Consider the following 138,849-nt stretch of genomic DNA (forward strand, 5'->3'; position numbering starts at 1 on the left):
CTGGAAGCATCTGGTGCCCTCCTGCTAGGATAGTGGTGGGAAGCAGAGCAGCCAAGCCCAGCCACAGGCCTGGACAGTGACTGGCTGCCCCAGGGCATTGGCACCAGCTCCTGGTTCACCTCCTCCAAGCCCCAGGTGTTCCTGCAGGCCTTGGAAAGCCCAGTTTCCTCAGACAGTGAGATTCATTTTATTCCTGCCTCTCTTAGTTTCCTGGAGCTGCCATAACAAAGTACCACAAACTGGCTGGCTTCAACAACAGAAATTTACTGTCTCACAATTTTGACGGCTGGAGGTCTTAAATCAAGGTGTTGGCAGGGCTGGGTTGCTTTTGAGAGCTGGGAGGGAGCATCTGGTCCCTTTCTCTCTCCTAGCTTCTGGTGGCCTCAGGAGTCCTTGGCTTGTAGATGGCTGTCTTCTCCCTGTCTCTTCACATCACCTTCTCTCTATGCACATCTGTCTCCGTGTCCAATTTCCCCTTTATGTAAGGACACAGCCATACTGGATGAGGGCCCACCCTATGACCTCATCTTAACTTGATTCTTTGCAAAGACCCTATTTCCATATAAGGTCCCATTCACAGGTCCTGGCGGTTAGGGTTTTAATATCTTTTGGGGGACACAGTTCAAACTACAGCACCATCTCACAATGCTGTTGCTCCTCCCAGCTGCCCGGGAGCCCAGTGGGGAACATTCTGAGAGTCAGGAGCATTCGGAAACTGAAATGGTATTTCACATATCCTTTAAGGTTTTATGAATTTATAACCCTTGCACCACACTTACTGTGTGCCAGGCACTCGCCATACACGCTCCCTAATCCTTAGTTGCAGGGCGGCTGTTATTATCCCATTTTACAGGAGAGCCAATGAGGCTCACCTGAGGGGCCACTTGCCCAGAGTCTCATGCTGATCACTCCCATCTGTAGGCTCCACACTCTCCCCATCACCCCCCACCACATCTCTAAGCAGAGACCCTGCAGTTCCTGTCACCCCTCCCATCCCTGAATGCATTCCCACCCTAAGCCCCTTCTCTCCTCCCCAAACAGCCCCAGGTGGGAGGAACGCAGCTCAAATAATTGCAGTTGGAGTCAAGGGCAATGCCTGCGAATTCAGGCAGGAGGGGAGGTGTGCCGGGTGGGGATGGGGGGATATTTCTACCTCCTGAAAGTCTCCACAATTTGGTGACCTCTCGCCATGCTGTGGTGCCCTCGTATTAGTCCCCTAGGGCTGCCCTAACAAATTACCACCAATGTGGTGGCTTAAAACCACAGAAACTTGGGGCTGGCCCATGGCTCACTTGGGAGAGTGTGGTGCTGATAACACCAAGGCCACGGGTTCGGATCCCATATAGGGATGGCTGGTTTGCTCACTGGGAGAGCGTGGTGCTGACAACACCAAGTCAAGGGTTAAGATCCCCTTACCGGTCATCTTTAAAAAAAAACAAAAAAAAAAAACCCCCCAAAACACAGAAACTTGTCTCTCACAGTTCTGGAAGCCAGAAGTCTAAAATCAGGGTGTCTGCAGGGCTACACTCCCTCAGAAGCCTATAGGGGAAGGTCCTTCCCTGCCTCTTGCAGTAGGTTGCTGGTGGCCCCAGGCATCCCTTGCCTTGTGGCTGCGTCACTCCCATCTCTGCATCCATCTTCACTGACGTCCTATTCTTCTCTGTCTGTCCTCTGCGTCTCTTATAAGGACACTTGTCACTGGGTTTAGGGCCCATCTGGGTAATCCAGGATGATTGTACCTCAAGATCCTTAACTTAATTACATCTGCAAGATCCTTTTTCCAAATAAGTTCACATTCACAGGTGCTGGAACACACACACTTATCTTTGGGGGGCCACCATTCAACTCATTACACCTCCCTAGCCCCCGCTGCCATCATCTAATCTGGGCCACTGGGACCCCCTTCCCTGGTCTCCTGGTTTTTAGCCCTTGCAGCCAGAGGAGGCCAGACTCACGTCCTCTCTGCTTAAAGTCTCGCAGTGGCTCTCAGACCCTCCAGAAGCAGCTCAGACTTGGACCCCAAAGCTCCCACGGCCTGGCCCTGCTGACTCTCAGGCACTGGGTCTCTCTGCTCCCCTCCTCCTGTTCTGTTCCCATCACACTGACCTCTTCTTGGTTCCTGGAGGGGTCTGAGCTTTCTCTTGCCATCAGGCCTCCCCCATGCCGTCCCCACTGTTCCCTCTACCTGGCACCCTGCCCTGGGCTTCGCCTGGATGCCTTTAGTTCATCTGCCGGCTCTCAGTTTAGATGCCCCATCCCTACTGCAAATCTCCCTTGACAACTTGGGCTGTTAGGGGCCCCCTTGGGTGTCACCATCAAGGGCTATCGCAGTGGGTTATAAGGTTGTGTTCACTGGTCTTCACTCTAGACTGGGAGCTTGGCCAGGGCAGGCCCATGTCGCCCACATCTTCTTGCTCACTGTAGAATGGCCGTGGCACAGTTGGCGACCTGTGGTGTTGGGGGCCGCGCATGAAGGTCAGATGTGGCTGGACCTTTCTTATGTGGCTGGACCTTTCTCTCCACCTCCCACCTCTGCCCATCTTCTTTCCTCAGCCACTTTTTTCTCACCTTTAAAATCTTAAATTCTATTCAAATGTATGTGTATGTTATATATATGTGTGTGTATCAGCTTTATTGAGACATAATTCACGTACCATGTAATTCACCCATTTACAGTGTACAATTTGATGGTATTAGTATATTCACAGAGTTGTGCAATCATCACCATGATCAACTTTACAACATTTTATTCTGTTGTATGGGTATGCCACATTTTGTTTAGCCATTCATCTGGTGATGGACACTTGGGTTGTTTCCATTTTGGGGCGATTATGGATAATGCTGCTATGAACATTCATGTTCAAATTTTTGTGTGACCACATGTTTTCATTTCTCTTGGGTATATACCTAACAGTGGCGAATGTGTTTTTTAAATTAAAAATAACATACTCTTAACTATAAAAGTGATACATTATAGATCATCAAAGTGACAAATTAGAAACAAAAAATGTTGACACATCCATAATGTCCACAAAGACATCCGGTGTCCGGCCGGGCAGATGTTCCTTTGCTCATGTTTACTTACGTGCAGCGTGACAGACAGCCATGTGCATGGGAACTGACGACTCTAGCTCTGTAAAGAAGGCAGCCTGTGACTAGCCCCTCTGATCCCACATGTGACTATCAGTAAAGAACCATTCAGTGCAGATCAGAGATAAAACTAGCTTTGACTTCAAAGGACAAACAGCTAAGAGTAAGAAAGAAGGAATTTTCAGCTGCTTGGGGGTGGGGAAAAGATATTCAAAGGGCTAGAACCTCTCTTTCTTTGGAAAAAAAAAAATCAAAAAAATCCAAACAAACCCAAAACAAATGAAAACCTAGGGAATCATTATATTACAGTGGATGGATTATGGGTGACTTATTTTCTTTTTAAAAACTGTTTTAATGATATTATATTATAATAATGTTTTACCACTAAAAAGATTCTAAGAAGCCACTGAGGGATTACTGTTGAAAAAGAAAGATTTTATAAAACTCAGTAGTTCTTAAGAACAGTACAGCCAAACAGGCTTTCTCGCTCCTTTATAGTTTCTTCCAAAAACTGGCTTACTAAGACAGAGGCTGAACGAGCAGACAGCCACAGACCCAAGGGAAACTATGAATGCCTCATCTCCAATAATGACAGCTGCTTATGAGCACATAGGAAAAAGCAGGTAAAAAAAACGATTTAAAAGGTTTCTCTCTTTAAAATCATTGTGAAAAAATCTGAAATTCCTAACCATTCATGATTAGTAAGAAAGGCTGTACCTATATGTTTGCTTTCTTAAATAAATTGCTGCCTGAGTATCCATTTACAAACTATATGTTCTTTATTACAAAAACAATTCTTAGAAACATCCATTCTTAAACAGTGATTTGTCATTCCCATATCTATGCTCACATGCTTTTAAAAGTGTTCCACTTGTTCTAAAAAGTACTATTAAATAGAAAAATATACCCATCTACTCAAAAGCACAGTCTAGAAGTGGCAGAATACCTGGCACAGAATCTGCTACTTTTCACTTCTTCACCCAGTGCAGACATTGCTAACTGATCACAGTGTGCTTTTCCATCAATCTAAACACTGTCTCCAGATCCCTTTCTATTCTTCTTTAAACAGCAGCTTCTAAGAGTGGATCAGAACTGGCACATAGGAAGGGGCGGGGGAACATCTCATTTGCGTGCAAGTGCAAAATTGAGACGCCACCTAGTGGCAGAGCTTCCTAATTGCAGGCAAAGTACTGAGAAAGAGGACCAGTTCCCTGAGCCAGCTTTGTAAAGCCAGGCAAAAGGACAGTAAATGAATGAATAATTCGATCTAGTCTTATGTAAATACAATATCCCTCCTAGAGAAGGGTTTTGAATTTCAACATGGGTTTTCTTTCCTTAGCCCATGAGATTGGCGAATAGAAGCATTTCAGGTAACAGTTGGTTGCAAAAGGCCTTTAGGAAGCCAGATTCTTCTCCAATATTCCCTTTGCCAATCTCTGACCCTTCTGTCTGTCCCAGGCCTTGCATCCCCAGGCTGCCCGGATTTCTCACTCCACAAACTACATGTAATATGCTTTGGATTCAACATAGGTGCTATTTTCTGAGCAGTCTGGGCCAGGCAGTGGGCAAGGAGCTCCACATGCTTCATTTAAATGCTCTTCCTAGCAACCTATCATGAGACAAGTGCTGTGGGGAAGCAACTTGGCCAAGGTCACACAGTGAGGAAAACAGATAGGACTGAAACCTCCTCCTGGCCATGCTGGGCCTACATACCCTACAAAGTTAGCCCCGTGTTGGGCCTGTTGCTGACAACATGCCACCTTTCTTGCCAGAGGAGTCCAAGGTAAGACAGCTGTGCCCCTAGGAATGTCCAACCAGGGCTGGGCGCAAGCAGCCCAGGTGGGCCAATGGAGGGAAATGGGCACAGTGCAGGGTCCCAGGGCCGATTCTGCACCTGGACTATGTTGGCTCCCTGCTCCAGCATTCTGCAGCCAGAGCTGGAATCCACCTCTGCTACTGCTAGCTGTGCAATGGTTTACCTCCCTCCCTGATCTCCATTTCCTGGGCCAAACACCTCGTCATAGGTGGCTGTGATAATGCATGCAGTCACACAGATAAAGGCCAACAAAGGAGGAAGCGGGCCCATGTTGGCACCTTCGTCCTGCCCCATCTCCTCTCTCCACCTTCCTGTCCTGCTCTGTCCTCTCAGCTGCTCTATCTCTGCCTCTGTGACTCTGCTCCGAGCTGCCCTCTCTCCATCTCAGTCTCCATCTCCCTCTATGTGGCAAATAGGCCTCAGTCTCTCTGTCTATCTCTCTGTCTCTCACATTCTCTCTCTCTCACCCTCCTCCTGTCTCTGTCTTTCCCTACCCCTCTTTCTTTTGCTCCCTTTTTCTTTTTGCTCTCTGGGATCAGGGAGGGACACAGGCAACTTCAGCTTCATGTGGCTTCAGTCTGAAGACAAGGGGCAGGAGGTGGGGGTGGGGGAGCCCAGCTGTCTGCCAGCCCAACTCCTGGGACAGGCCCTTCCCTCCAGCCAGGGTCCTATCCCCCCTGTTCACCACCCTGAACCGCCTCCACTCAGGTGTGTCCTGAGCAATTGGGAGCGCCAGACAAGGCCTGCTGAGGACAGGGGCACAGGGTCCTTCCTGGGATGGGGGGTGGGGGGGCCACCTCCCTTGGGAACCACTCCTGTAGCCTCCCAGGGGCTTGGGGCCTCATTCAGAGGAATAGCTCCTCAATCAACTTTGGCATTTGTGGATCCTCTGCCTGCCCCATCCTTCCTTCCTGCAGGGGCCCTCCCAGGCTTCAGGCAGTAGCTACCAGAGACCGGAATAGTAAGCACGGACACACACACACACACACACACACACACACACACACTTCATTATTAGGGCAAACGGTGACTTATGCTATGAATATTTTTTGGTATTAATTTTTTTCAAACCATGCAAAAGGATTCACAAGGAAAACTAGCACCCTCAGTCCCCCAGTTAACCTTCCCAAAGGCAGTCAGCTACCAGTTTCTTGGAAATTCTTCTAGAGAAAGTGAGTGCATGATTCAAGTATTTCTGGGTACACACAATTGGCAGCCTCCTTTACACACAGCTGCACTAACTTTTTTCACTTAATAAATGATCTTGGAAAATAGTTCCATATCAAAACATTGAGATCTACCTCCTCTTTATAATACATACAACTCGCATACCATAAAATTTACCCTTTTAGTGTGTACAGTTCGGTAGTTTTTAGTATATTCAGAGCTGGGCAACCATCACAGCTATCTCTTGCAGAACATTTTCATCACCCTAAGAAGAAATATCACACCCATTTGCAGTCACCCCCATCCCCCACCCCTAGTCCTTGGCAAACACAAATCTGTTTCCTGTCTCTGTGAATTAGTCTCTGCTGGATACTTAATATAAATACATATGTGGCCTTTTGTGCCTGGCTTCTTTCACTTGTATGATATTTTCAAGATTCATCCATGATCAGTACTTCGTTCTTTTTTATGGCTCATATTCTATTGCATGCATGTACCACATTTTGTATTTCCCTTCCTTATTTTTAACTGTAATATAGTATTCCACTGAATATGAATGTACCTTAATTTACCAGTCTCCTGTGAAGGGCATTTAGGTTGCTTCCAGCCTTTTGCTACTACAAATAGTGCTGCAGTTAATTTTCTTGTGTTCTTTGCAAATATGCCTATAAGAAACTTCCTTTATGTGAACTTGCTAGGTCAAAGGGATGTACATTTTACATTTTATTACATATTACCAACTATGCACCAAAGAGGGCACATGTGAGGGTGGCATTTTCCCCACACCCTTGCCAACCCATCTTAGCAAAAAATTTAAGTCCTTACCATCAGTTTTGCAAGATACTATCTCACTGTGGTTTTCACCTGCACTGCTTTTCTTTTGAGTGAAGTTGAATGCCTTTTCATTCCGAACTAGCTGTCTGTTCACAACTTTTGTCCATTTATCTATTGGGTCACTGATAAAATATTATTGACTTGTAAGAGCTCTTTATATATGGAGGGAATTAGCCTTTTTATCTGATCTATATGTTGCAAATTTTTTGACAGTTAATCATACTACTCTTTTTCTTTGCAGAAATTTTTATGTGCCCAAATGTATCTTGTATGGCCTCTGGATTTGTATCTTTCGTAGAACTCTTAGAAAGATTACAAAAAGGGCCTGGTCTCTATGCCTATTTATGATCAACCAAGGAGAACCAGACAAATCAACAGATGACTCCAGCACAGAATGCCGTGAGTGGGGAAGCCCAGTGGACACAAGACCCAGCCTTGGGGGAGTGGGACATCTTCCCAGAGGCAGGGAGAGGATGATGTCTGAGCTGAGACATAAGGGTGAGCTGGCATTGGCAAGCAGAGGGGACAGGATGGAAAAGCCCTGCAGCCAGATGGAGAGCACAGGGTGGGCTGGGGAACTGAGACATTTGGTGTCCCAGCATCTGGGGACAGAGGGAGGAGAAGCAAGCCTGGCCACATTCAATTCTTAACGTGAGGGGAGTAGGAAGACTGGAAATTTTCCCTACAGGGTCACTTGGTTCCATGTGCCTTTGGGAAGATCCTGAAGGACTGAAAGGGTCATAGAGAAGGTGAGAAGCCACGGAGGAGCCAGTGCTACATCCCACAAAGGCGTGAAGGCTGGATGGGACACAGTCAAGGAATGGGCAGATGCAGAGAGGATCCAGATTTAGCCTTGCAGGGCTGGATGGGAGGGTGGGGCAGGAAGAGCCTGGAGTCCAGGTGATCCAGGAACACCCCCCATAGAGCTGTCCATCTACTTAAAACTCCCTGGGCCAAGCCTTGGGCTAAAAGTCCACTTCTCCTGGGCCCAGAGGCCCTGTCTGCCTAATGGGGCTACCCAAGCATTATTTATATCAGCCCTGGGCAGGCCAGAGCCCACAGGGCAGCCAGTGCCAGGCATGAGTGGGCAATGGAGGAAGGACCAGCTCCCCACACTTGGGCGTATGGGGTGGGGGTCTGAAGGATGGATGAGGCTCAGGCTGGTGCTGGGCTGGTTCCCCCTCTGCCAGGTTCCCACAGGAGCTGAGACCAGCAACCTGGGGCCCTCTTCCCGAAGTAGCCCTCTTTCTGCATCTGTCTGCCTGCCTGTCTGTCTCTTTTACTGTCTCTCTGTCTTTCCATATGTCTCCTTCTGTGTCTCTCTGGCTCACTTTGTCTCCCACTATCTCTGGCTTCCTGCCTTCCTTTCTGAGTGTCTCTCACTATCTCTCTCCATCTCTCTGTCTTTCTCTGATTCTCTCTTCCCCCTACTCTCATTCTCCTCCTCCCTCTCAGAACCAACTACCCAGAGTTAAAAACCATTCATCTTGGGGGTGTCAGGTGGGATGGGCGCACATGCTCATGATCAAGCAGATGCCACCTGGAACTGGTGGGGATGGTGGGCAACACCAGGGTCTCTGCTCTGAGTGGCTCCTCTTGCCTGCCCTTCACTTCTGCCAGATCCATTTAACTGTAGGGACCCATGGCTGCCATTCCAGATGCATCCAGCAGGGAGTGGTTTCACCTCACTGGGGCCAAGAGGTGGATGCCTTCCCACACAGAAGTTCTCACACTCTGCAGACCATGTTTCTAGGGCGCTGGTCACCAAACATCCCCCTCACCAACCTAGAAGGCCACTACTACCAATGATTTAGGGTTTAAATGAGAGGAATCCCTGTTAATGCCTCCTCCTCCCAGCATTAAACAGTGTTAAACATATAAATCATTCACACTCTAGTATGAACGAACCAACAGCTCCTTCCTCTACTCCCTAACCAGATGGATGCTGCATAATGAGACCCTATTAGTTCATTTTTACAGGAGGAGGACTATGGGAAGAGAAACATAGTAAGGGGTCCCAGAGAAGGCAGGTGGGGCAGAGGTGGGGGTGGGAAGGAAAGGGAGGATTTGCGGGAAGGTACCAGAGGAAGAGAGGTGGGAACAAGCATCATTAAGGAAAAGGCCTCTCATTTCTCCATTGCTTCACAGCCAACAAAGCACAGTCACAGAAAGGTCCCCAAGTCCTCACATCACCCCCATTTTCCAGATGGAGGAACTGAGGTCTCAAGAGAAAGGACTCTCTCTAGATCACATAGAACACCCAGGTCTCCTAACTCCAAATACAGGCACACTGTCCAGCCATGCTTGCTTGTGCCTGGCCCTGTCACTCTGTTGTCCTACCCCCCACCACCCCCAGAAGTGCAGGACTCTGCACTGGAGGATTCCTGAGGCATGCAGGAAGGCCCCCTCAGAGCCCTAATTTATGATTTTCCGACAGCTTCCTTCCTCCCGTCACTCCCTTCCAGCCTCAGTTCCAGCTCCGTGAGGAAGAAATAAGCTGGGTGAGAAGGGCAGCTCCACAGAGCATAAATAACTCGGCCAGGCAGCTGCAGGCTCTCTGGGTCTCCCAGCGCCCCGGCCCTGGCCCAGCGGGGTGCCCTCTGCTCTAAGACCCCCGGATCAAAGGCACAGAGAGCGGGCATTGTTCCCTACCCTGGAAGCAAGCTGGGAAGGCCTGGCCCTTGGGGCCTGCCCTTTGTCTAGGCACTGGCTTTGAAGGCTGCTGATTTTTAAGCGGCCCCTTGCTTTTCATGGCCATCAGGCCTGGGCCCCTGGGGACTGGCAACATGGGCTCTGGACACCCCTTAGCCCCCTTGGGCTGCTTCCTCACCTACAGAGTGGGCAGAACATGAGTACCGGTCAGATAGGGTGCCTGGGCTCACACCAGCTGGCGTGTGAACACGGCTGACATTACAGACCACTCCCCAAGCTGGGGAGGCTGTCCTGCTGGACATAGCAGAGGAAAGGGACCCTTAGCTGGGATCCAGAGGGTGTTCACAGGGAAAGGAGGCTGTGGCCCAGGTTTGTTTGCTATGATGACAAAGCATTTCCTGTTTGGAATAGGCCAGGGTGGATGTGTCAGTGAATCCACGACAGACGGGTTGTGTTTCCTGGACCCCATGGCCTGCTCCAGAAAGGTGCTTGTGTGTCCCCCTGTGTGGTCTACCAGTGTGTGTGTGTGTGTGTGTGTGTGTGTATGTGTGTGTGTGCGCGCGCGCGCATGTGTGCGTGTGCATGCACGCATGTCCATGTGTTCTCTCAGGCCTCATCAGCCCCCAGATGGGAGCCCGAACTTAAGCCAAGTTATTTCTTACCCCAAAGAAGCCTCCCTGCAGGGCTTGGCCAGGGGGTGGCCATGTGGTCTGGCGGGCAAGCGCACAGCCGGCACCATCAGTCAGTCACTAACCTCAGGAGCCCCTTCACCCCTGAGCCCCACACCTGGGGACAATAAGGTTGCCTCCGGGTGGCGAAGAGTTGGGCAAGAAATGCAAGCAAAATGCTTAGCACAGCGCCTGGCACACGGTCCCCGCTCGGGAACGGAAGCTGCTGTCGTTACTGGCGGTTGTGGTCTGGTCTTGGCAGCGGAGAGGACCAGGCCTCCAGGGGGAGGCCCCGCCTGCAGGGACAAGCCCCAAGACCTCAAGCCAGCCGGCCCCTCTCCTCCCTGTCTCAGCAAACATTGAAACCTCAAATGACCAAAACCCCGGCCCCCCGGCATTTCCTGCCTTTCTGCTCAGCGAGGAAAGAGGACCAGAAAACAGGCTGATATCCACAAGGCAAGTCAGCCCCTAAACGGGGGCTTTGGCTGTGCCCTGGGACCACTGCTAGCTGGGACTCTTGAGCCAGAGAGAACTTTAAAAGGTTCATGGTTGTTATTTCAGGCAAGGACGTGAGGCTCAGAGAGGGGAAGTGATTTGTCTCAGGTCACACAGCTCTTAATGGTTGCCCTGGAACTGACACCCAGGCCTATGGGGCACTGAGCCCATGTGGCGGTAATCATCAGGCTGAACCGCCACAGGGTCTGGCTATAGTTATAAATACCCTGGACCAGGGGATCCCAGCTTTGCAAGGATAGGAATCTTTCTGATGTAAAAAAGTTGATAACAGCTTTTCTGAGATCTTTTGCTGGAGAAATTCTGTGGAGGCCAGAATCTACCACATGTTGGTGGCACTCATTAAGGAATGTGGATGCCATTAATGGCAGGAGCATCTCAGACATGTTGCAAACAGACCTGACAGTGTCTCCTCATTCTGTGGCACCCATTTGGGTTCCAGAAGCCTCCAGTCCCTCCAAGGCACCCCCCAGGATGGAAGACACTGCCCAGCACTTCTCCTTACCAAACAGCTGCATGCCCTTCAAAGCCCCTTGGGGTGATGGTTTTTGGTCCCAGCCACTTGACCAGGGCCTTAGACAGGCCTGGGATCCTCCTGAGACATTGCCCCTTGGGAGTGATAAGTCATCCAGGGGGTTAATTCACAGCAAGGGCTAACCAGACAGGCACCAAGCTGCAATTCTTGGGGGTCAGAGAGATGGCACATAGTACATACCCAAGAATCTCTCATGGAAGGGAGGGAGGCAATACCCCAAGGGAGCAAAGTTGGCACCACGTTGATGTTGTAGGAAGGAACAACATGGCAATGTTGTCGGAAGGAGGAAGTGGGGAGCCCTTGGGGGACCATGTGAAGCAGGGGACAGTGGGTGCCAGGGCAGTACCATGATATCTCAGCCCTGTCCACACCCCTGTAAGGAACATGCCCCTGTTCTTCTTACAAAAGAGAAATTGAAGCACAGAAGTGGCAAAGGCAGGGTTTGAACTCAGCTCTCACTACCCGCTTCCTTGGGGTACAGGGGATCAGCTTCCCCTATACAGGCATGCTGGTGATGGCTCCCCCGTCCTAACTCAGGCCCAGGTCCTGGTGCTGCCTGCACCCAGTGAGTCCAGGAGAGGCAGTCCCCAGGAATCAGAGGTGGGGGCTGGCAGATCCTTCCTGAAGGAGTGTTCCCAGCAGAGATCCAGTCTGGACAAGCCACATCAGGAACAGGCACCCAGTGCACAGCCAAGGTAGGCAGGGGTTCCCCAGCCCCAGGACTGCCGACTACACCTCAATCCAGGCAGAAGGAGGGGTTAGAGAGTGTCCTGGCAAGTTGGGAGGTTCTGGGTCCCCTCTGATGAGAGCTCTAGTCCCTTCCCATAAACACACACTCCTGTCACAAACACACACCACACACACGCAGCACAGACATGCATGCACACACACAAATACTACACTTGCATACAGCTTTATGGGACGCACAGCTTTCCCATCCATGCACCCCAGATGAAGAAACTCCACTCTAAGTGGATACTTACCTTGTCACAGATGGCAAAATGGAAGCCCAGATAAATGTGCTGTCTACATTCTTCCCTAACTGTGGGTAAGAACTGACACCCTCCAAAGTCAGGAGATCTGGGTTCAAATCCTGACTCTGCCAACCACTGCTAGGGTGCTTTAGGTAGATGACATCTCCTCTCTGTGCCTGTTTCTCCATCTGTAAAATGGAAATGTGTGGACACCGTACTTATGGAATCAACCCAGGTCTTCTCCTCCCAGGAGGACTGAGAGTGCCTGGGCCTCTGTTTTCTCATCTGCAGCATGGGGATAATTGTGTGTCAAATCGCAGAGGGATTTATTAAACTGATACAGGGTGTGAGGCGGTGGTGAGATGCCCAATAGGCAATGCTACACACTGCGCAGGAAGCCTTTGTTGGATAGAAAGGAGGGTCCTGAGTATTTGGGGAACTGGATCCTTCGAAAATGTCGAGAAAGGATAAGTCCCCGACATCATTAGCTCAGGCGTAGAGGGGTTGTGTCCCGGCTATGTCTGGGACCGTGGCCCGGGCCTCAGTTTCCCAGTCTGCGGCACGTGGCAGGGCACCTCAGAGCTGGCACCCGCCCCCCAAAGGGCCATGAGGAGCAGGGCGTCGGGCTCAGGTGGGCACCTGGTGCGCTCCGGGCGGGGTCGCCCGGCCCCCCGGGGCTCCTTCCGGGTTGGCAGCGGCGGCGCTGGGGGCGGGGGACCGCGCCGAGGGGCCGGGCGAGGCCGGGGACGCGCGCCCCCGCCCCCTGCCCGCCTCCCTCCCGCCCTCCTGCCGCTGCGCTGGGAACCGGGCTCCGCGCGTCCGGGGCGGCGGCGACGGCGGGCGGGGGGCGGCCACGGCGAGGGGCCGCGCGCGGAGGGCGCCGGGCGCAGCATGGGCGGCCCGCGGGCCTGGGCGCTGCTCTGCCTCGGGCTCCTGCTCCCGGGAGGCGGCGCCGCGTGGAGCGTCGGGGGAGCCGCGTTCTCCGGACGCAGGTAAGGGCTCCCCGACCCTGTGCCCTGCTAGCCCGAGTTGGGGGCCGGGAGTCCGGGTACACACGCACACCCACCTCCGTGAAAGTCCGGGTTGGGAAGACGACCCCGTCCCCCACCTCAGTGGACGCGGGGACCTGGGCCACCTCGCTATCTCCCGGGAGTGTGGGGTCACCTACCCCATGTGTCTGGAGCGGCAGCCTTCCCTGCTTCCTCCCATTCAGCCCCAAAGCCCAAGAGGAGAGGGAAGGCGCGCAACAAGGGCGAAGCCCCCAAGACTTCCATCTCCCTGGCCCAAGGGCCCCTCCCTCTGCACATAGGAAAGGCCCAGGACACCCCCCAGCCGACCCTTCAGGGATTCCCCCTCCCCCTTTCCCTGCTCCTGGCTTTTTTTGGTACCCTTGCTATTTATTTCCCTCAGAGGAAGGGCTGGGGTGGAGTCACAGCCCAGTGGGTCAGTGTGGCGGCTCCCCAGGGACCTGGCATTTTGGACAGAGACAGGAGGGAGCATTCTGTCTTGCTGTGGCGGTCCTAGCAGCTGGGAAGAGTCTCTCTGCTGGTCTCTATGGAGTATCTCCCAGTGCCTGGCACTGTGGGGTCCTTTATATACAGCGTCATCAGTACTCGTTCAAGGACTGAATGAGGTAGGAAAAACTGTCCCCATTCAACAGATGAACAAACTGAGGTCCAGAGAATTGACATAACCTTCTAGGCTCCTGGGCTATTAATTGAAGAGCTGGGGTTCAAAACTGTTTTTCTGGCCTTGATGATAGCGTTTGAATCTGCCCTGGCCCCTGTCCTGGCTACAGCTCCCACCCTTGCTGGGGTTGCCTCTCAAAGGCCAGCCACCGTTGTCCAAGGCAGACAATGTGGAGGCAGACAATGTGGACTAGCCAGGCCTCTTCAGTCCTTTTCAACTCATTCAAAGGCCCGCCCAACCCCCACCCCTTACCGCCTCAATTCTTTAATTCTTTTCAGAAATTCCCCTTTCCCAGTGGTCAGGGGCCAGCAAGTCCCTGCTAGGCTAGCAAGAGCAGGTGACATGGGCAGGGCTGGAGGATGGAGGTGGCCAAGGCCTCAGAGGCCAGAAAAGCAGTTGTCTGAGACAAGGACAGACGTGTGGCAGATGTCACAGCCACCACCTACTGCATGCTGACCATGCTGGCCTGGGTTGGACACTTTACCTGCATTCATCACTTCTGGAATCTTCCCAACTGCCATTGGAGGCATGCTTTTCATAATCCCCATTTCATAGAGGTGGAAGCTGAGGCTCAGAGAGGGCTATGACCTGCCCAGAACGTGGGTGCAAGCCCCCAGGATCCCAGATGCTAAAATGACAGAGACCAGTGTCAGGCTCAGGGTGATGCTGGAGAGGGCTTTAGGCCTGGACTCCCCTCCAGCCTGTCCAGGTTAGGGCCTCTCAGCCTGGACTCCTCAACCCCTAGGGTTTCCTGGGTAGGAGCAGGACGATGTCTGTGAGCAGATGTCTGGTGGCCACTGGGGACTGTCTCCCCTTCTGCTCACAGAAGGCTGTCACAGTAGCCTGAGTGTCACAAAAGCCCTCTGGGCTTTTGCTACCATTTTACAGATAAGGAGACTGAGGCCTAGAGAGGAAAAGTGGCACCTTAATCAACACCAGTCATTGTCTAAGTCCAGTGTCTTTTTCTCCCCAGCAGACATTCTGGAGGACAGAGAGAGGCTATGAGAGGGGGTGCTGGGAAGGATTTGTAGGTCACGGTTAGGAGTTAGAGGCCCTGGCCTCCAACAGAGCAGGATTTTACTCCTGGCTTTGTCACCCACTCCATGTGTGACCTCAGGCAGGTCACTTCATGGCCATAGGTCTCAGTTTCCTCTTTGTTTCCCTCTTTCCTTCCCTCATTCCCTGCTTGAGGGTCTGTTTAGAGAGTCGACAGTCGCAGGGTCTCATGTGCAGTGGTTCCTATCGCCAGCATTAAATGGGGGTAGGGACCTGGAGCCAGAGGAGTCTGTGATCCTTGGCTTCCAGGACCTCTCCTTGTGGCTGTGTCCCAGCGTTGTTGGAGACAGCATGGGGATGTTGTGCCCCATCAGCTCTCCCTCCACCCCAGCCCGGCACCCCAGGCACCCCTTGGCAGCCGAGGGACCAGAGGCAGAAAAGAGGCTTTGTGCCCAGGGAAGGGGAGGCCCTGGAAGGCATCCAAGGGACCGCCCCCAGTCCCAGGAATTCGGTAAGACATTGAGACCCCCAGAACTAGGGTGCCCAAGGGGCTATGCAGAGCTGCCTTGGTTTGCTCCTGCCCTTGCCAATCCCCCAGTTCCAGCTGGGGCTGCTTCCTGCCCCTGCTAGGTCCCTCCCAGCCTGAACCCCCAGTCCCTTTAATGACTCATCTCAGCACTGCGGCTCTAGAGTTCAAGCTGTCACCAGCGTCCTGGCCCAGGCCTCTAGCCGCTGCCGCACCAGCTTCCTTTGGGCAAATCCTGGGATCAGAGAGAGTGCAGAGCTCAAGAATGGATGTCATCTTCCCCAGCCCCTCTCCACAGGGCTTCAATCCCAGCTCTTTGCCACATGGGTAACCTGCAGGTGCCTTTTTAGAACCCGCTTGTAAAATGCAGATTCTGACAATCAATCCCTATCTTGAAATCAAAGGGAGGACCTGTGAGGAGGACCTTCCCTTCCCCAAGCCCCAGGGAAGCCCCTGGACCACAGCTGCCAGGTGTGGGGCCCATGTCTGGGCTATGGTCCCACCGTCCAGGAACAGGAATTAACAATAGCTATTAGCTCTGTGCTAAGCACTTTGCGTGAACCCTCCCTTGCCAAGGAGATTCTGCTGTCCCCAGACAAAGTGAGGACCAGAGAGGCTTGTCCAAGGTCACCGATTTAGGAAGCAGCAGAGCCAGGACTGGAGCTTCGCCACCACCCCCCCACCCCGTGTGGCTGCTGTCACCCCACCCCCACCGCCCTGCCCCTTTCATTCCTCTCCTTTTCATAGCGGCCCTTGGCCCCAGGCCCGCTTGGCTGCCTCCTGCAATTAGCCCCTATCACTGTTCCGGATCGCAGCCCTGGGCCCTGTGGAGACAAAGTCCCCTGGGCCCCTCGTGGCATGGGGTGGAGAGCAGGTGGGGGGGCCTACTGGGGGTGGCTGGTGCCAGGCTGAGCTGGTCTGGCCTGTTTCTCCCCTCCTGGTGGCCTCTGGGGTCCAGGAGGAGCTGCATGGGCAGAAGTGGCAGGCCCAGGAAGGGAGTGCTGCCTCCTCCCAGCCCCAGCCCTCACCCTGCCCAACGCCCAGCCTCACCTGGCTCTTGGGCAGCTTGTCACGGACCACACCCCAGGGAAGGATGCCCCATGGGGCAGCAGGGTAGAGGCAGGGCATCCAGGTACTTTGCCCATCTCTGGGAACCTCAGGTCCTGGGACCTCTGCCCAGGGCCATTGTCTGTTCTTGGTCATTTAGTCATTCATCAAACATTGTTGAGCGTCCTCGGGCTGAGCCCTATGTTGGCTTGCTTTCTGTCCATGCCCTTCCCCCAGAACCTGTGGGAGAGAGTAAAGCTCAGGTCGACTGTGAGTGGCTGAGGGGGGACCCTAAAGTGGCCAGTCCTGCCTGGCCTTGGGTCTGAGACCCAAAGGATGTGTAGGAATTTTCCAGAGCAGGGTGGGAGGGGGCTTTCCAGGCAGAGGATCCTCCTAGGCAAAAATGAGAGGTGAGAGAGGGAGCAGCATGAGTGTGGGAGAGGTGAAGGATGAAGGATGGAGCAGGCAGGGTTGCAGAGCAGTAGGGAGCCATGGTGGGCTGTGGATTTCCCAGCAGGCAGTGGCAGCGTTATGTCTGTGCTTTAGAGAAGGCCTCTTGCTGCCCCTGGAAAATGGACAGAGGGGCGAGAGGGTAGCAGGCCCAGGCTGGGACCCTGTGGAGGAGCTTGGGCTTATACTGGGAGCATCAGGGCTGGGTTCTCAAGGTGGAGGATGGAAAATTTTGTTTTCTCTAACTTCCTTCTGGTGAAAAGAAGGGCAGCTCAGGCAATTGTGGACAGTCACAGGCTCACCTCTCCCAGCCCAGTCCAGGGGCTGGGTAGGCAGGTGCGCATGCACGTATGTGAGGGCACAGGGCCTTGTGTGTGCTTGTGTGGACATAAGCGAGAGGAAGGTCATTAGTGGTTATGTGCTCCCCTGGGCCTGCCTCCACCTGTTTGTGTATATATGAGAGGTGTGTGTGTGTATGCGTGTGCATGCATGTACATGGGTGAAGACACATGCCCTTTGTGTGCCTGTGCGGATACTTGCAGAGATCACAACCTCAGCCTGTCTGTGTCCACGTGAGAGGGCCAGTGGGTGCGTGTGTGTGCTGGTGTGTGTATGTGCGTGCGCATGTGTGAGGGCACACAGCCCTATGTCTGTACATGTGGACTTGGGTACAAGGAGGACAGTTATTTCTGTGACTGAGTGTCCTGCTGGATTTGCCTCGGCCTGTCTGTGTGCATGAGTGTGTGTGTGTCTGTGTGCTTGTGTAGCTCTGTGCATGTGCACATGGGCACATGTGTGTCCATGCACTGTATGCACACATGCGTATATGTGTCCATGTGCTTGCGTATGTGGGCGTGCCCATGTGCATGTGCTCACTGCTGTGCCTGTGCATACAAGTTTGCCCCTGTATGCGGGGGCGTGTGTGTGTGTGTGTGTGTGTGTGTGTGTGTGTTGTGTGTGCATGTTTGTGTGCATCTGCATGCTGGCATGGAGTATTCATTCCGTGCCCAGATTACTCCCTCCATACTCCTTTTCTTCATTCCTGAGCTCCTGGGCCGGGCTGGGGAATGTCACATAGGCTGCAGGGAGATTCTGAGCTCCCCCCACCCCCGAATGTGTACACCAAGTTTTATACATTTTTCTGGGGAGGAGCCCCCATTCACATCAATTTCTCAAAAGAGCTTATGTCCCCATCCTCCAAACAAAACCCCAGCAGATTCAAAACCACAGCTCTAGGGACCTGAGGTTTTACAAGACAGGGAGCCTTTTTGAAATGTATCTTTTAAACATTTAAAATCGTCACCTACTCATTAGGAGAAACATTTCCAGCCTGTGGTTAAGAGGACAAGCTGTGAGTTGAGCTGTGACTGTGCCATGCCACCCCTCATGGGTGTCTGGGGCACATCCTGAACACCAGAGCCTCAGTCTTCCCATCCGTAAAGTGGTGCTCATGATAGGGTGTGAGATTTAAACAAGCTAATACATGGAAGGCCCAGGGCACAGCTCCTGGGGTGCAGCAAGCATGGTAAACGGAGGCTGCTTTAGTGTGGGAGATGGAGCAACTGGAAAGCTCTCTGCCTGCAGGGATGGCAATTTGATGAGAGAATATAATTTTCCCTAACTTTATGCACACACACTTACATATGTGGCTACATGTATAGTTGTTTGACTTTCCCTTCTTTCCTTCCTCCCTTCCTTTCTAGAATTGGCCTGTGCCTGCCTTTTCCCTCTTACCCAGGTGTCATAGCTGCTTCTCAGCACATGGAGATTTTGGGTTCTGTCTTAGTGCCTAGTTTTCTATGTCTGGTGGTCCAATAGTCATTTAGGCTATTCCCAATTTTGTGCCATTCCCGACAGTGTCACAGCAAGTGCCTGTCACGTCTGCCGTAGATGGCTGGCCAAGGGCTCTGTCAAGCTCCTGCTGCTGCTTCATGGGCCAAACTGAATTGTCCCTTCTCCCACCTCAGGCCTTTGCTTGGGCTGTTTCCTCCTCCTGGACTGATTGTAGTGTGACACAGAAAGATGAAGGGACTTCTCTAGGGTCCCACAGACAAATTTGACCAAGTTCTGGTCCTGGCCAAGGACTTTCTCCTTCCCGGTGGGCCAGGGTGGAGGCGGGGTGGCAGCTGGGGGGACTGGATTGCAGTGGACCCAATCACCTCTGTGATGGCCGGGACATTCCAGGTGCTCAGCGGCCCTCAGCGCTGCATGGGGTTATGGGTCCTGTGTGTTTTGCAGGGGCTGCGGAAGAAGGGATGGTTTCAGGTGACCCTTCTCAGCCTGAGTCCCCCACCCCAGCAGAGTTTCCTTCATGGTCTCAAGCTCAGGGTCAGCAGGTTCCCAGGCTGGGGCCTTCATAGAGCCATGGACCATGGCTCGAGTAGACGGGAAGGAGACAGGAGCTGTGGCCTTTGGGATGGAGTCAGAGGCCAGGCCAGCCACATTCCTGGGTTCAACTGCGGCTCCTCCACACACCAGCTCTGTGATGTGAGCAGTTGTCTTCACTTCCCTGAGCCTCAATTTCCCCTCTGTAAAATTGGGGAGAGGGTGCCTTCCTGGGGAGGATGTGTAGTGCTCGCTTCGGCAGCACATATACTAAAACTGGGGAGGATGTGTAAATACCCTTAGCATACAGTAAGTGATCAATATGTGCAGCGCAACATGATTATTAGTTGGCTTTTGGAGAAGTCAGTCCTCCATGCATGGGACATTGATTACACATCCTGGCTATCACACAGAGGGGACATGAGGATAATTTAGACAGGGCCTCTCCTCTCACATGCTGGTGGAGAGGGACAGGCATGAGTCACCAACTTAATCCAGTGTGACAGGTGTACAAAGTGCTGTGGGATCCAGGGCAGGAAACCATCTGATCTGCTCAGGTGGGGATGGCCGAGAGAAGAGGTGACAGCACAGCGGGGCTTTGAAGGCAGGAGGCACCAAGTGGAGGAGAGGAGAAAGGATGCTCCAGGCAGCGGCCCTACAGCAGCAAAGGCCCGGAGGTGAGGGCTCTGCAGAAGGTGTGGGCACTGGAGATCTGGGGGCTGTGGCATTGGGGTGAGCAAGGAAGGGCCATGGCCAGGTTTCCATTTTGTGACACTCCCTCTGGACAGGGACTGAGGAGCAGACAGAGAGGCTGCTGCTGTGTCCACATGGGAGGCAGGGAGCCATGGTGGCCTGGATGGGTCAAAGTTGGAGAGAAGAGATGTTGAGAAGGGAGAACACCAGTGAAAATGCCCTGCCCCATTGTGCCCCTACAGCTCATTCTCTAAGATCTCCTGAGAGCCCCTGGCACGGCCACCCCCGCTCCAGGCCATGGAATTCACCCCTCAGCCACAGGCAGCACAGAGACTCCTACTGGGGCCCAAAGAACTCAGAGCTCAGGGATCTCTCCCTGGAGACTCAGGACTACCTGGAGAGAACACGGATCCCCTCGCCTGTCCTCCCAGAGTCCTGGGCAGGGGGCTGTGCGTGGCACCTGAGCTTCCTCTCTTGGGGTCTGTTTCAGGAACTGGTGCTCATATGTGGTGACTCGCACTATCTCATGCCACGTGCAAAATGGCACCTACCTTCAGCGAGTGCTGCAGAACTGCCCCTGGCCCATGAGCTGCCCGGGGAGCAGGTGAGTGAGGTGGTGGGCAGCAGGAGCTGAAGGCATTGCAGGTGGAGGCACGATGTGGGCAGAGGCCTGGTGGTGGGATTGCAGACGGACGCCAGAGGCAGGCGGAGCAAAGGCAGCATTGACCCTGTGCCCATTCTCAGCCCCTCCCCATGTGCTCTTGGGCCCCCTGGAGGGCTTCCTGGGGGAGGGACTCTCCTTTCACCCGCATGCCTTCACTCAGCGAGTATCCACTGCTGAGGACAGCCTGGCTCAGCCTGTTGGGGCTTCCTGTCCAGTTGTTATTCAATCCCAGCATTTGGGGGATGTGGTGGGGGTTAGTGGAAGGGTTGAATCCCAGAATGCAGGAGGAGAGAGATGCTGGGTTTGTCCCCATGGGCGTCCAGGGCAGTGAGAAGGGCGCTGGAGGACCCTGTCTAAGCTGGGCACTCTTTCAGCTACAGAACCGTGGTGAGACCCACGTACAAGGTGATGTACAAGACAGTGACTGCCCGCGAGTGGAGGTGCTGCCCTGGGCACGCAGGGGTGAGCTGCGAGGAAGGTAGGACTGCCTGGCCAGCTCCCGGAGCCTCCCGCAGGTACACGTGGGCAGTAACCTGTGGCTAAGTCCGTAGACGCTGCACGCCCACAGCACTGTGCTCCCTGGACCCACTGCATGGAGCGTGGGCGAGGACGGCTCAGACACAGTTGGCGCCTACTGTCTCCCCCACCCCACCTTGTGGCGAATGCTTGCCACCTGGGAGACCCTCAGGACCCCTGGAAGAATTTCATACATGTAGCTCACGTTTTAAGTTACATCGTCCCAAGTCTTCCCTCCAAACTTGGGGAAAACCCATAGATGTTTCCATGGGATCCATACATGTTTCCTTGGGATGTGGTAACAGACACAGCATGGAAGCAAAGAGTCTCTGTAGTCAGTTGGGTGGGTCAGAGAGGTAAAAATGTCTATACCCACCCCGCAGGTGAGAAACAGGCTCAGGAAGGTGATGGGCGCACAGCTCCTAAGTGACAGAGTCAGGATTTAAACCCCATCCACCTGCCACTCGCCACCCCCTGCCTCAAGACCTTAGGGATGGGAGGACTAAGGTGGGCACCCCATGTGTGGTGCATGTCCCTTCCCACCCCATCTACCTTCTCTGTGTGCAGCTCAGGGTGGCTTGGGGCCCAGCATCCTGCAAGGCACCCAGCGTGGCAGTCCGGGCCTCCGCAGAGCCTGGCCACACTCTGACCCAGGGAGCCCTCTCTCGAGGATACCTGCCTCTCTGCTGAGGGGTCTGGGCCCCTCCCACCCTCGCTGCCTGGTGAACCCAACGAGTGGCAGATTTTCGGGCACTGAGAGCTGTGTTCCCAAGAATGGTCCTAAAGATCATGGACTGGCCTAGAAGCAGCCTGAGAGCCAGGCCCACAGGCTCCTCAGTGGGAAGAGGCATTCAGGGTCCTTCACATTCAGGAAGGTGAACATTAGTTGCAGGATGTATCCTGATGCCAGAAGCACGAACATTTAGAAATGCGGCCACATGAATCAAGGGAATGTGGCCCCCACTCTTAGGTTCTTCCTGAGAAATTTACACACTTCACCTCTCTGGGACCCCACAACAGCCCAGTTCACAGGTGGGGTGACTGAGGCCCAGAGAAGTGGAGTTGAGTGCCCAGAGTCACACAGGGATGGGCGTGGGTGGCAGAACCCACCATGATGTGAGGAAGAGAGGGGGCCTGGCGGGTTCTGACGTGGGGTGGGAGAGCGCAGTGGAGCTGGTGGGGATTGGGGTGGCCAGAGGGAAAAGGGGAGCCGGCCCATGCTGAACACCCCTGCAGAGAGGCAGCCATGTGGCCGGTGTGGGAGGCTGGGTGCAGGCAGACATCTGAAGGCAAGCCAGGAACAGCGCCCTCTCCTTGCTGGTGGGAGGAAGAGGGGAAGGTGGAAGGGCCTGAAGAGCAGAAGAGCCAGCCAGGAGGGGCGGCTGCCAAGGAGGCACAGAGGAGCTGATGGTGGGAGGTGGCACATCCCAGGGTGTGGGGCCGCCTAGGCCCAGAAGACCTGAGCCCAGGCAGGGCCTTCCCAGACAAAGGCCATTCTGTCCCTGACTCCCCTCCCAAGGGCACCCTTCCCTGTCTCTGGGGCCTTCCTGGAGCGGGTTAGGACAGAGGACGAGTGGGGGCAGCTCACATGCCATTGAATCTGGCCGCTGGAACCAGCCTAAGGGCTGGAGACTGTGCCGATGGTGAGGCAGGGGCACAAGACAGGCGTGGGGGCCAGGCCAATCCTGAGGTCTGCCACCTCCTGGTGTGGGGCCTTCAGATCCCAGCCTGGGGACAGGAGTATCCACGGCTTCATAGGTCAGGCCAGCTCTGCCACACTCCAACTGTGTGGACTTGGACTGGGGCCTCCCTGAGCATTATCCAAGTCACTGTGCAAGGGCACCAGGCTGGGGGTTCCACAATCCAGGTGGCATTTTTCTTGTGCCTACTCAGAGGGAGGGGTGACTTTGCTAAAGGGCGCCAAGCTGCTGTGTGCACTTGCAGCAACCTAGGGCTCCCCCACACTGAGCCTCAGCGTCCTCACCTGTGAAATGGGCAGGATGATAGAATCTGCCTCCCAGAGATGTGGCCAGGATGAGATGAGGTAGTAAAGACCCCACAGGTGGTGTGGCAGCCAATGATGGGTACTACGTGATGTCTATGGGATGGGAGGGGCCTCTCCCCAGCCAAGGGGTATGGGACCGCCTGGGGAAAGGGAGGTGGGCAAGGGGATGCCCAAATCCGAATTTCTGGAAAACTGCTCTACTAGGTCCCTGGGAATGGGGGACATGGAGGTGTGGGGACATTGCTGGCCCATCCCAGGCCCTGCTCTTCCTTGCACAACTGGTTTCAGGCCGGCTGCTTTCACTGCTGGTGACTGCCCATGAGGCCTGTCCAGTGCTGTGACCTGATCTTGGGGCCATAGAGCTTCATCACCAGGGGTCTCAGGGCCCAGAGTAGCCTCGAGTGAGCTGAAGAAAGAGAGGGAATACCCATCATTTCAGAATCCAGCCCTGGATCAGTTGCACTCTGCTGTGTGACTTGGGGCAAGTCACTTCACCTCTCTGAGCCTTGGCTTTATCTGGAAGTCACCTGGGATTGAGAAGTGGGCACTTATGCCGGGCACATAGTTGATACTCGATAAATGTCTTCCTCTCCCCTTCTGTCCCCTGTGCTGTGTAATCTGTGGTGACCCTGCAGACACAGCTCTGCCTCTCACCTCTGAGATCCCACTTCTCAACCAGTTGCTCAACAGGCAGGCCTCAAGTCTCCAGACTTGATGTTTATGAGGCCGGAGGGCTCCAGTGAAGGACTTCACCACTCTTAGCCCTGGTTTTCTCATCTGCAGAATGGGACATTCACTCTGTGACAGTGAATGAGGAAGATCTCATTTGATTTTTATGACAAACTCTAAGGAAAGGGCTAGAATAGGCCCCATTTTACAGACGGGGAAAATGAGGCTCAGAGAGGTGAAGGGGCTGGCCTGGAGTCACTCAGCATGTGAGAACCAGGATTGGGACATGCCTGACCAAGTTTCCAGCCTCCTGGCCTTGAGAGGTGGGGCTGGATGGCAGGGAGAGAGCTGCCTGAGGCTCTCACCTGGCCCCAGCTCACTCATCAGAAACAATGGGGCTAGTAAGGAACAATGGGCGAGGAGGAGCCAAGGCCAGAATGCAGCACGTGGGCCGGGAGGGGCGGGGAGAGGGCAGGCACAATGCCAGAGCCACGTCAGAAGGGATGGGCAGAACCCAGCAATCACCTTCTCTGGGCCAGGGCCTCACTCCCTGAGTTCCCTAAGCTGGTGACCACCCCCATGTCACCCTGCCTCTGGAGGCTCCCTGCAAACAGATCTCTCACCCATCAGCCGCATTGTCCTGAAGATGAAAGTGAGGCTCAGAGAGGGTGTGGGTCTCACACAAAGTCACACAGCAAGTAAGCATTGTGGCCGGGTTTCTCCCCAGGGCTCTGACCCTCCCCTGCACCAGACCCCTCTTGCAGTAATAATGACAAGGGGAAGGAAAGCTGCCACCGTCCTCTGTGCTGGGCACTGCATTGTATACCCACCTGCATTGTGCCATCATGTCATGGTTTGGAAGGTCCAGATGCAGAAATTGAGGCTTAGAGAGGGGAATGCCTTGCTCAGGGTAACAGCCTTAAGAGCCATGGAGCTGGATGCAGACCCTGTCGGTTTGATTCTGGCGCCAGGGCTCTTTCCCCCACAGCAGCGCTGGCTGAGGACTTCCTGGGGAGCGTGTTCACACAGTGGGAGTGCCACCTGTGAGGCTGGTGGCAGCCAAGCTCAGCCCCAGTGCTTCCAGGTAGACAGATGGAGAGGCTAGGCTCCCTGGCCCTCCTCTCCCTTTCTGCCCCCTGGAGCCGGCTGTCTCTGCTCCCTCATCATTGGTCCCCTTGTCCTCAGCATACACGTCCCTTCCCCATCTGTGGACCCTTACAGCCCTTGTCTTCCATGATGGGGAACCAGAGGGGGGAACTTTGCCCAAGGCCACACAATAAAAAAGCCTAAGAACAGACGTGAGGTTCCAGCAGGGCCCTTCCCAGGGCCCTCAGCCTCCCCTACCTTCCAGGGCTGGGCACTTCCCACAGACATCTCTTGCGCTCTAACCCGGTGCCAGGTACAGTGGCAAGCCTGTGCTTCACTTTGCAGCCTCCGAGTCCCAAGGGCTAAACCCTGCATGAATCCGCCCGCATCTACCACCTGTCCACTCCCATCCTGTCTGGGAGTCCTAGCAGCCCCCACCTCCCTGCCAGCCCATCCTGTACACCCAGACGGGGGGGGGCTGCCCTCTCCGCTCTCCTAGCACCTGCTCGTGGGATCAAGGCCCAACATCGCACCCCAGCCTCGCCCTCCCACCATTTTACCCCCTGGCTACACCAGCCTTCTTACCCATCCACGTCCACGGCCTTGGAAGTGGCTGTCCCCTCTGCCTATGACCTTCTTGGTGCTCCCCCAGCTGAGTCAGCCCCCATCCTGCCATCATTACTCCAGTATCTCCAGTGCCTGGCATGGGCCTGGTGTAAAATGGGTGCTCAGGAATTGAATGGTAAGTTTGCTTATCCTGAAGAGGGACCCAGGATGGACACAGACCAAACTTTCCCAGAGACTTCCTGGTAAGGCTGGAGGGTTCTAGGAGCTCCCAGCTGCAGCTCTGACCCTAACCCCTGGCTCTGGCCACCAGCAGCAAATATTTACATTTGCGGCGTAAACTCCCCCCAGAAGACCAGGGCTGGGTGGGGGAGGCTGCATCCCTGTGGAATGTGGTCACTGAACCCAGCAGAGCTGGGTCAGTAGTGAATGAGGAAGCCTCTCCCTTGGCTCCTCTCCTGGGAGAGAAAGTCATGGAGGTGTAGCCCAGGGACACCCCCCAATCCCAATTTAGGGCAGGCTTGGAATCCTGGCCCCCCTTGTCCTGCTGCATGGACAGGGCAGGCAGCCGTTCCTCTCTGGGCCTCAGTGTTCTCATCTGTGCCGTGGGGTGTCACAAGGATCCCATGAGAAGGGGCACAGACCAGCACTGGGCAGAGAAGGGGAGCTGCTCATGGGGCACAGGGCTAGAAACTGCAGGTAGCACTGGCCTTACAGAGGTCAAGATAGGGAGTGACAAGAGCTTCAAGGGGGCCTTTGGTTCTGGTGGGTAACCTGATGAGTACCGTGATACTGGAAGTCTTCCTGGAGGAGGTGACATGGGAGCTATAGCTGTAGTGATTGGGGGAGGCTGTGTGTGTGTGTGTGTGTGTGTGTGTGTGTGGGACCTCCCAGGTGGTGGGAAGTGGCCTGGGAGTGGAGCTGGGGTTTACAGTCCTGGGACCAGTTCCTCCCCTCCTGGGAGGGCCAGGATGGGGCTGGGGAGGAGCCCTTCAGGAAGAACCACCAGGCCAGGGTGAGGGGTCCTCTCAGCCCACTGGGGCCTGCTTCAGGGACCCTGGCCAAACACCAGTGGGAGGGACATGACATTTTTGTCCGACAGGAGACCTTTACCCACCCCGCGGCTTCTTCCTTACTGGAATTTTGTGTGCTATAGGGTTGTTTTACAACCTGGTCCATCCCTGAAAGTATTTATGTTCATTTATCAGAATTTGGGAGAGTTTTGGGTCATTTTTGTGAATCTTGAATCCAGAGCCAACAATTTCTGGTCTTTTTGACAGTTTTGTTATTTCTTTAAACTGTCTCTTTCTTTTTTTTTTAAATTTAAACTTGCAATTACTTTGAGCCCCTTATGTCTGCGCTGCTGGTCAGGCTGTTTTTGTTAGTTTTTGTAGTTCTCTCCAGCTCCTGGTGAAATGTCCAAAAACAAATTGGATGAAAAGAATTTCCATCCACAGGTTCACAGATTAACAACTTGGGGACACGCTAGTGTGACGTTAGAACATCTATGCTCATTTTCAAGACACTTGTGTCTGCCGTCCATGTTATTTAGCCTTTTATTTTGTTTGCTTGCTTAAATTTATTTTCAGCCCGTGATGTGTGTGTTCTTCAACATGAGTTTCACTGAGGCCCTACTGGGTGCTGGATACTTTTCTAGGCCAAGCACAAGACAGACGAGGTCCCTGCCCTGTGGGTAACTGGTACGGTCAATAACAGGTTAGAGGGTAGAAAGTGCTCTGGAAAAAAAAGGAAAATGGTAGCGGGGTAGTGCAGAGGGCGGGAAGAAGTCAAAGCTTCATCACAGAGAAAACTCGGACTTCCCTAGAGTTGGAGAGGTGGAGGGACGGCCACTTCTTTTGGTCAACTTCCTGAGAAAAGTAATAAAATGACATTTCACATCTTCACCTGGGAGCAAAGAGGATGAAGAAGGCTGGGCGAGGCCACTCTTCTCAGGCACAATCACTCCTGCTAGACACTGGGTCTCCCTGCGGGGTGGCCCCCTAAATAAAGGGATCGGGCCCTGGAGTCACGCTGACCTGGGTCCAAATCCAGGCTTGAGTCCTTTGGGGGGACAATCGTGGGCGAGCCACTTCACTTCTCTGCCTCATTTTCCTCCAAGGGGAAAAGCAAGGATGAGTCTCATTCAGGGGTGGGCTCCTGGAACAGGCTCCCCCTGCCCTCCCAGGTAGCCAGCCTCCCTCTGGTTTTCATTTAAAACCAGGCTGGAGCTGCTTCTTACCAAGTGGGGCAGGGGGAGCGTGGATGGTGACAGTCACAGCTGCTGTTTAGTAAGCTCCTGCTGTGTGCACGTGGGCCCTCTGCCCACATTGCTGTCCTCAGGCCTCACACCAGCCTGGGAGGTATGAGGTCTTAGTGTCCCATTTTACAGAAGGGAAAATAGGTGGGTGCAAAAAGGACAAGCTACCCAGGTCAGTAAGTGGTGGGGCTTGGACCTGAACTTGTCTGTTAGCTCTAAACTCCTAACTCGTGTAGCTGGCTGGGGTCATTGGGGAAGCCCCCAGCCTCATCCATAGCCCCGGGCCCATTGCCAGCCCTCTCACCAGCCCTATCAGGGTCAGCCTTGTTCCAGCTCAGCCCCTTTCATGCTGTGTGGCCCAGGTCAATTGCCCCACCCCTCTGGGCCTGTCTCCCTGTACGCTGAGTGGAGGCTGCATCCCTGCTGGGGCTACAATGGCGAGTAGGGGGTCTGACAAGGCAGGGGAGTCAGGGATGGCATGGGCCATCAGGGCTCTCACCCCCACCGAATCTCAGTTGCAGGCTCCTCTGGCTTCGTGGAGCCTGGCTGGTCCGGCCACACCATGCGGCGGATGGAGCTTCGGCCCATGGCTTTCTCAGGTGGGTCCTGGCGCAGCTTCTGGCATTCCCTGGGCTGGAGGGGGGTAACTGTCCTAAAAGCCAGCTGGGTCCAGCAGTGGAGAGTCAAGGACAGCACTCCTCCGCCTTTGAACTCTCTAGGCTGGAAAGAGCTTCGAAGGACAGAGGAAGGGCCCCACAAAGGAGTCTGACCTAGGCCCAGGCACCCCAAGACCCATGACCCATGGACTCTCGCAGACACAGGTCCAAGTCCCCAGTTTTCTCTTTTTTATTTAAATTTTTATTTAAACTACACTTTTCTGAGCATCTGCCATGTGGGAGGCCCTGTGCCAGGTGCTTTCCTTCATTAGCTTGTTTAAACCTCACAACTGTCCACACTCCCCCAAGACCTCATTCCCATTTTAAAGAGGAGGAAAATGCAAGTCAGAGAGGAGACCTGCCCTGCCCTGCCCTGCCTAAGGCCCTGCAGCCAGGAGGAGGTGGCTCTGGTACTGGACCTCAGGTGTGCTTGTGAGTTCCACCCTTGCTCTGAACCTATTGTCCTCAGGTGTGATAGGGTGACACTCCTCTCATGCACAAGGCTGTGCTGAGGCCTAAAGAGACCTGCTTGTAAAGCTGCCAGCAGCTGGAGGCTCTGTAATGGCTGGAGTTGTTAGGAATAACTTAGGTGTCTCCCCAAAGAAGCTGAAGGAGCTGGACGGTGGTTCCAGGGGAGGGTCAGAGGGTGGCACCTCTGAGGCCAGCCCAATCCAGATTGTAGTATGGTGGTCCCCAAAGCTGGCAGGCAAGCCCTGGCCCCACCCTGCCCAGGTGGGAAGCAATGAGATTTCCTGCTCTGGCTTCTGGGAAAGGGGACATTTTGGGTGCAGAGGCTGCCAGGAGTCAGATCCCCCGTTCCTGCTGTGGGAGAAACGGGTCCTCTCTGGAGGCTCCAGAATCAAAGGAAATCCACAAGGTGAGGTCCACCCTGGACCTGCTGTGACTCTGTAGCCCCTTCCCCCACTGGACTTCCTCATGGGGTCATCAGCTGTCTGTCCCCACCCCCCAGGGGCTGAAGGGCTCTGAGGGGGAGCCTGGGACCTCTGGCCCCAGCCCTCTCTCTCCCCACAGGTTGTCTCAACTGCAGCAAAGTGTCAGAGCTGACAGAACGTCTGAAGGTGCTGGAGGCCAAGGTGGGTGAGCAGCTCCCCGCATCCCCCCTGGCCTTCCCTGGCCTTCCCTGCACCCCGTGCCCTGCACAGCTCTGAGCTGCACCTCTCACCGCCCTCCAGGGCTCCTCAATGACAGCTTCCCAGGCAGCTTCCCAGCAGGCACGCCCCGGCCTCCTCCAGGACCCGTGCGGCTCTTCTGCTCTCCTGCAGCGCCCCTCCCTGGGAAGCCTGCTCTTCTCCAGGAGGCCCCTGCTGCCTCCCATGCAACCCCATCCCAGCCAGATGTGCTAGATACCCCCAGAGCTTGTGGCTGGATCCCTTCTGGGCCTTGTCACCTTCTTCCTTTATTTCCTCCCCCCGCCATAATACTATCTTCCAGTTTCAAAAGCAAAACATCTATTACACATCTCAAATTATTTCAAGATAAAAAGTTATTAAAAATTAAAAAGTAAGACAGTAAAGAAAGATTCTAAATTTAGACATATGAAAACTCAGAAATGTGCAAAATCTGCCAGAAAACCATTGGCATCAGTCACCTGCGGCCCCAAAGAGAGCAGCTGTCAGCATTCATCATCTTTTTTTCCACATTTTCTAAACATGAGTAGACGCGTCCACACTTTGTCTATACCTGCTTTGCTCCATGATTCCCTTCCCTGGGAATTTATCTTAAGGAGAAGATTAGATGCAAAGATGTTTACCAAAGTGTTAACTGTCAAACAGGGAAATTTGAAAACCAGACAACGCAAGGTGTGTTGTATAATTATGGAACATCTGCTCTGAGGACAGGCCTGCGCGGCCCCCTGCCCCCTGCCCCCCCCAGTGGTCAGCTGGCCTCTCCTTGATCCTCAGTGGCTCAGAAGGCACCCCTGACCTTCCAGAGTCTTCCTCACCCTGGGCCCAAAAGTGGATTTTTTGTACACCCCCAGGCCTCTATTTCATGTTAGACCTTCGCAAGCTTCCTCCACCTTTAGTGAAAATCTTTCCAGACTGCTTTGACAGACCAAGAGGAGCTTCATATTGTTTATGCAGATAAGCATAGAAAAACACTGTGTAACCTAGCAGACAGCACAACAGTCAGAGCTCTACTTGGGTGGCAGCGATGTAATGCCTTCTGCAACGAATGTTGTGAACACACAGTCACTCCTGATAAAGTTCAGGGCCCCTGCCAGCCCCCCACACAGCCCCCCTCACTGGCCTGTTCCTGGTGAGACCCTGGCACTCACCCTGTCCATCTTCTTCCTTCACAGGTGGCCCTGCTGACAGTCACGGAGCAGGCAGTGCCCCCAACCCCAGCTACCCCTGTGGACCCTGCCCCGCTCTGGGGCTCCCCAGCTGCCCAGGGCAGCCCCGGAGATGGAAGCCTCCAGAGTGAGTGGGTCAGGTGGGGCGTCACTCCCACATGGAAATGAGCACTGGGTGAGAGTCAGGGGAGCAAGATTCCTGTCCCCGGGGCTGACTCCCAGCTTGACCCCCTGGCAGGCCTCAGTCTCCCCATCTCTCCAGTAGGCCTGAGGGGATGGTCTCTGGGGAGTCCTGGGCAGTCGAGCAGCCCCTGCCAGGGGTGGAGCTGGGGGCAAGAACTCTAGATGACTCTTCCCTCCCCCAGGCCTGGCAGGGACACTGACCCCTGCCTACCCCCCCGACCCTCTAGGGCTACCAGGAGCCAGAGAAAGCATGAGGGCCCCACTGTTCCCTCGAAATGGTAAGTGCTGGCTTGAGGCCAGGGCAGGGGTCAAGAGCAAGTCCAGAGTTGCTGACCTGAGGTACTTTACTCCACAGACCGAGTCAGTGCTCGAGGGCTGCCTGGGCCCCCTGGCCCCAAGGGAGATGTCGGCAGCCGGGGCCCAATGGGGATGAGAGGTCCACCAGGTGAGTGCCCACAACACTAACCCCCAGCTCCCCTGGCCATCCCCCCACCAGGGGGACCAAGCCCAGGCCTTCCTTCCCTGCTCCTGACAGAGCCGGGGTGGCCTGAGCCCCTTTCACCCATTGGCCTCTCCGCTCACACCTGGGCTTTCCTGAACCATTCTCTTGCATTCATTTGTCCCTGGTGCCTGCACCCCTACACTCAGCAGGCTCTGAGTTGGGCACTGGGGTGAGGCCAGATCAGTCCTTGCCCTCCTGGAGCTCCCAGACCTGTAGGAGTGGGGCTAGGCAGAGGAGAAACAGCAGTGCCCACCCCATGTGACCAGAATTCCTAGGGGGATGTTGGGGGTATAGGAGTCCTAAAGAAGGAAGCCCAGGGCCGAGCCTGTGGCGCACTTGGTAGAGTGCTGCGCTGGGAGCGCGGCGACGCTCCCACCGAGGGTTCGGATCCTATATAGGACTGACCGGTGCACTCACTGGCTGAGTGCCGGGCACGAAAAAACGACCAAAAAAAAAAAAAAAAAAAAAGAAGGAAGCCCAGACCCTGCCTGGATGGGACAAAGGACAGGGATGCTGTGTTCATCTCCCTAGTAGACAACCGGGGACAGGGGGGCAGGCCTGTGGACTCAGGAGCCTACTCTCATGCCTGCTGCCCCAGGCTGCCTTGTCCTGGCCACTTGAAGCCACTCTGGGCCTCTCTGCCTCCAGTACACCCACCAACCCCCGGTATTCCATTGCAGGTCCACAGGGCCCCCCAGGGAGCCCTGGCCAGGCTGGAGCTGTGGGCACCCCTGGAGAGAGGGGACTTCCAGGCCCTCCTGGCCCTCCTGGTCCTCCTGGGCTCCCAGCCCCTGTTGGCCCACCCCATGCCTGGATCTCCCAGCATGGTGAGTTCCCCCGGGGTCCCAGCAGGTCAAAGCGGGGGTGGGTGAGGCTGGAGTGACCATCACACAGTGTCCACTACCAGCTACCATACACCTTCTGTGTGCCAGGCTGGACACGTAGGCCAGTTGTCACCCAGTCCTCTAACGGGCGCTGTTGTCCTCTGTTCACAGATGAGGATCACTGAGGGCCACAGAGGGGAAGTCACACTTGCCAAGGTCACACAGCTGGGTGTGGGGAAACTCTTTCCAGGCCAGGTGCCTCCAGAGCCTGTGCTCAGAACCCCCCTGCATCAGGCCTTCTCCAAGCCTTGGAGCTGGCCAGAAACCCACCCTCAGAGCACCGGGAAGCTCAATGCCCCGCAGCAGGAAGCCAGCCCTCAGCTCCCAAGGCCGCAGCAGTGGCCCTTTGCTGGGAGAGGCCCCAGGTCCCTCCTCCAGGCTGGGCCCTGACATGTGTCCTTGGCCTCCTCCCTTTGCGGCGCAGCCTGTCCTACATGTATGCTTCAGGGATCAGTGTGGAGGGCCAGGTTCACCCCATCTGCACCATGGCCTTGGCACGTGACCCAGCACCATTCATTCATTCTCCCATTCCACTATTTGTTTTCTCACTATTCATTCCTCCTCTCCAAGCCTCGGTTTCCCCATTGTTACAATGGGGAGAGTGATGGTGCCAGCCTCCTAGAGCTCTGTGACACCCATGTGCAGAAGCCTGGCACACTGTAGGTGATCAGTAAATGGTGGCTTTCATTATTATTCCCATTTGACAGGCAATGGCACAGGCTCAGCAAAATGGAGTCTTGCTGGATGTCACCCATTAGACTGTGGCGGGATCAGAACTAAGATCTCCCTGCCTCCTGGTCCTGTTTGGCCCCACTCTCCCCACTTTCCACCTTGGGAGCATGTGCCTGGTGGCCTCAGGCACACTGCAGGCTGCCCTGTAGAGCAGTCAAAGCTGTCTTGGGAGAGGTGGCTGTGAAGACTGACCCCACTCCACCCAGCTCTGTTCACTAACCACCTTTCCTCTCCCAGGGGACCCATTACTGTCCAACATCTTCACTGAGACAAGCCACTGGCCCCAGAGACCCACTGGCCTCCCAGGCCCCCCAGGGCCCATGGGTAAGTCGAGTCCAGGCCTGGAGTAAGGAATGGGCTTGGTAGATGGCAGAGGGACTAGGGCTGTGACTATCAAGAGAGCTAAGGGGGGACTTCCTGGCATGGTATTCTGTTTCTGGCACTGAGGACATCCTGTCTTATTCCAGGTCCCCCTGGACCTCCTGGCCCCACAGGTGTCCCTGGGAGTCCTGGAAACATGGTGAGTAGTTCTCCAAATGCTTTCACCATGTGCCCACCCATCCATCCATCCATCCTCTCAGCCATTCAGCCATTCAACCATCCATCCGTCCTTTCACTCATTCAATCAACATGTATTTATTGAGCATTTAATGTGAAAACTACTTTCCATAAACCTCATTCAATCCATGTAATGAGAAGCAAGTATTGTTATCACCTAAGGCCAAGAAAAGTGTAGATTCTTACCCTAAGGCTGTGGCCAGCACATGGCAATGTCCATAGGTTGGGGTGGGGAGCGTCTGACTCCGTGATTACATCTCTTAACACTGAACTGTATGAACTGCCTGCTGTGTGCGACGCTTTGCATGTATGGTAAAGAGCCCAGGGGCCCAGGCAAAGCTGGGGCCGCCTCCCCAACCCCTCTACACCCAAGCCCCTGCCCACTCCATCCTGCCCCAACAAGGCTGAGGCCCTGTCTTGTCTCAGGGACCTCCAGGCCCCACTGGACCCAAAGGAATCTCTGGCCACCCAGGAGAGAAGGGCGAGAGAGTGAGTACCCAGGTGGCCCCAGGTGGGGGATTCTGGGGAGTTCTGGGGGCCTCAGGTCAGAGCCCCCTGTGGGGCAGCTGATACCATTCCTCTCCTTCTGACACAGGGACTGCGTGGGGAGCCTGGCCCCCAAGGCTCTGCGGGGCAACGGGTAAGTGATGCTGTCTGCCTTGCAGCCACCCCTGCAAGATCCCACAGGCCCAGACTCCTGTTCTGGCCCTACATCCCCTGCAACCAGAGCCCCTGACCCTCCCATCAGTCATTTGATGTCTCTAGTACCCATCATTCTTGTAGAATCAGGCTGCCTCTGTCTCCCTCACTCTGGCTCTCTGTGTCTCTGTATCTGTTTCTCTTTTTCTCTCTTTCTTTCCATGTGTCTGTCTCTTTGACTCTGTAATTACGTCTCTTTCATTCCCCATCTCTCCAACTCGGATTGTAGATTTCTCCATACCGCCCTTTAATTTGGTCAATTTTTGCTTTATGTATTTTGAATCTTTGTTATTAGGTGCATATACATTTAGGACTTTAATGTCTCTTTGGTCCCTTTATCTTTATGAAATTAATATCTTTATCTCTGGTAATACTCCTTGTCTTTTTTTTTTTTTTTTTTTTGGTGGCTGGCCAGTACAGGGATCTGAACCCTTGACCTCAGTGTTATTAACACCTCACTCTCCAAAGTGAGCCACCAGCCAGCCCAGTATTCCTTGTCTTGAATTCTACTTTGTTTGCTATTAAAGTAGCCACACCAGCTTTCTTGTGCTTGGTGTTTGCATAGTATATCTTTTTTGATCCTTTCTCTTTCAACCTGTGTCTTTATATTTAAAGCTTATCTCTTGTAAACGACATATAACCTAGCTGTTGCTTTTTAAAAATAGTCTGACTGTTCAGTTCATTTGAATTTAATAATATGTATTATTATTATTGATATGGTTTCATTTAAGTCAACCTTCTTGCTATTCGTGTTTTATTTACACCCTCTGTTCAATGTTTCTTTTTTCCCATTCTTTTCTTTCCTTCTTTTGGATTGAGTACTTTTTATGATTCCATTTTCTCTTCGCTAATAACTTTTTAGCTATGCCTTGTTGTGTGTTTTTTCTCATGACAACAATATGCATTCTTGACTTATTGCAATTTACTTTAATTAATAATATACCATCTCATGTATAAGTAGGAACATTACACATGTATAATTCTATTTTCACTCCCTTCCTTTCTTGTGCTATTGCTATTCTATATGGTATTTCTACATTTGTGGTAAACCCACGGTACATTATTGTTATCGCTTCAGTCGGCTGATTTTTAAAGAAGAACACAAAGAAAAAGTAGTTTTTTTTTATATTACTGACGTATTCATCATTATTAATACTCTGTACCTTCCTGTAGATCCAGACTTCTACCTGGTATTTTTTCCCTTCAACCTAAAGAACGTCCTTTAGCCTCTCTTGTAGTGTGGGTCTCCTGGCAGCAGTATATCTAAAACCGTCTTTATTTTACCTTTAATTTTAAAAGATATTTTTGCTGGATATAAAATTATAGGCTGGCAGTTTTCTTCCCTGTTAACACTTTAAAGATGTTGTACTGTGGTCTTATGGCTTACATAGTTTCTTATGAGAAATTGGCTGTCACTGTTCTCCCTCTTTATAACATGTTTTTTCCCTCTGGCTTTTAAGATTTTCTCTTTATCCTTAGTTTTCAACAGATTGATTTTGATGTATGTGCATGTGAATTTCTTTGTGTTTGTTCTGCTTTGGGTTCACTGAGATTCCTAGCTCTATACGGTTTGCTGGAGTTTTTGTTTTTCACGGTTATTTTGTTTTGTTTTGTTTAATTAGTAAACTTTTTTTTTTTTTTTTAAAAAGAACAGATTTAGATTCACAGAAAAATTGTGTGGAAACTACAGAAAATTCCCTGTCTCCACACATGCACAACCTCTCCCACTATTGACATCCTGCACCAGAGGAATACATTTGTTGTAATCGATGGACCTATATTGACACATCATTATCATCCAAAGTCCATATTTTATATTAAGGTTCACTCTCGGTGTTGTACATTCTATAGGTTTTGACAAACATATAAGGACAAATGAGGTAGCCACCATTGTACTATCATATAGAATAGTTTCACTGACTTAAAAATCCTGTGTTCTGCCTATTCATTCCTCCCTCCTACCTAACCCCTGTCAACCACTTGATCTTTTTACTATCTCCAAAGTTTTACCTTTTCCAAAATGTCATATGTTTGGAATCATACAGCATACAGCCTTTTCAGATGGGCTTCTTTCACTTAGTAATATGCATTTAAGCTTCCCCATGTCTTTTTATGGCTTGATAGCTCATTTCTTTTTAGCACTAAATAATATTCCATTGTCTACATGTAACACAGTTTATGTATCTATTCACCTACTGAATGACATCTTGGTTGCTTCCAAGTTTTGGCAGTTATGAATAAAGCTGCTATAAACATTCATAGGCAGGTTTTCATGTGGACATAAGCTTTCAATTCATGAGGGTAAATACCAATGAGTGTGATTGCTGAATCATATAGTAAGAGTATGTTTAGTTTTGTAAGAAACAAACTGTCTTCCAATGTGGCTGCACCATTTTGCATTCCCTCCAGCAATGAATGACAGTTACTGCTGGTCCACATCCTTGTTAGCACTTGATGTTGTCACTGTGTATGTCACTTGTTAGCACTTGATGTATGTCACTACCATATTTTGGCCATTCTCATTGGGGTGTAGTGATTTCTCACTGTTTTGAGGGGGGTTTGTTTTTCATCTCCCTGTTGCTTTAATTTGCAGTTCCCTAATGACATGTGATGTAGAACGTCTTTTTATGTGCTTACTAGCCATCTGTATATCTTCTTTGGTGAGGTGTCTGTTCAAGTCTTTTGACAGTTTTTAATTGGGTTGCTTGTTTTCTTATTGTTGAGTTTTAAGAGTTCTTTGTATATTTTGAATAACAGTCCTTTATCAGATGTCTTTTGCAAATATTTTCTCTCAGTCTGTGGCTTGTCTTCTCATTCTCTTCACATTGTCTTGTGCAGAGCAGAAGTTTATAATTTTAATGAAGCCCCGCTATCAATTATCTCTTTTAAGGATGACGCCTTTGGCATTGTATCTAAAAAGTAATTGCCAAGCCAAAGGTCACCTAGATTTTCTCCTGTGTTATCTTCCAGGAGTTTTATAGTTTTTTGTTTATAGTTAGGTCTATGATCCAGTTTGAATTAATTTTTGTGAAGATGTAAGGTCTGTGTCCCCATTCATCTTTTTGTATTTGGATGTCCAGTTGTTCCAGCACCAATTGTGGGAAAGACTATCTTTGCTCCATTATATTGCCTTTTCTTTTTTGTCAAAATTCAGTTGACTGTGTGTGTGTGTGTGTGTGTGCGTGCGTGCGTGCGTGCGTGCGTGCGTGCGTGCGCGCGCGCTTGTGTGTGTGTCTGTTTCAGGGCTCTCTATTCTGTTACATTCATCTATTTTTCTAATCTTTCACCCATACCATGCTGTCTTGATTACTGTAGTTTTTTCTTTGTTTGTTTGTTTTAATTTTTATTGAATCACAATTGAGTATACATATTTTTGGGGTTCAATGTTGAGATATGTTGATCAAATCAATATTACTAGCACATATATTGTTACAAGTTGTACTTATTCTTTATGTTCCTTGTCTAATCTCTCCCCATCCCCCCTTCCTCCCCCCTCACCCCCAATTACGCTAGGTTTCTTCTCTCCTTCTGAAATAGTAATGGTTACTCTGTTGATTTGTTGCCCAGATGGTCTGTCCAATGCTGAGAGGTGAGTTCAAGTCCCCCGATATTATCGTAGAGCAGATGCTTCTTCTGTCACTCTGGAATGGCCTTTGTGGAGAGAGACATCCTCTTCTTTTCTTTGGTCTCTGCTGGTGACTCTCACTGTGTGAATGCACTCCAGTGGCTGGCAGACCACCTGCATGGTGGTTGTGGCATCTAGCCACTTTTGCGGCAGCCATGGTTATTGTGGTGGCTGGTGGGCCACCTACATGGAGGTGATGTTTTTCGCATGCTTCTTGGTGCTGGCAGTGTGCCTGGTTTTGGGAGGGGCGTCGGGTCCCCAGCTCCATGCCTCACCGATACCATGCTGTCTTGATTACTGTAGGGTTTTTTTGTGCGTTTGTTTTTCGAGTGGCTGGCCAGTACAGGGATGATTACTGTAGCTTTATAATAAGTCTTGAAGTCAGGCAGTATTAGTCCTCCAATTTTGTTTTTCTCTTTCAATATTGAGTTGGCTATTCTGGGTCTTTTGCCTCTCTATATAAACTTTAGAATTGGTTTATTGATATTACAAAATAACTTACTAGGATTTTGATTGGGATTGCTTTGAATCTATAAATCAAGTTGGGAAAAAGTGACATCTTAACAAAATCAAGTCTTATCTGACCATGTACATGGAATGTCTCTCCATTTATTTAGCTCTTATTTGATGTTTTTCATTAGAATTTTGTAGTTTTCTTCATATAGATCTTACAGATATTTTGTTAGAGTTATACCTAACTATTTCATTTTTAAGGGTGGTAATGTAAATTGTAATGTGTTTTTAATTTAAAGTTCCATTTGCTCATCGCTAACATATAGGAAAGCAATTGACTTTTGTATATTAAACTTGTTTCTTGCAAGCTTGCTATAATCACTTATTAACTCCAGGAATGTTTTTGTCAGTTCTTTTGGATTTTCTACATAGGCAATCATATCATCTGCAAACAAAGGCAGTTTTGTTTCTTTCTTCCTAATCTGTATACTTTTTATTTCCTTTTCTTGTCTTATTGTATTAGCTAGGACTTCCAGTTTGATGTTGAAAAGTAGTGGTTATAGGGGACATTCTTGCCTTGTTCCTGAACTTAGCAGGAAAACTTTGAGTTCCTCACCATTAATGTAATGAAGTGTAATGTTAGTGGTAGGCTTTTTTTAGATGTTCTTTATCATGTTGAGGAAGTTCCCCTCTATTCTTAGTGTGCTGAGATTTTGTATCATGAATGAGTGTTGGATTTTGTCAAATGACTTTTCAGCATTTATTGGTATGATCATGTGATTCTTCTTCTTTAGCCTATTGATGTGATGGATTACATTAATTGATTTTTGAATGTTAAACCAGCCTTACATACCTGTGATAAATTCCACTTGCTCATGATGTATAATTATTTTTGTACATTGTTACTATTTGCTACTATTTTGTTGCTACTATTTTGCTGAGGAAGGATTTTTGCATCTGTGTTCATGAGAGATATTGGTCTACAGTTTTCTTGTAATGTCTTTCTCTGGTTCCAGTATTAGGGTAACACTGGCCTCACGGAATGAGTTAGGAATTATTCCCTCTGCTTCTGTCTTTTGAAAGAGATTGTAGATAACTGGCATAATTTGTTTCTTAATATTTGGTAGAATTCAGTAGTGAACTCATTTGGGCCTGGTGCTTTCTGTTTTGAAAGGTTATTAATTATTGATTCAAATTCTTTAATAAATACAGGTCTATTCAGACTGTTTCTTTTTGTGTGGGTTTTGGCAGATTGTGTCTTTCAAGGAATTGGTCCATTTCATTGAGGTTATAAAACTTATGGGCATAGAATTGTTTAAAATATTTTTTATTATTCTTTTAATGTCCATGGGATTTCTGGTGATGTCTCTCTCTTTCATTTCTGATATTAGTAATTTGTGTCTTCTCTCTTTTTTCTGAGTTAGCCTGGCTAGAGACATATTGATTTTACTGATCTTTTCAAAGGTTTTTGGTTTTGTTGGTTTTCTCTTTTGATTTCCTGTTTTCAATTTCATTGATTTCTGCTTTTTATTATTTCTTTTCTTTTTCTTACTTTGGATTTAATTGGATCTTCTTTTTCTAGTTTCCTAAGGTGGAAACTTAGATTGCTGATTTTAGATCTTTCTTTTTTTCTAATATTTGCATTCAATGCTATAAATTTCCCTCTCAGCACTGCTTTTGCTGCATGCATCCCACAAATTTTGATAAGTTGTGTTTTCATTTTCGTTTAGTTCAGAATATTTTAAAATTTCTCTTGAGAACTCTTCTTTGACCCTTGTGTTACTTAAAAGTATGTTGATTAATCTCCATGTATTTGGGAGTGTTCTAGCTATCTTTCTGTAATTGATCTCTAGATTAATTCCATTGTTGTCTGAGATCATACATTGTATGGTTTTTATTCTTTTAAATTTGTTGAGGTTCATTTTATGGCCCAGGATATGGTCTTTCTTGGTGAGTGTTCCATGTGGCCTTGAGAAGAATGTGTAATCTGCTGTTGTTGGAGGAACTAATGTATAGATGTCAATTCGATCCAGTTGATTGATGGTGTTGCTGAATTCAACCATGTCCTTACTGATTTTCTGCCTGCTGGATCTCTCTATTTCCAATAGAGGGTTGTTGAAGTCTCCAGTTACAATATTGGAGACTGTTTAAGGATTCATCTATTTCTTCTTGAAGTTCTATCAGTTTTTGCCTCACGGATTTTGATGATCTGTTGTTAGGTGTGTACATGTTAAAGATTGTTATGTTTTATTGGAGAATTGAGCTCTTTATCATAAGGTAATGCCCCTGTTTAACCCTGATAACTTTCCTTGCTCGTTGTCTGAAATTAAATATAGCTACTCCTGCTTTCTTTTGATTACTATTAGCATGGTATATCTTTCTCCATTCCTTTACTTTTAATCTGTATGTATCTTTATTTTAAAGTGGATTTCTTGCAGACATATTGTTGGGTCTTGTTTTTTGAGCCACTTTGATAAGCTCTGCCTTTTAATTGGCATATTTAGATGATTGATGTTTAAAGTGATTATTGATAGAGTTGGATTAATATCTACCATATTTGTTAGTGTTTTCTATGTGTTGCCCTTGTTCTTTGTTCCTCTTTTTGTCTTCCACACTTTTTCTGCCTTTTGTGGTTTTAGCTGAGCATTTTATATGATTCCATTTTCTCTCCTTTCATAACATATCAATTAAATTCTTTTATTTTTTACTTTTTTAAATTGTTTCCCTACAGTTTGCAATATGCATTTACCTAATTGAAGTTCCTTTTCAAATAACACTATACTGCTTCATGGGTAGTACAAATAACTTTAATAGCAAAATATTTGTAATTCCTCCCTCCCATCCCTTATATTATTGCTGTCATTCATTTCACTTAAAATATATATATATATGTATATACTAAGTGAATCATTGTGCAGTATATGCATGTACTGAAATAACACAATGTACCCACAAAAATAAGTATAAATAAAATTTTAAAAATAATAATACAAAATATGTATATATATATACACATATACATACACACCCTCATATATAGGATATATACATGAGCATACATAATTGAATACATTGTTGCTATTATTTTGAACAAACTGTTATCTGTTAGATCAATAAAGAATAAGAAAAAAAATTTCTGTTTTACACTTACTTATCCCTTCTCTGATGCACTTCCTTTTTTATGTAGATCTGAGTTTCTGGTTTGTGTCATTTTCCTTCTCTCTGAAAAAGCAATGTTAAATGTTAAATGTTCTTTTAACATTTTCTGCAAGGAAGTCTACTGGCAAAAATTAATTCAATTTTTGTTTGTATGAGAGTCTGTATTTCCTCTTCATTTTTGAAGGATAACTTTGCAGGATAAATAATTCTAGGTTGGTGAGGTTTTTTTCTCTCAATACTTTAAATATTACATTCCACTCTCTTCTTGCGTGCATGGTTTCTAAGGAAAAGTTGGATGTAATTTTTATTTTTGCTCCTCTATAAGTAAGATGTTGGGCCGAGCCCGTGGCGCACTTGGTAGAATGCGGCGCTGGGAGCGCTGCGACGCTCCCACCGCGGGTTCGGATCCTATATAGGACTGGCCGGTGCACTCACTGGCTGAGTGCCGGTCACGAAAAGGACAAAAAAAAAAAAAAAAATTGCACATGTGAGTGCTTTACGCACTTGGTATAAGTAAGATGTTTTTTCCTCTGTCTTCTTTCAGTATTTTTTCTTTATCTTTGCTTTTCTAAAGTTTGAATGTGATATGCCTTGGTGTAGATTTGTTTGGCGTTTATCCTGCTTGGTGTTTGCTGAGCTTCTTAGGTCTGTGGTTTAGTATCCACCATTAATTTGGAGAAAATTCTCAGTCATTATTACTTCAACTATTGTTGTTTCTTTCTCTCATTCCCTTCAGGTGTTCCCATTATATGTATTTACATGTTTTGTAGTTGTCCCACAGTTCTTGGATGTTCTGTTTGATTTTTTTCAGTCTTTTTTCTCTTTGCATTTCAGTTTTGGAAGTTTCATTGTCATACCGTCAAGCTTAGGGATTCTTTCTTCAGCCATGTCCAATCAACTAATGAACCCATCAAAGACATTCTTTAGTTCTGTTGTAGTCGTTTTGATGTCTAGCACTTCTGTTTTATTCTTTCTGAGAATTTCCATCTCTCTGCTTACAGTCCCTCTCTTCTGGAACATTGTCTGCTTTTTCCATTAATTCCCTTAGTGTATCAATCATAGGTTTTTAAAATTCCTGGTCTGGTCATTTCAACATTCCTGCCATACCTGACTCTGGTTCTGATGTTTGTTCAGACTCTTCAAACTGTGTTTTTGCCTTTTAGTATGCCTTGTAATTTATTTTTTGTTGTTGGAAGGTAAATATGATGTATTAGGTAAAAAGAACTGTGGTAAATAGACCTTTATTAGTGTAATGGTAAGGTGTGGGGGAAAGGAAGTATTCTATAGTACTGTGATTAGGTCTCAGTCCTTAGGTGAGTCTGTGCCCTTGGACTATATGTCACCAGTACGTCTCAGTGTTTGGAGGTTTGTTTTTTGTTTGTTTGTTTGTTTGGGGTTTTTTTGGTGTGTTTTTGGTTTTGATATTTTTTGCCCCTTAGGTAGGACAGAATGGCTAGAAAAGGTTGGAGCTGGGCATTTCCCTTCTCCCACATAGAATACTAGAGGCAGCTGAAACTGGGTATTTCTCTTGCCCAAGGTTGTTTAGGATCTGTTAAAACTGCAGTAGGTTAGGTTCTGGAAAAATTGTTCTTCCTGAGGACAGGCCTTGTTAAGAACAAAATACTCTAGCGTATTTCAAAATGGTTCCTTTTCTCCTCCCCCTGCTGGAAGTATGAGGGTATTTTTCTCTGATATTCACCATGAGGACCTGGTAGAGATCCTTGAGGTAAAACTCACAAAATGTGGAGGGAGTTGGGGAGGCGGGGAGGCCTATGACTGGGTCCCCCTGAATTTTTAACTCTCAGACTTGTCTACACTGAGCCTCCAGAAATTTGTCAATTACAGTTTAGTTTTTCATACCCTGGAACTGGTTCCCGTGGAGGTTTCTATTCACAAGTTTCTGTTCCTGTAAGTTGTGATTCTCTGTATTTGCCTGCCTGTCTCTCCAGTTTGGAGGGCAGCAGTTTGCCTGTAGTCTCATTTCTCTGACAGATCTGAAGAGTTGTTGGTTTTTCATTTCTTTCAGTTTTTTACTTGTTATTAGGATGGACTGGCAACTTAAAGCTCCTTACATGCCAGACTGGAACCCAGAAATCTGTTTTGTTTTGTTTTTAAATCAAATTTGAAAGAAGTTTGGTCAATATTTCTTCAAATACTTTTTCTGTTCCTGCTTTCTCTTCTCTCCTTTTCCACTTGATACTCCATTTATACTTAATACTCTCCTGTGAGTCACTGAAGCTCTGTTAACTTTTTCAAATCTTTTTTCTCTCTGTGCTTCAGTTGTTTTTTTGTTTTGTTTTGTTTTTATTTTATTTTTATTTATCTTATTTATTGAATCAAAATTGATTATACATATTTTTGGGGTTCAACATTGAGATATGTTGATCAAATCAATGTTACTAGCATATATATTGTTACAAATTGTAATTATTCTTTATGCCCCTTGTCCAATCTCTCTCCTCCCTCCATTACCCTAGATTTCTTCTCTCTTTCTGAAAGAATAATGGTTACTCTGTTGATTTGTTGCCTAGATGATCTGTCCAATACTGAGAGGTGTGATCAGGTCCCCCAGTATTATCATAGAGCAGATGCTTCTTTTGTCACTCTGAAATGGGCTTTGTGGAGAGAGACATCCTCTTCTTTTCTTTATTTCTGTGGGTGACTCTCCTTGTGTGAATGCACTCCAGTGATTGGTGAACCATCTGTGTGGTAGTTGTGGCGTCTAGCTGCTTTCATGGCAGCCATGGTTATTGTGGTGGCTGAGGTGGGCCACCTACATGGAGGTGATGTTTTTGCCATGCTCCTTGGCACTGGCAGTGTGCCTGCTTGTGGGGTGTGTCTGGTCCCTGGCTCCATGCCTTGGGTCCCCAGGAGGGCCCCAAGGTGCTGGCATGGTGAACTTGCTTGTGGGAGAGGGGTATGGTCCCCTTCTCCATGCCTCAGGTCCCCAGGTGGGCCCCAAGGAGCTGGCACAGTGTGCCTGGTTATGGGAGGGGGGTCTGGTCCCTGGATCCATGCCCCAGTCCCCTCTCTGTGCTTCAGTTTGAATTATTCCATTGATTTGCCTTCAAGTTGATCGATTATTTCCTCTGTTATATCCAATCTTCTGTTAATTCCATCTACTGAATTATTTCCAGTATTATCATTTTCATTTCCAGGATTTCCATTTGATTCTTTTTTTTTTTTAACAGTTTATGTATCTTTTTCAAAATTCTCCATCTGTCACACATTCTATCAATTCCAGTAGATTCTTTAACATATTTATTATAGATATTTTAAATTCTTTGTCTGCTTATTTCAACAACTGAGTTGGCTATGGATCTGCTTCTATTGCCTGATTTTTCTTTTGAGTATGGATCACATTCTCCTATTTGTTCACATGTCTAGTAACTTTTTATTGCATATTGGACAAGATAAGATATTGAAGAGACTCTGGATTCTGTTATCTTCTACTGAAGAGTGTTGAGTTTTGTTCTAGCATAGTTAAATTACTGATGGATCACCTTGCTCTTTTGGAAGCTTAGTTCTATGCTTTATCACAGAAAGTTCATTTTGGTTTTGCTCTTGGTCCTAGAAAGATTCCTTAGTCCTGGGATGTGGTCTTTATTCCTAAGGCATGGTTTTTCTGGAGTTTCACTAGAAAGCCTTAGTTGTTAACAAGCCTCTCTAACTTGGTTGGACTTGAACTCCAAACTCTGTCTTCTGTGTGGTGGGCAATTGTCGAAATCTGTGCTGAGATCTGTCAACCCATTGTTTCTCCCCTGGGCTCCTTGGAGTGTTGCCCAGTTCAACAATCATCCAGAATTAGAGGGGAGAATTAATGCAGATTTTGTTCCCCTGTTGTGGCTCTCTGATTTCCAGTATTTCCCTTCAGTTTCGCACTTCTCTGCCAGCCTCAACTCTTAACCTCTGACTCCTCAGACCAGTAAAACTGAAGCTTTTTGCTTGAGTTCTGTGTGCCAGGCTGAGGGGGCTGGAGTGTAACCTCTGAGGAAAAGCCATAAATATATGGCTTTTATTCAGTGTGGTTCCCTTCTGTCAAGGGTGGAATATCCTCCAGTTTCTGGATGCTCTTTTTCACTTTCTATTGCCTTCAAACAGTTGTTTTTTGCATTTTATCCAGTTAGTCCAATACAAGCTGCTCTCTGCCTCTATTTCTCTAAGTCTCTCTCCCTCCCTCCCTCCCCCTTTCCTTCCCTTTCTCCCTCTTTCTTTCTCTCCCTCTTTCCTTCCCTTTCTGCCTCCATCTCTCTCTCCTTCTCTCGCTCACTGCTTCTGTCTCTGTCCTCCTTGCAGGGAGAACCTGGCCCCAAGGGAGACCCTGGTGAGAAGAGCCACTGGGTAAGCTCTGGCCCAGCACTGGGCTCCCCTGCCTTCTGCCTCCCGCCCTGGGTGCTCAGGAGAGTATTCTCTCACCATTAAGCCCTGGGAGTAGGGGCACTCCATCCACATCCCCATTGCAGCCTGGTCTCCTAGGCAGGAGCCTTGGCAATTCACAGCCCAACCCCTCCCCCATCCTGTCACTCTCAACTGGGCAGGGCCAGCCCTATCAGCAGTCCCCATGCTCTCTGTCTCTGTCTTTTCCCTGTCTCCGCCTTCCCTCTATGGCCTTTCAAGGCTAGGGTGGCTCTGCCTCTCCTCTTGGGCGGTTTGGGCTAACCCAGGCCAGACTGCATCCCCTGCCTTTTATAGCCCCCTCCTAGCAAGGGTTTTGGCTTCTGCTCCCCTGACTGAAGAAGAAAGAGAAGGATGAAGACAATATTCATAGTAGAATGGTAGAGGAGAACTTAGGAAAGCCATGAAGCAGAGGAAGGAAGGCCTAGAAACAGTGAGGTACATAGGAACCCCATGGTAAAAGGGACAGGGAACCTAGATACCACTGTACACATAGGAAATCCACAAAGCATGGGAAGGGAGGCCCCAAAACCATTATGTATACATTTGGCATGGTCAGTGAGGTCAGGACACCTTGACTCTGCTTTACTCAAAAGACATATAACTAACACAAGGTCCTAGACACCATGACATCCATTGGAGACTCATGAGGAATGGAAAGAGAAGCCTAGAAACTGTCACATGCACAGCAGAATCATGGAAAATGGGATGAGGGTCCTAGACTTTGCTATATGCAAATGAAACCCATGAAAAATGAGAAGGAGGGGGGCCTAGAAACTGTCACATACATAGGAGACATAGAGTAAATGAGAAGGGGGACCTAGAAACTACACACTCAAGAATGCCATGATTAACTTGGGTTCCTAGAAACCTTCAAAATCATTGGAGATAATTGCAGTGAATGAGTTTCAGGGCCTAGAAATCTACTCTCCTAAGAGACACCAGGGAAGGACCAGGAGCCTAGAATACACTATGACCAAAAGCCCCACAATGTGGGGACCTGGAAACTGTTGCTGATGTTTAGAAAATGGACAGGGTGGGGACAGACACCCCTACAGGAGAGACACCTGGGAAGCTCTTTTGGAGGATGGTATCTTGCCTTCCTCCCCACCACCCCCTCCCCATGCAGTCTGGCTGGGACGCCCTACTTCCTGGCAGTCACTGGATAGTGAGGATGAGGGTGGCACCCAGCACCTGCTCTGCCCCTTAGTTCTTGATTGTGGGGTCAGTGATGGATTCAGCCGTGGGAGCCCCCCATCCTGCACGAGTTCTCTCCCATGTCTCCCCATGATTTCTGGGGCCCTGCTACCTCTCTAGCAAGCCTTTCCCAGCCCCCTTCTGTGGCCCCCACTACCCATCTTGCCTCTTAAGAATACTGCCATTATGGGCATGAGCTGAGTTGGGGGTTAGGTAGACCCATGTGAACCTGGCCCTCTGTCTTCCCTAGGCCCCTCACTGGCCTTTCTCAGAGACCCTCAGCCTGAGAACACATTTTCCACCCTGCGTAGGAGAGGTGGGAAAGTTGAGGTCAAGGCTGGATTAGGCTGGGTAGTCCTGTCCCTGCATGGGGACGCCTGGCAGGGGAACGGGATGCCTGGCAGGGGAACGGGGTGCCTGGACTACCCCAGACCAGTCCTCAAACCCAGGACCACCTGTGGGAGGTGCCTCCTAGAGGTAGCAGGGCCTCTGCCCACACATCTTCCTCCCCCATGTCCACCTGCACTTCTGCCACTGCTTGCTGCCTGCCTGGGAGGGATCTCGCTGGGCTGAGGGTTGCATGAGGCATTGGGGGCTGGCGAACTATGTCTTTTGGGGGTAGGTGGGGGTGGGGTTCAGTGTTGGAAAGGTCCCAGAGGGGTCCTTTGTACACTCCACCCATCAACTCCCCTCTGCCCCCAGTACATCTTTCAGAGATGCTGGTCTGGCTTTGGCTGGGCAGTGACACCTGGTGGTCATGAGAGAGCACTGCAGGAACTGGAGTGATGGCTGGGCCAGCCTGTCTAGATATATCAAAGCTCTCATCCCTTATTCAGACAGGGAAACTGAGCCCCAACTCTGCAGAGCAAATCCTTGGCAGAGCTGGAACTGGGGCCCAGGCTTTTAAGCTCCCAGGCCCAGGGAACTAGCTACCATTCCCCAAGCACCTCCTTTGTGGGTACCAGGCCTGCTGCTGTACACTGTGGACACAGATATGATTTGGACACAGTCCCTACCCTCAGAGTGTTCACAGTGGCATAGGGGAAAAAAGACCTGTAACCAGAAGCCACAGGACAGAGGGAGTTCAGCTGTGATGGGAGATGCTTTAGCATTCTCCCAGAGGAGAAGGGCTAGGCCTGAAAGGTACATTAACCAAACACAGGGTATTCAGGCAAAGGAGAGGGAACAGCATGTGCAAAGGCCCTGGGGCAAGAGTGAGCCTAGAGTATTGCAAATACCTGAGGAGCTGCACATACTTGGAGTGGCAGTATGATAGGCAAGGAATAAGATAGAAGCCAAAGAAGCTTTCAGGATTTAGGAGGCCATATTAAGGAATTTGAACTTTGTCCTATGGGCAGTGGGGAGTCACTGAAGTATTTATATGTAGGAGTGTGACATAGTCAGACTTTTGTTTGTGAAAGATCCCTCTGATTGTCATGTGTAGAATGAATGGAAGAAGGGGGCAACATGGGAGAAGCAAAAAGAAAGACTAGAGGGGCCGGCCTGTGGCTCACTCGGGAGAGTGCGGTGCTGATAACACCAAGGCCACAGGTTCGGATCCCATATAGGGATGGCTGGTTTGCTCACTGGGTGAGTGTGGTGCTGACAACACCAAGTCAAGGGTTAAGATCCCCTTACCGGTCATCTTTAAAAAAAAAAAAAAAAAGAAGAAGAAAAAGAGAGACTAGACAGGAGGCTGTCATGGTCATCCTGGTGAAAGACTGTTGGGGTCAGAACTGGGGGTGGGAGTAGTGAGGACAGACAGATATCAGTGGAGCTAAGAGACAATTGTGTGCAAGTTTGGCTGTGAAAGGGAGAGAGGAGTCAAGGGAGACTTTTACAATAGTAAAAGAGAACAGCAGAAGCAAGCACGCCAAATTCTGCCCATGGACAAATAGGAGATGTCTGTGTTACAGGTGAGTACGGGTGTCCAGCAGGCCCTGGATACTTAGATCCAAAACACAGAACAGGTCAGGCTGGGAGGGGACTGGGGAGTCATCATGCAAATAGCAGGCTACCCATTTGGGATGGAGTCCAAACAGTGAGGTTTTTAAAATACCTTCCTCCCAATTTTTATTTTGAAAATTTTCAAATAGGGCCGAGCCCGTGGCGCACTCGGGAGAGTGCGGCGCTGGGAGCGCGGCGACGCTCCCGCCGCGGGTTCGGATCCTATATAGGAATGGCCGGTGCACTCACTGGCTGAGTGCCGGTCGCGAAAAAGACAAAAAAAAAAAAAAAAAGAAAGAAAATTTTCAAATATACGGTGACATTGGTACAATGAATATCCTTTTACCTTCCTCTTGGTTGACCAATCATTAGTATTTTGCCACATTCACTCTTTCTCCCTTTATATATTTATACATCTTTTTTCTAATTCATTTGAAAGTAAGTTGCAAAACTCATTCACATCTCTCCTAAAACTTCAGTGTGCACCTTGATAGAATATGGACAGTCTCCCAAAACCCACAATGCCACTGTCACACCTAAGAAAGATAATATAAATGCAGCAATATGATGCCATTTTGTATAGAACTCATATGAAAATTTGACCAGTTGTCCCAAAAAATACCTTTAAAGCTCTTTTTTTTTTAAGTCCAAGATCTAATTAAGGCTCACACATTGCATTTACTTGTCACATTTCCGGTCTCTTTTAATCTAGAACAGGTCCTCTGCCTTTTTCTTCTCTTGACTTTGTCTTTCTGTGAATGTCCCACAGTCTAGATTTATAAGATTATTTCTTCATGATGAGATGCAGGTTAAATACTCCTGGCAGGAGCACTTGTGGGGGACATGGTGCCCTTTTATTGCACACATTGGGAAGCTCATAATGTCAGCTTGTCCCACTGTCTGTGCCGGGGATGGCTTAACATAATTTTTGAAGGTTATCCATTCCTGCTCCTGTAATACTTAAAGAAGGATTACTTTGATATGCAGCCCATGGTGATCCTGGAATCCCCAGACTGAAATGGCCATTTGGTGGCCTGAGGGTAGCCCAATCCACGTAGAGTGGACACAACAACTGGCTCATAACAGACAGTCCCAGGGAGCTGGTTGCTCATAATGAACATGTTGGGAGGCCCTCGGTTGTTTAGATGTTTTCATAGGGAACAACTACCTTATAGGGTTGGATTGTGTAAATGTGTATATTATAGACCCCTTCACTTATCTGTCCTGAGTAAAGGACACTAAGAGAGACCTCCAGATGTTGTCAGGGCTGGGATACTTCTGCTTGCCATCCCGGTACTTTGTTGGAATGGAGATATCTACATTCCAGAAATAGCTTTGGTCTGGACTAGGAAAGAGGAAGGAGGGAGAGAATGAGGAGTGTTGGCAAGAATGTGGACCCTGTGCTGGGGAAAGAAAGGACAGATTGGGAGGAAGTTAAGGTGAGTGCTGGCCGGTGACGTCTCTGGCGTGAGCCCTGAGCAGCAGCTGGCATTGCCTGTGGACTAGTGAGCCCCAGAGCTGGGAGGTCTTGGAGGAGGGGCTTTGTGGCCCTGCTGCCACATTTCTGGGGCCTGGAAGCTGGAGACACAGAGATGCAGACTGGTGCTGCTTAGAGGAGAGGCCTGGGCTGAGGACGGGGCACCAGGACGTGCCAGAATATGAACCTGGGATAGTCAGAACCCTGGGAGGGATGAACACTACTTTCCTGGGAGGGAGCCCAAAGTGAAAAGGGCTGCGGAAGGGGCACTGAGCCAGCATTTTAAACAGCTTCCCCAACAGTGATGCCATGCAAACGTTTTCTGATTTTGCCAGCATACATTCATTTTGGCATGAATGGAAATATTGGTAACTAGCCTGATTTCACTGGTAAAGTTAATTAGGGTGAGGCTCATGGTCATTTAAGGTAAAAAGTGAATTAAAAGAATATGACATCAACGCGAGTATAGGTGGCCCCGGGATGTGGCAGGAATCGTGCCGGTGATGTGAAAGCAACTGGTGTTGGGCAACAGAGATCAGAAGCAGGGTGGCCTCCAGGGAGGGCTCTGTGGCAGGATCCGTGGCAGGCTCTGGGGCAGTAGTTCTGCCACTGTGATTGGCATCCCCCTGCCTCCAGCACAGCAGGATTTGCAGTGGGGTAGGGAGAGAGCATCCAGCTGGGATCCAACAGGACTTTCTGAAAGGTCCTTCAGGGGTTGCTTCTGCCTGCCTTGTCCCCGCCCCCGCCCCCCCCCCACGACCCCTATCCTCTCCTGGTCTTGTTCTGGCTGTCCATGGGCCCTGGGCTGTGGCAGGTGGTGCGGGGCTGCAGGTGCATGTCCCGGGTGGGGCATGGGCCACCAACAGGCTTTGCAGGGCCCCTTCCTTTGCCCCCTTCACGGCTGCATCTGTCTCTTTCCTCCGCAGGGGGAGGGGTTGCACCAACTACGCGAGGCTTTGAAGATTTTAGCTGAGAGGGTTTTAATCTTGGAAACAATGATTGGGCTCTATGGTGAGTAGAGACAGACAGACGGACAGCCCAGCCCCTGCCTGCCAGCCTTCCCCAAGCCCTCCTGGGGTGGAACTGGCCTGAGCCCAGTCACGAGGCTGGAGAAGGTACCTGACCCGGGCAAGTGTGGCCCTGAGAGCCCAAGACCACCCATCTCTCAATGACTGGTCCCCTCCTTCACAGATGAAGTGGGGCCTAGAAACCTGGGCCCCACCCATGTGGTCAGACCTGGGCCTCCGGGCATTGTGGGTAATGTGGTTTCCAGGACTTCAGGGAACCCGAGGTGACAGATTTTAACTTAGGAAGAAGTTATAGGCAATAAAACCAAACTCCAGATGAGCAGGGGATCGTGGGTAACAGAGCCAGACTCCAGCATTGCTGGGATCATGGGTAATAAAGTCAGAGCCCAGGCTCACAGGAGGATTGTGGGTAATGGATCCAGACTCTAGTCAGGCTTTAGCTCTAGAGAAATCATGGGTGACAGAGACAGTCTCCAGGCCCACAGGACAGTAGGTCATGGAGCTAGAATCCCCAAGTGCAGGGGACTGTGGGTGACAGAGCCAGGCTCAGGCCCCAGGGGACTCTCGGTAATACACCACCTACCAGTTCTGACCCTCCCCCCATAAAGCCCCAGAGGCTCTTACAGGGCACGCCCTCCAGGTCCCAGGTGGAAGCCTTGCAGTTCCCTCTTTGGTCCTCTTAACCTGTCCTGCAGGGTCAGGAGAGAGCCAGACCCTTTAGGGGCCCAAGAGAGCCAAACCCTCACCCCAGGCATCTATCCAGCAATTCCCCACCCATCTGGTCACTTGAGCCAGGCTCCTGCCCTGCAGCCAGCTGGCACCTGCCCTCCTCTCCTCCCCCTCGGGCTCCCCAGCCGAGCCCTCGGAGGCCAGACTTGCACTGTCTGCTCTTCTCCATTTCCCATCAGGCTCCTAGCTTACAGAGCTTCCTGCAGCAGCAGGCTCAGCTGGAGCTCCTGGCCCGACGGGTCACCCTGCTGGAAGCCATCATCTGGCCAGGTAATGGCAGGGCGGGCAGCCAGGGACAGCTCCCTCCAGGAAGGGCCTGGGAAGGTGCCTCCCAATGCTTGGCCAGGCCAGTGGCCACTCATTCTTCATCCTTCCATCCATCCAGCAGATGGTGCCTGGCACAGAGAAGGCTCTGGTAACTAGTTCTCATATGGACGAGCACATGCTCTGTGCCAGGCACCTTCCTGGCACAGGCTCCAACAGATAAGACAGACAGAGCCCTACCCTCATGGAGCTTAGGGTGCTGGGGAGAGCCCTGGCACTAGTAGTGAAACCCGAGGTGAGATATACCACAATGGAGTGAGTCCATACAGCTGTGGAAGCACAGAAGTGCTTCTAGACCAGGCTGGGGGGAGAGGGCCTCAGGGAGGGCTTCCTGGAAGAGGTGATGTCTAAGTGTAGACCTGAAGGGCAAGGATCAAGGGAAAGTGAACAGGCAGAGGAACAGCATGAGCAAAGGCTAAGAAGCCAGAGAGAGCCTTGAGGGATTATTCTTCAAGGTTGCTGAGAAGTGAGAGCCAAGGCTATAGAATCTGGCAGGGGCCAAATTGAGAAGGTCCTAGAAGGCAGATTGGGGTCGGCACAGGAGGAGATTAGACACCAGGTGGGCAGTACCACTCCTTGCATCTGGCTCCTGGGGATGAGGCTGAGGAGGTCTCTCATTAAACTGGAGTCTTTGCTGGCCCTGGAGAGGAAGGGATTGGCCACCCAAAGGGCTGGGCTCCCTTCCTTACCTACCTGCTAAGAGGCCCCAACAGTTGCCCTTTGTGCACCTCCAGCCCCCGCCCAGCTCACAGCCCAGTGAGCACATCAGTGCACAGAGGCCTCGACATCATGTTCAACCTTGCATCTATTTTACAGATGGAGAAACTGAGGCCCCAAGCAGGAAGGAGGGTCGTTAGAGGCAGGCCTCCTTCATTCAGCAGAACCATAGAGAGCACCTCCTGAGTGCTAGGCCCGGGTGGATGCCCGGGCTCTGGAGAGCAGATAGGTGAACTTGCCTGCCTTGGGGAGCTGCCCATCAAGTGGTGGGAAATCCTCAGTATCTATAGATATACGGGGTATGGGAGCACCCAAGGTTGTGGGTGAGGAGAAGTCACTTCCTGCTCGGAGGTGGAGAAGACTTCTTGGAAGAGGGGACCCTTGTATTGTGTCATGGAAGATCCCTATGAGTGTGCCAGGTGGAGAAGGTGAGCAGGGCAGCCCCTACACAGAGTCCCGCATGGGCAAAGGTCTAGAGGTTGGAAATTGTGCACAGTCTGCTCAAAAGCCCCTCTCACTGTGCTACACGGCTTCCCTAACTTCTAGAAACATCAGCAACTATCTCCCAGACCTCCTTCCCTCTTACGGAGTAGGACCAAGGACCAAATTTCAGGTTGTCAGCACCTTTTTAGGTGTCCTTCACCTGCTCTCTGAGGAGGATTGGGACAGGAGCTAGAAGGGACACATTTGGACCACTGTGGCCCTGGATCTGTCCCTCTCTGCCTTCAGCCAGCTCTGTCTCTGATGCCCAGAGAGAAGTACCAGGTACTTGGGAAGGGCTATGCCCACTGTCAGTGGAGAGTGTCCCCTCAAGCCAGCTTGGCTTGGGGCCTGGAAGGAGAGGTGCAGGAGTGGGGAACAGAGAAATAGATGGGACCCTCCCTGTTGGCCCAGCATACACAACAGGCTCTAACTAAAGACCCAAATGTGGCTCGTGTTTGTGTTATAATCAATAATGATGATAATAGTAACAACTAGCATGTCTGGCCCACCTGAGCTGGCAAATTCACTCTAATCCTCTCCAGTCCTTACAATAAGCTTGCTAGGTGGATGATACCATACCTTTTACAGATGAAGAAAGAGAGGCTCAGAGGGCTCAAAAGACTCCCTCGGGGCCACAGGGATAGCAATGAAAAGTCAAGGGACCACCCTAGGTCTGTCCTCTGAAGTGCTGGCTCTTTAGGCTCCATCAGCAAAGGTTTGCTGACACCTCCGTTCAGATAGGCACTTAGTGGAGCCCAGGGGAAACCTAGAGTCCCAAGAGTGATGTCAGAATAGCATCTTATGAGCAACTCACAGTGATTAGACCTACAGGAGAACTGGTTCGAAGCCCTGCCAACCTAGTAACTGTAATAATCCAGCATTTACTGTGAAACTACTTTCCACTCCTGGTCACGTTAAACACATTTATCACAAGGGTGTGACAATGGAGTATTATCATCACATTCCAGATGAGGCTCAGAAGTTTGGTGACTTGCCCAAACCACATAACTGAGACATGGTGGGGCCAGGACTTGATAATGGCGGGCTTTGGAGCTCGGGTTCTGTGCCACCCTTCTCCCATGCTCCCTGATTTAGGGAATGGAATGTCTCTTACAGTAACGACACATGCCTGTCTGCTGCAGGGGGCCCAGAGGTACATGGGAAGAAGGGGCACATGGAGTCAGGGCACTGGCAGTTATGATTACCAAGGTCTAGCCCACTCCCCAGCAGTGCCCCCTGTGGGAAGCTGGTGCTCAACAGAGTCCAAGCATCTGTCCTGTGAACAGGGCTGAGGTTCAGTCAGTCCTCCATCCTGGAGCTCTCCTCCCTGAGTGGGCCTCTCCTTCTAGAAAAACAGCCCGTCCTTCTGACTGCCCAACCTGCTTGTTTAACAATGAAAAGGACTGAGGTGGTAGACATGTAGAAGGCTGCCTGGAGGAGGTAGCTCCTGCTCTGGTTTTTGAAGGATGAGTAGGAGTTTTCCAGGTGGCAAGGATGCCAATTATTCATTTTCATTCTTGGGGTACAGCTTATGAGATTGGGGCATATCTCACCATTGCTCCATTGGAACTAACTTCAATAATTGTTGGAGCTGCCTGGGACCTCAAAGCCTATCTGGAAATGTCCCTGATTTTAGAGATGAGACAACTGAAGCCCTGACAGGCCTCACTCCTAGATAGGCCAGCCCAGAGGCCCCAGAGCCCACTGTGGCTGCCCAAGTCTTCCATCTTGCCCAAGGCTATACTGTAAGCCAGTAGCAGAGACTGGCCCTCCTAAGCCCTTTTCCCCAACTGGTGGCCTAGCCCAAGGAGAGAAAGACAGCGTCTGTTCCCTAGGCTCAGTTTACACAGCTACGAAATAGGGATTATTCAGGGTACCATCCCAAAATGAGGAAGAGGAAAAAAAAACTACTGTACTTTTTATGGAACCTTCACCATGTGCTGTTTCATAAACGTGGTGGGTCTGGTTATCCCCACTTGACAAAGCAGGAATCAAAAAGAGGTTCTGAGTGCTCTCATTGGGTTGGGGCTGATAAGTCCTGGGGAAGACACTAACCAGCCTGCAGACCCCCTTCCTTCCCACAGCTCTGCCTCCTGGACACGAGGGTGGATTGCACCTGCAGAAGGCACCCAGTCTCACCACCCCCTAGAGGGCCAAGGGGAGGTGGGCACCCCACATGGACACCCCTAACGTGGTCTCTCTCCTTTTCCTTCCCTTCAACAGAACCAGAGCTGGGGTCCGGGACAAGCCCTGCCGGTACAGGCACCCCCAGCCTCCTTCGGGGCAAGAGGGGAAGACATGCAGCCAACTACCGGATCGTGGCCCCCAGGAGCCGGAATGAGAGAGGCTGAGGGCAGTGGCGGCCCCTCAGGGTAGACCAGGCCAGGCTTCCCTTCCCAGCCTGGACTTGGCCAGCTGCCTCCAGGCACCGCCCCTCCATATTTATTAACATCCTCAGGGTCTCTTCTGCCATCTAGGCCTTAGGGGTAGGCAGGTCTCAGTCCTGGCACCCAATATATGTCTGAGGCTGAGCAGGGACTGGGGCCTGAGAGGGAGGCGGCAGTCCAGGCACAAGGCAAGGCCTCACTCAGGGTCCTGGGCCTCAGTTTCCCTCTGTGAAGTGGGGTGATGCAGGCCTTCAAGGAGGGGGTGGAGACTTCTTGTCTTCTCATCAGCCATCTGAGCATCCAGGCCCAAAGGCATGGAGGGAGTTGGGCCTGGAGCTCTGCCTGGCCCTCAGCACATGCAGGGATGACAGAGAAGCAAGGGCAATCTCCCTTCCCCGCTTTCCCAGCCAAACTTTGGGGAGTTTCCTTGCACCCCTCCTCTCCTTGTTTTCTGGTGCTGGGTTCCCAACCCTGAGGTCATGCTGACTGGATGTTCAGGGGCTCCTTGCCTCAGTTCTGCCCCCTGATCCCCCAGCCCCTCCCCAGTGCCCCAGGTGGGGGGTGGGGACATGGAGAAGAAGGGACCACTTGTTCCTACAGATGCTTTGACAGACACCAGGAGGTAAATGTATACTGGCCAATAAAGGCCCCTACCTGATTCCCAGCCAGCCTGGTCTCAGTGTGTGCTAAGATGGGGGCAGCCAGGAAGGGGCTGTTTAGGCTGAGACCTGAGGATGGATAGAAATTAGCTGGAAATTGATGAGGAATGTTCCTTGACAGAGGGTCCAGCCCAGCAGAAGCCCAGCACTGGAGGACTTCCTAGAAGAGGCTGCACAGTGCAGGAACAGGAACCCTGTATCTCCAGACATCAAGGAGCTGCTCTCCAGTAATTGGTCATTCATTCATTGCTCATTCATTCATCCCCCTGATGCCAACACAGAAGAGTCAGACACAATGCTGCCTCTAAGGAGGTCCAGGGTGAAAAGTGAACTGGTTTTTATTCTAAACAAGTACCAGGGCAGCATGCTGGGGGGAACTTTCCTGCCCCAAGCACTGTGGCCCTAAGTAGACAGAGCAGGGGCTCAGGTGACTGCCCCCAGGCCAGGCCTCATCACTTAAGGGACTCCTGTGCCCCCAGCCTCTTCCTGGGCTAGGGGGGCCCAGGGCCCTCAGGGTAGGCAGGCCCACCTCTCCCCTGGGTCACCAGGGCCTCGGTGCCCACCTGCCCTCCAACCAGCAGTGACACAGCACCCTCCACACGGCCTGTGGCCGCCAGCGCCACCACTGCCTGCTCCACAGGGAAGCCCATGCGCTCCAGCTGCTGCAGCCTGTGGGGAGTGTGGGGGAGGGGAAGGGGGGACAGAGGAGAGAGTGTCAGGGATGCCCCCACCCTCACACCAGGGGATGCTCTCCCGCCCCCCACCACCACTTTACCGCAGAGAGGAGACGGAAGACTTGGGCAGCCACAGTGGGCTCTGGGGCCCCTGGGCTGGCCTATCTAGGAGTGAGGCCTGGATCCCCTCCTGCAGCATCTGCTCATCCAGGGCTGCCCACAGTGGGGTCCCTGGATGGAAGCTGGACCTGGGCCTGTCCTGGCCCACCTCTAAGGAGCGATCCCAGGTCAGGGGCTCAGGCCCCAGGCCCAGTGGGAACATGGCTGAGTCTCCACTGTGGGACCACGGACTGGGGGAGGCCACATATGGAGGTCCGGTGGTGGGAGACCTGCAGAAGCAGAAGGAAGAGGGCCTGACTGCCAGCCACTGCTGCAACTCTCACACCAGGGTGGAGTCCAGGGCATCCCCTCACCTCACTCCAGCAGGGTGGGTGACAGGCAGCTCAGTCAGGCTGCCCGGGGTGGGAAGGAGCCTCAGTGGCCAGCACCTTGCCAGGGTCCTGCACAAGACGCCTTCCTGCAGAGCCTGCAGCCGTCGATCCGAGAGCTCCAGCCATCGGAAGGCCCCTGCTGCGTCTGTCTGCCCAGAGCAGGGCGGCTGGTCAAGGAAAACCAAAACCAGCAGCAGGAGAGGGTGCCCATGCTGCATGCCAGGACCCATGCCAACTGTGTGCTGGGCATTCCCATGTGTCCTCTCACTACAGCCCTGCAAGGAATATGTCACCACCCTACTTGGCAGCAGACGCACAGAGAAGAAAAGGGACCTGCCCAAAGCTACCTAGCTCAAGAAGTAGAGCCAAACCCAAAACCTGGCCTCATCCCCCACTTCAGCCACCGCCCTGACCCACTGTTCCTAGAGCCCTGTGTGCCTGCTTGAGTCCATGACTTGAGGCCCACCCTTTCAGGAAGAAGTCCCATTGACACACCCCCTCTCACCTTCAGCCAGGCCAACAAGTTCCCCATTCAGACAGCTTGGGCAGCTGGTGTCCCCAGTCTGAAACAGGCTCCCTTGAAAGCCAGGATGACTGCTGGAGGGGGTCAGCCTGTTCTCTCTGGTGGCACTGTTTCCCCAACAGGCATTAAGCATTTTTGGAGCAAAAGTCAGTGTTTAAGGCACCTGGACTACTGGCCAGTTCCCAGACAGCCCCATGTTTGCTCCCACGCCTGGCCTTTGCACTCTGAGCGTCCTCTGCATGGCCCTCCCTCCCTTTTCACCCGAACCCCTCCTCCTGCACATCTTAAGGTGGCTCAAGAGCCACCTTCATAAGGAGGTCCAGATTAGTGCTTCCTCGGGCCACCTCAGCCCTTCTAGGCTTCCCATGGAGCCCTTCCCATGGTGCCAAAATGGTAATTGGCACCTCCACCTGGCCATGAGTCCTGAGTCCCCAGCCCAGAGCCTGGCACAGAGGGGGACTTGGTGATGCTTCTGGAATGTGTGTGCACAGCTTCTTGGCATTGCTTGGCCTGAACCCCTTGTGCCACTTCCATCCCAGGCACCGCGGGGGCCCTGCCACAGAACTCACATGTCCATACAGGCCTTGGACTCAGGCAAAGGATACAGGCCAGGCCAGCCAGGAAGCCGCAAAGGAGCTGCAGGAGGGGTGGCTCAGAGCTGAGCAGCGGGGTCAGGGCGAGCAGCAGCCATGACAGCAGCCATGGTGACAGTGCCCCACTGGGCCTTCTAGGGTGGTGACCCTGCCCAGCCAGCATGGCCAGGTGAACGGGCATGTATCCACAGCCACCAGCTGCACTGGACACCCCAAGGCTTGCCAGCAGCACAGCCAGCAGCCCAGTGGCCAGGGCAAGCAGGACAGAGGTATGCAGGAACCGCAATGTGCCCAAGTGGCACTCCTGCCGCCAGCTCAGAGTGGGCAGGAGCAGCAGACTCAGGAGCAGGCCTGGAAAGGTTGTGTGGCCCAGAGCATATGTCAGCAGCCGGTGCACTGGGAGAGAGAAGGGGCTTATATGCCAGGATAGTGGCCCCAACTTCCAAGGCTGTCCTGGGGGTGCCAGGTTGGGAGTTACCCTCTACCAGAGCCACCTGCTGAGCTCCCCAGGAACCAGTCTGCCCACTGCCAGCACTTAATCACTGGTAGAGGGGACCAAGGGCTTCCAAACACTGCAGCTAGTTCCGTGCTGTGTTAAACAGAACAAGCCTGACCCACCACTCAGCCTTCTCACTAGCAACCAACCACTGAGCACTCAGTATGTCCCAGGCACCATGAAGGTGTTTCACATACATTTTACTGAATCTTTCACACCCAGTTGAGGGAATGATTGCTTGCTTCAATCCTGGAGCTATCCCCAAGTCCCCCAAGATGTGTGACCTCAGATAAATCACTTAACCTCTGAGCATCACTGGGGTTTCTCAAATGTAAATTGAAGCTGTTGTTATTGGGAAACAGGTGCTCAGCTGGGTTCACTCCTAGAACCCCCAGCACCTCTTCTCCAACTTCATACTTAGCTGAAAGACTTAGTTCTTATTTCAAGGGAAAGCCGGAACTCCTACACACAGGTTGCCCCTACCCTGCTGTCCCCTCTACTGGTCCTGTGCCCTCCCTTCTAGGCTGGGGATGAGCTGGGCATGCTCCTGTCTAGGGTTGACCTTCCCCACTGCACTGGGTTCTATCCCTGCTTGACCCCTGCAAGGCATACACTGCTTCCACCAAGTGGTCTCATGCCCTACAGCAAATCTGCCTCCTCCAAGGTCCATGTGGCTGGCCCTCACCCTGCCAGGGGTCCAGCAGCAGCTCCGGGGCCAGGGTGAGGCTGGGACCAGCCCCCACCAGCCACAGGCTGCTCATCAGCAGCATCAGGACTGAGGAGGCAAGAGGTAGCGCCAGGTACAATAGGCCAGGGAGCTCCCTGGCATGCATAGCTTGGTTGAAGGTGGTCAAGGGTGGTCCTGGGGCAGTGTGCTAGAAGTAAAGGAAAACAATAACAACAGTTATTACTGCAACTTATATCTCACTGACTCCCTCTCAACTACCTTACCAACAGCCCCCTTTTACAGAGGTGGAAACTGAGGCTGAAGAGGCAGGCACAGCAGCTTGGCCATAAAGGAGCTCAGACCAACCCATGTGCTTATTAGCCATCTTGCCATCCTACCCGCCCATGTGTGAGGATAGATAGGGGACAGTCATAAAGAATCCTGAGTCCTGATGGGCCCTGAAGAGGAGTCTCAGGTGGGAGGACAGGGCCAGGGAAGTTGAATGGGGGCTCTGGACTCCCAAAAAGAGGGGTACAGCCCCCTGAGGGCAAATTCAAGGCCATGCCATCTCTAGCCCTCTTCTACTTACCCCTTCCCTCAGGCTGCCACCTTCCTCCTTCCTCCCCTCCACTGTGCCCAGCCTTAGAGCTGCAGATGGCCTCAGCTGCCCCTGACCAAAGGGGCAGGGCCAGGCAGTGGGCAAGCAGATGGGTGAGAAGGTGGGGCAGAAGGACTGGAGGAGGGGCAGCAGGAGTCCCACACCCTGAGCTATACAAAGTGACCCAGGACTGAGACATCCCCTTCCTCCCCAGTCCTGAGCACATTCCCTCTGGCCCTAGCCTCCCTTTTCACAGGAAGTTTCCAGCATCTGCTGTACCTCTTTCTGCTAAGTGTCCCTGGACAAGTTTCCCAACCTCTGAGACTCTCCTTCCTCATCTGTAAAATGGGGATTAAGAAAGTCCTTTCCTCATGGGATGATGGAAAAAGGAATAGGCTAAGGCAGGCCCCAGCTCATGAGTACTGCTCAACAAAACTTAGCCATCCCCACTAATTACGGAAGGCATTTGTAGCCACCAACTGGCCCACCAAGAGAAGGTGGTAATGTGGAGTGGCTGCTCCAGCCTACCTGAGCCAAGCTCTGGCCCTCAAACATGGCCATTCCCTGCCCACAGAGCAAAGCTTTTTCTTCCCTGTGTTCCATCCTCACAACCACCAGCCTGTCCTCTAGGCCCTGCTGGAATTCCTTTACACTTGGCCAGACTTCTCTGTCCCAGGACCCCCACTGAGCTGGTTCAGGACAGGAAGCAGGATCCCAGAGACAAGAAAGCTGCCTTAGCTGCTCCCTTGCCAAGGGCATCCTCCATATCTTCCAGTTCCCTGCAGGAAATATGCGGAAAGCTCCTCTACTTGCACGTCCTTCTCTCCATATTCTAACAAACTCCTGCTCACCTTTTGAAGCCCAGCTCACATGTTCCCTTCCTCTCTTCTGGCTCCCCACATCATGGATCTTAGACTATCTTATGAGCACAGCTTACCCTGTCTTCCTAGACAGGTGGTCTGGGCCCATGAGGGTGTAGGGCCCATGAAGGAGTAGGAGGGTCCTCTTACTCCTTCCTCCCCAGGTTCCCCGGAGAAATCCCAGCACACAACTGGTACTTTATATATATTCACTGAAAGAAAGACACTAGCTTGGCTCCTAGTCCGGCTGAGGGATTTGGGGTGAGCCTTGCACTTCCCTGGGCCTGGGCGCCCACCTAGGGGGTTGGGCTGAGGTCTGGGAAGGTTGGCAGGTGCCATCCAGGCTGAAGGAAAGGTCTGGGGCCAAGGCACCCACTGCAAGCCTCTTCCTGCACCCCCACAACCATTACTCCCTGGGACACTATAGCAAGGGTGAAGGACTTGCCCATGGACACACAGAACTGGGACTTAAACCCTCTGGACCTCAGTTTCTTCATCCTATAAAATGGGCCTGTGTACCATCGGTCCCTGCCTATCTTCCTGGGATGCTGGGAGGACAGAATAGGAAGACAAGGACGGGGAAGATCCTTCGGGGTAATGGACAGAGCGGAGGTCTCAGGGTCTGGGTCGAACTCAGCTTTATGACTTTGGGAAAGTACTCAATTTCCTTGGGCCTCAGTTTCCCCTTTTGTAAAAACAAGGGTATTGGATGATTAAAGGGCCTTCTCCACCTCGACTGTTACTGGGGGATGGGGGAGGCCCTCGGGGCCGGGCTTGACGTTGGGGCCTCCCACTTAGGCGACAGGCCTCGGCCCCCTCCCCCGCTGGCCCGAGCCACGCGTCCAGGTTACTCACTGCGGAGCGCGCCCCCACCCCGGAAGGCCGGGCGGGGCCCCTGGCTGGGAGTCGGGACTCTAGTTCCCGGCCGAGACTCGGGACCCCGAACCCATTCCGCGTACCCCTGGGCACGCCACCCCGGCCAACCGGCCCGCGCGCCACCCCCTCCCCCGCCGTCCGCCGATTAGTCAGCAGTTGTTCTCGGCCCAGATCCCTTCCCCCCAGCCCTCCCGCCGGCTTCCGTTTCTCTTCAGGGCAGACTCTTTATAGACGGTCCCTAGAACCAGAGGACGTAACCATTCCAAACAACCTCGCCTCGTGCGGAGAATCGCGTCAGTTTAATACCGAGACCCGCTCACTGGCGCTCCGGCTCCTTTGGTGCTTTTTTGGCCCGCGCGTCACATCCAGCGCTCTTTAGAGAGGATCGGGACAAGGGTGGCAGTTGTGAAGAACGAGAAAGCGGTCGTTTCATCCCTCCTTCCCCTACCCCCCGTAGCTCGGCCCGATGGTAGTGCCCGAGGTTGCGGGTTTCGCGCCTGCGCAGTGCGGCGCCTAGAGGAAAAGCGAGAGGGAGACGGACGTTGAGAGAACGAGGAGGGAGAGAAGATGGCGTCCACGGGTGAGTGTGGTGGAACTGCGGTCGCGCTGGCGACTGCCTGGTCGCCCAAAGTGAGGGCCGCTCGTCTCTGGGGGTGGCCGGGACTACCGAGTGGAGTTGTTGAGAGGGGTTTGAGGTACCCGCCACGGCCCGACAAGCTCGGAAGCCCGCGTTCCCTTCCCCTCCCCCCACCGGGCGGGCCGGTTCTGGAACCTTCCGGCGCTCGTGGCGCGGGGGGCTCGCGGCGGCGGGCGCGCTCGAGGCCTGTATTGGCCTCCATTGTGTGGCTGTCGTCTGGCCCCGCGCTCCGGGCCGCCCGCCACGTGGGCGGGGCCTGCGGCCTCCCGGGCCCCGAGTGAAGGCGGCGGGGGAGGGGGGAATATTCGGCCTGACCTCGAGCCCGTCACCCTGAAACCAGAGGGGGGGCCCTGACGGCAGCTCGAGAAGTCTCTGGCTCTCTGCCCCGTGATCCCTCCGCATTTTCATGGAGGCGGCCCTAGTCTGAGGGAGACTGTCTCACGGAGAAACCTGAGGGAGAAAGCAAGTAAACAGAAAAGCCTTCGCGGACTTGTGAGTGGGAGCCGCGCCATCCTTAAATCCCGGTCGGCTGGAGCGTCAGGCTTTGGACGGAATGTGGCCCCTCTTTCAGAGCCCCCCCAGTTTGCTGCTCCTTTGGGCTCCTTCGTTTTTGTGTTTATTTGTGAGCCCTATCTCTTTCCCTCCGCAAAAAGCAGTAAAGTGGCTTCCCAGGGCCCTTTTTCAGTAAATGCCGAGGGCGATCCGTTGTATAATAAGACCAGTGCGGATCAAGAGACGAGAATATTAACCAGGAAGAATCTTACTAGGAGGAACAAAAGGCCCGAGCTGGCATTTGAATTAAGCTTAAGCAATCGCCTCGCATTTGTTCGCTGCGTTAGGCTGACAGGCTTGTTTATTTCGCGGACCGATGAAGGAGAGGGAAAGGAGGCGAGTTTTGGACTTTGAAAGAAAACACGGGAAGGGACTCTTGAACGTGATTGAGAGGGTGGTCCTTGCTGCACTGGGTATTTTAAGAGTAGCCTAGCCATCACCTGCAGTTTGCAGCTTGTTGGTACACTAACCTGCGGTTTTTGGCAGAATGGAGCGTTTTTGCCTCGGGGGATATTGTTAGGTCTCCTGACTCCAAAGGGGGTGGGAGATGAGAAGTCAGGAAAAACTCTGAATCTTTCAGAGTTTAAATTTGGAAGAGTCCAGAATCCAGCAACTTAAGGACAGTTTAAGAACTCTCCCCAACTGTGTGGTCAGTAAACAGGTAAATGGTAGCTGTTCGTTTACTGAGGGGTACCCCCAGAAGAGGGGATTCTGAAACACCACAAAGTCCAAAACATCCTGGTGGGAACTTGTTTCCTCAGTACCCTTTCCAGCTTCCTCTTTCCTACTAACGCCTGAGAAGGCAAAATGTGCATATTGAAAGTTTTGCGTGGCTGGACATGCCCTTTTTTCAGTCAGTTTTGGTTACCGGTAACTACCATGTAATGTACAGTATTAGAATTAAAATTGTGGTTTATGGAAACACACAGTATTTAGCCCAACCGGGAGTCACATAACTTATCTGGGCATTAGTTTCCTTTCTTGCAAAATGTGGAAGTTAGGCTAGACCTTTTTAAAGCTCTTTCAGCATCACACTGTACCAAGCGAGTCAGGGGCTGGCCCCTTTTAAAGCTTTTTAAAGCATTTTGGCCCCCACACAGTTGTCCCATGTCCCATGGTTTTTTAATTCATTGTGTAGTCTGAAACTAAATCTCTACAGCTGCGGTAGTGACTGCGCTAATGTCCACTGCTTTGGATAAAGTTAGATGTGCCCCCCCCATCCCGTGTATATCTCATGTAGGAAAGTGCTAAAGCATATATTTAGTATAAGAAAGTTATAGTGCAAACTCCCAAGTAACTACCATTCAGACCAAGAAGTAGTACATTGCCAGCACTCTAAGAGGCCTCACTAGATCACAGCCTCACTCTCCTCAGCCTGTGCTGTATTTTTAGTGAAGTCTTCAGCTGCACATTTGGGGATTAAAAACAAACACAACTGGCTGCTAAATAATCTGACCAGTGTGTAACAGTAGCATGTTAGGGGCCATATAATGTTTGTGTGCTGTAGGTAAACATAAGTTCTTTTTTTTTTTTTTTTTTTTAAAGATGACTGGTAAGGGGATCTTAACCCTTGACTTGGTGTTGTCAGCACCACACTCTCCCAAGAGAGCTAACCGGCCATCCCTATATAGGGATCTGAGCCCGTGGCCTTGTTATCAGCACCACACTCTCCCAAGTGAGCCATGGGCTGGCCCCTGTAAACATAAGTTCTCATGAAACAAATTTGCTATCTACTTTATCCCCCCAGTGTATGGCCACATCCTCTGGTTTCACACTGTTCTGAGGTCATTAGTTCCATATCAGCTTTGCCAATTTTATGTTTTACATGACCGTTCTTGTGTAAAAAGTCTTCTTGCAAACATTGAATTTATGTCAGTGATTTAAAAATCATTTCTCATGCAAAAACCTCAGTGAACCATAGGTTGAAATATTTGATTTTAGTTGCTTCATTGGTGTGGAAGAAAGAGTTTGTGTTTAATTTTTATGTCTCGGAGAGAGTATGTCTTGTAAAACTATTGAAACTGCTTTAAGATTGTCTTGAGGAGATCAATTTGTTCATTATAGATAGCCTTTGGGCAGTTGATATGATAATGTTGATGATTCAGGGTTCTGAGTTAAGGATGTACAGAGGAAGGGAAGTAATCAAGTGAAGTGTAGAAAGAAATAAAAAGCCAATTGAAAGAAATGGATTCGGCAAAATAGACACCTCAGGGCCGGGCTAGGCCACGGAGTGCCTGGCTTTGGATTGCATGGAGTGGGGTAGAACCCCCTCCATGGAGAGCTGAAATGTCAGGTCTTGCTCTTAGATGAGGGACTACTTTCTGACTGGAAGAGAAAGGACCCTTTTGTTCCATACTAATGGAAGTACTGTGTTTAAACATAGAACAAGATATGTATTCTTGTGGAGAGGAAAGAACTGGGCAGAATTTTTAAAAATAATTACTTTGCCTTTAAAAAAAAAAAAAAGTAAACTTATGTAACTTTAATTCAGTAGTGCTATGAAAACTTCTCAACCATGTTATTTCCTGTTTGTTTCACTACTTGTAGACACCTCAGTGGACCAGAGTTTTTAGGCCCTTTGATGCATGTTGTAAATATCATATGAAAAGGAAAATTATAGGAAGGTTTACTTTAGAAAGGGGAAGAGAATTTGTGGCAATTTTTTTAAAGTTGAAAACCAGAAAGATTAAATGTTTTCTTCTCTGTTGACAGTTTTCAGGATTCTGCCTTAACTGCTTCTCTGAGACTTATATCTAGCTTTTGAGTTATTGTAGATAATAGCCCTGACACAGTCAGCAAACCCTTTAAAACACTGGCTTGTGGTGACTGTCCTCTTGTTTTCTGCCATTCCCTTTCACTGTCGTTGTGCCAGGGAGTTCTGGTTGGTCTAACCTGCTAAAGTGAGAGAGTGATAGAGAAACTAGTTTGGGGGGTGGTAAATAAAGATGACTGGTAAAGGGATCTTAACCCTTGACTTGGTGTTGTCAGCACCACACTCTCCCAAGAGAGCTAACCGGCCATCCCTATATAAGGATCCAAATTTGTGGCCTTGGTGTTATCAGCACTACACTCTCCAAAGTGAGCCATGGGCTGGCTCCCTAGAAAAACTAGTTTTTGAGGATAAATAGCTACTGATATAACCAGTCCTATGTTAAAAATTGTAATATTCTTGCATGCCTCTTTTACTGTGAAGGTAAAACTTCTGATCTTGTTAGTGGGTCTTGTTCTCAGTCTTAGGATGATGATCATGTATAGTATTTGAAATGGCAGCCTGTGGTTTAGGGGTGTTTGTAGTAATGGGAATATGCAAAGTATCCCTGCCGTGTCAGTTGATCTTGACCTTATTAGCTAGCACCATTATTCAAACTTTCTGAGTTTGACTGGCTTAGACTTATTTTTCGGTTTGATATTGAGAGATGAGAGGTACTTGTTTGGATCTGTGTTGGCCTGTAGGTTCCCTCTAAACAGTTTAAAGAATTTTCCTTCCTGCCTCCTGAATTTCTTCTCCCTCTTTTTTCCTCTTTCCTTGTTTCTGCTGACCTTACACTATTTTCTCTCCTTGTTTCCTCTAGATTATAGTACCTACAGCCAAGCTGCAGCCCAGCAGGGGTAAGTCAGTCTTTTAAAACAATGTTTTGTCTGTGATTGTCTTTTGAGTACGGAGCCTCCTATAGTTGTAGAGGATATAGTAATGCAATCCACATGTTCTATATTTAGTTCTTGTGTTTATTTCTTTTGCAGCTACAGTGCTTACACCGCCCAGCCCACACAAGGATATGCACAGACCACCCAGGTAATTTTTATGATAATTATATATATAGCTGCATCTCCAAGTAAAACGTTTCTACCAGCCGTTAAAGCAATAGCTACTAGCACAGATCTTTTTCAAAAATTAGGTAATAGAAAAGTGAAATAGTAGTAAGGTGCTTGTAACCATAAAATACCCAGACATTTTAAATTTTCACAATGTGAATGCAAAGGACTTCTTTCTGCCATCATAAATGAAACAAGTCTAAAGCTAAGAATTTGGCTCCCTGTATCTTTCTAGTGTCTGTCATTGTCAGGTTAAGTGTCCTACTCTGTGCTCACTCCTCCCACATGCTTTATTATGTTTAGATTTATTTAATGTTTTGCAGATCAGAAAATTGCAATACATAGATATTACATTGATTGCACAGTAAGTGGCAGGATGAGCTATGAAAACTATGGCTGCCTAGCTGAGGAACTCCTGAGCTCTTTCCAGTACATGAGTCTGTTTAAAAGCTTAGGCCAACAGATTGTAGAAATTAGCCTTCTAGTTTTCAAGATCACCTCAAATTCTGAAATGATCCATGCCATAAATTGGATGCTAATAACTGCCATGGAAGCATATTCTGGGACAGGCAGAATGTGTTATCTAAGACAGGTCTTATGTAACTGGTCATTCAAATAAACCTAGACTATGATTATGCTAATATCTGAAAGAACAGCACAATCCTTGCCTGATTTTAAGTATTATTGATGTTCAAGTTCATAAAACAGTACTCTTGATGTGCTAACCATAAGAGAACATACAGTGTTCTTGATCATTTTCTTTGAAGTGTTTTAAAGTCTTTGTGTCTCACTGAAAATCTGGTTTTCAGAATCATCTGGCAGGATTTAGCCCCATCTTCATTTTTTTCTCTTTGTTCATTTGTCTTCCTAACATTTGTTTCCAGTTACTAAAACTGTGCTACACTCAGTGCTGGCAATTTGTACACCTGTGCCCTTATTGGTCTTCTCCTTGAGGGTATCTTGTTAATCTCCTGTATAGCTAACTGGGGTTTTGTCTGATTTTCTTAGGAACTTTTTTGTAGTTAACTTTACCACAATGGTAGTGAATTAGGTAAGGGATAACAGGCATTCATAATCTGTGATTATTTGTCTGTTTTTAAAAATATTTTTAATAGAAAGCACTATATTCAACTTTGGTCCTCTAGTTTGGAAACTTAGAAGTCAGTCCGTTTTATTGCTAAAATATAAGGTTCATATATGAAATTCCTTCATCTGTTTTCTTTGGAGCAGGCATATGGGCAACAAAGCTATGGAACCTATGGACAGCCCACTGATGTCAGCTATACCCAGGCTCAGACCACTGCGACCTATGGGCAGACCGCCTATGCAACTTCTTATGGACAGCCTCCGACTGGTAAGGCCAGCCTTGGAGAGATTTTTGGGTCATATTGGCTAGGGCATTTGCTAAGAGGCTTGTTACTCATTCTTTTGAATGTATATTCTGGTCCATACTTTGGCATCTGTGGATCCTTTATTTTTAGGAGGAGGTACTTTTTTTTTCTTTTTTTCTTTCTTTTATATTCTCTTTGAGGGATCTCTAATAGAAATGGGGCGGGGGATAAATTCTAGGGGAGAAAAGAACTTTCCTTTTAACTGTTACCCACAGTGTGTTGAATAATCTCATGACAGAATGGAGGCTAACTGAAAGATTGTGCTAATGCTAATACTGAGTAAGAATGAGCCTTCTTAAATTGAGCTGCTTATAAATCAAACTGGTTTTCACATCTGTTTTGCTTCATCTGATAGTATACCCTCTACTTTTTGTTTTGTGCTTTCCACAGTAGAAGGGACCAGTACAGGTTTGACTATCCTGCTCATTCTTGCATGGGAAATGCTTTCCATCTTGTCTAACCCTGTTAATGTTAACCCTTTAGGTGTTTTCATTTGTTTAATTCCAAACTTTCTAACATCACACACAACAAGATGCTAACGAAAAACTGCTTCAGGTGCCATTCGCAGATTCCTGTCCTTTTTCATGTATGATTTTGGGGAAAGGTTTTATTACTTATCATTACTTTATGTCAAGCCTCAATAATAGTTATTCACCTTCTCAAAGGTATTTCAGGTGATTACTCCCCAGCTGATTTGCCCCCATCCCCTGAAGGATAGATTGCATGATTAGATTTATTTATTTCGAGGAGCAGACTTCCACCCTGCATGTATCATGTTTGTCTGTTGGTTGGTTTCTACTCCAGACACATTTTATTTTGTTTTAAGTGTTATGAATTTTAATTCATAATATGTTTTGAATATATATGATAGCATTCTAGAAGGCTTAATAAACTATTCTAAGAATTATAATAAATTACATCCTGGTACTGAGATTGAGTGGAATATGTGAAAAATCTATGATAATTTTTTTGTGTATGTTTTAGTGCTGTGCTGTGTAATGTTTCAGGCTCTCTTCCTCTCCCCATCTTTATTTTTTTATTATTATTATAAAAGAATGTTTTAGTACAAGAAAGTCTTGATGTAAAAACTCTTGTTTTCAAACTGTCTTCATTTTTGTAAATTGTATATAGTCTAGTGGTGGGGAGAAATACCTGTCTCTATCTCATTGAGTACCAATGTCCTAAATTTGATGGGAAGTACTCCCTAACCTATTCAACTAATATGTATCTTGAATAGGATGGAAATGTTCATCCAAACTTTCTGGTGGTGTTAATTGCAACTCTGGGAAGAGCTGGAACTAAAACTATACCATTTGGATTTTTAGCACAGAATTTTGAAATCGTTAGATGAACTTTACATATTAAAGCTATTACATCTTTAAAAACAAGTACGATTTGAAAATACATAATATGGCTTAGATCTAGCTTTTGGAATCCCTGCATCACTTTACAGGGAAGAGATAAAGTCATTTATAGGTAAAGTAATAGCTAGGTTCCCTAGAGTCATGTATTCATGTTGTCATTGATTGAGAAAGTTCCATCATGACTGTGAGCCAGAAAAGTGTATATAAGACATTGTAATATAGAAACCAGTAGCTTTGATGAGCCAGGGTAATGCTTGGTAATAGTAAGGAATATTTGTATAGACTATATAGTTTGGGGGGTACCCTTCATATCTCCCTTAATCCTCTCAACAACTTTTGGGGTATAGGAACCAAAATGAAATATGATGAGTAGACTGAAAAAACTAAGTAGGAGCCTAATAGGTAATAACTGGGTTCAAGCACACTTAACTGCTGTTTTTCCTTACCCCATGCTGCCTTTACACATAAAAGTCAGTGGATAATTGTTGGAATTTATGAAAATACAGTTACTGTTCTCTTCTAGAATTTTTAAAAATTAAACTTCAAAAGAAAGGGGCTATATAAATCTCAATTAGTTAACTCAAATAGAACTATTAAACTTTAATTTTTACTGTACAAGTTGAACAAAAATTTTGGTCAGTTTGTGTAATCTTCCTCACCACCTTCTTCCTTCACATCATCAGCACGTGGTCGATGTGTTGTCTTTTTTGCTGTTGGTCTTCTATCATTTTTGCTGTTGATTTTTGCTCATTTTGCTTGGCTGCTTGTGCGGGTTCTACAGATTAATTAAAAGATTACTTATTAACCCATTGTTTATTACCATAATCTTTAGCACTGCGAGACTCTGTTGCTGCATAGTTTTATGACATGAGTTATTGCTTTGATCATTTTTAGTTTTTAGCTGGTTTTTTAATTGTTCTTATAAATCTTAGGTGTCCTGTCAACATGTAGGGGGGAAAATCTGTGTTAACAGAATAGGGTAGGTGGAATTAGATTCTAGTTAAATTTAAATAAGTGAGTTCTTTGTATGGTTGACCTTAAGACTCTGAAAAGAACTTTTGAATTAAATCAACATTTCAGATGAACAACATGCCAACTCAAGGAAACTTCCATTGTTTGGGGCTCCCTGCCTTATGAAATACAAGGGTACTTCAAAAGTTCATGGAAAAATAGAATTAAAAGATAATATAAATCTTTCTACAAACTTTTTGAAGACCCCTCTTATACTTTCATATACATTTCAATCCAATGGTTTGACAGGGAAGTTAACAGTCTCTGTATAATTAATTTCAGAATTTCCTTTAAACGTTTGGCATGGAGAAGAAATTATTATATGTACTCTGTGCTACCAAAGGTGACACTTTGGATTGTATAAAAGGAAGCTGATACTTGTTTTGTTCTAGTATGTTGTGTGTTTAGTGAGGACACTTTATTCTACCTAAAGCTTAGGGCCCTAAATCTTAACTAAAATGAGCAATCTTAATTCAAGATTTGTTTTAGGGCCGGCCCGTGGCTCACTGGGGAGAGTGCGGTGCTGATAACACCATGGCCCCGGGTTCAGATCCCATATATGGAGGGCCAGTTAGCTCACTGGCTGAGCATGGTGCTGACAACACCAAGTCAAGGGTTAAGATCCCTTTACCAGTCATCTTTTAAAAAAAAAAAAAAAAAAGATTTGTTTTAAATTCTGAAACTTTGTTTTAGTTTAATGAAGTTTGATTTTTCTTTGGATATAAATGCTGACATATAGGCCAAGCTTTTCGGTCCCTGGCTTACTTGTGCCCATTGACTATGAAGAAGGAGAAGAGGCCAGCACCAGGAAAGAGGTTCCAACACCTCTTACAGGAAAGAGACTTAAGTTAGGATCTGCAGTTGAGTTAGGTTTTTGCTCATGCTCCAAGCCCAAGTCCCAAAGGAAAAGGCATGGATCCTCCCTGGTCCAGAAGAGGCAAGAGCTAGAGAGAGAATCCATCTTGGTCTGTGGCATATCTGAAAGAATAGGTCTTCGTGACACCTAACTGGTTAGTGAAATACTGAAGGGGAGGAGAATTTCTAAGGTCTCACTCCAATATTGCTGAGCAGGAAAAAGGCCCTTTTGCTTGTGGTAGGTAAGTAAGAGAGGAATAGAGCAGGGTAACTCTATAACCAGCCCAGAATATCAGTTTTATAACGTGAAAGACATTACTTTTTAAAAGTTTGGTAGAGTATTAAGTTTAAGTTCAAATAATTTACCAAAATAGTTAAATAGGATAACCTGTGTTAGTTAAGCAAATATAATTTGTAGTATATCTTTATTACTTTGTGCCAATTCAAACCTTAGTGCCAATAACAAACATTTTTGTAGTTGTTTGTTACCTGAAACAAAGTTAGCAGTTCTTTGAGTGTTCAATTAGGTATTAACACTTCTCACTAAAAATTAAACAAATGTTCTCTAGAATTTTCAGTTTTCTTAAACATGAGCTGCCCCTGATGCAGTGCTTGGGACTGAAAGAAAGTAAATTGATTACAATCCAAATTATGGGTTTTAGAGCTAAAACTAGTACCTGGGTCATTATTTTGTAGCTGTTTTAAAATCCTATGTCATTTGCGTTTTCACCTCACTTCCTGGAACATTTTATTCCAGCTTGAGGGTTTTGGGGGGCACTTAGTTTGCTAGTGAAACTTAAGAAGGCCTGCTAGCAAAATCAGTACAGAATTGGCAAAAGCAGACTTGTCTTCTATTGAATGTGTTCAGGAAGGGGCAGAAGGAATCTGTCTTCTATAGCAACACTTTACTATAGCATACCATCTTTCTGTTAAGTGTGGTTTCAGAGCAAATGAGGCAGTACTTTGCTAAAAACTGGGTACTTACAGAAAAGTTAGGCTTTATTTTTCTATTTTTTTATTTTTATTTTTTGGCAGCTGGCCAGGAAAGGGATCTGAACCCCTGACCTTGGTGGTATAACACCATGCTGTAACTGACTGAGCTAACCAGCCCGTCCAGAAGTTAGGTTTTAAATATTGGTTTGTTGCTACTCTTGCTGGCAGGGAAATATTTAAAGGGATTAAATATCATGATGGTTTAAAGTAGGTGACTTACAAATTGTTCTGTTAATGAGTAAGTTTCTAGGCAGATCTCCGAGGGGGCTGGAAATCTGACACAGCTCTCTTTTGTTCTAGGTTATTCTACTCCAACTGCCCCCCAGGCGTACAGCCAGCCTGTCCAGGGGTACGGCACTGGTGCTTATGATACCACCACTGCTACAGTCACCACCACCCAGGCCTCCTATGCAGCTCAGTCTGCATATGGCACTCAGCCTGCTTACCCAGCCTATGGGCAGCAGCCAGCAGCCACCGCACCTACAAGGTAAGGCCACGCTCACCTGCTGCTAATTCTACAGTGCATCAGTCTCGGGTTTGAGGGAAAGAGAGCAACTATACACATTTAGAGAATCCATGACTTTGTTCCTTTTTAATGGTTACTCTCACATCCTTTTAGGTATTGACTGTGTTCTGACACTTATTATAGTAACAAGTGTGCTGGAACACACCACAAAGCTATTCTACATTTAGCAGTGAAATAGTACCATTCAAGGTGTTGTGTGGTTTCAGGATGGCGAGATTTGGGGGCAGGAGCAGGCTATTGTTTTTACTTTGTCACAAGAGAATGACTGATAGAATTGTACTTTTGATGGTTTTATTTTTGGTTTTATTGACCCTGTACATGGGTAACAGCTTTCTCTTTGGGAAAAACATAGTTCACAGTACAGAAAGGGGAGGGTAGCATCATGTGAGTCAAATAGTCTTATGACCCAATTGTCAGTAAAGGATATGTTTATATCTGGGAAGTCAAACATTACTTCCTCAGCTTAAGCAGTTGACATGATTTTCTCTACATTATGAAGAGGGTTAATAATCTAAATATCATAGGCTAGTATAAAGTCTTAACTGAATACCCTGCTGTGGGGTGAATATTAGGTCCAATAGAGCTCATACCAGGTAAACAATATTAATTATTACCTAACAGAAAATTTCAGGTCTTTGCTTTAGATAGTGCATGTAGGTGGCTTCTGCATACAGTCTTGAAAGAATAATGAATTCTGATTTGAAAGAAGACTTTTTAGGAAATAAACAAGATCAACTTGTAACCTAGACATTTTGTCTGCTGTAAAGGTAAGAAATCAGCTCTGGCCAGTGCTCATGAAATTCCTTCTAAAATGCATAGTGAATAATCAGAGCCACTTAGTAGATTTCATCTGCTAGACAGCCTGTGTGGTTGTTAGGTTAAACTGACTGGCCAGTTTCCTACAAAGGCCCTATTTCAGTTAACCTTGGCATTTCAGTATGTTATCAAATGTGCAAAGTCCCATTCGATGCTCTTATGTAACAGTATATCCAAGCTATAGCTGGAAGGTTTTATATATGAATTAGTTTTTGATAAATCATCTTTTTTGGTTTCTTTTTTCCTTAATTTTCAGCCTTACTATTTTGAAACAGCTGTCTCTTGTGATCAATGACAGCTACTCCCTTTTCCACTGGAAAGAGGGGGCTTGTGACCTATGTCAGCTCAGTGGAGAAACCAGTATTTTCACATCTTTTCTGGTCTGCCTGCTGATTCTCAGGGCTTTGCTTAAAATGGCTCCAGCTCACTGTGTTACAGCCTTGGTGTAAACTGTTAGGGGTAAGAGGTAACAGGAATCCCTGGGTTTTTTCCTTGGGATTGGGATCGATTTTTGTCATTTAATGCGGATGCTTCCCGGTTCATCTGAGCATGAGGAGTGTGTGTGTCTGTCTCTCCTTCCCTTACCCCCCCCACTTCCCTGTACCTTACTCCAATATTTCCATTATGAGGACTTTGAGTCAAGACTAGATTAATTTGTGGCAGCCCAAGTTAGGGAAGTGTTTTCCTCATCTGTTTTTTTTGGGGGGGGGGGGGCAGCGGCTAGTATGGAGGTCAACCCTTGACCTTGGCGTTACAGGGCCATACTCTAACCAACTGAGCTAACCAGCCAGCCCCTCCTGGTCTGTTCTTAATAAATGAAAAACCTAAAACCCACAGAGTCTACGAATTTATAATACCATGGACTTAAATAAATGTTACTCTTGTTTTCAATAGTCCCTTTCAAGAAAAAAGCATTTTCTTTCTTAACAAACCACCTCTCCTTCTCAGACCACATAAATTGGCAATACACGATATTGTAACTGCTTTGGGGGGCGGGGGTGCAGCTGGCCAATGTGGAGATACAAATTCTTGACCTTGGTGTAACTGTCTATCATAGCTGTTAATATGGAATGAATGGAGCATGTTGATGTCTCTTCTGTGGATATGATTGATACTCCCTCCTCCTTCTATAGTGTTCTCTTCCAGAAAATATAGTTGGACGAATACTGGGTTAGATACAGTTTACAATTGTGTTTATTTCCAAGGTCAGTTCTAACATTGCATATTGCTCATAGACTGGGAGAGTTCTTAAACCTAAGAATTTTGTGGTTGAGAAACAAAGTCTCACTTTTCAATTTTTCCTTTTAGACCGCAAGATGGTAACAAGCCCGCTGAAACTAGTCAACCTCAATCTAGCACAGGGGGTTACAACCAGCCCAGCCTGGGATATGGACAGAGTAACTACAGTTATCCCCAGGTACCTGGGAGCTATCCCATGCAGCCAGTCACCGCACCTCCATCCTATCCTCCTACCAGGTCAGTCTCTTCTTCTCATGGCCAGTGAGCTAGTAGAATAACAAAACAGATTTTTTCAGGTTATTGACCAGCTGGCTTTGTCTTCTTCAGATAAGGTATGTTATTTGGATGTCCGAGTGATAATTCCAACCATTAAAGCCTGAGTCTTGGGTTCCCATACCATGCCTGGCAGCTAATAAATATTCTCTCTGTAGAGACAAAAACATTTTTACCACTCTAGGTTCTTTAATTTTGTTCCTTTAGTTAACTCAGAAGGATGAGAAGCAGAAGTATATGAAAGCATGTAGACAGAGTCATAGAAGCCACCTTATGTAATGCAATTAGGATGGCTAATGTGCAGGGCATTATAAAAAACAGAAACTTTACCTTAATCATTTTATGTTTAACTTACCACACATACAGGTCTGTTCATGCACCAGTCTTTTAATGTTTGGGCCAAGGCCTTTTCCTTTGACTATAGTTTTATTTATTCCTCGTTCCCTGTCTTACATTAACCACACCAGCAGCTACAGTGTCTAGTTTTGGTTTCTTTAAAGTAGAGGAAGAATGCAAGATTTCTTACTCGTTTAATTTGTAGGTTTCCAAATGGATTATTCGAATTGTGTCCTGAAGTATTAATTTAGTTTTGCTAGAAGTAACAGTCCCTTTTCTGCACCCATTTCATTGGTTTACACATTAAAGTGCAGCAGACATGAACACATTTAGGAACAAATACACCTGACTGTGAGTAAGTGTCTTTGTACAACTTGGAGCTAAAGTGGGTAGGGCTTACAGCAGTTCGGCTTACAGCATTTCTTCTACAGAGCAGGTCTGTACCTGTTGTGCTGAGAGCGCTTAATCTGGAAAGTTGAATAGGTGCACATTGAGAGAGACTATTGAATTCATACAGCTGTGATGAGGGATGTAGTGTGATAGACCCTTAGTTTTTTTTGTTTTTGTTTTTGTTTTTCTAAAGATGACCGGTAAGGGGATCTTAATCCTTGACTTGGTGGTGTCAGCACCACTCTCTCCCAAGTGAGTTAACCGGCCATCCCTGTATAGGGATCCGAACCTGTGGCCTTGGTGTTGTTAGCACCACACTCTCCCAAGTGAGCCACGGGCTGGCCCTTAGACCCTTAGTTTAATTGCACTTTAAAATATATTGTCCTTTTTGTTTCTTATATCATGGTTAGTTAAGAGTTTAATACCAGTTCTTGCAAGCTTTATTTCTGTGCACAAATGTATCTTTGGTTAGTTTCCCTGCTATGTAATTGACATTGATCTATTATTCATCTTTCATAGAATGCCTGCATTTTGAAGTTTATCTGTTTTTTCTTTATTAATGCCCAGATCTCATAGACAGGTCATACTGGCCAGCTGCCCAAAAATAACCAAGAAACATAGATGAGCAGGCATATCTGAAAGGTTGAAACTATTTTTCAGCAATTTTGAATACTTAGATGAATCTTTAAGGGAAAAGTACTGTTTCTGTGTGGGGTGTGTGGGCTCCCCACCCCCACTCCCCTGCCCCAATTACATACACAAACACTACCCCCAAGCAGCCTTCTCTCCAGAAAAGCATTGTCATCATTTAGGAGAATTATCGGAGACAGACTTGGAACTGAACACCTCACTTAACTTTTCCTGCTTTTTTTCAGTCCCCTTTTCACTGAGTCAGCCTTCCTTAATTGCACATACACGTATTCTTCTCATTATACAGGAGGCATCTAAATTCCCAAATTTGCTTTGAATACAGTTGAAAATAACTTGTTTTGGGCCAGCCCATGGCCCCCCAAAAAAGAATAACTGATGTTTTTAATAGGGATGGGAAGGTGTAAAAGGAGACTGGTGGGGGTGGTGCTGCTGGTAAGCTCAGTTGGTTAGAGCACTACCTTCTAACACAAAGGTCAAAGGTTTGGATCCCCCTGCTGGCCAGCCTCCAAAAATAATAGTAATAATAAAAATAAAAGACTCTCTAAGGGTTGTGCAGATGGGTCGTAATAATTATCCTCTTCCCACCCATTTAAAGCTTTATTGTTCTGAATACAAAAATATTTGCTTATTTAAGTTCAATTGCATTTTTAAGAATGTCTGTCACATGCTGCAAATGTCTCTTATTCAGAGTATTTGAAGAAATAACTTTTCTTTCTAAAAAGCTTTTTTTTTCTTCCTTTTTTTCTTTTTTTCCTTTCAGCTATTCCTCTACACAGCCGACTAGTTATGATCAGAGCAGTTACTCTCAGCAGAACACCTATGGGCAACCGAGCAGCTATGGACAGCAGAGTAGCTATGGTCAACAAAGCAGCTATGGGCAGCAACCTCCCACTAGTTATCCCCCCCAAACTGGATCCTACAGCCAGGCTCCAAGTCAATATAGCCAGCAGAGCAGCAGCTACGGGCAGCAGAGTGAGTTGCTAAGAGAGAAAATCAAATAAGAATGATTGTGTGGAGTTTCTGAATATGAGAAATGGTCTTGACCATTATTTACTTTTGGAATCCAGGATGGATCTTTAGTGCATAAATCCCTAGCTAACAGCTTGGATGTCCCTGTAAAAACTTCAGTGCTTTTTTCCAATTTATTTGTTAGTATGCCTTGCAAATAAGGAAAGATAATATAACTGACCAGTAAAATTGTTTTAGCCAGCTCTCTTTGGGAAGGTTATATGCAGTGAGTGAAACTGGCCTTTATTATGGCCTGGCCACTTCTAGTCATTAAGAGAGAGTGGGCAGACAGCTTTTTAATTTTTTTTTATAAAGATGACCGGTAAGGGGATCTTAACCCTTGACTTGGTGTTGTCAGCACCATGCTTACCCAGTGAGCTAACCAGCCATCCCTATATGGGATCTGAACCTGTGGCCTTGGTGTTATCAGCACCACACTCTCCCAAGCGAGCCACGGGCCAGCCCGGCAGACAGCTATTGAAAGCTACTGTGATCTTGATAGTCAAAGTAAAAGCTATATTTTTGGTTTTTGTTTACATCAGTAAAGAAAAAAAAAAAAAAACTCCTCATAGAATACTTACAGTTCTTGTGTGTGAAGAGTAACCAAAAACCCAAAACTATCTTTAAATTTAATTTCTACCTGGATTGTTGCTCTTTTTAAATTAAATAACATCCATGGGCATGTCTCTTTATGACTGTGAAATGAGTAGTGCTATTTGATGGAGCTCAGCCCCCCACCAACATGCTAAAGCCCTAAGAACCCTGGCTCTATTTTTGTTTCTTGTAGCTTAAAGAAGTTGCTTTTGGAGACATCTTGGGATACAGAACCTTATAAACTGTATGTTGACCAGAGGGCTTTTTTTGTTTGGAAATGGTTTATTCTAGGCTAATTATAAGGTTATTTCAGCCTCCATGACCAGTAGTTTTTGTTGAACTTAAAAGAGCCTGCTGGTTAGGGGTATTCTATCATGGTATAAAGAAGATGGTGCTTTGGTTAGTGCCTTGCAATTGAGAATTCTGTGATTCCAGGAGAAAGTAATACATCAGGCAGTGGTGTAGATGCTGGTCCATGGCTTACAAATGTGACTCTTTCCTCAGGTTCATTCCGACAGGACCACCCCAGTAGCATGGGTGTTTATGGGCAGGAGTCTGGAGGATTTTCCGGACCAGGAGAGAACCGGAGCATGAGTGGCCCTGATAACCGGGGCAGGGGAAGAGGGGGATTTGATCGTGGAGGCATGAGCAGAGGTGGGCGGGGAGGAGGACGCGGTGGAATGGGGTAAGAGCAAACCTTTTCTCCTTTTACCTAATTTTGTTTCATCCATAGGTTTTTCAATGGAAAGAAGGGACTGAAAGACATAAGAAATTTATTTCTACATTTCCATGGACAATCTGTTGAGCCCAGGCCATCTTCTAAAACATGGAAATGTCATCTTTGTGGCATATATTAAGTGGCAGTTTGCTTTTTTCCCTGCCAATATACTTCGTTGGGTTGGGGAGAACAAACAATGGCTTTGAAACTAGAGCTTTCAGTTCCCTTCATGGTTTCCAGAGGTGAAAAGCCTCTGTGGGTTATAGATTTGGGATGGAACACACACAATCCTTCTAACAACTGTAGGTTTTTAACTAATTGCCTCTGAGTGGTTGTCTTGAAATACCTGGTGTATATACTGCAGAAAAGGAATGCAGCTGTTTTCCACAATGTTTGTCCCCAACTTCTGTTTGTACTCAGAACTGTTGAACATAATGATGAAGATCTTGATCCCATAACCCTTAAACTATGGCCCGAGGTATACCTGATACAGAGTTTGGTTGGAGCGCAGAAAAATCCAGTAGCTTTTTTGCAGAGTAATGTATATAATTACAGGATCACTCCCCATTGGAAATTTTGAAGTCTAAATCGGTTTGACCATTTTGATTGATGGCACAATCTGGTTTAGAAAATTTTGTTTAAATCAGTAACATAACCCTGCTACCTCTGCCTGCCCTTTTCCTTTCTCCCCCCATCCCCTTTTCCCTTTCTGGTGTCTGTACTTTGATAAAGGTGAGATATAATGTTGGCAGTTAACATAATCCAGGAGGCTTAGTTCTGTGTGTGTTCTGTCCCTATATAAGCTAGTAAAAAAAAAAAAGTTATGCAGAATGTTATATTAAGTATAAAACTGGATTTGGTACCACTGTCCAAGGAAAAATTAACATTTCTTTTTTATAGAATGGACTTCAAAATTAAATAGATAACTAAAGATCAACTTTTTTTCATATTAGCAAATCTCTCTACTATTGAGAAAAAGATAATCCTGTTTTGCATATTCTGCATAACTTTAAAAAATAGTCTTCAGTGAAATCTTTATTGGAAGAATCAGTCATTTTACAACATGCAAAATTTTATGAATAATTTCTTATAAAGTAAAATCAATCTGATTTGGAGAATATTATTCCATTATAAAGGTTTCACTTTATGTTTTGTAATAGACATAGACACTTGAAATTACTATCATCACGTCTCAAATCACCTAGATTTCTTAGTATTTTTCAATTGCAAAAACAATTTCAGGTTTATTTATTTTGATACTCCAGAAATAATAATTCTACTGATTTTGCTAGTAGAGGGGGCCTCTCTTTCTGGATGAGAAGTCTCTCCTGGAGCCATAGAAGAGACCATGGCTTTTACCCATAGGTTTTTCAACAGACTGTGAAGCAGTCTGTTGGATCTTGTGGGGACAGGACAGGGGCATTTTCCCCTTCCCCCTTTTTTATTGTGGTGTGGTGATGGTTTTCAGTGTCTTCTACAGGTAAGGCACTCAATGTTGTTAACATGCCCTTTTTCATTGCCTCAGTATTTTGATATTTTCATTGGCTGTTAAACGTGGAAACTTTTTAACATGCTTTGTCGCATTTATATGCTACAGGTTACAAAGTGAGAGCCTTGTATACACTTCAATACTTAAAAAGTACCCGTACTCAGTACTCAGCCGGCAGCATAATGAAAAGTGGGACTAGACACGGTGTCCATATGGAGAGGAAAAATATACATAGAATATTTTTAACAAAATGTATTCATTGTATAAATGGAATCCTTCTGTAACTTTGGTAACTGCATACTTGTTGTTTGGTAATGAACCAGAGGAGGTATAATACTCTAGAATTGTGTAACATTAAAGTGTAAACTTTTGTGTTTAAAGAGAGAGAACATTTTATGGTGTGTACTTTTAAAAAGGAAACAAAGCTGCATGCAACAGCTTGAAATGTATATTCAGGTATTAAAGGTGCAATACTGGTTAGAAATAAACTCAGGTCCTCCCACTGGGGAGCTGCCTTTGTTTAATTTTTAAAGAAACCATGGGCCGAGCCTGTGGCGCAGTTGGTAGAGTGCTGCGCTGGCAGCGCGGCGACGCTCCCGCCGCGGGTTCGGATCCTATATAGGACTGACCGGTGCACTCACTGGCTGAGTGCCGGTCACGAAAAAACGACAAAAAAAAAAAAAAAAAAAAAAAAAATTTTTAAAGAAACCAAAACCTAACCAAAAAAGCTCAATTCGTATTTCCCCTTCCCTCTTTAAGATATGTCATTTTATACTGCCATAGTCATTATTCGTAACTGGTATGTCTATAAAGTTGCACCCCCAGTCCGTTGAGCCTTGGTATTTGTTGTAAATTCTCCTTTCACAGCGATTGTAAAATCCATTAGTACCCTGAAATGTATGGCTTTATGCTGAAGATTGGCTGGATGCGTCCTCTGATGTGTGTTATAGGCATTTAATGTGGTTGTCTCCTGCTTTATTACACTGTGACTTGTTAGGATGCCCAGGGCCTCGTTTGGCTCTCCCTGGGAGAGGTTGAGGGTGCACCTTTATGACCATAGGAAGGTTCATCACAGCAGTGGCCCCACTTGCTCCTCCTCTCCACACCAATCTCTCCCAGTTTTTCAGCTGTTGGGGTGGGTGTTTGGGATCTGTTTTTTTCTCCCTAATTTGCCAAGTATTGCACTATTAATACCAGCCCCCGAAATGAAAGGAACCAACCACACTGGTGTGTACAATCAGACAAGCAAGGTTGTATATTAAGGAAATTTGAGCAAGCTGCCCTGAAGAAAGGCATAGTGACAAGATGAGAGAGATGCATTGTTTGGAGATGTGTTTAGCCAGTGCCCTTCTTCCCCACGAGCCCCCCCAAGGCTCAGAGCGGTACTGGCTTTTAAAGGGAAAGGCCTTCATTTCTTCGTTTATCCCCCCAGCAGCGCTGGAGAGCGAGGTGGCTTCAATAAGCCTGGTGGTAAGTTTTTGAGTATTACCATGGATAGTGTTTAAAAAAAAAATACAGTCAGTTTTTAGAAAACTATAATTTTTTATTAGTTTCATAAGTGGTTTAAAAATGATCTATACAAAAGAGACTAATGGGTACTGCCGGCATTGTTTTAGGGGTAATAAGGTTAACCTATGGTTACAAAACAAAGGGTAACTTCAAGTATTGAGCCAACTGCTTCTGTAATATGGGGGAGAGTACATTTTTAAATTTTGGTTTATTTGGAGGAAAAATTTTTACTTAAATTTAACACTAATTTGGCACATAAGCATTGAGAGTGTATTTGGTTAATGGTTTAGAAACAAACCAGCAAAAGCAAACCCTAGCAAACCTTTCACAAATATTAAAAGAGGCACTGCTCCATTTTAGCAGTGCAGGTCATTTTGAACTTAATGAATCCCTATCAAATGGTGGTGTAGTAGATAGCTATGTGTGTTTGTAAGGTTTTTAGCTTGCAAGACGTGCACTAATAATATTTTATATGATCTTTCCTGGTTGGCAGGACCCATGGACGAAGGACCAGATCTTGATTTAGGTAATTTTGAATTCTTGAACTTTATATTGTGCTTTATCAATGAATGTCACAGAAGTAAGTGCATGCTAGAGTTCAGCAGCCTGCTAGATCATTGTGACATTCTTGCTGTCGGGCATTTTGGGGCTTCCTTTATCATGAGCATCTACTCATAATCTCCTTAAATAAAGTAAATCATAAGTTCCATGGCATTCCTATTGGTATGGTTGGTAGTTCTCTTACATTTGTGATGAATACCATTGGGCATTAGTGACCAGTTGGTTAAGAAGCCTCCAGAGATACATGACAATGACTCCCCTTCTGTCCTGTTTCCTCTGGAAGGCCCACCTGTAGATCCGGATGAAGACTCTGACAACAGTGCAATTTATGTGCAAGGATTAAATGACAATGTGACTCTAGATGATCTGGCAGACTTCTTTAAGCAGTGTGGGGTTGTTAAGGTAAGTGAAAGCATAACCAGGTGATCTGGCAGAGCTTCAGATCACAGAATATTCTAAAGACAGAACTGATGTTGAGAGTTGTTTCTAACATTGCCTGACTATTCTTTCTGGACATCTTGTGGTTTGCTCCTTAAAATACAAGAAAAAAAAATTGTTAGCTATCTTTAGTAGAATAGAAATGCTAAACAATAGCATCATACAGCTGGGAGAGGAGCATATTTCATCATAGTGGAGGAAACAGTAAGGGCAGATCTCCTGGGGCAGGAATTTGGCAAGTTCAAGTGAGCTGGTATAACGAAGGTTTTGGTCTGAGCTACTGAAATGGTGGTGAGGTTGTTAGTGCAATGGGGGATGACTGGGGCGGGGGGGTTGATCAGTAGCTCAAAAGGTTGGAAATCTTCTGTTCCACTTATAAATACATCATAAGGTGGCTTTCTGGTGCAGTGAATGTTGCGTTGGACTTCTAAATACATCACAAATTATGCATTATGTTTAATAGACCATTATGTTGTTTCAAGGTTTTTACTATACAAACAGTGTTGCAATGGACATTTTGTACATCTCCTGCACAGTGCATGAGTTTCTCTAGTGTATATACAGTTGATTCTTGTTATGGTAGTTCTATGATATAGCAACAAACACGGAATTAGTCAATGCCAAACTGCTGTTCCTAGGAGAAGTTGGTACAATCTCACAGATTATAATCTGAAATTCTAAAAACAACTCATCCTGGTAGATTCTGTCTTCATTTTCCAAAAGAGAAAAGTTCAGAAGTGTTAAATGATTTGCCTGAGGTCAACTTACTAACAGATTTTCAGACTCTTCCAACTAGCCCCAGAACTAGAGCTTCTTGCACTGTCCTGCCCCTTACTCTGGTCATCTCCACAGAGAGCTGGAACAAGAGCTCAGAGTGCTGTCTTCAGCCTCAGGTGGGACGTGCGCATCAGCCATCTTAAATATTTTGCCACTCTGCTTATGTCAATGAACAACTGCAAAAAGTGCCACAAGTATTGATTTTGGAGTTACAAATAAATTTTATTGAGGAGGCAAATTCATAAATATTGAATTCTCAAATAATGAGAATCACCTGTACCTCATAGTGGAATTCTGGTTCTTAAATTGTGTACAGGTTTAGCTTCACAAAATAACAGTATATCTCACCAACTTAGACTCTAGCCAGCATTCCTGATAAATTTACCTCATCCTCCCCAAAACTGGGAATCACCTGACTTCTGATCTGGTGGAAGAGAATGAGAGAGTGGTTTCAATTCACTTTTCCTTGACTGCTAATAAGGTTTTCTGATTGTATATTCTCTTCTATGGAATGCCTGTTGTCTTAACACTTGTTTTTCATTGGGTGGTTTGACTTTTATTGATTTACAGGTAGTTCTTTATATTGTACGAAAGATAATCCATGTCTGTGTTGCAGATAATCTACTCCCAGTTTGTGGCTTGTTCTTTAAATTTTCTTTTGATGAATAGAAGTTCATGATTTTAATGTAGTTGAAGTTTCAGTCTTTTTTCTTACTGGTTTGTGTCTTTATTATTTTCTGTTTACAAGACTTCGTTCCAGCAACATTTACTTGAAAGGCCCACCCTTTCCCCAGTGTAATGTTTACCCATGCAGAATTCTTGGCTCTGTTGTGTACTTTTCATCAATTTGTGTGATCTTGTGTTAATAACATAGTGAATTACTGTTTCTTTATGCTAAATTGATAGCTAATAAGCAAATTCTTCTGTTTTGTTCTTTGTTTTTTTCAATTTTGTTTTACTATTTTCACTCCATGCTTTTCTATATAAATTTTTGAATCAGTTCATGAACCTGTAAATTTTAAAACCTAAAAACCCCCAATTTTACTAAATATGTAAAACAATTTGAGAATTGACATTTAAAAAATATTGAGTAATATTTTTTTTCCATGGACATTGTATACCTCCAGTTTCATTTAGGTCTTTCATAAAGACCATCTCCTTAAAGAACTTGCAAATTTTTACGACATTTCCTGATTGTTACAGCTGTATAGAAATAGGTTATTTTGGTAAATCGAAAATCAGATGAGATTTCTCTCTGCTTGTTTGCATGTGCACACTTGCATACACACACACAACCCCACCCCCAAAAGCTAAATTGTTTTAGTTTCTACTGTCATGATCTACCTCCTCTTTGCAAAGATGCACCCCAAAATGGTTGTGCTTGCACTTTATCATTAAGATATTATTTTTAAAATTTTAATATGTATGTAATATGTTGTTGGTTCAGGCGTATGGGGCTTATTCTGGTTAAGTAGTGTTTAAAATCAAAATTTTGGAAAATAAAGGAGATTAAAAAATACACTTTCCCATTACTTATACCGCTATATTGCCATATTTCCTTTCAGTCTTTGTGTCATGTCCTTCTTAAAGACATATGTATCACTGTTACAACTGTTTCCTGTTTTTTAAAGCTGTATAGTTATTTCTCAAGCATTGCTAGATATATAAACAAACATGTATTGATTAGATTTTTATCATATGCATATATAATGCAAAAAATACACATGAAGATACATATTGTTGTACAGCGTGGCTCCTGAATTCAAGGCACCTACATCTGATTTTCAGTTGAAAATCTATTCATCTGTTCTAGCTCTGGAGGAAATACTGTGTTGGACTTAGAAGTCCATGTAGCACACTTACAGCCTTGTGCACTATACTTAATGATTTAAGGGTAATTTCCTTTATGCTAGTCATGTCTTATGTGATGGCGTCAGAGCCTAACTGCCATTACGAGGTGGCTGTACTCACTAAGTGCCTTTTAGAGCATAAAAAATGTTGAGGTGGGTGCACAGGTACCAGGAGAAGATGGCTAGGGAAGGAATGGGGTCCATCCTGTTTACTTACATACTTGGGAACTTGGGTCTATTTTGGTTTTATGGTAAAACACCTCTAAGCGGGGAATCACCTAAAGACATGTTTGTTGTTGAAATTTAGGAAAAAACTCACCCAGAATTCAGGTTGGTCATTTGGCTCAATTGATCAGAGCATAACCTTGTAACACCAAGGTCAAGGGTTCGGATCCCCATCCTGGCCAGCCACCTAAGGAAAAAAAAAGTGACCCATCATAATTCTGCGTAGAGGGCCGGCCCGTGGCTCACTCGGGAGAGTGCGGTGCTGATAACACCAAGGCCCCGGGTTCGGATCCCATATACGGATGGCCGGTTCGCTCACTGGCTGAGCGTGGTGCTGACAGAATTCTGCGTAGAGATAGACTAACATCTAGTGATTGTGTGTCTGCATGTGAAAAATTACTGCTTATGACAGTCTGAGGAACTTTTGAGTGTCACATTGACTTTCTTCCCCCAAACAAGTATATTCTAGTCACAGCCTAACTGTGATATTTTATGTCTAGATGAACAAAAGAACTGGGCAACCCATGATCCACATCTACCTGGACAAGGAAACAGGAAAGCCCAAAGGCGATGCCACAGTGTCCTATGAAGACCCGCCAACTGCCAAGGCTGCTGTGGAGTGGTTTGATGGTAGGATGTGCTCGGAGTTATAACTCTGCTCACTCTGGAGCACATGTAGGGTCTTGGAGTAAATGTTGCGTGTGTCAATTTGCGAGTGAAACAAAGAATCTTGCTAATGTTAGATGCTGGTAGAACTCCATTCTCTGAAGTGGTTCTAGGGACAAGGGACAAATGTACTTTCTCTCTGTGTAACTATAGGGTGTGGCAGGAGGGAGGAATTTTTAAGACCCAGAGGAGCAAGACCTTGTCTGCTTCTGGTGGAAGCTACTTGCCTGTCTCCTTTAAACCATGATGGCCCAGTCACTGATGCTAGGCTGGGAGATCCCTTTACATTCAGGCATTAATGTTACAAATCTACCTTGCTTAAAAGCTTAACTGCTTCTCCGGGCACAGATATTATCAGATGGTACGAAAAATCTTTCAAACGAAATATCTTATTAGCTACTCTATATTTGAGTATAAATATATGTACATTTAAATAAGGCCTTGACATCAATTCTGGAATTTCACTTCTGATAAAACCAACTTGAATGTGTCAAAGGACAAGTCCTGGCTCTTCTCTCTTAGTTATTTCATGCTCTTGTCCCTGCTTCTCACCCTATTCTGGGCAAGGATCTCAGCGCACACTTAGCCCCCCACCAGCCACCCCTTCCACCAAAAAAATTTTCCTGGCCTTGCCAGTAAAAGATCTTAGAGAAGATTACAGGATGGGCAGACTTGATGCATCTGGGGATGATCAAGTTTAATGGTGAAAAGGGAGCATACTCTAGCTTTCTCTAGTCCCTCAGGAAGGGAAGAGTAGAGTTGGGGAGTAATTGATGTTCTGTTATCTTATTCCAGGGAAAGATTTTCAAGGGAGCAAACTTAAAGTCTCTCTTGCTCGGAAGAAGCCTCCAATGAACAGCATGCGGGGTGGTATGCCGCCCCGTGAGGGCAGAGGGATGCCGCCACCGCTCCGTGGAGGTACTTATTGGACACTTTCTCTGAGCTACTTCCATAAAGTTCTTTAGTACACTTCTTGCCCTTGGAACACTTGATTACTAGAGTGAAGATTCCATTAGAAATACTACAAAGATGTGTAGAGTCAGTAGTAGTAGACTGAGAGCTAACAGTGTTTGTGGGAGTAAAAGGAAGGGGAGAAGAGCATGGGTTGATTGGTCAGAGGCTGGCTCCCTGTGGAGGCACTCAGCCTGGTAGTTGTCAGGAAGGAGCTGATACCTGAGCTAGGCCTTTGGGGCAGGTGATGGGGGAGTGACAACAGCAGTGTCTGGATTCACTTAGTGATTTTTATTTCCCTATAGCAAATCTGGAGCTATAAAAAGGTGATTTGCTGTTTCTTGTTGCAGGTCCAGGGGGCCCGGGAGGTCCCGGGGGACCCATGGGTCGCATGGGAGGCCGTGGAGGAGACAGAGGCAGCTTCCCCCCAAGAGGGCCCCGGGGTTCCCGGGGGAACCCCTCTGGAGGAGGAAATGTTCAGCACCGTGCTGGAGACTGGCAGTGTCCCAATCCGTATGTACTTGCTTGGCAAACCAATGCCCTTCTGATGAAGTTGCTGAATTCTTTGTGTCTAGAGGAGTGGAACAAATGACCCTGATGACTGCTGGGGGTGGGGGGAGGCACTAACCAGCCATTCCCCAGCTTTTTCAGAGGTTTCTGAAAAGGCCACCATTTATTACCATGGGCCTGTGGGTGCACTGCTGTGGCTCTAAAGCCATTTTCTGTAGGCAGATACTGTTAATGGTTTGTGACTGGGGACCCAGTGGTTGTGGTGGTACAGTATGTACTGCTCAAGCGTTTCCTTTGCTTGTTCGACTAGTTGGTGATTTCTTCTGTGATACGATTTTTTGCAGGGGTTGTGGAAACCAGAACTTCGCCTGGAGAACAGAATGCAACCAGTGTAAGGCCCCGAAGCCTGAAGGCTTCCTCCCGCCACCCTTCCCGCCCCCGGGTAGGTACAGGTTTTGTTTTGTGAGCATCCCTCAGCTTCCTGGTGCTAACCCTCTTTTGTTATTTAGCGGGCTTGGTAAACAGCAACTGCCCACTCTCAGAACCTTAGGTTAGTCTTTTCTAAATTGTCCCCCAGATGTTGAGTAGAAGTGTCTGCTTTGTTTCTGCTCTGGGAGAGAAGGAAGCAGATGCTGAGCAGCCTCTGCGGCGTGTCCACAGATGCTCTGCGTGTCCCCACTGACTGTTGTCCCCTTCCTTTCCTGTCCTTTCCTCACCTTAGGTGGTGATCGTGGCAGGGGAGGCCCTGGTGGCATGCGGGGAGGAAGAGGTGGCCTCATGGACCGTGGTGGTCCTGGTGGAATGTTCAGAGGTGGCCGTGGTGGAGACAGAGGTGGATTCCGTGGTGGCCGGGGCATGGACCGAGGTGGCTTTGGTGGAGGAAGACGAGGTGGCCCTGGGGGGCCCCCTGGACCTTTGATGGAACAGATGGGAGGAAGAAGAGGCGGACGTGGAGGACCTGGAAAAATGGATAAGTATGTGATGGTGAAAAGTGGCTGTGGGCGCAGCCAGACGACAGCCCCTTCCCAGCTTTGACTGGAGCAAGGCCAGATGGCACTAGGAGCAATGGAAATCTTGGCCAGAGCTGGGGATGAGTCAGAAGAAGGGGGCACCTCGGAGCTCTGGGAGGGCTTCCTTGCCTATCTGCATTCTAACCAAAAGGCCCTGTTTGCCTTACAGAGGCGAGCACCGTCAGGAACGCAGAGACCGGCCCTACTAGACGCAGAGACCCCGCAGAGCTGCATTGACTACCAGATTTATTTTTTAAACCAGAAAATGTTTTAAATTTATAATTCCATATTTATAATGTTGGCCACAACATTATGATTATTCCTTGTCTGTACTTTAGTATTTTTCACCATTTGTGAAGAAACATTAAAACAAGTTAAATGGTAGTGTGCCGAGTTGTTTTTTTCCTTCTTTTAAATAAAGATGGTTGTTTAACTAAGACTTAACAATGGGAACCCTTTGTGAGCATGCTCAGTATCATTGGTATTGTGGAGAACCAAGAGGGCCTTTAACTGTAACAATGTTCATGGTTGTGATTTTTTTTTTTTTTTTTTAAATAAAATTCCAAATGTTTATAAACGGTCATCCTTCTCAGCCTCTGTTCTGCAGTCACTGCATGTCTACCTGGAGCATACCCCAGACCCACCAGGGAGTGGGGCACCATCCAGATAAGTAGCTTGTTCAAGTGTCATGTGAGGGAACATTTGAGATGTCGTGACATAAAACAGCACAGTGTTGGTCATGGAAACACAAACTCTGGCTCACCCATAGTCACAGAAGATCCACTAGTGGTGTCCAAGCGTTCAAGGAGAGATTGGGGTAAGAGGGAGGAATAAAGTCTTTGCTTTCCCTCCCTTGGTTGGTCGGGGCAGGGACTTGGGAAGCATCTGAGGAGCTGGTCCACTGCACTCGTGCCCCAGCCCTTCTGGATATGTTTCACACCTCTGCTCGTTCTGCTTCACCAGGTCATTTCCTCTGCTAATTCGCATTTGCTCTTACACCTTTGGGAAACCCTCCCCTTAACCTGCCATCATCCACTTCCAGCCACCAAATCATTTTCCTGCTCCCTTCTACAGGGGTCCCTCCTCTCCCTTCAATGGGCCTTTTCTTCACTGAAAGTCACCAACCACCTCCATGCTGCCGAATCAATGGTCATCCCTTCTTAGTTTTCCCATCTTTGCTGCCCTCTTTCTGACCCCTAAACTGAGTCCTCTCACTGTGTAACCTCCCAATCTGTTTTAGCTACTATCACCCTACTGCTGACATTGCACCCTTCTCCAAAGTGCCACCTTGGGTGTCTGGAGGGCACAGAGCAGGGCTTGCTACTGTCCCATCTTCCCTCTACCCATCTTAGCAAACTGAGCACTTGCCTCTAGGAATCATCCTCAACTCTCACCCCATCCCTGGCCCCCAACCCAATCCATTAGGCTCTCATCCAAATCTAGTGTCACATAAAGTCCACCCACACCTCACTTGCACCACTGCTGCTACCCTGCCACCTCTCTGGGTCCCCTTCTCCCCTCGGATCCTCTAGCCCTTTCTTCAGAGGCCAGAGGGACCTGACACAGTTAAGTCCTTGTGATTCTCAAAAGCATTTGGTGGCTCCCACCATGCTTGCTATGACCCAAAGGGGTCCCTGTACCTCAGCTGCCCCACACCACCTTTCACAGGCCAGTGCTGTTCCTCCAAGGGACCAAGGACAGTTGCACCTCAGCTTCAGCCAGTGTTAGAAGGATCAGAGCCAAGTGCATACCTATGAGGCCTAAACCTACCCAGGACCATCTGCAGGGTCCTGCCTTGTGCCGGGCAGTGCACCTCAGTGCTTCACATTAAATTCCTAATAACCCTTTGGGGTAGGTAGCATACTATGCCCATGTCTCAGATGAGGAGATGGGAATAGAGAGGCCAACGGACTTGCCATTGAGTGGCCCAGGTGAGAGTTATGGGTGGGCTCCTTCCACAGCCTCCCTGCCCAGATGTCCAGCCCACCTCTCCAGCCTGCAGCCAGCACTAAGGGAGCTGAGCAGCCCTCGCTGGAAGTTGCAAAGACAACCATTGGACCCAGCAGCAGGCATTGCATAAGGCAGCCCCAGGAGTAGCTCTATGCCCCTTCCTTGAGAGGGATTTGTCACTAGCACCAAGTATCCCTGGTGGAGGTGCTTATGTCAGGTGGGCCTTTTTTTTTTTTTTTTTTGCGGCTGGCTGGCATGCACATCTGAACCCTTGACCTTGGTGTTAAAACATCAGGCAGGCCTATTTCTGTCAGCCAAAAGAAATTGCTGGGCTGCACTGGGCTCAGATGCCCTCAGCATGGATTCTGAGCCATCTCAAAAGGTCAAAGGGCTACGTAAATCTGGTCAGGGCCGGGGGGGGGGGGGGGGGGGGGGGATGGGCAGGGCAGGGAGTGAAGCAGAAGAGGTAGGAGGAAAAAATTCAGAGAAAGAGTCTGGCCTAGATTCAGCACCCTGCTCCAAAGTCCCCAAGAGCTCCCAGTTGGTCACCGCTAGAATAAACATTTCTAACAGGCTTGTGGTCCCACTAGGCCACTCGCATAGGCCTGGCAAGGGTTGTGGGGCCAATGGGGAGATTGATGTACGCCCCACATGCAGACAGAAGACTGCACGCAGGGAGTGGCTCCCTGCTGCATAGGAAAGAGCATGGGCTCCAGAGCTGCAGCGGCTGTGGGGTTGAGGACAGCTGGGGCTGACAGCTGGCCCTCGCACTGGCCCATCCTGCCCCACTCCTGCCAGAGTTGCTGCGCACAGGGTGAGCAGTGGGCATAGCGTGGTTGAGACAGGTAAAAAGTGGACCACTTGGGCTTTCTAATTTTGCTTCTGTCCCATCGAGGGCACTGGAGCCAGCTCAGGATCACCGGTCCCAGCCAGGGCAGAAGCAGACCAGCAGGAGTCCTTCTGGTTGGACTCACAATCTGGACGGAGTACCTCCTGTGAGTCACTCATTCATCCTGGGCTGTGCTCATAGGCTTAGTCTAGCCTCTGAATTAACCCAATCAGTGCCAAGGTTTCTAGAGCTTCCCAGCAATGAGGATTTTGCTTAAACACTCCATGGCCCTCATCTGACTTCTGGCTACAATCAAGGCCCAGCAGGCTGTTCTCTGACACCCAGCAGTGGGTGCAAGAAACTTGGCCATGTGCCCACTGGCTAAGGGCCAGAAGGAGGTGGTATGGAAGCCACGGCATTCTATACACAGAGGTGGCCGCTGGGGGTCTATGAGGATGGGCTCAAGACATCCATAGCCCAAACCTGTTGCTCCATCAGTTTCTATAGCTTCCCTTAGTCCTGCAAAGAACAGAGGAAGGCCACAAGGCTTTCTTAGAGGTGGCCCCATGGGCCCAGGGCCACCACACAGCAGAGAAGGTCAAGGCAGAGATCCTCCCTGCCTTGGGCCAGGGGTCTGACCACACTAGTGAGGCCTGTACCACACCTGCCTGGAATCAGATATTGGAGCCCCTGGTGTAGAAGAAGCCTCTAATAACAGGCCACAGCCCATGGGACTGGAGAGGGAGGAATGAATTCTTCTGTCACCCCCTCCTCCCAGAGGAGTAGTGGACATACACCCTAGCACCTGGGCTGCACTTAGTAATGGTATTATTTTTCACAATTCTATGATGAGACTACTACTATTGACCCATCCTACAGATGGTACAAATGAGGCCCAGGGAACTTAACCATCCCACCCAATGACCAACAGCTAGGCTTGGATTCAGTCTGACCCTCCTACGTCCAGAGCCCGAAAGTGCAGCAAGGTAGATACAAGCAGGGGTCAAATTCCTGCACAGCCTAGCTGGTTAGCTCAGTTGGTTACAGCACCACCTTATAACCCCAAGGTCAAGGGTTTGAGTCCATGCACTGGCCAGCCACCAAAAAAACCAAAACAAACTCCTGCACAGCTGCTGACCACACACATTCCTCACTCTCTCTGGCCTCAGTTTCCCAAAATTATAAAATGAGAACACACAAAAGTATCATAGTTTATCAGGTTACTTTAAGGATTAAATTATTTAGTATCCACACCCAGATTCTTTTTTTTTTTTTTTTTTTTTTTTTTAAAGATGACCGGTAGGGGATCTCAACCCTTGGCTTGGTGTTGTCAGCACCACGCTCAGCCAGTGAGCAAACCGGCCATCACTATATAGGATCCGAACCCGTGGCCTTGGTGTTATCAGCACCACACTCTACCGAGTGAGCCACGGGCCGGCCTTCCACACCCAGATTCTACCTCCCCCTCAAAACCTGCACCCCATCCCCCTTCTCTAGCTGTTCTCCTCTCTCCAGGTATTAGCAGCTCCATCCTTCCAGCGCTCAGTCCCAAACTTGCGGGTCATCCTTGGCTCTCTCCCCACACTCACACCCAACTCCCTAGCACCTCCCATCGGTTCTCCCTACAAACTACAGCCAGAATCCAATGCCCTCTAACTACCCCACTACCACCACCTGGTTTCCTCTGGGGCTCTGGCTTCTGCCCCTACCCACCACAGCAGCCACAGGGAACCTGTTAAGACTAAGTCAGCCGCCCCTGCTCTGAATCCCTCCATAGCTCCCATGTCTCTCAGAAGAGGCAAGGCCCACAAAGCCCTGCATAATCTGCCCTGATCTCTCTGTGCTTGTCTCTCTCCCCACCTTCCTCCTCCAGCCTCAGGAGCCTCCCCACCCTTCTTGAACACACCAGGCACTTGCCTGCCTCAGGGCCTTTGCAATTTCCTCTGCCTGACACTTTCCCCCAGATATCTATGAGGCTTTCTCCCTCACCTCCTTCCCTGGTCACTGATTTTATTTTTTATTATTATTTTTAAAAAAGATGACGGGTAAGGGGGACTCCAACCCTTGACTTGGTGTTGTCAGCACCACGCTCTCCCAAGTGAGCCACGGGCCAGCCCCCTGGTCACTGATTTTAAGTTGCAGCCCCAGCAGCCCCACACCCACACACTCCTGGCCTCCCTCCCTCACTTGGCTCCACCTCTCTCTTCTGCACATACCTCATCCCTGCCCCAGCCCAGGGGCTGCCTTCCTGCCTGGCTGCAAGCCCCGAGAGCTGGCTGTTTGGTTCCCTGCTGTTCTGTGGTTTCCAGTGCCAAAAGAAACTCAGCACACAGTAGGTGCCATGTCAGTATCAGCTATGACTATTACTAGTCACTTGCTTTCCTCACTCTGGGGTGGGGAGGGATATAGCAGGGCTCACACCACCAGAGCATCCACAACATTGAGGTGAGAAACCACCTTTTGAAAGTTCTCAAGGATCCAGCTCACAGTGGGTACTCAGCAGATGCCCCTGATCCTGGAATGAGGGCATTCCCATAATAGTCATGTTCAAATCCCAGCTCCAACAGCTGCTCTCCTGACTGCCCCAGTTTAGGCATAAGAATGTTCTTCATTAGAGGTGACTCGCCAGTTCTCTCAGGTCAAGGGCACAGAGCAGGCCTAGCACACAGTAGGAACTTTATCAAAGATGTGAGCTTTGGCTATTGGTGGTGCTCCCCCCACCCAACGCCCCGCCGGGCACTGTGGCTACTACTCAGGCCTGGTGTCCCTGCCCAGCCGGCAGCAGCAGGGGGCAGGATTTCCCACTGATCCCAGCCAGGTCCCTCCTCTGCAGTTTGAAAAGCACCCAGTAGGGTGTTAACCCTCCTGCAGCTGGCCACGGGGCAGCGTCCGGTATCCCTTTCTCCCTTATTCTGTGCCAGACCCAGGTGGGGCGCTGCATCAGAGGCTTGGGCCTTGGCCACCAGCCTACCCCTCTGAGCCTCAGTGTCCTCATCCATAAAACGGGTTCCCCTAACTTCAGAGTTAAAAAAGAGCATTCAGTGAGAACTAGGAGACCGCGCTGAGTGGGCGTCACTGGGGCCACCCTCCTTCTCCCCAAGGACTGATCTGCAGGGAGGAAGCTTGCCACCCGTGGTTATCTGGTCTGGGGAGGTCCACTGGGCCGGAGGTGACTTTGCAGCCCCCGGGCCCTATCGCTTCCTGACTTCATCTCGGGAACAGGCCGTGCTGACCGCCCACCCACTCGGGGAGGCAGCTCTCGGAGGAGGGGCAATTAATTTTTTTTTTTTTTTTTTTTGAAGACACTTTTTTTATTTTTTTTAATTTTTTTATTTTTTTTAATTTTTTAATTTTTATTTTTTTTTAATTTTATTTTGTCGATATACATTGTAGCTGATTAATGCTCCCCATCACCAAAACCTCCCTCCCTTCTCCCTCCCCCCCTCCCCCCCAACAATGTCCTTTCTGTTTGCTTGTTGTATCAACTTCAAATAATTGTGGTTGTTATATCTTCTTCCCCCCCCCCCCCCGGTTTGTGTGTGTATGTGTGTATGTGTGTGTGTGAATTTATATATTAATTTTTAGCTCCCACCAATAAGTGAGAACATGTGGTATTTCTCTTTCTGTGCCTGACTTGTTTCACTTAATATAATTCTCTCGAGGTCCATCCATGTTGTTGCAAATGGCAGTATTTCATTCGTTTTTATAGCTGAGTAGTATTCCATTGTGTAGATGTACCACATTTTCCGTATCCACTCATCTGATGATGGGCATTTGGGCTGGTTCCAACTCTTGGCTATTGTAAAGAGTGCTGCGATGAACATTGGGGAACAGGTATACCTTCGACTTGATGATTTCCATTCCTCTGGGTATATTCCCAACAGTGGGATGGCTGGGTCGTATGGTAGATCTATTTGCAATTGTTTAAGGAACCTGGAGGAGGGGCAATTAAAATGCTCCCCCCCATCCCCCGACCAAAAAGGGCAGACTGAGCCGTGGGGACTATCCCGGGTGGGGCTGGGGCATCTAGGCTGGTCACAGTGACCTGGGTGTCCCCGGGGCTAGAAGAGCCCGGCCCCCTCTGTGATGATTACGCAGACAGCGGGGGTGGGGGGGGCGGTGTCCAGGCCTGACCCCCGCGGGGAGACTCCAGCTCCTCCCACAACCCCGCCCAGCCCACCAGGAAAGGCGCTGCGCCTTTAAGAGCGCGCGGCCCCGCCCGCCCCTCCAGGCCGGATCCGAATTCCAGGGAGGCGGGGCGGAGACGGCTGAGGAGGAGGCCGCTGCGGCGCGGGGACCGGGATCTGCTGCGGCTCGGGCGGCGCCTCCCTGCGGCGGGCCCGGCCCAGCTCCGGCCCCCGCCAGGGCGATGCTCCCCTGGGCCGCGGGATGAGCCAGGTGAGCGCGGGGACCCCCAGCACCCCCTCCCCAGGGCGCACCGATGGGGGCCGGGCGGCGGCGTCCGCGGCCTCTGTTCCCCTGGGCTGTGTGACCTTGCGCGGCCCCGCACCCTCTCTGGGCCAAGGCCCGGAGGACCTGCGGGGCCTGCAGAGGCCATTCCGAGTCCTGGCCCGCACGCACCGGCCTGGGGCTCTGGGGAGGCTTCTTGGAGGAGGTGGGGCCTGGCCCCTGACGGCCCGGCTTCGGGATCGCGCCAGAGATCAGAAACGTCGCGCCCCCCGGGTCGCCCAGGCTCCTCTACCCACCGCCCTGCGACCTTCCGCGAGCTCTTGTCCTTTCTGCGCCTCAGTTTCTTCATCTGTAAAATGGAGATGATATCACTGCGCAGTCAGCCATTAGCCAGGATCGTTGGTGTTACTGATATTGTTACTGCTATTATGTCGTCGTAATGGCATTGTCCTTAAGGAAGGCCAAGGGAGGAGCTGGGATCTTCCCTCGGGAAGATAACCCCTCCCTGAGGTTGGGACCTGGGTTCTGCTCCTATCCATTGGGGGTCCAGGCTGTTGGCTTCATCTTTCCAGGTGTTGGCTCTTCAGGATGGCCACCTCCCTGCTTGGGAGGGAGGCCTGGCCAACCCCCAGTCCCTACCCCCAAAAGAGCCAAACAGCTCTTTTGGACACTAAGGTGTTTATAAAAACAAACAGCTCTTATGGACACTAAGGTGTTTATAAAAATTATCCTATCGAATCCTATGAAGCAGGTAATGTTACCATACCCATTTCTCAGATGAGGAAACTGAGACACAGAGATGTTTCTCACAGCTGGTGCTTTTTTAAAAAGATGACTGGTAAGGGGATCTTAACCCTTGACTTGGTGTTGTCAGCACCACACTCTCCCAAGTGAGCCAACCGGCCATCCCTATATAGGGATCCGAACCCATGGCCTTGGTGTTATCAGCACCACACTCTCCCAAGTGAGCCACGGCCGGCCCCCAGTGCTGGTGCTTAAGCCAGGCATTTGGCCTGAGTGACAGGCTGGTGCAGGTGGTCAGCGGTTTAGTCTGTATTGAACACTGGCTGGGTCCTCACAGCAATCCTGACCTGTTGTCCCTGTCCACAGTGACTCGGCTGGCCCGGGCATGGCAGACCCAGTGGCGGGCATTGCGGGCTCGGCAGCCAAGAGCGTGCGGCCATTCCGCTCAAGTGAGGCCTACGTGGAGGCCATGAAGGAGGACCTGGCCGAGTGGCTCAATGCCTTGTATGGTCTGGGTCTGCCCGGTGGTGGCGATGGCTTCCTGACAGGGCTGGCCACAGGCACCACCCTGTGCCAGCATGCCAACGCTGTCACTGAGGCCGCCCGCACTTTGGCTGCTGCCCGTCCAGCCCGAGGTGTGGCCTTCCAGGCACACAGTGTGGCGCCAGGCTCTTTCATGGCTCGCGACAACGTGGCCACCTTCATTGGCTGGTGCCGTACAGAGCTGGGTGTGCCTGAAGTGCTCATGTTTGAGACTGAGGACTTGGTGCTGCGCAAGAATGAGAAGAGCGTGGTGCTGTGCCTGCTGGAGGTGGCGCGGCGTGGGGCCCGCCTGGGCCTGCTCGCCCCCCGCCTGGTGCAGTTCGAACAGGAAATTGAGCGTGAGCTGCGTGCCGCCCCCACAGTCCCCAATGCCCCCGCTGCTGGGGAGGACGCCTCTGGAACCACTGCTGTACCAGGGGCTCCTACCCGTGGGCCCCGCATGACGCCCAGTGACCTGCGCAACCTCGATGAGCTGGTGAGTCCCCAACACGCACAATGGTGACCCCTGCTTGTGCACACCGGGCAGCAGAGCTAGTGCCCATGACCCATTCCTGAACTTCCCGGGGTTCACCCTGGTATCTGCAGGACAGCTGCCCCACGGAAAGGGTGCATATGTTGAGCACCAGGTGTATAACTGGCCCCAAGGAGATAGGTAGGCCCAGAGAGGGGAAAGTGCCAGGTGAGGTCACACTACCCAGCTGGGTTTGGGATAGAGCCCTGAATCCTGGCTCGGTCTCCCCCTTATGTGCTAACCAGTGCTGTACATTCCTTCATCTGCAGGGGCAGACCGCATGGTTTGGGCACCTCTTCTATGCCCTTCCTGCATGTGGGTGCTAAACAGATGGAGCTGGAGGTTGAGTGGGTGCCAGATGCTTGGCTGAGTGAGGTGTGGAGAGCCTTGGGCAAAGTGCCTGGCACACAGTAGGTGCTGGGCCCTGCGCCCCACTAGGAAGTCTAGCCAGGAGTTGCTGCTGGTGGTGGGAACGGGAAGTCCTATTTAAAGCTGCAGGATTCTGAGCACAGGAGGTGCTGGACCATGCCCCCAGCTCCCTTGTCCCTTCCCAAGACCTAGCTGTCCCTGCCAATCCTGAGGCTGGGCCAAGAGTATTCTTCTTATCAGGAGGTTAGGACTATGATGTGCCTGCCCAGGAGGTGGGTAGTCTATGGCTGTGGGCAGAGGCTGGTGCCCCACCCCCGGCCTGGGCCAGGGTCATTCAAGGCCCCACCTGCTCATTTCCTCTGGCGGCGCCACTGCGGGCGGGGAGGTGGGTAGGGCCGCCCACAGAGCCAGCCTGGCAGCTCCAGCGAGGGCGGGGGGGGGGGGGTGTTATGTGCATTTGGGTGCTTACAGGCGGTGGCCTGAGTGCATGTTGGTGTGTGTCCCACGTGTCTGGTACCCCCCCACACATTGATGCCCAGCCAGGGGCATGGCGCCCTGTACTTGTGTCCCGTGACCTGCCTCCTCCTAAGGCCTGGCCTCCTTGTCTGCAAAGTGGGTGAAAGGGGGGTGAGCACGAGCTCCAGGGCTCCCCCAGGCTAAGGGGCTACGGGGACGTTCCTCATCAGGGTTCCAGGCCTGGCCTGACCACAGCCTATCATCTTGTCCTGTCAATTCCCTGGGCCCTCACAGCCAAGGAGAGCTGGTGGAAGGTCACCTGTGGAGGCTACACCCACGTCTGGGGCAAGACATTCTCCATCCCCCATTCCCCGGAAGGACTTACTTCCTTCTGACCCTGGAGCTGCTGACATTAAGCCCCAGGAGGAGGGACTTGATCCCTGATCTCCAACCTCCCTTCTCTGTTCACAGGTGAGGGAGATCCTGGGCCACTGCACCTGCCCAGACCAGTTCCCCATGATCAAGGTCTCAGAGGGGAAGTACCGTGTGGGAGACTCCAGCCTACTCATCTTTGTGCGGGTAAGAGTCTGGGGCCACCCCAGCAGACAGCAGCTAAGGGAGCAGGCTGCTAGACCCATGGGACACAGCTGTGACCTGCCCATGCCTGGCTCCCACAGGTACTGAGGAGCCACGTGATGGTGCGTGTGGGTGGCGGCTGGGACACGCTGGAGCACTACCTGGACAAGCATGACCCTTGCCGCTGCTCCTCTGCTGGTCAGTGCCTGGGCAGAGGCAGATGGGCAGGGGGCTCCACCCTGTAGCTTCCTCCCCCACATGCCGTCTGTTCTCTCTCTCCACAGCCCACCGCCCGCCCCAGCCGAGGGCCCGCACCTTCTCCCCTCAGAGGGTGTCACCCATCCCCAGCCCCCGCCCTGGTAGCCCAGTCCCAGGGAGTGAGCGCAGGGGCTCCCGGCCTGAGGTGACTCCCATTAGCTTACGCAACACAAAGGAGGGTCATGAGACCCCACTCAGGTGAGATGCAGGAGGACGTGGGGGTGAGGGTTCTAGAGGGTGAGGGTGGGGGATGTCAGCCCTGGCCTGGATGACATAGTTGCCTGTGCTCCTGGAGTGACTCACACCCTGGGAAAAGTTCCCGTGGGTGGGGGCTGGCCTGGCTTCCCATCTCCATGGAAACCCAACCAAACCAACAACACAGCTGGGGCGGGCCCAAGGGCCTGGGGGTTGGGCAGCTGCCAGTTTAAGCCCGGTTTTCCTCTGGCACGCCCTGGGGAACTGGAGGTCTGGGGAGGATGAGTCTAGGGCCCAGGAGCCTGCAGGAAGCTGCTGCTGCAGAGTCTGTCACTTCTCCCTGCAAGTCCCCAGGATGGACAGATGCCCCTGACAGTCCCACATCCTGCTCCTCTTCTCCCTACCCTTCCATGATGCCCCATCTCTCTTTTGTTCCCCTGCCCCAGGCCCCGGGATCAGCTGCCCCCCCATCCCCGCTCCCGCCGCCAGTCCGGGGACAGTGACTCCTCAGCCTCCTCAGCCCAGAGTGGCCCCCTTGGTTCCCGCAGTGATGACACCGGCACAGGCCCCCGGAGGGAGCGGCCCAGCCGGCGGCTGACCACAGGCACCCCAGCCTCCCCGAGACGGCCCCCTGCCCCACGCAGCCAGTCCCGAGACCAGCTGGATCGGGGTCGGCCCCGGGGGGCCCCAGGAGGCAGGGGAGCCCAGCTGTTCGTCCCCAGCCCTGCCCGGCGGGCCCGGAGCCAGAGCCGCGAGGAGCAGGCAGTACTGCTGGTGCGCAGGGACCGCGATGGGCAGCACTCGTGGGTACCACGGGGCAGGGGCAGCACAGGCTCAGGCAGGAGCACCCCCCAGACACCCCGTGCCCGCAGCCCTGCGGCAGCCCGGCCTCCCCGGGTCTCCAGCCCCAGCCCAGAGCTGGGCACCACGCCGGCCAGTGTCTTCCGCACACCCCTACAGCTTGACCCGCAGCAGGAGCAGCAATTGTTCCGGCGCCTGGAAGAGGAGTTCCTGGCCAATGCCCGTGCCCTTGAGGCTGCTGCTAGCGAGACCCCCACTGGACCAGCCCCTGACCCAATCCGGGCCCCAGACCCTCCAGCTCCCGACTCAGCCTACTGTTCCTCCAGTTCCTCCTCTTCCTCCCTCAGCGTCCTGGGTGGCAAATGTGGCCCACCTGGGGACTCTGGCCGAACAGCCAATGGGCTGCCCGGGCCCCGCAGCCATGCTCTGTCCAGCTCTTCCGATGAAGGAAGCCCCTGCCCTGGTATGGGGGGGCCACCAGATACATCTGGGAACCCCCTGGCTGGCCCAGAACCCTCGCAGACCTGGGCACGGGGTCGGATGGACACACAGCCAGACCGTAAACCTTCACGCATCCCCACACCGCGGGGCCCCCGCCGCCCATCTGGACCCACAGAGCCCAGGACCTGGCCTGCCCTGCACTCAGTCACCCCAAGGGCCGAGCCAGATTCCTGGATGTGATGGGCCAGCCCAGCTGTCCCCAGACCCTGTTCCTTCTCTTCCTTTGTGGCCTTAACCCCCTCTGCATCAGGGAGCCCCCTCCGCCTCTTTAGTACCAGACCTCATGGGACCAGACCCCTCGGGACCACATGGCACAATGGGACCTCTGTTGTACATTCCGGTTTGGGGATGAGCATTGCTATTTAATTACTAATATTATTGAATGCCTTAGAGGAGGCCAGGCCAGCCTGGTGTCCTGAGGACCTGTGGCCCAGCAGAGCCTCTGACAGTAAAGTTTTACTCCAACCTCCTGTCTGTTTCTTGGGGACTTAGCTTTGGGGCCAACACACCCTTTTGAGGGCCCTCATTACCTGTTGGCATTCTGGAGTTAACTGCCAAGGGACCAAGCCTGGCAGCTCTGACCTCTAGACTTAAGGCTCTATCCTGCCCATCCCAGAAATCCCAGGTGCACTTGAATTGTTTTCCCTTTTATTACCTCACCAGAGGTGTAACTTTAAGAGTTTGTAGAGTGAAACTCCAGGAGCAGTGCGAGAGCTCCCAATCGGGTTCATCGCCAAGTCCTTTCTATGCACTGGGTTTGTGACCCAGTAAGATCCCAGAAAGCACTGATCTGTCCAGTGGGGCTTGGGACCTGGCTGGGTGCAATGAGGTTCCAAGCGAGACTTGTTGCCCAGGAGACTGGGGTGGGAGCTTTCCCCATCCAATCACGGGGGACTCTGCCCTGTCCAATCCGAGTGAAGTTGCGCAGTCCCGCCCAATCCGGATACCGGCTGTTACAAATAAACCCATCGGCGGCGGCGTCCAATTCGGTCACATGAGGCTGCAGCGCGCTGGATGCAGCGCCCCCTGCAGGCGCAAGGCCGGGTGCGCAGGGCGCGCGCGCACTAGAGCGCAGCGCAGGAGCTCGCGGAAGAGACGCAGCACGTGCCAGTTGTACTTAGCGGAGCACTCGAGGTAGCCGCAGCGCCAGCCTCTGCGCACCAGGGCGGCTAGCGCGCGCCGCGGTCCGAAGCGCAGCCGCTGCCGGTCCCGCTTGTTCCCTACCACGAGGATGGGAGCCTCGGGCGCGCCCGCAGGCCTAGGGAGCGGGATGGGAATGAGAGACGCCGTGCTGGGGACCCCGCGGCCAGAGGATCCCCCCAATGGTGCATCCCCTCATATGGCCACAGACCCCCAGCAGACACCAAGCCCGTGTGGGCCAAAGACTGCATAGAGCTGGAGACCTTCCCATGGACAAAAGCCTGATGGGGAAGGCCCAAGACGGTGAGAGAACCTACTCACCGGACCATCAACAACTCCCCACCACCACTCCTGCCGCGCTCCCACCTGGTCTCCGCGATGCGCTGCCGCAGAGCTTTCACGTAGTCGAAACTGTCCGGGCTGCAGATGTCGTAGACAAGCACGAAGGCGTCGGTGTCCTGCAAGCTCCAGTCCTTAGGGTCTGGCCACTCCTAGGGGTGGGAGGCCAGGGTTTGCGGAAGCTTCTTTCCCACCCTCCAACTCCCTAACCTTCTGCATAGACCTTGACACTAAACCTACAGCTTATCCTCAGGCCTCCGTCATCCCCTTCCCTATTTTTATGCCCCCTCCCCTGGGCACTACCTGGGCCCTACCGTCCTCATGGCCGCCAAGATAAACATTTCCAAATTGTGCCTAGAGCCTGTTAGCCTTTAGCCCTCCTTCACCCTCGGTTTCTCCGCCCACCCCCATTTTCCCCTTCCTCATTCCAGCTTTTCCTAGCTCAACTTGGGTCTAGCCACTCTGCTCCCAGACGCCCTCGCAGGGCCCCAGCCCCGTGTTCCACCAAGCCCCCAGAGACCACTGACTGTCGGCAGCTGTACCCATTTGAGCCTCTGGCCTAAGCACCTGCTGGTCTTTCCACCTGGAATGCCACCCCCTGCAGGAAGCTCTGCTTAATCCTGCTTGCTCTTTCCTCTTCACTTCTCGTAGGCATCCAGCTCCTAGGATTGGAGGTGTGTCTTGGACTTTGCACAAATTACTAAACGAATCTTTGCTCCAAGTCACAAGAATGAGGGGGCAGATAATGACACTCCAGCCCCCGAAAGTTCATCTCTGTGCCTGGCCCCAGTCTCTCCCACTGCGGCTCTGCTGACGGCCCCAGACACAATGCCGCACCCTAAAGGAGGCACAGCCATGCTCCACCACGCACTGATCTAGACTCACCAGCGGAGGCAGACATAGAGGCAACCACGAGAGAAAGAAAAAGCCACTTTGCAAAATCGCCCGGCCCAGGGCCTGGGCTTAGGCGCTTCCAGGCCCGCGGGGAGGGGTGTAACAGGACAAGCATTCATCCTTCAACCCCTGAACACAGTGAGGCGCCCAGGGGTTGTCCACGCGGACGCGCACGTGTGCACCGAGTACACACACACACTGTCACACGCCCCTGCCCGCCCCTCGAGCCGCTACCTCTAGCCCCCCGGGGCTCGGGCCAGGGCCATCGACGTCGCCGTCGCGGATGCTCAGGTCGTAGACCGCGCCGTCGAGCAGCACAGCGGGACGGTAGAGGCGCGGCCCTTCGGTAGGCCGGTGGCGCTCGGGGTAGTCGCCGAACAAGAACTGGCGGATGATGGCCGTCTTGCCCACGCCTGGGGCTCCCAGAACGGCCACCCGCAGGCTGCCCCCCATGGTCGGCCCGTGCCGGGAAGCCTCATGGGCCGGCGCCGCGCCGCGCCGTGCGCACCCGGCCGTGCGCCCTGCGCGCCCTGCCCGGTGCGCCCCGGGCCCGCCGCGGTCCTCGTCGCCCGCCGGAACACCCGAGGTCGGGAGAGGCCAGGCCCGAGGACGGAGCTGGCGGCGGGAGGGCAGACGGGTGGCAGACGCACCAGCGGCTCTGGCGGGTGCCGAAGCTCGGGGGAGAACAGCCTGGGCGCGCCGCGCGCAGACACCGCCTCCGCCCCGCAGCGCGAACGGAGGCGCCGCCGGCAGCGCGGGGCCCCGAGGTCCGACCTCTTCGCCGCGCGGGTCCCGCAGCGGTGCGGCGCGCAGGGGCCGGTGCCTCCGTCCCTCTGTCCTTCTCCAGCTCCGGCGCCCGGAGTCGCCGCCCCACCCCGCGGCGCGAGCGAGCGAGCGGGGCCTCCCGGAGGCGGCGATGAGGTAACCGCCCCCCGCCCCCCACCCCACCTCCCTCTACTCTCCCGGGACACCCCTCCCTGGAAGGGTCGTGGGAAGGTGACACGGGGGGGCAGGGAGCTTGGGGAGGACCCCATCCCCCTCCCGTACTGCGCTCCTCTCACCTCCAAAATAGAAGTCCCTTCCCACTCCCGTCCGCATCTGCTCCTCCGCACGCCGCTCGCCCCCGAGCTGGCTCCCAAACCCCGTTCGCCTGGAGTCAGGCCGCCCAGGGTCGGGTGGAAGGGGACGCAGCTGTGTGACCTTGGGCGAATCACCGCACTGCGCTGGGGCTCTGCCTCGCATCCATCAAAGGCAGACGCCTCTCGGGGCTTCCATTGTTTCTTGAGAACCTACTATGTGCCAGACCCTTTACTAGGCAGTTACCTACGTGATCTTTGAACTTACAGCCTCAACCGTGTATTACCTTTGAGAGAAGAGGAAACTGAGGCAGGAGAGTGGAATCTCCAAGGTTAGGAGGATAGTGGAGACCCCGACCCGCAGCCTTGCAGCCTCCTCTGAGGCTGCTGCTGCCGCCCTCCTGCCCGCAGGGGTAAATGGACTAGACAGTATTTCAAACGGCCATCCCCGAGGGGAGGTGGGGACAGAGGTGCTGAGTCCAGCACACACCGAGTCACAGCAGCTTAGCCCCAAATCCCTGTCCCAGAAAGGCTGGAGGTGAATAAATATAGAAAGATCCAGAAATTGGCCGACACCACCTCCCTCACTGCCAAGGCCATGTTTCCTGTGTGGGTCTCCCACTTGTAGCTTCCCTCAAAGGGGTGCAGCCACCTAACCAGACTCCCAGAACCCAAGTCCCCCCTCCCTGGAGCTGCTTCCCCATCACAGCTGGGAAAGTCCGGGCTTGCTCAGCCCCCACCCTCTGCCCTCCTCCCCCCACAGTCCCACATCTTAGACCTTTGCGTGGTGATGCCCAGGGACTGGGTGAAATGCACAGACATCTCTATGCTTCTGCACTGAGCAAGGATTTCATTTATTCATCTCTTCAACAAATATCCCAACTCTTACTGCTTCCCAGGATGCTGAGATGGATTTAGAAAAAAAAAAGATAAAGAAGCTCTGCCTCAGGAAAGAAAGCTGTAGAACATATGAGATGTAGGAACTGAAGAGCACAAACCCACCCCAGCCTGTGGGAAGTGGAGGAGGGAGAATGAAGAGCTAAACGGTGGGGAGGAGGTGCATCCTCCAGGGAGCAGGTGATGGCAACCAGAGGTTATTTCTCCAGAGCAGTGGGTGTGCTTTTATCCTACCACGCTGGATCAGGAGCCTGGGTCGGGTCTGCTTTCACTCCTCTCCTTAGCCATTAGGGAGTCTTCAGGTCTTCAAGTTCAGTGAGTGGGGACCCCCTGGCTTTATCTTTTTTTCCTGCCATGATTTTTTTTTTCTTCACTTGATTTTCACATCTTAACTTTTCAGGCTTCTGGGTTTTGTGAGCTGCTTTAATTCCTTTCAGGAAAAAGTGGAGAGTAGATAAACTAAGCTTATTGTGGGGCTAACCCCAGGAGGGTCTTCCTTAAGTTCTTCTTGCTGCTGAGGGTGCTCTTGCCCACCCTTGGGGGCCAGTTTGGGGTGTTTTCCCTCTGGAACACCTTCCTTGCTTCCCTTTTTGACAGAGTGCCCTCTTCTTTGGGCAGTGCTTCTTCGGGCACCGCAAACAGGGTTGTGTGTGAGGCATCTTTGGATCCCAGTGCAGTTTCTCAATTTGTGTTTTCAGGATGATGGGGAGCTCTGTGGGCTAGGAATGTCTTGCGGACTCCACAGGCGTCACACATGCCCCAGGAGACTCACACACCAGCATTACTAGCAGCAGTTCCCATTTATCAAGGGCCTGTGATGTGTCGAACCCTGACCATATGGAGGGGCACAGTAATTGGGCCAAAGTTGTCTAGCAGGAAAGGAGCAGCCCGAGGACTGGAACCCAGGACCTAGCACTCCCAAGCCTGGCTTTCTGAGAAGCCAACGTCATCTGGGCCCAGGGGCCAGAGGGCCTTCAGGAGGTGGTAAGCTGGAGCCTGTGGCCGTGTAGAGAGGGATTTTGGGCAGGCCCCTGTCATCCATGGGAACTGAGCTCATCTGAGTTATGATAGGAGTAGGAAGCCCTGTGTCAGGCTTCCCAAAGACTAGCAAGCTGAAGGACTTGGCTGCCCATCTGCCTGGGATGTGGATTTGAGAATTTTTCAGTTCTCTTGCTCCTTCCCCAAGGAGAGGCTGCCAGGCTGTTGCACTAGCCCAATCCCTATTCCCCAGAGGCCTCTCCAGCCCTCCTCACATGCTCCCATCCAGCGCTTCAGGGACCACCCACCAAACATGCATGCATCTGCTCTTTCAGCAGACAGAACATTGCACTGGAGACACGGTGGCCAGACTGGTCACTGCTTGACCTCTGTGGCTTGTGAGGGAGACAGGCACAGACAGATGGAGATAGGAACCCTGGGCTGGTTCAGGCCTAGGGGGATAAGGGGGCCTGGAGGAGGCACCAGCCTGGCTGGAGATGAGGGGCTCAGGAAGTCCCAATGACACACCTAAGCTGAGCTCTGAAGCCACAGAATTGGGGTGGGCTGGGAGGCAGCTGAGAGGGCCTGTGCAGGGCCAGGCACCAAGGAGAGAATTCCGCTCCCCCCAGTTCGTTGCCCACAGCCTCCTAGCAGAAGCCAGTTGAGCGTCCTCCCCACACCCTGACCTTTGCTCACACGGCTTCTTCCCAACTGGCTTCATTCTAGACCTTTCCTGGGGTCAAGCACCCTGGACTGCATCCAGCTCTCAGGGGCATTTGCTCTTGATTCTGCTGGCCCAGCTGCCTGGGCCACACCACTGACCCTTAATCATGGCCTATCCTGGCCATTAATCAGGACTCCACACCACTTGTTCCAGCAGTATCTCACCTCTTTGAGCCATGAATGGGGGCTACCCCTACCACTCAGATGCCTAGTGCATTGTGGGGCCTTGGTCATCATCATAATGACTCCCATTGATTGTAACCAATCAGCCTCCTGAAGTCCTGGCCAGGACCTACAGTCATGAGGACACAGGATGAAGCATAGGGCAGGGCTTCCAGGCCTCTGAAGTGAGACCCCTTGAGTCTGAGGCTTCCTCCCTAGGCTGTGTCATCCGTTCATGTTACTTAAACTCTCTGAGCCTCTGTTTCCTTCTCTGCAAAGGGGATAATAATAGTTCTGTCTTCATGACTGTTGTGGGATTCACTGAGACGAGATGATACAAAGAAAAACGAAACAGTTTATTAAGGTTGGGGAGACAAAATTTGTACATATAAACCAATTCCATTTTTATATGTAAATAGCTACCAGTTACAAAACATACATGGGTAAGCATGCATATTTCTAGCTCTGTTAGCTGAGACGGCCTAGAATAACTGACACCCCACTAGCAACAAGCACATTCAGCACCTAGATCTTGGTTTCAAATATCATTCTCTAATAAAAGGAACAAGGGGTCCTTAGAGAAATGGCTGATTCTGGGGCAAGACAAGTGACAGACAAGCCTGGAGCATCTTGAAGTGCCAGAAAGTAAGGAAGTGCTCAAAAAAATAAAAGGATGATGGCATGTCAAAGGGACATAGGACACTACTGGCAGGAGCTCCCAATGGCCAAAACCGGAATGATTTAAGCAACAAAATAAGTAATGTCATATTAGATTAAATCCACACTATAAAATAAATACCCATGAGTCCAAACTGATAAAAATGATTGAATAAATAAATGTGAGAGAAGAAACAAATCTTCATTACAGAATTCCAAATACTTTATGTAGCTTACTCCCTCCTCCCACACCCTTTGCGGCGTGTGGGCTGCATTCAGTGACTTGCTTCCAAAGAACAGAGCACAGAAAGGGGGAGAGAGGAACTTTGCAGTAGAGAAGCCTGCAAATACCACCTTGCCCAGGCGCTCCAGGCTAACATGACAGTGATGTCATGTTGATAGCATGTACCCCAGATATGATGTGACCTGAAGGGCACCTCTGTCGTATTTCTTTCTTAAACTTCATAACCCCAGGTTACCCATGAGAACGACATCAGACAAACCCAAATTGAGGGATATTCTACAAAATGCCTGACCAGTACTCCCTGAAACTGTCAAGGTCTTGAAAAATGAGGTCTGAGAAACTGTCACAGACATAAGGAGACATGAGGACTACATGGAATGTGGAATCCTAGAACAGAAGGAGGACACGAGTGGGAAAACTAGTGAAATCTGACTCAAGTCTAGAGTTAAGTTTAAAAATTATATATTATATACTTTATGCTATTTATTTTATAATTATACATTAGTTCTATATATATTTATAAATATATATTTACATTATAAATATATGTAAAAAAGAATGGAAGAGGGTTCATTTACCAAAGGAACGTTCAATACATGTGTAGTAGTCCATTTTCTCTTGCTTATAACACAATACCTGAAACTTGGTAATTTATAAAGAAATGAAATTTATTTCTTATAGTTTTGGAGGCTGAGAAATCCACAGTGCAGGGGGCACATCTGGTGAGGGGACTCTAGAGTCTCAGGGTGACGCAGGCAATCCTATGGCAAGGGTGTCAAGAGCACTTTCATTTGCTCTCCTTATAAATCACCATTCCACACCCATGATAACCTATTATTCCATGAATGGATTAATCCACTCATGAGCGTACAGTCCTCATGATCCAGTCACCTCCCAAAGGCCCCACCATTCAAATAGCGCAACTGAATTTCCCACCTTCATAACACTGTTACAATGGGGATCAAGTTTCCAACATATGAGTTTTGGGGGACGTTTGCCCACAGCAACATGCAAGAATAAATGTACGTGTGAGACCTTTTGAATGAAGAAAATTAAAAATATTATAAAGAGACATAAAAGAAAACCTCAATCAATGGAAAGGCATCTACTCCTGTATTTGCATATAAAGATCCAATATTATTATTGAAATCATTTTAAGGATATCAGCTCTCCATGAATTAATATAAACATTTGATGTGATCCAAATAAAAATACCATCCAGTTTTTAAAATACAAAACTAGTTCTGATGTTCAAATGGGACAAAGAGGGGGAATAAGAGGGCACTATAAGTCATCGAAACATAAAGGTACTTTTTTAAAAAGGTGGTAGTGGGCCGGCCCGTGGCTCACTCGGGAGAGTGCGGTGCTGATAACACCAAGGCCCCGGGTTCGGATCCCATATACGGATGGCCGGTTCGCTCACTGGGTGAGCGTGGTGCTGACCACACCAAGTCAAGGGTTAAGATCCCCTTACCGGTCATCTTTTAAAAAAAAAAAAAAAAAGGTGGTAGCCAGTGAAGACAAATTCTATGGTACAGAACAGAATCCAGAAAAACACCCCAAAATACATATGGAAGTTTCGTATATGCTAAAAATGGCATTTCAAGTCTATGGGGAAAAGATGAATTATTCAATAAATGGTGTGGAGACAACTGGGTAACCATCTGGCGAAAAGGGGAAATTGGATCCCTACCTCATTTCTACATAAAGCCCAGATGGAACAGGATTGAAATGCAAAAACTAACATCAGACAAATATTAGAAAGAAGAGATTAAAAGAAAATTACATTAAAACAAACAAACCAAAAACCAATTTCAGCATGGAAAAGTAAAAAGTGATAACAAAATGGGAAGAAATAATGATAAATCATTAAGAAAAGGACCAATAACCATATAGAAAAATGGGCAAAAAATATGAAGACAGCTCAGAGAAAAGAACATACAAATGGCTTGAAAACACATAAAAAGAGGCACATTTAAAATACAGTCAGATGCCATTTTCAACTGTCAGTTTGATAATATACTGAGTTGGTGAGGGTACTGGCAACCCTCACTCCTGGCCGGTGGGAGTGTAAGTTGGAGGACATTTTAGCACCAGCTAGCAAAGTTACAAATGGACTTACTTTTGACCCAGCAATTCCCATCTTAGGAACCTGTCTACTTGTGAAAGCGATACACAAAGTTATGACACCTTGGGAACAACTAATGTACCTCACTGGGGACTATAAGTTATCAAAACATAAAGGTACTTTTTAATTTTATTTTTTGGTGGCTGAGTCACTAGGGGGATCTGAACCCGTGACATTGGTGTCATAAGGTTGCGTCCTAACCAACTGAGCTGAATGTCCAGCCCAAGGTACTTTTTTTTTTTTTTTTTTAAGATGACTGATAAGGTGATCTTAACCTTTGACTCAGTGTTGTCAGCACCACGCTCTCCCAAGTGAGCTAACTGGCCATCCCTATATAGGGATCCGAACCCGTGGCCTTGGTCACACCCTCCCAAGTGAGCTACGGGCCGGCCCCTCCAAGGTACTTTTTAAAAAAGGTGACAGCCAATGAATAGACAAATTCTCTAGTACAGAACAACTACCAGAAAAACACCCAGATACATGTGGAAATTTATGTTATATGATAAAAATGCATTTCAAATCTGTGGGGAAAAAATGAATTATTTAATAAATGGTGTGGAAACAACTGGGTAACCATCTGGGGAAAAGGTGGTTCCTCCTTGAAATGATGGTTCCTCCATGAAATGGAGTACCACAGAGCTGTTAAAAAAAAAAAAAGGCATGAGGTCACTCTCTATAATAAACTGGTAATGGAAAAACCCCTGAGATATAAGTACAGTGAAGAACAGTGTGTATTCAGTGCTACTATTTATGCATAAGAAGGGAAAAGCCATTTGAGACACCACTGAATCTCTTTGGAAGGTACCATTGATTTCTCTTGGGGAGAGGAATTAGAAGAAACAGGATTTTCACTTCTGTCTTTTGCATTTTGCACCATATGAAAGTATTACCTTTTCAAAACAAGAACTAAAATTTAAAATGTAAATTTTTTATACCCTTTGGTCCAGCAATTCTGGAGCTAGATCCTATGGCAATATTTGTGCCCATGAGCAAGGGAATTCACTGCAGCACTGCTAAGACTCGCAGAAGGTGGAAACGGCCTGAACACCCGTCCATCAGCAGGGGCTGCCTGATGGTGGCCCATTCATCCAAGGAATACTGAAGGGGTCTATTTGTACTGGTAGGGAAAGAGCTCCAGAATTACTGGCAGGTAAGAGAAGCAATGTACTGGCAGTGTCTAGGTGCTACTACTTGTTTAGTAAATATCTACATGGTTTTGCTTATACACATGCATAGAATATCCCTGGAAGAAAATCAAAATCTAGCAAAAATGTTTGCCTCTAGGGAGGAAAACAAAGGACCGAGGAAGGGACAAGAGTGAGAAATTTACTCTTTGTATGGCTAAGCTTACCATGGCCCAGAATCACTCTCCATAAAAACAAACACAAACCACTAGTTGAAGATTAAAAATGTAAAACGAGGTCATGCCACAGGGCTTAGAGTGTCTGGCACGCAGGGTGTTTATTGGACTCTCAAGAAATAACTGGTTGCTGTTGCTGAATTTCCTGACTGGCTGGGCCACATCAGGACCAGGGAGTAGTGACATGTGAGAGGGGGGCGAACAGGGAAGCTGAAGGGCACAGCGTTGGGCACAGATTGGATATCCCCTAAACCCTTTTCCTGAAGGATTGGGCCCCAAAGGTCGGTCCTGGGTGTTTGTTTTCGTGATGCGGTGACATAGAAAACAGCGAGCGTGAGGCCCTTTCTGCCTCAATTTCCCCCTTGTATATAGTCTCTGCAGTGTACGCTGGGTCTCATCATGCTGGGTGCTGTGTAGGTTGAAGAGGGACAAAATCACGGTAAGGTCCTGCCCACAATCATAGGAGTAAGCACAGATTGAATTAGAAGGGTCAACCCAAGCAGGTGTCTGATGAATGTCCAAGGCCCTCTGTCCGAACAGGCCAGCCTACCTTTCTCACCAGCTCTCCTCATGCCAGGTGGTTTGTCCTGGGCCTCCAGGTGCCCATCCTCACTCCAGTGGTGACAGCTATCCTACACTTGGGCTCTTCTGGCCTGTGGTGGAGGGTGGGGACATGAGGTTTTGAGGTCCCTGGATGACTGAGCTGGCAGGTTGGGAGGTGGGGGTGACCCCTGCAGCTGCTTCCCAGGCAGTGCACTCAGGGTGTCTGGGTCAGGGAGGCAGGCCACACGCCAGGCCAGGGTGACAGTCTCTCATCAAAGGCTCATCGCCCTACTCCTCTAGTTCCATGGCAGGGCGACTCCTGCTGCCTTTGGGCCCAGACCTTCAGATGAACGAGGGTTTTGCAGTCAAGGGCCTAGCTTGGTTCTAGACTCATGGTACAGCACAGCCACACCCCAGGAGTCAGAGGTGAGGCAGTGGAGGGTTAGGTGCCCCTCCCAATGCCAGCTTCCAGCAGCTCTGAAGGCAGCGGTGTGTCTGAGGTGGGCAGGGTGTGGGTGTCTAAGTGCAGACAGAAGTGGGGGCAGCTGTGCTGACGGGGCCCTCCCTTGGGAGCCAGACCAGGGGCCACACGGGGTGTCTGTCCTCGGTGGCAGCTGGCCCAGCTGCCTGCTATCCCCTCTCCTATGCTGGTGCCTACCTATCAGTGCAGCTGCTGCCACTCCCAGAAGCCTCCCAGATGGCAGGGAGTGGGGAAAACCAGAATGGGAAGGCCAGCCTCCTGGCCAGCATCAAAAAGCAAGAAGCGCCAGCTGGGGAGGGGTAGGATCGACAGCGGGAGAGTGCCAGGGAAGGCAGCAGACCCCAGAAATCAGTTTTCCAAGGACAGGACGGAGGGAAGGTGCTGCCTGCAGAGTGCCAGGAGAGAGGCTGCACCAGGCACACAGCTCAAGCCCTTGACCCTGGGATCCCCACAGCCCAGGATCCCCACCCAGAAGAGCCTCAGGACCTGACACACTGGCCAGGGACACAATTGATGTCATCATTTTTATTCATTTTCTCTTTTTGAAAATAAGAGTAAACATACAATATATATATTTTCTATTTATATATATTAGATATAGTCTCTGCAGGGGTCAGAAAACCATACCCGACCATGCAGAGGCAGTTTTCAATTCTGACATTTGGTGGAGGGGGAAAAAAGTGCCCATGATTGCCAAAAGCAGAATCTTTATTATTAAACAGCAGTAACAGGAAAACCTAATGCTCTGTCAAATGCAACTGAAACCCAGGAGGCCAGGAAGAGGGTAGTGGACACTAAAGAAAAACCCCAAAGAGGAAGCACGCCCACTTGCCCGCAGCCCCAGCGCTCCACCCTGTCTCTGCTCCAGGAGCCCGGCTCGCTGAGGGGATGCTGAGGAAGGTATCGTCGGCAGTGACTGTCCTCAGGGCCAGAAGTGGGGAGTAGGGAGCACTGCAGCTGCCAGGGGAGCAGGAGCACAAGTCAGGGGCTCTGGGAGCGAGTCAGCACTGGGGGCTGTGGCCCACAAGTGCCAGCCTGACGGATGCGGGGCGGGTGGTACAGGTCTGGGCTCCTCCGGCTCAGCTCTGCCCCTGTCGGCACCTATGGTCCCTGGAGCCCCAGACCCTGACAGAGCAGCTCTTCTGCTACCAAGGGGGCCCTCCCTGCACACCCAGAACAGGCTGGAAGGGCCCATCCTGCACCAAGTGGGCAGTGAGGAGGGTCTCTAATGCCAACCCGAGAGACTAAAGGGCAGGGCACCCGGGACTGGGAGCCCAAGGACAACTCCACACCCACCCTTCAGGCACAGGGAAAAGGAAGAGAAGTACCACGGGGCCTCTTGTCCAGCTTCTGCTGCCACTCTGGCTCTGTTTCCTTTGGTTCCCTCCTCACCTGACCCCAAATTTCAGTAGCAACAGAAGAGGGGTGGCCTGGAACATGGGTGCGCACGAGATTTCACCCAATGAGGGGAACTTCACCTGCCCCAAGGACCCAGGTGGGCGCTGCAGTCAGGACCAGGGAGCCCCCTGGGTGGCCATGAGCCCCACCCAGACCCTCCTGTGAGGAGGAAGAGGAGGAGGTGGATGAGCTGCCATCCCCTGGGGGCTCCTTGATGGGGCAGGCAGAAGGCTGGATGGGTGCTGGATGGACTTCAGTTCTTGAGGAGGGTCTCATAGGCCTGGTACACGTACTGGGACACCTCTGGTGCTCGACACTTCAGGGATAGCTGCAGGAGAGTGGGTCAGGGGAAGAGAGAGGTCATCCCTGGGGTCCTCTCTGGGAATGAATGCAAGGGGAAGGCAGGGAGAGCAGGAACCAGAAAAAACAGCATGGTGGCCTGGTAGCAGCTGTGGCCAGGGCAGATGTGAGGTAAAGAAGAGGGGGTGGCCGTGCAGCCAGCCAGGTGTGGACCAAATATACAGCAGCCCACACACCTGCTGTCAGCGCTGCTACTAGAGCCCTGCTGGCAAGCAGTGTATGTCACCCACCGAAGCTGCCAGGAGGGCCCGCCCCCACTATGCAGGGCTTTCAGCCCCCATAGCCTCTGGAGCTCTAGAGTACTCAGGACTGAAGCCTGACAGGAACTTTGGGGGAACACAGAGGGCGAGGGTTGCTAGGACCAGTCCTGGTTTCCTGCGTAGGAAGCAGACACGTTAGAGACTTCGCCTGAGCTCTGACTGTGGTTTGAGCCTTGAAGTTACAGGCACGGGGAGAGAAGTCACCCCCCCATCCCTACCACGCAAAAGCAGTTTCTAAAGAGTGCAATTAGGGAGGGGGGCATGGAGCTCAGCAGGTCAGCAGGGAGGCCCCTGGGGCTGCCCTGGCTCTCTTGCGAAGGGCTCCGTGCACAGTTTGTGTGTGGAAATGGTGGCCTCAGCTCCGCCATAGGGCCCCCTGGTTAGAAAGCATCGGGGTGTCAGCAGCCTGCCTGCAAGTCTGCCCAGCGTGAGTGAGGTGAAGCCAGGAGACGAAGTATGACAGGAGAGGTGGGGTGCACTGGCGCTGGGCCAGGCCAAGAGATGGGGTGTGCGAGATACAGCTGGAAGGGTGGAGGGGAAGAAGAAGAGAAAAGCAGTCTGCTAACCTCCAAGTCCTGTACCACGGGCACCAGCAGGGAAGGTGGACATGCAGCAACCAAACATAGGGAGACAGAAATTACCACCACCGCAGCCACCGCCACAGCCCCCAACCAACCTCAGTGCCAGTGCTGCCAGCGGGGCCCAGGAGAGGCAGTCTGGAGGGCCATGTCTGCCAGAGACTCGGGGTGCAGGAGAGAATCAAAGCACGGGGCATGGGCTGGAGGAACAACCTTGCATCCCACAAAAGCCATCTCCTCACTGGAGTCTGGCTCAAAGACCAGGAGGCATGGGCTGTTGGGAGTCCCAGCAGGGCACTCGGGCACTCGCAGAAGAGCAGGGCCAGCAGGGCCAGGGCCTGCGCTCAGCAATGCCACCTCCCCGTCAGGGAGGGCCCAAACAACTGTGCCACCTACAGGGCCTAATTTTACAGACTCTTCTAGTCCAACTTGCTGTTCTGGGACCTAATTTAGTGTCTTATCTGGGTAACTTGACAGGGTTGAGTTGGAAGCTTTCTAGAAAGGTCCCTTCCAGGGACAAAACTGATTCTCGTTCACTCCAGGCTCAAAGGGACCCTTGGCAGAATGTCCTCCATCAGAGCCACCCCCCTAGCCTGGGAGGGTGAGGAGGCAGAGGCTGCCCAGGGTTGCAGGGCGGGCAGGGCGCTCACCGTGAAGCTGGGGCTGCCTGGCTGGACGCGCAGCTCGGCCAGCACCCAGATGCCGTTGGTCAGCTTCAGGGACTGGTAGAGCATATCCTGGCCCTCCACGTTCCTCTTGGCGATGGTGAAGATGTTGCTGCTCTGCAGCTTGCTGCTCACAGCCTCTGGGGGTCAGATGGCCAGTTCAAGACTCACAGTCAGTACAGGGGAGGGCCTGGGAACCAGTGAGGGGTAGTGTGAGCTGGGGGCTGAGGGCGGGGGCTCAGGGGTCCTCACCTGCATTGAGGGGGCAGTCTCTGATCTGGAACTGGGCTTCATTCTCATTGGGAATATCCTTCCACGTGGCCAGGAACATCTGCCGGTCTAGAGGGTGAGCAGGTTGAAGGTAAGAGATGGGATCCTGATAAACCTGTGGCCTTTCAACAGCACTCAGCAGGAAATGGGGCTGGTCTTTTTTTTGGGTGGGTGGGGGGGCTCGTCTTTAATGTACCACCTGAAAGCTGAGGACAGGCACAAGCTCCTCCACAGCAGACCCTCAGCTCTGTGAAGGAAGCCACCAGTGCTGTTCCCAAATGACCCTGGGCTTCCCATCTCTGGGCCTGGTCTCCCCTCCCCACCGCACCTGTGCCTTCCTCCTCTGGCCCTGAGCAGCCTTCCTGTTAGGCACAACCCGCCCCACTGGGCTTCTGTAGTGAGCATGTGAGAGACGATGTGGGCCATGTGCTCCACGCAGCCTGGGGCAGCATGTGAGCAGCACAGAGACCGACAGCCTTCTCAGGGCTTCCAATCAGGGCACAGAGGCAATGACATCAGGCATGTGGCATGACTCGGGCTCCCTGTAGCCATAGGACAGGGCTAGCGGGTGAGCAGGAGAGCCTAAGTGAAACAGCTCTGCGTGGCATAGTCCACCTGCCAGGCCAGAGCAGGCCAGACAAGGCCTTAGGGGCCCCAGGAGTGTCCCTCATCCTGGGCTCTGTGGAGTGGGGACACATGGACTCCATCGTAGGGCAAGACAATCCATCCGTTCGTTCCTTGGTAAAGATACCACCGTGGCCAGGTACCCGAGCCACAGCCCCATCCCAGGGGCTTCCTCGCAACTCACCCATCTTCCCATCCTCCACAAAGAGGATGTGTAGGGGGTACAAGGTGCTGAAGTAGAAGACGTCAATGTTGTTCTTCACGGCCACCTAGGCACAAGGGGGTCCCCAGTCAGTTGCTGAGCAGGTTCTCTCACATGACCCTCCCCGGTAACCATGCCCCTTTGTCCCCCCCACCACACCCCCCACCTGTGGCCGGAGCGCAACCCCACAGACACAGCCCTCTGTCCTTCCCCTGGGGCTGGTGGACGGATAAGGACTGAGGTGCTTGGCCCTGCCCAGAACACACCTGAAGGTTGTTCAGAGGCTCCATCTTCATGACCGAGCCCACCGTGTTGAGAGGCAGGGAGATCTCCACTGTCTGGTTGGGGCTGAGTGGTGCATGGACCTGGAGGGGGGCGGCGGGGGCCAAGCCAAAGCTGGGGAGAGAGAAGCCCCCGCGAGGATGGCGGGGGGAGGAGGTGCTGACATGGGACAGACAGGTGGGCTCCTTGGGCTCCGGAGCTGGAGCAGCAGTTGGCACGGAGCCTCACCCAAGCTGTAGGCCCAGGACTGGCTGCATGCCTGAGGCCAATCTGTGTTCCTCTTTCTCCTCTGGGCTAGGCACGGGGCTGGCCCAGGGAAGCAGGCCTCGCCCTGCCCTGCTCTTGAGGAGCTCCTCCTAATACCAGGGGCCTGGTCTATGAACTTCTTCTAACTTAAAAGCTCTATGACTGTCCAAGTCTCTGCTGCCAATCCCAGGAGGGGGACTGACTATGACTGACCATCCCAAGAGAGATGCCGGGTTTGACGTCTGAGTCAGAACTGGGCAGGTCACAGCATGGCCATGAGGAGATTCAGAAAGCCCTGCTTCTCTGTAAAACAGCACACTGGCAAATGAGGAGGATCCCCATCAGTGTGAGAGACATCCCAGCACAGGGTCTTGGAAGGTAAGTCATACGGATTAGGACCATGAACTGGGTGCTCAGTATGCCCAGGCTGGGCATGTGATATTACACCAATTCCTATCCTTATAAAAGCAGAGACAGGTACACATGATCCCATCTTCCAGACGAGGACACAGTCTCAGGGTGGGGCAGGCCCATGCCCAGACCCTATGGGGTGAGTGGCACTGCTGAGAATCAGAGCTTAGGCTGCCTGACCCTGCCTGTGCTCTGCCCGTGATGAAAATCAGGCCTGCCTAGGACCCAGTGGGAAACAATGTGGAGAAACCCAGGCCCGCTTGGTGGCTTGGCACTCCAGGCTTTCCTGGGAGCTCCACCACTGCCTGCAGCATGACCTTGGGCAAGGAACCAGCCCTCTCTGAGCCCAAGTGTCATCACCTAAAAGGGGGTAAAGGCATAAATCGACTTTACTGGGCTGTCTAGTGGCTCAAGTGAGACAATACTCCGAAAGCCCTGGGCCCAGGGAGTGGTACCCAGGAAGTGTTCAACACAGTAAATGTGTTATGAGCAATCAGCGGGATCACCCCTGGGAGCGTGGAGCACTGCGGTGTCCTCTAGGGCCATCTGAAGGTATGAGGCAGGGCTGCCCCCAGCCTGCCTTGACCTGCCCAACAGTCAGGACCCACCAGCCCACAGGCTCTCCCTCAGGAAGCAGCCCCTTCAGTCAACTTCTTAGAGGTTCAGTTTGCTCATCACTAGAGCCACTCAGGAAGAAGGATCATCAGCAGGGGCTGCTTAGGTTTCCCAGAGAGCCCTGGCCTGGATAGCCCAATCCACGATGGTGACAGACAGGTGACCTTCCCCAATGACACAGTGTAGAGGAACCAGTGGGGGTGAGGCGCCTGGAGCAGCTACCATTCCCAGAGGCCCTGTCTGGTGGTTTGATCCTTTACCACAGAGGCTGGCAGGTAGGTCCACCCCCACCAGGCTTCTCAGAGCTGGTCCCTAAGACAGGAGCAACTCAGTTGTGAGAGGAGGGGGACGGGTCCTCCTGACATGTGGGATGCTTGCCAGAAGTGGACTCCTAGCTTGGAGCTGGGGATTTCTGTTTGTGAGACATTCCTTTGGACAGTGGAGGCAGGCAAAAACAAGGGGAGACATTCTCCCCTCCACACCATGTACTTTGGAGTCCTCATAAAGAAGGCATTGGAGGAAAAAAAATCACTGCTTTAGGGAGCTTTGGTTTTGGGCTGGTGGGGAACATTCACCCTCTCCAGAAAAGAGGAACCAGGCCCCTCGCAGCCTTAGCCCCTCCCTGCAGTCACCAGTGTGGACTCTTGGCACACCAGCCTCGGGGAGCTCACCTGTTGCGGTTGAACTGGATGGCGAAGTCAGTCATGACCTGCAGGGCCTTGTTGGTCAACTGCAGGTCCATGGAGATGGAGCCCACCTGCCGCGTGAAGGTGCCCGAGATCTCCAACCCCTTGGCCTTCATGGCCGGGAGCCAGACCTGGAGGGGAAGAGGGTGGGGAGGGGGCTGGTGTGTGCCTCATCCCCCAATCAAAACTCAACAGCCCACCTGAGGGTTCTTTTTCTCTTTCTCCTACAGAGGCGTCCCAGATTGACCACACCCGCCTTTACCACTAGGGGACAACCAGGTATATGGGAATGAGAGGGATCGTGCGGCCCACCTCGGGCCAGTGTAGCTGCATGGTGGAGCACAGGGGATGGGGAGGCACTTAGTGGGCTCAAGGGCTGACCTGAATCTTCAGAGGTCAATTAAGGAAACACTTAGGAAGTAGGCTGAGGAAGGGGATGAGCCAAGCAAGCCCTGCCAGCCTCCTGATGAGCCAAGGGCACAGTCCAGTGCCCAATGGCATCCTGGGCCTCAGCCAGAGCCCAAGGCCAACCTGGCTATCACAGCCTGTCCTTCCTTGCAGGAGGCAGGGGTGGCCTTTAAATTTAGAAACTGGTCTGACCAAGGACAGTACCTAAGAAGCCCCCTCACCTGGCAGACCCTCACCTGCTTGTTTGCCCTTGTCACTAGAGTCTCAGTTCAAGAGCTACCTCTTCTGGGAAGTCTGCCCTTCCCCATATGTGCACTCCAGTGACATGGTGGATAAACATGAGCCTGTGTGTCTGTCTGCTCTGCACCCAGTGAGCTCTTTGAGGGAAGGGCTCTGCTTTTCTCTTTGCATCCTTGGCTCAGAGCCCAGTGTGGAGCCGATGCTCAGGGAGTATTTGCTGAGCAAACAGCATGGATTATAGCCCTGCCTATGAAGGACACCCACTGGCATCATCCTACAGCCATGTGAATGCCTCTCAGGCCATTATTCTCATTGGACGGCTCACAGGCCCCTCGAGGTCATAAGGCTCAGGCCCCACTTGACAGCTTCCCCAAGTGCACCCAGTGTAAGCCAGGAATGGCAGAGCCACCAGGCACCAGCCCTCACCCTTCCTGACGCCCACTCCGTAGTCATTCAGCCCAAGGCCTGCCAACACTACCTTCCACACCTGCCTCTAGGGCCTCCACTCCCCTCCTTCTCCACAGGCACCACCAGCATCAGAGCCACCATCAGATTTTCCCTGGTGAGACAGCAGCTGCCTAGGTGGCTGCCCCAATCCCTCCCTCCCCCGTTTCCATAGCAGCTGGAGTCATCTTGTAAAATGCAGATCTGATCACATCACCCTGGAAAACCCAGTCCCACAGTGGCCTCCACAGCATGTTGCCCACCCCTTCCACGGGCTTGGCCTGCTGTGCTCCTGTGGACCTCACACCTGCTGTTCCCTCTGCTTGGAAAGTATTTCCCCATCCCACCCCCACCTTACTTGCTTAACCCTGAGCACCCCTTGTACCCCCTGAACAAATTTGTGAGGGTAGAAACCACCCAGCTTTAGTTTTCAGCTGTGCCCTGGCATGTAGAAAGCATTCAGAAGGCTGCTGATGGGCCAAGCCCGTGGCGCACTCGGTAGAGTGCTGCGCTGGGAGCGCGGCGATGCTCCCGCCGCGGGTTCGGATCCTATATAAGAATGACCGGTGCACTCACTGGCTGAGTGCCGGTCACGAAAAAACGACAAATAAATAAAATAAAATAAAATAAAAAAGAAAAGAAGGCTGCTGAACCTGACCTTGGGCACGGCTCCTTCACGGATGATTCCCCTGCACCCCATCCCCCGTCAGGCCTCCTTTCTCATTCTTGCAGAACTGGCTGTCTCTCAGTTGCCTGTGCAGCCTGTGCCTGACTGCTGTTGGCTGAGGGTGGGGATCTCATCTCGCTTGGTCACTGTGGGTTCATGGAGTCTAGCACAGGTCCTCACAGAACTAATCCTCAACATTTACTGGATGAACCAATGCACTGTCTCCACCAGCTGATCCAAATGCTTGAGAAACTCAAAGTTCTTGTACACAGAGTCTTGTCCTCTTGACCAGGAGTGCTGGAGAATGTATGTACCCCCACAGGCAGGTGGGAAAATGCACAAGGGATACTGATAGGTCGTTACAGTGTGCTAGGAAAATGCAGACAACCTACCTCCTGCTTCTCCAGAGACAGCGCACCCACATCCTAGAATCCTCCCCTCCTGTGACTAAGTTAGTGGGGAAAGTCCTTCCCATGTTGCAAGACCTCATCCTCCTCCAGGAAGCCTGCTCTGATGACTCCTGACTTGGTGATCCCTTCACCTCTCATTTCCAGCACTCACTGTTGGTAACTCACTGACCTCCACTAAGACAAGGCAGTGATAACATCTGGTAGAATAGACCCACAAGCATAGGGCTAGCTTACCCAGGGCCAGCTCCAGGCTTTATATTCCTAGTAACACTGCAGTGCCTGCAAAGGGCTTGCAGGAGTCTTTGCTGTTCTCTCACTCAGTCCCTGCCTTATGCCTGTGATCTTAGGTATTTAATGGGTAGGGGTCAGCCTCAAGCCTTGGTGTGGCTAATCCGTGTAATTAGTTAACAGAACATGTTTTATATCACGCCATGTATCCTATGTTCTCCTTGGTCCTGTTGATTGACAACTCATGACATTAAGGCAGGTGCACAGGTGGCTCTCAAACACTTTGGGGCATAACACACAGGGGCCTGGAGCAGAGGTTCTGTGCCACTGCCCTGCATTCAGTTCCAGACTCTGTCACTTATCAGCTATGTGACCTTAGGCAAAAGCACTCCAATTTTTCAACTGCGAAAGGGAATAACAGCACCATAAGGGAGGTGCTGGGAGGATGCAGTGGGATGATGGCTGTGGAAGGCTTGAGCCATCCCCTGGCACGAGTGTGTGCAGCTGCTACTATCAGAGCTATTGTCTGCTTTGTGCTTCTTGGGGCCCAGACCCAGTGGGCTCCAACCACCACCACTGCCGGGGGTGCTGGCACACTGTGGGTGAGGCTAGGTCAGGGAAAGGGAGGTGCTGGCTCATGGTTCCCTAGTCATAATGGAGATGACACCGTGCCCTTGAAGCCAGCCATGTCTTACTCTGGGGAAAGGACCCCAGACGAGAGAGGGGCTCTGACTGGGAATGGAGCAGCAGACAAGGCTTCTGACCTGAGTGTTGTGAGGGGATGAGGCCCGATCTGTGCCCTCTGGCAGCTTCCTTGGTGCTGAAGATGCTGCCCACACTGTGATCTCCTTAGTGCTAGGCCTCCAAGTTCTCACCCCCAAACTTGGCTCTCCTTCCCTCAGCCCCGCCCCCTCCCATGTCCCCATCTCAGCACCTCCTCTAACCCCATGTCTCAAGCCAGAAACACCCCACCTCCAGCCCCCTATCCTGCCACTCCTACCACCCAGGGAGTACTCCAGTCCAGCACTGGTCTCCACCCCAAGAGACACTCAGCTGTTCCTGCCACAGTCCCCTTCTTGGGCTCTGTCCTGCTCCTCGCCTTCCCCGGAGCCAGAGCTGTCTTTCTCAAGTGCAAATCAGACTGTCTCATCACTCTGCTTAAAACCTTTTAATGGCTCCTGCTGTGCCAGAATCAAGAGCACACACTCAGCCTAGCCCTGCCGATGCCACCAGCTTCCTCCGTTGCCAGTCTCCAGTTTAGCCAGGACTCTCAGGGGTGGTACCACACTCGGGAGCACAGTGGGCATCTGTGGGGCATCTTCGGGTGGCACAATGTGGGGGCACTACATTAGTGGGCTTTAGTCAGTGTGCTGGGGCATTGTGCCATAAGGACAACAGTCCTCACAACGAGCAAATGTCCTATATCCTTTGAGTATTTTCTATATGGTTTAATCTACCCTGAAATTTCCAGGAACAGCATTAACTATCATGAAAGTCAAGGGAGGCCTGTTCTCTGCCTTGTTCAGAACTTTACTGGGAGCCAGTTGCCATTTCAGAAGCTAATGGCACCACTGGTCACACCATTCATGGTGACCAAGCTGCAAACACCATCTGTAGCTCTCACAGTCACGGCGACTCTCTGCACTGCTACATACACCTGACAACTTTGTAGTTGCTTCTGGGGCAGTGGGCAATGCTATCAGTTTACAACATTGAAATGTATACTTGTATTCTCTCCCTTTTTATAGTTCCTTTATGCAGTGATAGCATCTGATTACTTTTGAAATTATATGTGTAGGTAAGTTATATAGTCCACCAATTTCATTTAAGGATAGGAAAGGGGTACTGTAAAATGCTTATTAGAAATGAGGGGCACTTAGGGCTGGCCCTTGGCTCACTTGGGAGAGTGTGATGCTGATAACACCAAGGCCACGGGTTTGGATCCCTATATAGGGATGGCCAGTTAGCTCACTTGGGAGAGCGTGGCGCTGACACCACCAAATCAAAAGTTAAGATCCCCTTACCGGTCATCTTTAAAAAAAAAGAAAAGAAAAGAAATGAGGGGCACTGGGCCTGACAGCACTGAGAACCACTGCTCCAGTTGGAGAGGACCTCTGCCAGGCTCTCCTTCACTTCCAGGCCTTGCCACAGGTTGCTCCCTTATTCCCATGGCTGCAGCCCTCTCTCCCTGCTTTTGCTCAGCTAATTCTGACTTATCAGCAGGCCCGAGCTCCAGTGTGCCCTTCTCTGGGAAGTCTTCCCAGGCTCCACCAAGCTGCCTTTTCTCCTCTTCCTCTGTGCTCCCAGATCCCCAACCTGCCCTCATCAGCACTGGCCTGAGGTGATTCCATGGCATGGGCCAGTTAAGGAGCACACACGTCAGTCTCTAGAGCTTCTCTCTGCTCCTGCCATGAGAGAAGGCGAGGTACTTACTGCTTTGGGGGCCACATATGATCCTGACAGGGTGCCCACGCCACTCGTCAGGTCAAAGAGGTCACTTAGGCCACTGCTGATGGGTGCTCCTAGGTTAGCTGGCACTGCTGCTGCTGGAGGTGCCACGAAGTTGGTGCCCCCAATCTGGAATGGAAGGGAGAGAGGTCAGAGGCAGGGACATCAGGGGCCAGGGATGAAGAAAGCCACCTGGCTCTAGAAAACTGGGGGATGGGGGAAAGACATCCTTCCACATCAACTCTAAGTTGCAGAAACAGAACACAGTGAAGTGCATGAAGAGAGGCTGAGCCCTCCCATGCCCTGCGGGCCTTGAGCCTTAGCAGTGACCTCTGGGAAAGGGCTGAGGACACTCCCAAAGTAACACTCAGCCCATGGATAAAAGGGGGACTGAGACACACTACTGGGTGGAGATGTGCTAAGCAGATAGGAACTCTCCTTCCAGGATATCAGAGAGGGCTGGCGATCCTCAGGAAGACAAGGCTGGGGGTGGTGAGGATAGGATAGATAATTCATGGACATGGGGCCCAGTGGCAGCTGGACACTGGGCTGTCAAAGCAGAGGCTGCCAGGACACTGGACCAAAGGCCAGGGCTTGGCAGGGAGGGACTGCTTTGACATCATCTGCCCGTTGCGATGCTGGGCCAGCGCTCTCAGGCGGAGCAGGGACAAAGGCTTGGTGACACAAGGGTTGAACCGTACCCCTTCAGGCTCATCCCCCATCTCCAAGCAGAAGCAGGCAGGGTGAAGAGAACAGTCAGCGACATGCAGAAAGAAGAGCCAGGAAAGAAGACAGAGAGAGACAAGAGAGAGAAAGGGAAAGAGGGAAAAGATTAGTCAACTGCTACTCCATCCAAGGGGAGTTTGGTACAAGGTGTGCCAGGGCCTGAAAAGGCCCAGAACTCTCATCTCTGTGAAAGGCACAACCCCCTATGGCTTTACCCCACCACTCCACGTCCTGTACCATAGCCCTTCCTAGCTTTGCTCTAGCAGTGTTGATCGCCAGACTCCTGCCCTGAGGGGCAACCTTGGGGACCTGAGCCAAGCATGGCTAAATGAAGGGGCACAGCTGCCCCAGAAGCCCCAGGGAGATACCCAGGCCATCCTCACCACTCCTCTCTCTACAGAGGAGGAGGAAAGGTCTGTCCCTGACCCCTCATGGGCCTCTGTCAGATAGGCCAGCTGAATGCTGTCCCCAGCAGGTGTAGCAAGAGGGTAAGTGGATGCTGGTCTGGTTCCTCAAAGCCAAGAATGTCCCAGCTTTATAGGATAAAGGCAACTTCAGCCGGAATTGTAGGAAAGGGCTAGGATTGGCCCCAAACTGCCCCAGGTCTCCTGGGACTCAAAGTTCCAGAGAGGAGGTTGAATCCTCTGCCACTTAGCAGCTCTGCTATCTGGGAGGGAAGGTTGCCTGATCTCTCTAAGCCTTGATTTTCTCCTCTGTGAGGAGGGAGCTACACATCAACTCCCAGGGCAGATGGTAAGGACTCAACATAATGTACTCAGGCACCTGACCAATGTCTGGCATAGAAGGGGAGCTCAGCAATAGCTCCTCTAAAGATCACTGACAGCATCACCTAGAGGGGGGCCCAGGACATACCAGGCTGTCAAGGCCACCGCCAAGAAGGTCCACAGCTCCCATCTGCACTGAGGAGGTGGCCAGGGGTGGGCCGCTCACTGGGGGGCCGAGGTCCAGGTTGAGGAGGTCGCCCAGCAGGTCACCTTGGGTGGGGATGACATCTGGCTGCTCACCAGGGGGTGCTCCAGCAGGGGCTGTCTCTGGGCTCTCCGTGCTCTCGCTCCTGCCAGGACACGGAAGATAGAGGGTCAGCAGGCTGGGGGTATTGGGATGTCTCAGAAGGTCAAAGAGACCAGACTCCAGGATCCTCCTCATACAGGCACTGGGTCTCCTTGCTGTTCCAGACAGTGCTGTCTGTATGATCCCTTGGCCTCCCCATTCCCACATCTGATCTATCTCCTAGGCTCTCCATGGGGATGAGTGAATGTACAGGGCCGTCTGTTTCCACTCCTTGGCCCATATTAAAGAGAAAACTGGATGCCAGTCCCCGGAGGACTATGCAACCAGGCCAAACCAACCACCTGGAAGCAGCAGAGCAGGCAGCAAGAACAGGCTTGGGAACTGGATCTGAGCCTCAGCTCTGCTAGCTGTGGGGTCCTGGGGCAGTCATTCAAGCTCTCCATGCCTTCTATCCTCATCTGTTAACTGGGGACATTTTCTCTCAGAGCTGTTGCTAGATGAAGTCATCTAGTGAACACCTAGTGTGTAGTAAGCCCTGACTAAAGGTTGCAAGTATCTGATTTCCTTAGACCCAGGCCTGAGCTGTGCTGCTGAACTGAGGAGGCAGACGGGAGGCTCAGGCTGCAGACGGGAGGCTCAGGCTGCAGCCGGCCGGTTTCACTCACGAGGCGGCGCGGGGTGGCAGGCTCTTGTGCGCCACACCCCGGCCCCCCTCTACAAAGGTGCTGGGTGGCTTGTGGTAGACAGAGGCCAGCGTGCCGATGTAGCAGATTAGCTCGTCCAGCAGCGTGGGCTCGATGAGGTCTGTCTCTTCAGAGATGAGTGGCTTCTCAGCCAGCACCACCTCCTTGGCAGCCACGGGGTCCGTGGAGAGCAGGCGCCAGTAGATGTAGCCACGGTCTCGCAGGTCTGGGTTATCTGAGTCCTTAGCGGGGTGATGAGAAGTCCATGAGACAGAGTAGAGAGACCACGTGAGAGGAAGAGAGGAAGGGGTCCTGCAACCCTGTGACCCAGGTATGGTCATTGGGCTGGCCGATAACAGCAACCCTGGGCCCTCCACGAGCCTGTCCCTAAACCACTTAACTGGACATGTCCCAGCCCTGGGCTCATTCCCCATGGTTCTCTACTCCAGCCAGCCTGCTGTAGGCCATGCCCTCTCCTGTTGCCATTCTCACCTGCCCTCCATGGTCTGCCCTCCCTGCCCCAATACAAGCCCCCCAGTTCCCATGGGCCTCCGTCTCCTCCCTCATCTCTAGTCTGTCTCACCTTCACCACTTGAACCCACTTGGTTTTGATTTGTTTGTGACTCTGAGCTCTCTGAAGGCAGGGATCTTAGATTTCTTGGGCCAAATCCCCAAAGATGCCAGTCTTGGGAGTGGTACTGGCTCCTAGGCATGGCTCTTTGGACCAAAGCTCCCCTTGCTGGAGTGAGGGCTGTGCTGGGCACAGCAGGGAGGCTGGGACACCCACCTGAGTGGCCAAGCTCAGGACCTGCTGCACCAGCTCCTGAGTCTCTGTTGGCTTCTTCAGAAAGAGTTTCACAATGGCTGTCAGCAGCTGCAGCTGGACCTGCAGGGAGACAGAGAGCTGATGAGAAGGAAGGGTGGGCTTCATCGGGGGATGACAGGAAACCAGCTGAGGGCTTGAGGAGGAAAAGTGTGTTCAAAGTTGCCGGAAGCCCAGAACAGCTTTTCTGGGTGTGGGGTAGGCCACGGAACACAGGCTGAGGCTGGCAGGTGTGTCAGTGATGCTGAGCAGCCCAGACCTTGGCATTACTCCATCAGAAAGGGGATGAGCACTGCACTATCTGGCAAACTCAGGGAGGCTAGGGGGCTGTGGCCCAGCCCTAGGGTCCTAGAAACCTGTCAGAACACTTGGCCTCATGGCATCATGAGAAGCTCATAGTATAAAAAGGCACCATGCACAGCTGATATGCTTCTTAAAGGGGCCATCTGTCAACAAGTGGCGACAGTGCCATCAAGGCCCGGGGACCTCAGTAGGGACCACTAAGCCAGCCTGCCATGAAGGAGCTGTGCTTCTACCAGACAGCAGGAGCCATTCCTGCCAGGCTCTCCACCAGCCCGCACCTTTCACCTCGACATGCCTGCTGCCCTCAGCCTGGCCAACACCTCCTCATCCTTGGCTCCCATGCTGACCCTGCCCCAGCCCCCCGTGCTTCTGCAGCCTTCTCCACCCCCATCACTGGCATCACCAGTTGCCAGGCTGTCGTGAGGCACTGAGTTCCCTCTCTTGCTCACTGCTTTATCCCTAGTTACCACTCAGTCTAGTGCCTGGAGCATAGCAAGTACTTAACAAATACTGGCTGACTGAAAAAACATCTATGCAAGAACAATTTTCTGCACACAGTCCTTCCTTAGCCACAATCTCATTTTTGTCAGCCCAGGGACAAGAGGGCAGCCTGAGGCTCCAAGAGCCATGGTAGCACCAGAAGCCCATGGTCTGTGCCAGGGCCAGGTCTGTGGCAGGAGCAGGAGTGGTGGTGCAGGACGCTCAGTAGCAGCAGTGCCTGTGGCATCTCCTGGGCCTGTGCAGCAGCAGGTGCTCATAGAAACGAATGGCTCAATGATCCTGATATGCAGGGCAGGCTGACAGTGCAGGTGGGATGGAGGGAATGGATCTGTTTCTAGGGTTAAATGATCCAGACTCTTGTGATCTTGTTATGCATGGGCCAACGGCAGAGTAGCAGCTTCCAGACCTGACTCCAGCCCCTGGCTGGGCGGCTTATGGGAAGTCATTTCCTCTCCGTCTGTGAAGGAGAGGTGTGGCCTGCTTCTGGGGGTTCTTGTGAACTTTGAAAATGGCAACTTACAGCAGCTTACTTGGAGGTAGAGTCAGATCACACCTCATTTGAACTCTGGTTCTATAACTTTCCAGCTTGGCGACCCTGGACAAGTCATTTAACTTCTCTGGGTCGCTTTCCTCTTCTATAACACAGGTATGGGGACTGGTGGGTTAGCTCAGTTGGTTAGAGTGTGGTATTATAACACCAAGGTCAATGGTTTGGATCCCCTTACCAGCCAGCTGCCAAAAAAAATTAATAATAATAAAATGAGTATAATTCCTCACAGGATTAATGGGAAGAGTCAATGAGACACAAATGTAAAGAACCTATTATGCATTCTGCTCAGTACACAACAGCCACCCTCATTGCCATTGTAACCCCCACTACCACCACACAGGGACTCATGAGAAGCTCTCCTCCACCCAGTCAGCTGGCTGCCAGAAATCATCCGTCAATGGCACATCTGCTGTGCTTCATGGTCAGGTTGCCTCAGTCTCTGCTGCCAGAGCATGCTCTGGCCACCAGCCAAGGCCCCGGATCAGCTCTCCGCCCAGCTCCCCCCAATACATCGATGCCTCGTCTGCCTGCATACTAAAGGCAGCCCCTCCACAATGATGCCACTGCCCTTGCCACCCAGACAGGCTGGGCTGATGTAGCACCTTGGCCTAGGAGCCAAGGATGAGAAGGCTCAAAGGGACAATCTAAAATGAGTTCCAAAACTGTAAAGCACTGAACAAGTACTCTTAAAAGAGCTTTCAACTGTGTTGTGAACCCAGGACGCAAAGGGAACAGGCCACCCAATTAAAACACTACCACCATCCAGCTATCGTTTACTGAGCACCAGAGTGAGTACTTTATACACAGCATCCAATAATCTTTGCAATAACCTTGGACTAGAGACAAGGAAACAGGCTCGGTGAGTTTAAGGAACATGCTCCGGGCCATACAACAGGGGAGGAGCCTGGATTCAAAACTTCAGAGCCCTGTTTTTATTCCCAAAACTAGGCTCCTGGTTCAGCTTCCTCTTGTCCGACTTCTCTAATCCTGTCTTCTTAGCTGGCTTAACTGACAGGGAAGAGGCTGCAGAAGATTAACTCTAATATGTGGGCAGAAACACACCCCTCCAGGACATCCTCTGCAGTGATCCCAGGCAGGATTGATAGCAGGGGCAGAACTCGTCACAGGCCAGGCTGTGCTTCCATTGTCTTTGCTCACCCACCATCTATTCTGTCTTCTGGTAACAGAAACACTGGCCTTCCTTCAGAGAACTACCCATCTCTCTGTCCCTTTCAATCCACACAGACTGGGACCAGCACCTGAGAGGCCTGGCTAATAAGAGTCACAGCAACTGACTCAGGATGATACAAATAGCCCCTAGGGTTTTTGCTGGAACTACCTGGGGGAGTTGTTTAGCTGTATAGAGTAGCCTGGAACTGTTGAGCCCTTGCAGCCCCCACTTGTAGAAACCACCCCAGGATCGCAGAGACACCCCAATGCCATCATCTGAGTACCCTCAGCCTGGTGTGCAGGAAGAGAGCATACTACCTAGACTTGCCAGCTATGGGAACTAGTCAGTCCCTTTTTTGGCCTGGATTGGTTTGCTTTTGAAAGCAGTTCTGACCCAAACCAATACTGCCATTAATGAGTGCTTATCATGAGCTGGGAATGTTTTAAGAACATTACACAAAGCATCCCATTTAATTTTCACAGCAAGGAGATGAGGGAAAGCCTAACAGTTCTTATTTTACAAATGAGGAAACTGAGGCTCAGAGAGGTAAAGGGATAAGTGTAAAGTGACCAAACCAGGCAGGGGCAGAAGAGAGGTGTGGACTGTATTATCTCCAATTCCAAGGCCCACGCTTGGACCCACTGGGTTACATGGCCCCTACTGGGCAGCTAAGATTTCTGTGCTCATAACAGACTTTTTAAAGGCCCATATGCATGAATGGACAGTTCCCAGTTTCCAGAAAAAGGAATATAAATGTCAAGATGCTCGACCTCACTCACAACAGAAATGCAGGGCTGGCCAGTTAGCTCAGCTGGTAAGAGCACGCTGTTGTAACACTAAGGTCAAGGGTTTGGATTCCCATACTGGACAGCTGCCAAAAAAAAAAAAAGGAAATCCAAACAAAACTACACCGAGGTACTCCCTATTATCCCTCACACTGGCAAAAACAAAGTGTGAGGATGCCCTAGGATGGCCAGGAGCTAGGAAAGCGCCATCCCACCATCTGAGATGGGAGTGTAAACTGGTACAACCTATATACCAATCCAGCAGTACTGACCAAAATCTCAAATGCACGTGCCCTTTTACCCAAGCACTCTGCTTCTAAGAATTTATCCTCCAGTATACTTGCAGGTGTGCATTACAAATTACTCAGAGTGGGGCTGGTTAAAAGAGCAGAACACTGGACACCTAAATATCCATCAAGGGAGGCTGGTTAAAAGCATAAATTAATAATGCTATGGCCTTCAGATACACTCATATTTTTAAGGGGAAAAGGCACGGCACTGTAAAATTTGAATTTGCATAGTATGCTACCAGTGCTGTTTAAAAATAAATGATCAAGGGTTCAGATTCCCATACAGGCCAACCACCCCAAAAATAAATAAATGAATAAAAATGAAAATAAATGAGAGGGAAATGTGTGTATATATATATAAACACACACACACACAGAGTTGATCCTCATTATTCACTGAGTCCATATTTGTAAATCTGCGCACTTGTAGCCCCCAAATCAATACTCACAGCGCTTCTGTCATTTGCAGATGTGTGCAGAGCGGTGAAAACTTTGAGTTGCCTGATATACACATTCCCAGATGAGGTCTAGCAAAGCAACACTCTGCCTTGTTATTTCACCTACCATACTGTAAAAAGGGATCCTTTCCATGGTCTATTTTGTGCCACGTTTTTCACATTTTTGAGCCCTTTGTTGGTGTTTATTTTTTATTTTTTATTTTTTTTAAGGATCCGAACCCGTGGCCTTGGTGTTATCAGCACTGCACTCTCCCGAGTGAGCCACGGGCTGGCCCCCTTTGTTGGTGTTTAAAATGGCCCCAAGTGTAGTACTGAAGTGCTGTCTAGTGTTTCTAAGTGCAAGAAGGTTGTGATGTGCCTTACAGAGAAAATACATGTGTTATGTAAGCTTCACTCAGGCATGAGTGATATGCTGTTGGCCATGAGTTCAATGTTGATACACCACTACATATATTAAATAAGGCGTCTTTAAACAGAAACACACATAAAACAAGGTTATATATTGATTGGTTGACAAAAACGTTGTGTCCAGAGGCTCATAAGAACCTAACTATATTTCTCCTAGGACCAATGGTCCAGCACTCACTAATTCAATGTTTACAGTGACTACAGGACATAAGTACCACGAATAATGAGAATCGACTGTGTATGTGTATGAATGTTTATATGTGCATATGAATGTATGTAGGGTGTGTGCGTGTGCGTGTGCGTGTGCGCGCGTGTGTGCGTGTGTGCACGGGTACATTACTAAACGAACTCTGGAAGTCTCCAAGAAACCAAGAACACTGGTGACCTCTGGGAGGACAACGGGTGGCTGGGAAAGAAGTAAGAGGGAGACTTTCCCTATATATCCTTTTGTACCTTTTCAGTTTTGAGCCATGTCAATGTATTACCTACCTAAAGATAAATATAAAATTAAAACAAAACCAGAAACTTCTGCCTGCCTTCTATGCACACCACTACAGACTGTCTCACAAGTCCCCTTGAGGTACCACAGTCAGGGAGGAAAAGGGACCACATTTATCACCCATTTGTCACTCATCTGCCTATCTACACTGCCAATACAGTATCAGGAGGGGAGGGCTCCAGGGCAGGATGGGCCCCCGCGGCCAGTCATGCCCCGCCCTGGCCCGAGTTGGCCCCGCTCTTCAGTCACCTGGGTGCTCTCGTCATGGAAGCCCTCGAGGAAGCTCTCCAGCAGCTCATCCGCGTTGTCAATCCGCTCGGCATACTCGCCCACGATCCAGATCATAGCAGCCCGGGCCTCAGGCTCATCCAGGGAGTCCAAGTTCTCACACAGCGTGGCAATCACGCTCTCATACCTGGGAGACCAGGGCACAGCTGGAACATGAGCACCAAAGGAGCCTGGGCAACCTGGGGGAGGCTTGGCAGGGGACTAGAGCGACAGGCAGCTGCCCCCGAGACCCTGAGAGGTGGTAAGTAAAGGGAATTTAAGTTTTATCTATTATATTTTAGCTCTTTTTTTGGTCTGGGAAGCAGAGGAAAGGCAGCTCAGGGGAAATAAGAAAAAACAGAGGGTTTCTTCTGAGAATGCTGCTTGCAGCAGAGAAGTAAGGAAGAGGGGAGAAGCTCCTCTTTCTCGTTCTTCTCTACCATCTGTCCCGAAGCAGAGCCAGATCACCCTTTCCCTGGGAGGCGTGGGCACATACTTGTTGGGGTACTTGCGGAAGATGTCCTTAATGACCACGATGGCTTCCTGGACCACGTAGTTTACCTTGGTCTGGATGAGATCAAGCAGTGTGCTCACACAGCGCTCTGCAGATTGCTGTGTGGGAGGAGGAGAGTGTGGGCAAGGTCTCTGTACTGCATTTCAAATAGAGCCTCTCATGACCACGCCTTGGCCAAGGACTCCAAGTCACTTGGTGCCCACCTTCCTCGTCACAGATGGAGAATAGGAGAATGCTCTCCCAGACAACAGAGGAAAAAACAAGATGGAGTAGAAGGTGGAGGCAGAGCTCCTAAGAATAGAGAGGGCCCTTGGAGCTCCTCCAGCTAACCCCTGAGGGCAGAGTGGCTATGCTCCAACCTCACCCCCACTCTTTTACTTGTTTCATAAAATGGGCTCCTGTGACCAAAACACTCAAAAAGTCTCTGTTTGGACCAGCCCTTCCACCTTTATTCCCACACACTGTGCTAATGGCCTGGTGGGAAAGATTTCTCAGGACAGCCATCACAAGCGCCAAGGGGAAAATGCCTCAAGGGTCTGGGCTGGGGGTTATAGCTGTCCTGGGATACTCTAGCCACCACTGGACCCATTTTAAGGTGAGTCTGGCTCAGTGATCAAGGAACATCTCCACAGGCAGAGAGTGGCGGGGAATGAGATGCCAGGACACAAGGGTCTGGAGCAGCCCTGGGAGCTTGTAGAAAGAGGCACACGGGCAACTGAACTATGATATGTGCCAATACGTTCAACAGGCAGAGACCCTGCCCCAAAGCTCCATGAAGTGAAAGCTGAGTCTAGCAGGTCCACTGCAAACTTGTTGCTGCTCCATCATCTTAGCTAAGGCTGCAGGAGAACCATGATTATGATGGGTTCCTTTCATCTGCAGCAACTCAAAGGCCTATAGGAGACTACAGAGTGAGAAGGAGCCCAATCAGATCTGCACAATGGGTGCCCTGGGCGCTCTAGTGGTGACTCTCAGGCTGTCCTAGACCATGAACAGCTGGTAGATTCTGCTACAATCAGACCGGTTTCCTGATTTTGGCTCTTTTTCCCTCCCCTGGTCAAAGACAGAGCCCCAGAGGCTCACCTCCACCTTGATGGCACAGCGGCCGATGGCACGCACAGCCTTCCGTACGAAGTCCACATCCACTTCTGTCGCGTACTCTTTCAGCTCCGCCAACACCTGTGGCCCAAGAAAAGAAGAGGTTGGAGGGGATCTGACAGGACAACCTCTTAAAACATCGCTAGGCAGTGGGTATTCACAGAGCCCTAGAAGGATGGGATTCTGCCTCCTGCTCAAGATGGAAGGCCCTAGGGAGGGAGAGAGCTGTCAGGTGCCCCAAAAGAAAAACAGGGAAGGATTAGTTGGCATAGATGGACAACTCTTGTTTCAGGTTGATCTAGCTACACATCCAACTACCACTTTTTAATGGATGGATGACGACAGGTAATAATAGGGAGAACATTCTTTAGTAACAAATAGCAGTTTTTTACTTGCCTACAAAGCCCATGCCTCATGCTAAACACTCTTCATGAGATGAACTGTTAACAGTGAGATTGGGTGGTTGACCCAGAGACCACAGCTTATTGGTTGTGGAGCCCTGACCACCACACACTGCTGACCTGGGCGATGTTGGCCTGGGATGCTAGGCGGATCATGATGTCCAGCTTCTCCAGCTTCACATAGATGGGGTCATTGTATTTCACGAAGAAGACCTTCATCTCGTGCTTCAGGATCTCAGGCCTGGTGGTGGGGCAGGATGCCCAGAGAGCAAAAATCAAGGCAAGGTTTTCTCCCTGTGAGAAAACCCCTCCAAGGGCCGGCCCGTGGCTCACTTGGGAGAGTGTGGTGCTGATAACACCAAGGACACGGGTTTGGATCCCTATATAGGGATGGCAGGTTAGCTCACTTGGGAGAGCTGACAACACCAAGTCAAGGGTTAAGATCCCCTTACCGGTCATCTTTAAAAAAAAAAAAAAAAACCCTCCACATTTGTTGGGACATTTCTGGGGTCTGAGGTGGAGCTTGACCTCTGCGAAGGCAGAGTCACTGCTGTAGCTGCACCTGCCTGGGCAGAGGGCCCACTGACCGGCCTGAGCAAGGTTTGGACTGGGTGCTGCATGTCTGACCACATCACAGGAAGGGAAGAGGGAGTAAAGCAAGAGACAGTTCACATTTGAGAGGCAGCAGGCACCATGTGACGGGCTTGGGAATCAGACAGATCTCGGTCCCAATCCTAGCTTGTAACCTCAGGCATGTTTCCTCGCCCATGAAATGGAAATGAAGTGTTATGATTGCAGGCCTGAGTCAGCTAGTCTCAGAAAGGCCTGGCACGTGGGAACTCAGATTTCAGTGAAGTTCTCACTTCCCTAAAAGATAAAGGTGATTAACTGTGCTTAAACTATTTGTATAAATAATTTGATTTATGCTGAACACCTGCTTTCCTTCTGGGAGTCTGGAATTTCGGTAGGTCCCCCCAGTAAAAACCGTGGATGCTAAGTCTCAGATAGGCTTCCCTGGGCAGAAACATTACACATGTTGCTGCATTTTGTTGTTAGGGGAGGACTGTGCTCTGTGTGACTCCCCCATTGGAGGGAGCATAAAGAGGCCTCTCATGGATTCCTCCAGACTCTACCTGAGCCTTTCTCCCTTATGATCCAGGTGCATATCAACACTACACGGCTCTAAGAAATCCTAGCCATGAGTATAACTATAGCTGAGTCCTGTGAGTCCTGTTAGTGAATCCCTGAATGTGAGGTTGGTCTTGGGAACCCAGACATAGAAACCTACACAACAGGCCTGCTCTGAGTGTTAGGCATGAAGCATCTAGCATGACTGATGCCCGCTTCTTAGAAGGCACTGGCTAGGCAGGAGCTGTCACCAGCAGAGCCCTTCCACATGCATCATTGCTCCTCCCTCAAAGGCAATACCCTTCTGCCCTCAACTGGCACCACCACCTCATTTTTCTTTTTTTCTTTTCTTTTCTTTTCTTTTTTTTAAAGATGACCGGTAAGGGGATCTCAACCCTTGGCTTGGGGTTATCAGCATCACGCTCAGCCAGTGAGCTAACCGGCCATCCCTATATAGGATCCGAACCCATGGCCTTGGTGTTATCAGCACCACACTCTCCCGAGTGAGCCACGGGCCAGCTCTCACCACCTCATTTTTCTTAGACAAAGAAACCTCAGAGAGGTTGAGAGGCTTGCACTAGGTCACACATATAATGCTAATAAGAGCCAGCACCCCCTGACTCCTACTCCTATGCCCTCTCCAGAACAGACAGGAGGAAGGAAAAGGAATGAGGACAGATGGTAAAGAACGGAGAAGAGAAGGCAGAGAGAAAGGAGGAACCCCGGGTACTAGTGCTGCTGTACAAGCTAAAGGGAGGTCCTGGCCAACCAAGGAGCCTTTGTCATGTCCCGTGGGAGAGGTAAGACCCTGAGGTGAACAGCAGGAAGATGATTTCTGTGAACAGTACTTGGCAAGAGCTGCCCAACCACATGTCAGGACCAGACCAGGTCATGTCTCAGTGACATGGACAACTTCTTAAGGGATTTAATATGTTAAATATAGCACAGGGAGCCCTTCATGCCGATCAGGATCTACAAATCACTACACCCTATTAAACCCAGTGACCCAAGGGCCCTGGTGTGTAAAAAGACCCGCACTGCCGCTGTGAAGCCCCAGTCTCATTCCTTTGCCATGTTCACCTGCCAAATCTTCACAAACATCCTGATTCAACTCTTTGGGTCCCCAAGAGAGTACCAAGAACCAGACCGATGCTAGGACAACAAAGGGCATGTGCTATCTTCTCAGAGAGAACGAGAGGCCTCTCAAAAAGGCCCTTCTTCTCTGTGCATCCCTGCTCCCAGCAAAGGGGCTTGCTAAGAAACATGGATACTCAATCGTTAGTTGCTACCTGACAAGTCCTAATCGCTGAGTGAGCCATTTCACCAAAAAGGCTAGAACTCAGGAGGCCAATCCCCCTTCCAGGAGTTGCAGGGCTCCCTCATTCTGAGCTGCCTCACAGGAAGGAGGGGATCGTTCTGGAGAACCCATCCTGCTCTAGGCCTCAGACCCAGCATTGCTCAACTGTCTTTTACCCCCACCCACCCCAGGTACCAGATCCCTTGCCTTAGGAGCAGTGGCTTACTGCCAGTCATTCTCATGGCGGGGGGGGGGGGGGGATGAAGATGGTCTGTATAGCATTTTGATTGACTTTGATATCCCCTCCTCTAGATCCCAAGGCTGATATCAAGTCCGAAGGTTCCTCACCATCTTGGAGTTCTCCAGTATCAGGAAATTTGACTATAGCTATGGACTCTGTTCCAAGGAAAATTGTGTTCACACACACACACACACACACACACACACACACACACACACACACGCACCCCATTTAAGGAGGGCCCTGTGGGCTCTGAAACCACCCAATGTCTGGGTTAAGAAGCCCCATGCTAGACTTTTTTTTTTTTTTTCTCGTGACCGGCACTCAGTCAGTGAGTGCACCGGTCAGTCCTATATAGGATCCGAACCCGCGGCGGGAGCGTCGCCGCGCTGCCAGCGCAGCACTCTACCAAGTGCGCCACGGGCTCGGCCCCCCCATGCTAGACTTTACCTAGCCTGTTCCCTGGTTGGGTTAAGCTAGGGGCTTCTCAAGCTTGGCACTCTTGACATTTTGGGCCCAGATAGTTCCTTGTTGTCGGGGGCTGTCCTGTGCATCCATGGCCTCTATCCACAAGACACTGGTAGTACCCCCCCACCCCAGCTGTGACAACCAAAAATGTCTCCAGACATTGCCCAATGTCCCCTGGGGGGCCAAAGTTGTTCCTGACTGTAAACCCCTGGGTTAAGATATTC

The 138,849-nt window shown here is 50.3% G+C and overlaps 6 protein-coding genes and 1 non-coding gene across 15 annotated transcripts in view; 3 read left to right on the plus strand and 4 right to left on the minus strand.

Moving 5' to 3' along the window:
* Positions 1–13,140: 13,140 nt before the first annotated feature.
* EMID1 (EMI domain containing 1) lies at positions 13,141–56,149 on the plus strand. 3 transcript variants are annotated; one of them, XM_063087257.1, is made up of 15 exons: positions 13,141–13,241; positions 20,466–20,579; positions 21,014–21,117; positions 28,252–28,335; positions 29,425–29,486; positions 30,713–30,833; positions 31,245–31,334; positions 32,072–32,218; positions 33,245–33,331; positions 33,475–33,527; positions 33,992–34,054; positions 34,161–34,205; positions 45,798–45,842; positions 51,444–51,528; positions 56,022–56,149. In XM_063087257.1, exons 1-15 carry the CDS (start codon positions 13,141–13,143, stop codon positions 56,147–56,149), a joined length of 1,329 nt encoding a protein of 442 aa, XP_062943327.1. The 3 variants fall into 3 exon arrangements, with proteins under 3 accessions (XP_062943327.1, XP_062943326.1, XP_062943328.1); XM_063087256.1 differs by lacking the exon at positions 51,444–51,528 and adding an exon at positions 52,454–52,544; XM_063087258.1 differs by having other exon boundaries at positions 28,258–28,335.
* A 1,033-nt stretch (positions 56,150–57,182) lies between these two features.
* RHBDD3 (rhomboid domain containing 3) lies at positions 57,183–63,130 on the minus strand. Of its 4 annotated transcripts, none has more exons than XM_063085558.1 (6): positions 62,929–63,130; positions 60,307–60,496; positions 59,138–59,521; positions 57,992–58,154; positions 57,620–57,907; positions 57,183–57,513 (listed from the first exon to the last, which is right to left on the minus strand). In XM_063085558.1, the coding sequence occupies exons 2-6, from the start codon at positions 60,452–60,454 to the stop codon at positions 57,336–57,338; spliced, it is 1,161 nt and encodes a 386-aa protein (XP_062941628.1). In that variant the 5' UTR covers positions 60,455–60,496; positions 62,929–63,130; the 3' UTR covers positions 57,183–57,335. The 4 variants fall into 4 exon arrangements, with proteins under 4 accessions (XP_062941628.1, XP_062941630.1, XP_062941626.1 ...); XM_063085560.1 differs by lacking the exon at positions 62,929–63,130 and adding an exon at positions 62,602–62,717 and having other exon boundaries at positions 59,138–59,476; XM_063085556.1 differs by lacking the exon at positions 62,929–63,130 and adding an exon at positions 62,602–62,717.
* EWSR1 (EWS RNA binding protein 1) lies at positions 63,049–90,159 on the plus strand. 3 transcript variants are annotated; one of them, XM_063085553.1, is made up of 17 exons: positions 63,075–63,202; positions 67,384–67,420; positions 67,553–67,604; positions 68,855–68,978; positions 73,539–73,725; positions 75,889–76,056; positions 78,230–78,441; positions 79,576–79,756; positions 82,711–82,748; positions 83,281–83,313; positions 83,632–83,750; positions 87,139–87,268; positions 88,100–88,222; positions 88,606–88,768; positions 89,110–89,207; positions 89,487–89,739; positions 89,945–90,159. In XM_063085553.1, the coding sequence occupies exons 1-17, from the start codon at positions 63,190–63,192 to the stop codon at positions 89,982–89,984; spliced, it is 1,971 nt and encodes a 656-aa protein (XP_062941623.1). In that variant the 5' UTR covers positions 63,075–63,189; the 3' UTR covers positions 89,985–90,159. The 3 variants fall into 3 exon arrangements, with proteins under 3 accessions (XP_062941625.1, XP_062941623.1, XP_062941624.1); XM_063085554.1 differs by having other exon boundaries at positions 63,076–63,202; positions 82,714–82,748; XM_063085555.1 differs by lacking the exons at positions 82,711–82,748; positions 83,281–83,313; positions 83,632–83,750; ... (4 more) ...; positions 89,487–89,739; positions 89,945–90,159 and adding an exon at positions 81,387–81,821 and having other exon boundaries at positions 63,049–63,202.
* A 6,694-nt stretch (positions 90,160–96,853) lies between these two features.
* GAS2L1 (growth arrest specific 2 like 1) lies at positions 96,854–102,358 on the plus strand. The gene is made up of 6 exons (XM_063087465.1): positions 96,854–96,952; positions 98,075–98,726; positions 100,059–100,166; positions 100,265–100,361; positions 100,448–100,619; positions 101,063–102,358. Exons 2-6 carry the CDS (start codon positions 98,094–98,096, stop codon positions 102,096–102,098), a joined length of 2,046 nt encoding a protein of 681 aa, XP_062943535.1. The 5' UTR covers positions 96,854–96,952; positions 98,075–98,093; the 3' UTR covers positions 102,099–102,358.
* A 550-nt stretch (positions 102,359–102,908) lies between these two features.
* RASL10A (RAS like family 10 member A) lies at positions 102,909–104,744 on the minus strand. Its single transcript, XM_063088156.1, has 3 exons — positions 104,526–104,744; positions 103,425–103,549; positions 102,909–103,176 (listed from the first exon to the last, which is right to left on the minus strand). The coding sequence occupies exons 1-3, from the start codon at positions 104,742–104,744 to the stop codon at positions 102,909–102,911; spliced, it is 612 nt and encodes a 203-aa protein (XP_062944226.1).
* Positions 104,745–114,066: 9,322 nt separating this feature from the next.
* AP1B1 (adaptor related protein complex 1 subunit beta 1) overlaps positions 114,067–138,849 on the minus strand; it is a 52,754-nt gene continuing 27,971 nt past the window's right edge. Inside the window, exons 8-22 of one of the 2 annotated variants that reach the window (XM_063085808.1) lie at positions 135,612–135,732; positions 135,076–135,171; positions 133,975–134,090; positions 133,461–133,626; positions 128,211–128,309; positions 127,406–127,665; positions 126,582–126,783; positions 125,684–125,704; positions 124,968–125,111; positions 120,123–120,268; positions 118,164–118,293; positions 117,880–117,964; positions 117,054–117,140; positions 116,787–116,941; positions 114,067–115,266 (exon numbers count right to left, since the gene is read on the minus strand). In XM_063085808.1, the coding sequence (XP_062941878.1) occupies positions 115,192–115,266; positions 116,787–116,941; positions 117,054–117,140; positions 117,880–117,964; positions 118,164–118,293; positions 120,123–120,268; positions 124,968–125,111; positions 125,684–125,704; positions 126,582–126,783; positions 127,406–127,665; positions 128,211–128,309; positions 133,461–133,626; positions 133,975–134,090; positions 135,076–135,171; positions 135,612–135,732 (1,903 nt within the window). In that variant the 3' untranslated portion in view covers positions 114,067–115,191. The remainder of the gene's footprint in view (positions 115,267–116,786; positions 116,942–117,053; positions 117,141–117,879; positions 117,965–118,163; positions 118,294–120,122; positions 120,269–124,967; positions 125,112–125,683; positions 125,705–126,581; positions 126,784–127,405; positions 127,666–128,210; positions 128,310–133,460; positions 133,627–133,974; positions 134,091–135,075; positions 135,172–135,611; positions 135,733–138,849) is intronic. The other variant, XM_063085809.1, reaches the window with a different exon arrangement.
* Positions 119,464–119,560, minus strand: LOC134371412 (small nucleolar RNA SNORD125). Its single transcript, XR_010022835.1, has one exon. It is a non-coding gene; the product is annotated as a small nucleolar RNA SNORD125 (small nucleolar RNA).

The sequence above is a fragment of the Cynocephalus volans genome, chromosome 2 (genome assembly GCF_027409185.1).
Source record: "Cynocephalus volans isolate mCynVol1 chromosome 2, mCynVol1.pri, whole genome shotgun sequence".
Taxonomy (NCBI): Eukaryota; Metazoa; Chordata; class Mammalia; order Dermoptera; family Cynocephalidae; genus Cynocephalus; species Cynocephalus volans.

Bases quoted from the DNA above. Each gene is read 5' to 3' on its own strand.
- EMID1 (XM_063087256.1), top strand. From the start codon at position 13,141: ATGGGCGGCCCGCGGGCCTGGGCGCTGCTCTGCCTCGGGCTCCTGCTC. The intron at 28,336-29,424 runs GTGGGTCCTGGC...CTCTCCCCACAG, and splicing joins TCGGCCCATGGCTTTCTCAG to GTTGTCTCAACTGCAGCAAA. The intron at 32,219-33,244 runs GTGAGTTCCCCC...TTCCTCTCCCAG, and splicing joins TGCCTGGATCTCCCAGCATG to GGGACCCATTACTGTCCAAC.
- RHBDD3 (XM_063085558.1), bottom strand. From the start codon at position 60,454: ATGCATGCCAGGGAGCTCCCTGGCCTATTGTACCTGGCGCTACCTCTT. The intron at 58,155-59,137 runs GTATCCTTTGCC...CTGGGCAGACAG, and splicing joins CTTCCTGGCTGGCCTGGCCT to ACGCAGCAGGGGCCTTCCGA. The intron at 57,908-57,991 runs GTGAGGGGATGC...CTGCTTCTGCAG, and splicing joins ACCCACCCTGCTGGAGTGAG to GTCTCCCACCACCGGACCTC.
- EWSR1 (XM_063085553.1), top strand. The intron at 67,421-67,552 runs GTAAGTCAGTCT...TTTCTTTTGCAG, and splicing joins CAAGCTGCAGCCCAGCAGGG to CTACAGTGCTTACACCGCCC. The intron at 88,769-89,109 runs GTATGTACTTGC...GATTTTTTGCAG, and splicing joins GACTGGCAGTGTCCCAATCC to GGGTTGTGGAAACCAGAACT.
- GAS2L1 (XM_063087465.1), top strand. From the start codon at position 98,094: ATGGCAGACCCAGTGGCGGGCATTGCGGGCTCGGCAGCCAAGAGCGTG. The intron at 100,362-100,447 runs GTCAGTGCCTGG...CTCTCTCCACAG, and splicing joins TTGCCGCTGCTCCTCTGCTG to CCCACCGCCCGCCCCAGCCG. The intron at 100,620-101,062 runs GTGAGATGCAGG...CCCCTGCCCCAG, and splicing joins GGTCATGAGACCCCACTCAG to GCCCCGGGATCAGCTGCCCC.
- RASL10A (XM_063088156.1), bottom strand. From the start codon at position 104,744: ATGGGGGGCAGCCTGCGGGTGGCCGTTCTGGGAGCCCCAGGCGTGGGC. The intron at 103,550-104,525 runs GTAGCGGCTCGA...TCCCACCCCTAG, and splicing joins CGAGCCCCGGGGGGCTAGAG to GAGTGGCCAGACCCTAAGGA. The intron at 103,177-103,424 runs GTGGGAGCGCGG...CCCGCTCCCTAG, and splicing joins CAGCGCATCGCGGAGACCAG to GCCTGCGGGCGCGCCCGAGG.